The 144,179-nt window shown below is 41.9% G+C and overlaps 2 protein-coding genes across 3 annotated transcripts in view; one reads left to right on the top strand and one right to left on the bottom strand.

Moving 5' to 3' along the window:
- The window catches only part of CUNH12orf54 (chromosome unknown C12orf54 homolog), a 19,778-nt gene extending 7,086 nt beyond the window's left edge, over positions 1-12,692 (top strand). The window contains exons 5-9 of one of the 2 annotated variants that reach the window (XM_040987510.1): positions 6,907-6,939; positions 9,152-9,176; positions 10,777-10,816; positions 11,251-11,563; positions 12,494-12,692. In XM_040987510.1, the coding sequence (XP_040843444.1) occupies positions 6,907-6,939; positions 9,152-9,176; positions 10,777-10,816; positions 11,251-11,383 (231 nt within the window). In that variant the 3' untranslated portion in view covers positions 11,384-11,563; positions 12,494-12,692. The remainder of the gene's footprint in view (positions 1-6,906; positions 6,940-9,151; positions 9,177-10,776; positions 10,817-11,250; positions 11,564-12,493) is intronic. The other variant, XM_040987511.1, reaches the window with a different exon arrangement.
- Positions 12,693-91,831: 79,139 nt separating this feature from the next.
- Positions 91,832-140,893, bottom strand: LOC121161203 (beta-galactosidase-1-like protein 3). Its single transcript, XM_040987514.1, has 19 exons — positions 140,709-140,893; positions 140,313-140,525; positions 132,585-132,653; positions 131,897-131,992; positions 130,192-130,300; positions 127,754-127,846; positions 123,853-123,934; positions 122,878-122,942; positions 109,028-109,112; positions 107,230-107,370; positions 106,473-106,553; positions 105,698-105,804; positions 104,740-104,880; positions 104,355-104,426; positions 103,796-103,874; positions 103,298-103,385; positions 100,854-100,965; positions 92,304-92,420; positions 91,832-92,151 (listed from the first exon to the last, which is right to left on the bottom strand). The coding sequence occupies exons 1-19, from the start codon at positions 140,891-140,893 to the stop codon at positions 92,086-92,088; spliced, it is 2,001 nt and encodes a 666-aa protein (XP_040843448.1). The 3' UTR covers positions 91,832-92,085.
- Positions 140,894-144,179: the final 3,286 nt, after the last annotated feature.

Genomic DNA, 144,179 nt, shown 5'->3' with positions numbered 1-144,179 from the left:
TTTTCCTTGTTTTACATTTTTGTAAAAAAAAAAGATCAAGTGTAGTATCCTAATATTTAATAATTTCTTCTGATAGTTGTTTACAGTGGCAACTTATTTTTATCTAACTATAATTTGGTTAATAATGTGATCTTAAGTTTTCCAAATAGCTCATTTTGTTTTGAGGCATACTTTTTAATTTGATTTTAATTGGCATTTCAAACAGATTCAGTTTGAATTATAGATACAGGTTTTTTTTGGTTGTTGTTCTTTATAGATACAGTTCTAAGAATGTAATGTTATTATAGTCTATCTCTCTTTTCCTCTCTCCATTCCTTCCTACTTCCTTCTCCCTGTTTTAACTTTCTGGTATAAAATATTTATTATATCTTTGTCAAGCCATGGTTAAGAATGTTATACTACTATAGTGTAACAATCTGTGATTACTTTATAATTTTCTGCATGTGAGAGAAATTGTCATTTTTAAGTTAATCATGACTTATACCCATTATCTTTATGACTATTAAACTAAGGTCTTTTTACCTTTTATTTGTTGAACTTCTTTCTCAGTAAAGTATCAAACTTTTTGTTGTAATATAAATCTAAAGTGTGTGATTGAGTTTTGAACACAATTTTTTACAAAGACAATTTTCTCAATTTTTTGTGAATGATATGTTTTCCTTGATAGTTTGTAATTCCACTTCGTTCATATACCTATTTCCAATATATGTATGAATATATTTGTAAACATTGTACAGGAGTTCAGAAACTTCAGTTGTACTGATATTTTGAGCTGGATAATTGGTGTGTGTGTGTGTGTGTGTGTGTGTGTGTGTGTGTGTGGAAGGTGTGAAGGTGTGATTCACACTGTAGAATGCTTAGAAAGTTAGAGATGCCTCTGATCTCTATTCACTAAATCACAATAAAAAGCTTTTTTTAATCCCCAATTTTGATAACAAAAGTGTCTCTACATAATAGAAATTACTTAAAGTCACCTTTGGCTGAGAACTCCATGATATATTCAGTTATTCCTCTATCCATAATATAAAATATGTTACAGGGTCCTTTGTTACTGTTCTCAAAACTAGTTTCTATATTCTTGGTTGTGTGGATTTTAGAATCAGTTGTTAGGTGTCATGAGACTATTCTCATTTTTGTTAGAATTACCTTGAGTTTATAGATTTGTTTAGAAAAAACACATCTGACTTGTAAAAATATCAATACATAATTTTTGTATCTAGATGTGTAGATATCATCTGTTACTTTCCCTTCTGTCTAATGTCTGTTATCTTCACCTGCCCTCTAAGGCTTGATGATATCAAAGCAGTCCTCTGCTAAAGGCTCTTGTTCTTTGCATTGGAAGTTGTCACAGATATAGAACTTGCCCATTTAAGAGGAATAGGTCAAATTATTCCTGTGAAGATTCTACTGCTTTTAAGGAAAAAGTTTTAAAGATAGTCAAATATGCAAGCCTAATTACCAGTTCATTCACATATTTTATATCTGTTTTTCAAATCTGTACAATTTTACAATTATATACTTGGAAATGGATGGCTGGTGATCCAAAAATTCTTATTTGTAGAAAAGTGCACAGAAAGATAATTGTCAAACATGAAAATGTCAGGTTTCACTTTACGTATTTGAATGGCATTTGCAGGAAGAGGCTAATTATGCCCATAAAATAGACACAGAAAACTATGAAATTTCATGGAATGTAGACATTTATTTGACATTTCCCACAAATATTAGCTACTTTAACATCTCAATCATGATATGCTATTGGCATGTACTGTGCATTTAGACACCTGGATCAGAAGACAAAAAATAATTGATCACTTTTTAAGAAAGGTCTATTTATATTTATTGTGAAGTCAGAGATACAGAGAAGAAGAGAGACAGAGAGGAAGAACTTGCATCTGTTGATTTATTCTCCAAGAGACTCCACAATGGTTGGAGCTGAGTCAGTCGGAAGAGAGGGGCCTGGAGCTGCTTCCAGGTCTCTTGCATGGGTGCAGGGTCCCAAGGCTTTGGGCTGTCCTTAACTGCTTTTCCTGGCCACAAGCAGGGAGCTGGATGGGAAGAGGGACCAGCATGGTTAGAACCAGCACCAATATGAGTTCCCGGCGGGATCAAGATGAGTTCTTTAGTCACTAGGCTGCTGTGTGGGTTTTAATCGGTCACTTTTGAACTCATACAACATTAGTTTTTCATACATAAGAAAGCATAGAAAGACCTTATTAGACCAACAATTTTCTTTTATTGATGTAGTTTCCAAGAACCTCTTTTGCTGATCTCCACTTCATGCTAGTGCATTGTGTAGTGCAGGGATAGGTTGTAAGAAATGCCTCATAAGACAATTTCATCATTTTATGGATTTCAAAAATACACTTACCCAAATACAAATGGCAGAGACTATTGCACAGCTCGGTTAAAAGTTGTAGCTGATCGCTGCTAACCCACAAACATAAAGAACATTACTATACTGAGTATGTCAGGGAAGTGTAACACAGTGATAAGTATTTGTGTATCTGAAGCTAGGTAAACTTGGAAACAGTACACTCCAAATAAAATTTAAGAGATAGAAATGACACAGGAGTTCAGATCAGTTATCACAAAACAAGCTTTCAGAGCTGGAAATTGCTCTGATGCAATGAATGAGTGGTGAAACAATGTAATATTAAGTTTCTGTGCTATGTTACACCTTCCTTAGTGTTTATTTTTAAATTACTTTCATCAATAACACATTGACTGTAGTTTACTTAATACCTTCATTTATTAACTCATTTTTTTTCATTTTTGACTTGTAATGACACAGAACATAAATGCACTACATTTACATAAGTATCTACCCTTTATTTTACGAGATTTTTCTGTTTTTTACCCACTTTTTTCACTTGTGAAACTTTTCTCTTTTATTTTGTTTTTCTTCTTATTATTATTTTATGATACATTTCCATAGGCCCCGGGGTTTGCCTTCTCCCACCCTTATCTCCCCACCACTGTGTTCTCTCATATAATTGCAACAGCCTCATTTCTAACAAACAGTCATATGTCCATTCTTGTGGGCAGTCTAACATCCCATTGTCAAGACACAAAAATTTCACTGGGAGTCCATGCCCAATCCAGAAGCAGAGATGCACACTGCACTATATCCTCACATCTGGATATGTTTGTATCCACTACACAATCACTATAAATCCCCACAAGTGAAAAGCCACATAAAAAAAAATCAACAGCTCCACAAGAAGCCGTTGAATTATCTGGAAAATAAGATGCTGGACTCTATGCTTGGTATACGTTTGCAATGAAAGGACCTCCACTGAACTTGAACTGTGGCAATGTAGCAAGGTGGAGGAATCCACCATGGGGGGAGGGGGAATCCCAGTGCCTAATAAACTGTGTCACATAATGCAATGTAATAAAAAAAATAAATAAAATGAAATTTTAAAAAATCAACAGCAAGAAAACCAGAAATTTGAAATGTCAGGCATTTAACCAACATACCACTGGATATGACAGTCTCCATTACAGTTACTATGCATCCCCTTAAATGGAAAACCACAAAACAAAATCAACTACAGGAAGAAAACTTAAAAAAGAACAACACCATGAAGTTAAACAGCATGTTACTGAATGACCAATGTGTCACTGAAAAAATGAAAAAGGAAATCAAGAGCCTACTCAAAGAAAACAATGTTGCTGTATGATCTATAAGTCATCGAAGAATTTAATGAGAAAAACATGTTTTGAAGAAATGAAACTAAAAACAAGCCATCAAAATCCATGAGATATAGTTTCTGGTGGTCTTTGTTGGTATGATGTTTCCTGTAGGCAACAAATGGATGGGTCTTGTATTTTAATCCAGTGTACTAATCTCTGACCTTTGATTAATGAGTTTAACCATTTACGTTCAGGGTAAATATAAATAGGTTTCAATTTGTTCCGATCATTTGGCAATGAGCTATTTATTGATTTAGTCTTCTGTTGTTATTTACTGGGATGTTCTTCACATTTGCCTTTGGTTTTGATGGATGCTATTCCTCTTCTGTGTCAGGAGAATATCTTTAGGTGTCATTTGTAGAGTAGGTTTTGGAAGAGGCATATTATTTTAACTTTTCTTTACTGTGGAAGGATTTTATTTCACTTTCAAAGGTGAGGGGAAGTTTTGATCAGTACGTTAATCTGGGCTGCCAATTTTTTGCTTTTAGAATCTGGAATATTTTGCTCCATTCTCTTCTGGACTGCAGAGTTTTTTGTGAGAGATCAGCTGTGAAATTCATTACCATTCCTCTATAGACCAATAGATTTCTCTCAAGAGCAAATTTATGGCTTTTTTTTTTCCTAATGTTTGATTGATGAGAGCTTGATTATCATGTGTTGTGGTCAAGATCGCTTTTGGTCAATCTTGTTGGGAGTTTTATGCCTCTCCTGGATGTTGTTTCCCAATTCATTCAGATGGGAGAAATTTTCTTTTATTATTTCATTGAATACATTTTAAGTCCAGCTTCTCTTTCTGTGCCCATTACTCTTATATTTGGCCTTTTAATAGTGTCTCTTAATTCCTGAATACCTTTTTCAGCTTGACCCAGTTCTGCTTCCAACTTTTTGTTTGCTTCCTGCTGGTGACAAGAAAATACCTTCCAATTTTAAGATTGTTTGTTCTGCTTCTCCATTCTTAAGGATTTCCACTGAATTTTTTTATTGTTATTAACATTGTATTATGTGATACAGTTTTATAGGCACTGGGATTCCCCCCACCCCTCCCTCCCACCTTGCTCTGGCTCTCTCATATACTGGTTAGTGTCATGGCCTTGCCTGATGTGTCATGTCCACTGTTCCAGCACTCAATCAAGTACATGGATCTAGCTCTGCTAGACAGGCTGCCAGCCATAGATGTCATGGGTTATGGCTTGTGGTGGTCAGTGACGCTATGTGCTAACAAGCTCATCTCAGGACTCCCATTTGGGCTGATGAATCAGTCTGACCCATACAGATCTTCCAATCTCTCCCCTCCGTACCACCAGATCTGTCCCCTCACTTACCAGTCAGTACAGTGGCCCTGTTGTTGAGTGTCTTTCAGGATTAATTCCTCACTTTCATATAGGGTGTCTGTATCCATAGATATCCCTAGGCAATGTTTCATCACCCCAACTCCCCATAGCTTTATTCCACCCACGGAATAAAGATGGTGCTGGGTGCTTAAAAAGCAGCCAGGGGGTGGGCTGCATCCATTGACTGATGAAGCAGAGTTCGGCTTTGCGTGCCCAATGCCCAGTGTTCTTTTTGATGTGAGACAAGTGCAATGCACTAAGCTCAGTGAGTTCTCTTCCAACTCAGTGCATGGACAGCTCACTGTTGTTCCTGCAGTCTTAAAACTTTTGCCAACTGTACAAAAGGACACCTGATGCACCATTCATGGAGTTCTTGATCTGTTCTCCATCAGGTCCGTGGACTACTCAGACCATGTAGGATGCTACATGGTTGCAATTCACTGAGCCAGAAATGAGTTTGCTTTCAGCTTAGAGCATGTGTAGTCACGTCCATAGCCTTTACTCAGTACACAGGATGGCACCTGATTTGGCTGAACTGGGGATTTGGACTGTGAAATCCACCCTGTTTTCACACTGCTTATTTAGCACCTGACACTGAATCTCTGCTTCTGGTCAAATCAAACAAACCAGGAGGATGAAGAGTTCTTTCCCTGGGTTCACCTCCTGAGTTCTCAGAGAACGCCCATTCCCCACTTGTTGCTGGTGGAGTCCTGGCTTCCAGTGCAGTTCAGATCACTGCTGACTGAATGTCGCTGTGGTTTCTGGTCACTGCAACACCACACGATTGTCTCTGTTGCTTTCCTGTGTCCATTAGTCTCTAGGTGCCCTTCTGCCAACAGTCTGCCCTCTCCTATTTCCTGGAATGTGCCTTTTCTGCTTCACCCTGGCTAATGGTTTTTCTGTCTGTTTAAATATGTCCTCTTTTTCTCACTTTTTAAGCTTTGTCATTAGATACCAAGATGCAGATGCAGGTGCACAGACCTCTCAACACCAATACTATCATTGACTTTCCCACAAATGAGACAAACCTCAGAAATTGGATCCATCCATGTTTGGATGATAGGACAGGTGTATGTTGAGTTTTATAATAAACTCTCAGAAATTTTCCAAGGTTATTTTATACTTTCCCCAAATTTATATGCTTCAGGTAACATATAAAATATAATATGAAGTATTATATTTAAAGTATATGATGTGATATGATAGGTTATGTTACATAAAATCTTATATATAACATTTCTGTATTAGCTGAAACTTGTTATACACACACACACATATATATATATATGGTATTGGCCTGCATCATACAATAACATGCAAATATATTCATGTTGACTTTACTATCCATGCTTAGCTTTGGGACAAAAAAAAACCCTGCTAAATATATGTGAAATGTAATAGTGGATTTCATTATGCCAGTCTCCTGACTAACTCACTCACCTGTGGTATATTTGTTTCAACCATTTATTAAATGAAGGGATAGCAAGTGACTGCAATGGTCGGAGTTGTGCTGATCCAAAGCCAGGAGCCAGGAGCTCTTCCAGGTCTCCCATGTGGTTGCAGTGTCCCAAAGCTTTGGGCCATCCTCAACTGCTTTCCCAGTCCACAAGCAGGGAGCTGGGAGGGAAGTGGGACTGCCGGGATTAGAACCAGTGCCATATGCGATTCCAGTGCTTCAAGGCAAGTACTTTAGCCTCCAGGTCACCATGCCAGGGCCAAAATGAAGTTGTTAAGAACTAGAAATATACATTCTCTTGGCTTTCACATTTGTCAACTTAATGGCATGAAGTATATATAGCTAACTGCTATAAAAGTTTCCTTGTAACAAAGCCATAGGCTGTGATATTAATTTTTCTATATTTTGATCTTCTGTCAGGTGCTGACAGCTTTTAAGGATATACAGCATGAGGTAAGATTATGTTTTTACATTTGCAAATTTGCAGGCCTTATCACCTGCCTTTAATTGCATTTTTTGTGCCATACTGAGATGTTGACTTCAATCAAAATTTCAACTTCATTTATTTATATAGTGAGTTCGCTTTCACGAGTAGTGTGGACTTGTACCTAAGGCAAGAAGTTGCTTAACAATTAATTTGAGGAAATGTGATAATATAAAAAGAAAATTGTACCTAGAAGAATTTTTATCAGCAAAAATGAGCTATATAGTTCCATGAAATCCTGATAAGTAACTATGCTGAGGGGATAAATGGCATGGCAATGTACTTATGAGGTGAATGTCTATTAACTGTGGGGGAGTAAACTTGGAGACCAAAAGTAAACTTCTTAGGTAATGTGATTAGTCCTCTTGCTTTGGTCTTCCTCCATGCAGATCTTTGTGTCTTTGTTAATGAGTAAGCAAGACAGGCAATTCTGCACTGTGGTACTTGCTTGTCACAGGTGCTGAGTTGTCTCAGATTGCTCAAGGTGCTGATATGTCTCAGTGCATGCAACAACTAGCATCAAATTTTACTCTTTTAACTCAGTTACAGTGGAAAACAGAAGTTCTCACCTACACTAATATTTGTCCAGACACTCTTTTATAAGCTATAAAAATTAGAGGATGATATAGGACAGTTGAAAATATTATAAAAGTATGGAGAACAGAAAGCTTCCATACAGATTCCTTAACTTTTTTTTCTAAATAAAGACATAATAACATTAGATTAGATTCTAAATGTATTTTGAGATTCCTGGGGTTTTAAAAACAGTAGCCATGCCTTCCTCCTTGGAGAGGATCAGTGTCCAAAGAATTGATAGGCACTGAAGATAAACTTGTGCTATTTCACTGTATAGACCACTTTGGGCCTTAGGATTGAGTCTCTTTCAATGACCAAAGTGTCATGCCATTGTGTACTGTTCCTTTGGGACTTTCTTCCATGAGCAACACTGCAGATCTCACCTTCATCTATCTTCCTGGAAACACTGGAAGCTTAATATATTTTTAAAAGATTTACTGTTTTTATTGGAAAGCTGGATATACAGAGAGGAGGAGAGACAGAGAGGAAGATCTATCCGCTGGTTTACTCCCCAACTGGTCACAAAGGTCAAAGCTGCGTTGATCTGAAACCAGGAACCAGGAACTTCTTCCAGGTCTCCCATGCAGGTGCAGGGTACCAAGGTTTTGGGTCACCCTCTGCTGCTTTTCCAGGCCACAAACAGAGAGCTGGATGGGAACTGGGACTGTCAGGATCAGAAATGGCACCCATATAGGATCCTGGCACATACAAGGCAAGACTGGTTACTGTGCCAGGCCAGGAAACTCAATATTTCCATGCTATTTTTGACTCTGAGATCAAAGTGCCTCAAGGTGCATGTTGGTCTCCTGAAGCCATAATATCCTACAAGTAGGTCTTGAGACTTGTAGGAGAAGGAAGGTTGCTGATAAGTGGGACTTTTGTTTTTTACCTTCATCCTCATGCAGTCTACGTATGATGCCCACCTGATACTCCACTGCTGAAACTCTACTGTGTTTCTCATACAGTCAGTCAGATCCAGCCTTTGCCCTCACCGATCATCCAGGCTTGTGCAGTAACATGGATAAGAATTAAGCCAGGATATAGACAAAAGGAAAGGAAAAATTAGCACATAATTTGTTTCAGGTAAAATATGAGACCCAATATTGGGGCATTCCCATGCAGAAAAGAAAAATACTGTGTTGGCCCATTAAGCTGAAGAGGACTGAAGTGTGTAAAATTAGCAGTTATTGTCTCTAATGTAACTAAGAAATAATCGTTCGCAACTACATTAAACACTGAGGAGACTGAAATGGGCCAGAAAAGTCATAACATAAATAAAAGAAGTGAAGTTGTTGAATGAGCAATTAGAGATCTAAATAGGTATGTGTCTCCCACCACTAAAGAAATAAAAGCTTATGCATATTTATTCATTATTCAACAAATATTAATTGAAGGTATGTTTCATGCATTACAGTATCTTAACTGCTTTGATATCAAGGCTATGAACACAATTGATATTCTTTACAGATATTTAAATAGTTTAGTTTCCAAGAAGCCTATATGCTCCAAGTAGATACCTCCACATGTTAGAATGTCTAGGGATGGTACATTTACAGAAAAGACCAGCCTGCTTGGTTTTTGATTCTCTGAATTACTTTTTTTCAGCTGCAGAAAGATGCTCGGGTTCGAGGTAAAAAATGAAACAGTATTCCAAGGTTTGGGTAAGGACATAAGGAGTGGGAGTTTGGGAATTCAACTCAAACTCGTATTTTAGGATTTTCTATTTTGACCTACAATGAAGTTTCAGGTCCTCTTTTTGATTTCACTTCCTTCCTTTGAGCTTTGTTTAAAGCCTGATAATCTCATTTCTGTCTGATCCAATTATCTGATATCCTAGCCCTGTTCAGTCTGTTACAAAAGAATACCATATAGGTGGCTTATAAACAACATAAATTTTGTATGTACTATTTCTGGAAGCTGGGAAGGTCAGGATCAATGTGCCATCATAAGTTCGCAGACAACTGTTTTTGTAATGTCCCAGAAACAAAAGAATTCTCTGGTTTTTTTTGTGAGAACAGTAATCTTATGTGGCCCTTGCTTTAGTGCATAATCACCTCCCAATTTCCAAATACCATCACTTTATGGATTAATTCCAATGAATGAACCTGGAGTCTGTAGCAACTGAATCATTTTTTTCCCTTGGAATGTATATTTAGGGCATAAGGGTATTCTCGCCTATTAATCAGATATGGTTCTTGGGGTAGATGAAACAGAGGAGCAGCTTCCCAACTCTAGTGTTAGAGTTACGGGGGTGGCACAGAGGTGGAACAATAGGCACATCAGAGCATAGTGATTATTCAGAATCACCATTATATTATATTTCTCAAATTATCCAATGCAAGTTCTAATGGCTCAAGGAAATGCGAAAAGACTCAGAATTCTGGAGTTACTGCAAGTTATATTTTGAGCTCCTTCTTCCACTTACCCCAAAAAGAACTAGCAAATTAATGGTTTTCAAACATATATATATATCAGAGCTGAGCTGATCCAAAGCCAGGAGCCAGGAGCTTCTTTTTGGGTCTCCCATGCGGGTGCAGGGTCGCGAGGCTTTGGGCTGTCCTTGACTGCTTTCCCATCCCAGATGAGCAGGCATCTGGATGGGCAATGGGACTGCTGGAATTAGAACTGGCACCCATAAGGGCTCCCGGTGTGTGCAAAGGGAGGATGTTATTTACTAGGTTACTGCAGTGGGCCCTAGGTCCCTTGTTAAAAAAGAAGATTCTTATTCAGTTGGTCTGACTCTGGCATCTAAGGCTCTATTATTCTGTATTTAAAGCAGGTAGCTATAGAGTCCTAAGTATCCATTTTATCACCCAGACTGTAAATATATTAATTTAGAGCTTCACTGCTATTGTTATTTTTCTGCTTCTTGAAAGTGAAGACAAAGGATAGGAGAGAGAATTCAGGGTGAAATGAAAAAGTCTCATTCTACCCATTTTTAAAACAATAAAAACACTCACATAATAATAAGCTAGAAATCAAGCGTATGTTGTACTTGGAATTACCTTGAGACACAAGCATTTGCCCAATTGCTAAACAACCAGCATTAGTCAAACAATGTTCCATGACAATCTCCACAGCTGCCTCTCTAACAGGCTCCTCAGTGTTCCCACAAGACTGGTTTCACTCATTTTATCATGCTCTACTCCTAACCAGGTATGCAATCTTGGGAACTTGGGAAACATTTTAGAGACTGCTAACAAACTGACTTCTTCTTGTATCTACCTTAGGCATGAGCAGCTGTTCTGTGATATCTGCATCCAGGACTGGGTAAGTGGCCCTATTCTGAGAGTTCCCCAGAGAGATGACATCAACTTGGATATGAGTGTGGGGGCAATGTGGCAGTCTAGTTCCGAGCTTTGGGCCTTCAGAAGTCTATACTGTACATGTTTCTTCTGAAGGGGTAAGAGCTGGCCACAAACCACTCTCTTGTGGTGGTGAGTTCTAGAGATAAAGCTTCTTCCTTCATCTGTAGTTCCATCAGAAACTTCTGGCTCAGGACCAGGTCTGGGCCTTAGCATAGTAGATATGAGGAAGATTTCTTCATTCTTTAGGTAGGTAAGGAAAAATATAAGAGCAACAACAGCAAAGTAAATGTGTGTGTGTGTGTGTGTGTGTGTGTGTGTGTGTGTGTGTGTGTGTCAGAGAGAGAGAGAGAGAGAGAGAGAGAGAGTAAAACTTCCTTACTTATTTTACTGGTACAGAGACACCAAACCTCCAGATTTGGGGATGAACCTACAGTTGAGAAGACATTTCAACCCTGGAGAACAGCTGCCTGTAGTCTGGGCCCAAAGAAAACATCTCTCTGGTCAATCAGCTTGTTACCCTGGACTGTAATACTATCATTAAGGAAGAAAGCCTGTCCTTCTTCTACCAAGTGTTTCATCCATGCAGTCTGTCCCCTGAGCTCTACCATGCCTGCCCTGTTGTCTTCAGCAACCCCAGCTGCAAGGGTCATCATTCCTACAAGGTAGAACCTTTCACTCTCAGGTGTGGCCCAGTGTACAGATAAACAGGGTAAGAGAATGGATAAGTGAGGACAATGTCAGCCCATTTTCTTTGGTCTCTGTGTAGTACAACAGTTGTGGATAGTTCCATAAGTGGAGGAGTGTTCAAAAATCAGAGGAATTAAGTTGTGTGATAGAAAAGGAGATGAATTAAACATGCAAGTAAGTGTGAGGTCCATAATCCCCATCTGGAAAGCTTGTTAGAAACTCACAAAACTTTGGAGTTTTAATTAAGTATTGAATCAAAGACAGTATATCACAGCAAATTCCTTTGTAAGGATTTTCTATAATAAAGTATTTGTGTGATACCCACCTAAATGTATTTTCAGCCCTTTAACTCTCCCATACCTTAGGCTCTCCTGACATCTAACTCAATTTGGAAAACATCATTGACCACATAGTCAATGCATGTCATATACTGGATTGGCCAACTCCTATAGAAAGCCTGTTCTAAGGCTGATTGGAAATTCAGAATCTGAAAGTTAGGTAATGGAGGATATTGATGTCATTGGTCTAAGAATAATGACTGTATACTTTTTTGAATAATCTCCATTCAAATATCACCCACAAATTACAAAATATTACAATATTTTGGCGAAAGTATCACATCTTTCTAAAAGACATAAATTTGATTTGCCAACATCCCAACGAATCCAGTTTTGGCTTAGACACAAAGAAACTTATTTTATTTTTAGGTATAGCACAGGAATCAAATGTAATGCAGTAAAGATTCTTAACTAAACACTGCATCTTAACAATATAGTCTGTAGCTAATGGATGTCTTCCTGTAGTCCATGTTGGACGGACTGGTGGAAACAAGAAGGTGGATGCAATTCCACAAGGGCTGTTTCTACTTTTAGTGCCACCTGCAGTATGGATTATTCAGCCAGGGAGGAGAATAAGTTTCTTATATTCCCATTCATGTGTTTGTAAAATATAGGACATAAATTCAGTTGCTGGGAAAAGAGAAGATATAGGTAAAACATCATCATTGGACCTGGAAAAGTGAGTATTGCTGATGGGAGAAGATATCAGAGACTTTGTCTGCATGGGAATTTGGAAATCAAATGAGACACAAGCACATCTCAACCATCAAAAGAAACCATCAAATAAACAACTGAAAAAAAAATATGCATTGTGTAAAATGTACTTACTTTCTTGGTTTTTGTTGGGTAACGACAAAGTAATAGAATCTTCGTCTATAACATTATATTTAAACTTTAACATCAGGACATGGAACTAGACAAGGATGTAGATTTTCACCACAGCAATTAAGCCTAGTATTGGAAGCTTTCCATAGAGGTAATAAGAAAAAAAGATATTAAAGGAATTCAAATTGGAAATGGAAAATTAAAATCATTGCTGTTCACAGACAGCTTGATTGAGATTCAACAAGCTATGGTAACTCATTAGAAAATTTGGCAGGGTATCAGGGTTCAAATTAATGACATAATTTAATAAACATAGCATGCAAAAATAGCTCCATGACTGAGATAGAAGTAGTAAAAACAATTCTTTAAAAAAATTTTTTTAAAGATTTATTTATTTTTATTGCAAAGTCAGATGCAGAGAGAGGAGGAGAGACAGGAAGATCTTTCATGTATGATTCATTCACTGGAGCCTCCTTCGGGTCTCCCTCGTGGGTGCAGGGTCTCAAGGATTTGGGCTGTCCTCAACTGCTTTATCACACCACAAACATGGAGCTTGGCGGAAAGCAGAGCCTATGGGATTAAACCTGGTCCCATATGGGAGCCTGGCACAAGCAAGGAGAAGACTTTAGCTATTGAACTACCGCACCAGGCTCAAAACAATTCTTTATAAAATAGCAGAGAAAAAGGTTTAAAATTCCCTTGGACAAGGTTAACTATAGATGTGTAAGACATCTATGATGAAAATTACAAAACGGAAAAAAAGAAGGCATTAAATGATGGAGAAATGTACCATGTTCCTTGATCAGCATCAGCAAAATGTCCATATTACTTAATATAATATAAGGAATCAATGTGATCCCAATCCCCAACAACATTCTTCTCAGAGATAGAAAAGGTTCATCTGGAAGCACAAAAGACCACGAACAGCCAATGATATCCTGAAGAACAAAGATTAAAGCTGGAAGAATCACAATTCCATATTCCAAGACATACTACAGGACAGTGATCATCGAAACAGTCTGGTACCAGTACAGAAACAGAGAAGATCAGTGGAACAGATTGGAAACCCCAGAAGTGAGCCCACACATGCACAGCCAACTAATCTTTGACAAAAGAACTGAAAATAATCCAGGGAAAAGGGTTGGTCTCGTCAACAAATGCTCTTGGGACAGCTTGGGACAACTGGATAGCAGCTTGCAGAAGTAAGAAATAATACCCTCGCCCCAACTAAAATTAACTCTAAGTGTATCAAGGACCCAAATAATATGCACCAAGAAACCCTCAAACTCACTATTATCACTACACCAGGCTTCCAAATTATATTTCAATGTAGTCTTCAAGAAGTATTAAGTCGATATTTCATTTGAGATTAACCCAATACAACTCTTTAAGATAAAATCATGTTAGTGATCAGGATTTCCACATGCAATAATGACACTGTAATGATTTTTTTTTAAGATTTATTTTTATTACAAAGTCAGATATAAAGAGAGGAGGAGAGACAGAGAGGAAGATCTTCCGTCCAATGATTCACTCCCCAAGTGAGCGCAATGGCCAGTGCTGCGCCAATCCAAAGCTGGGAACCAGGAACCTCTTCCAGGTCTCCCACGTAGGTGCGGGGTCCCAAGGCTTTGGGCTGTCCTCGACTGCTTTCCCAGGCCACAAGCAGGGAGCTGGATGAGAAGCGGAGCAGCCGGGATTAGAGCTGGCACTCATATGGAATCCCGGCGTGTTCAAGACAAGGACTTTAGCCACTAGGCCAAGCCGCAAGGCCCCTGTAATGATTTTTTAATTAAATTTTTTTCTCACAACTATTCAACCTTGATTATATCCACTTAATTTTGTTTATCAAAAACAGGTTTTCAAGGGAGTTGCTAAAGTTTTGGCACTAGATGCCACCCAATAGCTGCCTAACCACATTGTCTTAGAGTTGTTATTTAGATCCTACATCATTTTTAGACATTTAGGATATTTTAAATATTTCTTCTGTTAACACTGACCATATGTTCCTTACTTTCCTAAATCCTGGTTTTCAAAACTGGTCCTACGCAACAGGGAGATATGTCTTCCTGGGAGAGAGGAGGCTCAGCTGAGATTCAGGCCGTCCTGTGCCTTGAAGCCTTTGGCTGGCAAAGGTGTCACCTACTGCTCTGGCACTATATACTACTGAATTTTCATTTTTCAATTAAGAACTCGGCATGCTGGTGAATGGCATAATCCCGAAGATACAGCACAGTCGTTCTGAAGGAAAAAAATAACCCACCACCACCAACAACAAAACTAACTTTATGCACCATCGACCTACAAAGTGGCTCTCACAGAAAAGCAGTGTTGTCACTTTGAGCCTAAAGAGGGATTTCAGCCCATAGGACACATTGCATTGTAAAGAAACATGTTGGACACTCTCCATAACAGAGGGGCTAGAATCTCACAATGAACTCCACATGCATGAAGAATTCAGTGCTCAAGCAATTTTCAAGCTTGCATTGGAAATAACTCCTTTGATATCAAAAACTTCTGAATGTGCAATTTAAACATGAGAACAGAGCATGTTGATGAATGCTGTAGTCCTAATATACAACAGAAATTTTCGGATGACAGAACAACTCCATTTGTCTCACTACACAAACCTTTGAACTTCAAAGTAGTTCTCACAGAAACCCAGTTGTGTCACTTTTTTTTTTTTTGTCTAAAGTGGGATTGATGCCCATAGAATGTACTGTGTTGACAACAAGCATGTAGAGTACTCCTCACTATAGAAGATGCTAGAATCTGATTAAACTTATTGCAAACTCCAAACCCAGAGAGAACTTTGGAGTAACATTGCAAACAAATGATTTGGGATCACATCCTACACAGAATGTGCATGTTACACAAGGAACTCAACATATTGTTGAATGGTATATTCTCAAAAATACAGCATAGGTTTTCTGATAGCAGAACAACTTCCACTTGAGTCATTAACTTCACTTAACAGCAGGCTTTCAATTAACTCTAACAGATTTTTTTCAGATTTAATCTAAAGAGGGATTTATGCCCATAGATAGCGTTGTATTGAAAGGAAGCATGTATACCACCCAACACTGAATGTTCTAGAACTTTGCTGAACTAGCTAGGAATTACATATCCAGAGAGGATTGCATCGCCCCAGCCATTTTTTGCTGGCATTGAAAGTAAATCTTTGGCACCACATGCTCCTGATTGCGCATGTTACACAGGAAACTCAGTATGCTGTTGAATGGTATAGTCCCGAAGATTCAGCATAGGTGTTCTGATGGCAGAATAACTCCACCTGGGTCTCTAAAGCTGTGAAGTCTCAGACTTCAAAGCAGTTCTCAGGGAAACCCTGTTTAGTCACTTAGTGTCTGAAGCTGTATCTCTTCCTGTAGAGATTACTTCCTGTAATTCAAAGAAGCATACACCATGTTGGTAAATGGAATTATCCCAAAGATACAGCATGTTCAGATGGCAGAAAACTCTACTTGATTTACTAACTTCATGTACTATCAAGCTTCTAAGAAGCTCTCACAGAAACTGAGTTTCATCACTTGGCATCTAGAGCAGGATTTTTGCCCATGGAACACAATATATGGAAAAGAATCTTGTTAAGCATGCCACACAAAGGAAGATGCAAGAGTCTTGCTGGTTTCACTACAACATCCATATCCAGAGTGATCTTCCTGTCCTAAGTGATTTCCCCCTCGCATTAGAAACAATTGCTTCAGCACCACATACTGCTGATTGTGTACTTCTCACATATAAGACTAAGCATTTGGAGAATGGCATAGATCAGAAGATGCAGCATGGTTGATCGGAGAGCAGAACAGTTCCTGTTGGATCAGTCATTTCTTGTTACTGACTTCAGGCTTCCAACCAGTAACCACAGAATCCCTGTTTTGTCACTTTTTGTCAGAAATGGGCTATCTTCCCATAGAATACACTATATTGAAAAGAAGCATGTTGAGTTCCTCACACAATGGAAGGTAATAGAATCTTGATTAACTCATTAGTAACTCCATATCCAGGGAGAGCTTCAGTGCCCGTTGTGATTTTGAGGTAGAATATAAAACAATGGCTTTGGCACAAAATATTGCTGAATGTTCATGTTACACATAGTGAACTCAACCTGATACTGAATTGCATACTCCCAAAGATACAGTATAGGTATTTGGATGGCAGAACATCACACTTGGGTAACTAATTTCACCCACCATAAGCTTCAAAGCAGCTTTCATGCAAACCCAGTTTAATGAATTTGCATCGCATCTCAAGCGGGATTTCTGTGCATAGAATGCACTGTGTTAAAAAGAAACATGTGGACCACACCACAGAAGAGAAGGTGCTAGAAAATTGATGAATGCAACTATGTACTCCACATCCAGAGAGAATTTCAGCACCCAAGTGGTTTTTAATTAGCATGGAAAAGAGCGGCTTTGGCACCACTTTTCTGTTTTTGTACTTTTCAGTTAGAAAACTCAGCATGTTGGTGAATATCATAGTTTTGAAAATACAGCATATTCTGATGGCAGAAAATTTTCGTTTGGGACACAAACATCCCAAAGCTTCAGTCTTCCACATAACTCTATTGGAAACCCATATTATTTACTAGGCTTCTATAGGGGAATTTCTATCCATACCACATATTGTAATGAAAAAAAGCATTTGGAGCAACCCCTACAACAGAAAGTGCTAGAATCTCACTTAACTCTCTGGAAACTCCAGATCCAGAGAGAACTTCATCACATATGCAATCATCAACTGGCATTGGGAGCAAACACATCATCTGCTTCTGAATGTGCATGTGACGCATAGAGAACTCAACATGTTGGTGAATGGCATGGTCTGAAGATACGGCACAGGTGTTCTGATGACAGAACAACTGCACTTGTGTCACTATCTTCATGTACCATCAGGCTTCAAAGCAGCTCTCACAGAAACCCAGCTGTGTCACTGTGTCTAAAGTGGGGTTTCTGCCCATGGAACACACTGTATTGAAAATAAACACAGTGAAAATCCCACACAATAGAAGGTGCTAGAATCTCACTGAGAAGGCTACAAACTTCATATCCAGTGAGAACTTCGGTGACCACTATATTTCCAGCCTTATTGGAAACAAATATTTTGGCATTATATATTGCTGAATGTGCATCTTACATATAGAGAACTCAGTATATTGGTAAATGGCATGGTAACGAAGATTTGGCTTATGTATACTTAGTGCAAAACAACTCATTCTGGTAACTAATTCTACATATGATCAGATTTCAAAACAATTCTCCTGGTAATCTATTTTTTTTTATTGTGCCTGGTTTTTCAGAAACATTTTTGATACAGTTTAGCTGGTGCTGGCATTTCTCTTCCTCCTCCCCCAAGTCCTTCCCTTGCCCTTTCTTCTCCCCTCCAGTCTTACAATGATATCTTCGATGAATTTTCAGAAGTCCATCGTGCTGCCACTGGGGTGTCTCCCAATAATGTAGGAGATTGTCAGTCATTTCATTTCGAGTCCATTTTTGTGGTGCTGGCATAAGAACTTGTTTCCCCTCATTTCCTCATATGAACATATTAAGTTCCATTACATTTCCATGGTGTATCCCTTTGAGTACAGTCCACCATTTGAGGAAAAGCAGAAAAACAAAAGTATATTGACCCTTCATCCACATGAAGTTTACATACATATAACAAAGCTATCAATGCAGAGCTAGAGTGATGAAGAAAATGTCAAACATCTTTGCATAGGAATAAATGTCATAGTGTGTCCCAAGGCCCTAATGAAGGTACAATGAGGGCTAGATCCTCATTATTTATGAGCAGTAGCAATAACAGTGATAAAAGGGTCATTAACAACCTTAGGTGAATATATACAATCATCCTGTTACAGATGGTTTATTAATGAATTATGTCACATGATCTTGTTTCAAAATGTACAAATAAGCAGGAAGTGACATAAGGCAAAATCCACATGTAATATCCTTGGATCTGACATAATTTCATCTTCTATTAGAGCAAATGATATCTGTCTGACCTTTTGGGTTTGGCTCATTTTTTGTAGTATGATGGTCTCTAGTTTGGCCCCTTTGGCCACAAAAATTTGTATTTCTTTGTTTTTTCTTTTTTTAATAGCAGAATAGTATTCCGTAGAGTACATGAACCACAGTTTCTTTATCCAGTCCTCTGTTGATGGGCTTTTATATTGTTTCTATGTTTTAGTGATTGATTTTGTCCTGCAATAAATATAGGGTGTTCAGGTTGCTTTCTCATGTAACAAGTTTTTAAAATATATTCCTAGAAGAGGTATACTGGGTCATATATTAGGTAGATTTTCAGTTGCCTGAGTGTTCATACTGACTTCCACACTGGTTGCATCAGCCTGGATTCCCACCAGTAGTGGAGTAGGGTTCCTTTTGCCCTGCAATCTCTCCAGCAAGTGTTGTTGGTAGTTTTATGTATGTGGGCCATTCTTACTGGTGCTAAGTAATCTCAGCGTTGTTTTTATTTGAGTTTTACTTATTTCCAGAGAGTTTGAGCATTTTCTCAAGTGCCTATTAGCCATTTGGATTTGTTCTTTGAAAAATGTCTGCTCATTTCTTTGCCCATTTCTTTTTTTTTTTTAATTGTTGCTTACATTGTATTATGTAGTACAGTTTTATAGGCGCTGGGGATTCCCCCCACCCCTCCCATACCCCTCCCCCCATGGTGGATTCCTCCACCTTGTTGCATAACCACAGTTCAAGTTCAGTTGAGATTCATTGCTTGCAAACACATGCCTAGCATAAAGTTCAGCGTCTTATTGTCCAGATAAGTTCAGTGGCCTCTTGGGGAGACCTTCTATGGTCTGAAGATAGGTCTAACAGAGTAAAGATCCAGTCAGTTAAAAGCCCCAACAAGGCCTCAGTATCAATATACAACATTATGGAATTAATTGACATAGTATTGGGTAAACAATATGTTAAAAATAATGCAAGTTCCATTCTTCGAAACATCTGGGTTGAGACCGTATCAATGACAGGTTCAAAAAATAATAAACAACCAAACAAAAAATTACAGGTTAAATCAAGGCAAACATGTGGTATCTAACCTTTTGGGATTCGCTCATTTCTTTTTTTTTTTTTTTTTATTTATTGTTGCTTACATTGTATTATGTAGTACAGTTTTATAGGCGCTGGGGATTCCCCCCACCCCTCCCATACCCCTCCCCCCATGGTGGATTCCTCCACCTTGTTGCATAACCATAGTTCAAGTTCAGTTGAGATTCATTGCTTGCAAACACATGCCTAGCATAAAGTTCAGCGTCTTATTGTCCAGATAAGTTCAGTGGCCTCTTGGGGAGACCTTCTCTGGTCTGAAGGTAGGTCTAACAGAGTAAAGATCCGGTCAGTTAAAAGCCCCAACAAGGCCTCAGTATCAATATACAACATTATGGAATTAATTGACATAGTATTGGGTAAACAATATGTTAAAAATAATGCAAGTTCCATTCTTCGAAACATCTGGGTTGAGACAGTATCAATGACAGGTTCAAAAAATAACAAACAACCAAACAAAAAATTACAGGTTAAATCAAGGCAAACATGTGGTATCTAATCTTTTGGGATTCGCTCATTTCCCTTAGCATTATAGTTTCCAGTTGTGCCCATTTAGCCACAAAGAACTGCATTTTGTTTTTTTTAATAGCTGAGTAGTATTCCATGGAGTAGATGAACCAAAGCTTTCTTATCCAATCTTCTGCTGATGGGCATTTCGGTTGCTTCCATGTTTTTGCAATTACTGATTGTGCTGCAATGAACATAGGGATGCATGTTGGTTTGTCATAAAACAGGTGTTTTGGATATATTCCTAGGAGTGCTATTGCTGGGTCATATGGTATGCAGATTTTGAGTTGTTTGAGTGTTCTCCAGACTGATTTCCATAAAGGCTGTACCAATTTGCAGCTCCACCAGCAGTGGAGTAGGGTTCCCTTTTCCCCACATCCTCGCCAGCAAGCATCGTTGGTGTTCTTGTTTATGTGGGCCAATCTTGCTGGTGTTAGGTGGTACCTCATCGATGTTTTAATTTGGATTTCCCTTATTGCTAGGGAGCTGGAACATTTTTTCATATGTTTGTTTGCCATTTGGACTTGTTCCTTTGTGAAATGTTTGCCCATTTCCCGTGCCCATTTCTTGAGTGGCTTGTTTGTTTTGGTTTTTTTGGTTGTTTTGAAGTTCTTTGTATATCCTGGAAATTAGCCCCCTATTGCCTATATCGTGTGCAAAGATCTTCTCCCACTCTGTGGGTTGCTTTTTTACTTTGTTGATTGTTTCCCTTGCTGTACAGAAGCTTCTTAGTTTGATGAGGTCCCATTTGTTTATTCTGTTCTCAACTGCTATTGCTTTTGGTGTCCTTCTTAGAAAGTCGGGACCTACTCCTAGGTCTTGCAGGGTATTTCCTACATTTTCTTGCAAGAGTTTGAAGGTTTCTGGATGTAGGTTTAGGTCTTTTATCCATGTAGATTGGATCTTAGTGTATGGTGATAGATGTGGGTCTATCTTTTTGTTTCTACAGGCTATCAGCCAGTTGTCCCAACAACATTTACTAAAGAGGCCTTCCCACTTGCTTGAACTGTCATTGGTCTTTTTGTCAAAGATTAATTGGCTGTATTTGTGTGGGTTCCCTTTTGGTGCTTCTATTCTATTCCATTGATCTTCCTTTCTGTCTTTGTGCCAGTACCAGGCTGTTTTGATAACCACTGCTCTATAGTATGTCCAGAGGTCCGGGATTGTGATTCCCCCTGCTAACTTCTTATTCTTCAGGATGGTTCTAGCTATTCGTGGTTTTTTGTGTTTCCAGATGAACTTTTGAATCATTGTATCCAGTTCCGTGAAGAATGTTTTGGGCAATTTGATTGGAATTGCATTGAAAATGTATATTGCTTGTGGTAGTATAGACATTTTAATGATATTGATTTTGCCTATCCAGGAGCACGGGATGTTATTTCATCTTTTGAGGTTTTGTTCAACTACCTTTTCAAATAGTTTGTGGTTTTCTTCGAATAGGTCTCCTACGCTTTTGGTTAGATTTATTCCCAAATACTTCATACTTCTCTCTGCTATTTTGAATGGTATCCTGTTGGTTAGATCTTCTTCCATCTTGGTGTTATTTGCGTACACTATGGCTGTTGATTTTCGTTCGTTAATTTTGTACCCCGCCACTCTGCCAAACTCTCGTATAAGTTCTAGCAGTTTCTGTATCAAGTCTCCTGGTTTTTCTATGTATAGGATTATGTCATCTGCATATAGTGAAAGCTTGACTTCTTCGTTTCCTATACGTATGCCTTTGATTTCTTTTTCTTGTCTTATGGCCTCTGCAAGTACCTCTAGGACTATGTTGAATAGCAGTGGTGATAGCGGGCACACTTGTCTTGTTCCAGATCGCAGTGGGAAGGGTTCTAGCTTTTCTCCATTCAGTATGATACTGGCGTTGGGTTTTTCATAAATTGCTTTGATTATGTTGTGGATTTTCCCATCTATGCCTACTTTGGCTAGAGTTTTTAGCATGAAGAGGTGTTGGATTTTGTCGAAAGCTTTTTCTGCATCTATTGAAACTATTATGTGGTTCTTGTTTTGCAGTTTTTGGATATGGTTTATAACATTTATGGATTTCTGAATGTTGAACCATCCCTGCATTCCAGGGATGAATCCTACTTGATCTGGATGAATGATCTGTCTGATGATTTTTTGAATTCTATTGGCTAGGATTTTGTTGAGAATTTTAGCATCAATGTTCATCAGAGAAATAGGTCTGTAGTTTTCCTTCTCTGATGGTTCTCTGTCCGGTTTTGGGATTAAGGTGATGTTGGCTTCATAGAATGAGTTTGGGAGGGTTGCTTCCTCCTCTATTGTTTTGAAGAGCTTGTAGAGGATTGGGGTTAGTTCTGTTCGGAATGTTTTGTAGAATTCTGTAGTGAAGCCGTCTGGGCCTGGGCTTTTTTTCGTTGGGAGATCCTTGATGACTGTTTCAATCTCTACCTCGGTTATGGGTTTATTTAATTCTGCAGTTGCCTCCGGACTGAGTTTTGGTAAGTGGTGGGAGTCCAAGAACTTTTCTATTTCTTGGTGGTCCTCAAATTTGTGGGAGTACAGTTCTTTGTAGTAATTTCTAATTATTTTCTTAATGATTGCAGTGTCTGTTGTTATGTTGCCTTTTTCATCTTTAATGCTATTGATTCTCACTTTCTCTTGTTTTTTTTTGGTCAATCGGGCCAGTGGAGTGTCTATTTTGTTTATTTTCTCAAAAAAACAACTTTTTGATTTGTTGATTTTATGTATAGTTTTTTTGATTTCTATTTGGTTTATCTCCTCCCTTGCTTTGATGATTTCTTGTTTCCTATTGTGCGTGGGACTCTTCTGCTGCTGTTTTTCCAGATCCTGGAGGTGTGAGGTTAGTTCCTGTATTTGGCGTCTTTCTTGGGCCTTGACATGCGCTCCGATTGCGATGAATCTACCTCGTAGCACTGCTTTGGCGGTGTCCCACAAGTTTTGGAATGTTGTATCAGAGTTTTCATTGGTTTCCATAAATTTTTTGATCTCATCTTTAATTTCTTCTCTGACCCATTGTTCGTTTAATAGCATATTGTTCAATTTCCAAGAGTGCCTATACTTCCTGGGGAGTTTTGAGTTGTTGATTTCCAGTTTCATCCCATGGTGGTCTGAGAGGGTACATGGTATGATACTAATGTTTTGGAAGTTGTTTAGATTCGCTTTATGTCCTATCATGTGGTCGATTCTGGAGAAGGTGCCATGCACCGCTGAGAAGAATGTATAGTCTGTGGCCTTAGGATAAAAAGTTCTATATATGTCTACTAAGTCTAGTTGTTCTATTGTTTGTGTGAGCTCTGTTGTTTCTTTGTTGAGTTTTTGTTTCGTAGACCGGTCCATTGTTGTTAGCGGTGTGTTGAGATCACCTACAAGAATTGTGCGGGTATCTATGTCTTCCCTTAAGTCTGTAAGTAATTGCTTTACATAACTAGGTGCATTAAGATTCGGTGCATAAACATTAATGATGGTGATTGCTTCTTGATGGATCATTCCTTTCACCAGTATAAAATGGCCTTCCCTGTCTCTTTTGATGTTAGTTAGAATGAAATCTATCTCGTCTCAAATTAGGATAGATAGCTACCCCAGCTTTTTTTTCTCGTCTATTGGCGTGAAATATCTTTTTCCATCCCTTCACTTTCAGTTTCTTTGCATCCTTTCTGGTTAGATGCGTTTCTTGTAGGCAACAGATGGTTGGGTCTTGTTTGATGATCCATTCTATTAATCTCTGTCTTTTGATTGGTGAATTTAGACCATTTGTGTTGAGAGTTAAAATTGAGAGGTTGCAATTTTGCCCTGCCATGTGTTTGTGTTGTGTGTGTGTTGTTGTCTATGTAATTGTCTTGTTTGTGCGGCCTTTAGTTTGGAGACCTTCTTATTTGCCAACTTTGTTTGTGATTTGCCTCCTTTTTGTCCGGGACTAGCGCATTTCTAAGGAGACTTTGCAGGGCTGGTTTTGTGTAGACATATTCTTCTAGTTTTTCTTTGCTATTGAAGTATCTGATTTCGTTCTCATATACAAATGAGATCTTTGCTGGGTAGATTATTTTTGGTTGACAGTTGTTTTGTTTCAGGACTTGGAAGATCTTTGTCCATTCTCTCCTTGCTTGTAGGGTCTCTTCGGAGAAGTCAGCAGTGATTCTGATGGGTTTTCCCCTGTATGTGATCTTTTCTCTACTTGGTACTTGTCTCAGGATTCCTTCTTTGTCTTCATTGGAGTAGAACTTGAGCACCGTGTGTCTGGGTGAAGATCTCTTTGGATCATGTCTGTTGGGAGTTCTCTGTCCATCCTGTATGCGGGGTGGATTCGTGTTCCAAGTGTTTTGGAAGTTTTCCTGTATAATTTCGTCAAGCACTGCTTGCATCCCAGATTTTCTTTCTACTCCCTCGGGGAGGCCGATGATCCGAATATTCAATTTTTAAGGTAATCCTTCATCTCTTGCATCATTTTATTAGTTTTGCTGAGGTTTGTCTCCAGCTGTTTAATTCGCTGGGCACCTTCATTTTGTGTGTCTTCTGTTTCAGAGATCCTTTCCTCTGCCGCATTTATTCTGTTGATGAGGCTTTCAATTTTATTATCTTGGGCATCCAGTTTGGTTTTGATTTGTTGTATTTCGGTGATTATGCGGTTCTGGAGGTCTTCCAGCTTTGTGTCCACGTCTCTGAGAAATTTTAGCATTATTTTCATCAATTCCTTTGCTGGTAACACTTCCATGTCTTCATCTCGTATCGCCGATATTGATAATGGCTTTTGGCCCTTGTTTGGTGGGGTGCTGGCTCTTTCATCTGGAGCACAACTCTTTCTGGTGGCTTTTCCCATTGCGTTGGTGTATTCTGGTGAGGCAAATGGACCCGTATGTTGAAGGGCTGTCAGGTGCTTTCCTGTAGAGATTGGAGCCTGCAGGCGTGGTGTTGCCAGGCGTGGTAATTTTCAAGGCACCGTTGGTGCGTTCTCAGGGCCCGGGGCTGTAGAGCACCACCTTGGGGGCCCAGTGGATTCCAGGCACACTCTGGGCACCTCTTCTACAGGTGTGACACCCCAGGGCGTGGAGGGATGGAGGTGCTCTCTGGGTGTGCCCCCTGCATGGGAATCCACAGGGCGTAGAAGGTTTTATGTGCTTTCTCCCTGCGTTCTCCGTGTCAGGGACTGCAGGGTTTTTCAGAGCCCACCTGGTGCGTCTCCCACACACGGGACTGTGGGTGAGGCACTTTCCAGGCGTGGCTCTTGTGCAGTGATTCCACCACTCGTGGTGTGTGGGTGTTCAGAGCCCCTTCTCCCGTGTGGCTCCCCCACACAGGCCCTTAGCGGAGGAGTGGCCCAGGCGCCCTGTTATAATGACTTCACGGCAGGTTCGCACCGTGTCAGTGTGGTGCAGGAGTTTTCAGAGCTCTCCTGGTGGGTCGCCCACGCTCAGAACTGCGGGGTGGGAGGCAAAGAGTGAGCAGTTCACACTATGGGAGTGGTACCTGCGTGTCAGGGACACACAGCGCTACACTTCCCAAAGCTCAGAGCCCTCCTGACACCTGACACCTGCACTGCGGAGGCAGCTGCTGCAGGCGGGGCCGCCCAGCCCGCTCAGCGCAGCGTTCAGAGTCCTCCTGGTGTTCTCGAGCACCCACCAGGTAGGGTGTGGGGGATTCCAGACCCTCGCCAGCAGCCTCTGCGCACTGAGATGCACTGGACCCCTCAGCGCAGGAATATCTGAGGCGCTTTCCCGGGGCCTTCTCAGCCACCAATACCACTGTGCGTAGTTCCCAAGGCACAGACCTGACAGTTTCAGGTTGCTTGCCCTGTGTTCTCAGAGGCTGGAATCTCAGCAGGGGGTGAGGAATGCGGAGGCTGTTATGTTAATCCCTAGCTTACCAAACGTCCGGCTGCTGCAGTCTGCCTCTGCTGTTGTTGAAGGCCTCCGCTGGTGACGATCCCTCCGATTTCCCTGTCTCCGAGCTGGCCGCGTCTCCTGTCAGGCCGTTTTCAAAAGTGACTCAGCAGGTCTGGAGTGGGATGTCGGTTTCTCTGCCTTTGCCCTGCTCCGTTCTCGTTGTTCTTCCGAGTTGTGTGGATCTTTTTGGCTCCACACTGTCCCAGGGAGCTTCACGGACCTCTCCCTGTGGTTCCCTGCTGTTCCTCTTTGCTGCTTCTGTAGCGTTCTATCCCTCTCTCACTGGACGCTCCCTCACAGCCTTCCTCCTACGTCGGCAATCTTAAAAAACCTGCTCCTCTCTTTGCCCATTTCTTAAATGATTTGTTTGTTTTGATGATATGGTTGTCCTGGAGTTCTTCATATATTCTAGAACTTAGCCCTGTGTCTCCTGTGTAGTGTGTAAAGATCTTCTCCCATCCTATTGGTTGCCTTTTTTACTTTGTTGATCATTTCCTTTGCTGTGTAGAACTTTCTTAGCTTAATGTAGTCCCATTTGTTTATTTTGTTTTAGGGTTTATTTGATTTGCTGATTTTTCTAGTAAGTCATTACTGCACCTATATCTTGCACAGTATTTCCAACTTTTTCCAAACATTTTATGGCCTCTGAGTGTAGGTTTAGATCTTTTATCTATTTGGATTTGATCTTTGTGTGAAAGAGGTGCACCTTACTTCTTATTTCTGCAGGGTATTAGCAAGTTGTCCCTACAGCATTTATTGAAGAGATCTTCCTTTTTTCCGTGATTGTTTTCTGTTTTCGAAGATTAGATGGCTGTGCATGTGTGAGTTCCCTTCTGGCATTTCTATTCTACTGCATTGGTCTTCCTCTCTGTTTCTATGCCAGTATCAGGCTGTTTTGATAGCTACCACCCTATAATACGTCCAAAGATCTGGGAATGTGAGCCCTCCCACTAGGTTCTTATTCTTCAGAATACTTCTGGTTATTCATGGCTTCTTGTGTTTCCAGATGAATTGTTGTGTCATTTTTTTCCAGCTCTGTGAAGAATGTTCTTGGTATTTTGATTGGAATCGTTTTGCATGCATACATTGCTTTTGTTAGTATGGAAATTATGTTAATGTTGGCTCTGTACATCCAGGAACATGGTATATTTCTTCACATTTTGAAGTTTTCTTCTATTTCTTGTCTTAATGTTTCATAATTTTCCTCAGAGATCTTCCAAATCCTATATTAGGTTTATCCTATATTAGGTTTATTTAATTTTCTTCTCTGTTATTTTGAAGGGCATCATGCTGGTTAGTTTTTCTTAAGCATTGGGGTTGTTTGCATACAATATTGCTGCTGATTTCTTTTCATTTATCTTTATGTACTCTGCCACTTTACCCAGCTCTTGTGTAAGTTCTAACAGTGTGTTTATCGAGACTCTTGGTTCTCCTATGTATATAATCATGTCATCTGCTAACAGAGAGAGCTTGACTTCCTCATTTCCAATTTGAATTCCTTTGATTAGTTTTTTTGTCTGATAGCATTTTTGAGTACTTCCAGAGAGATGCTGAATGGCAGTGGTAATAATGGACATGCTTATCTATTTCCAGATCTTAGCAGGAAGGTTTTTAATCTTTCCCCATACAATGTGAAGCTAGCATTGGGTTTCCCATATATTGCTTTCATTATGTTTTGAGTTGTTCCTTCTGTGCCTAATCTATTGGCATTTTTATCATGAAGTGGTATTGAATTTTGTCCAAAGCGTTTTTCTGCATCTATTGATACTATCATATGATGCTTGCTCATCAGTTTTTTTAAAAGATTTATTTTTATTGCAAAGTCAGATATAAAGAGAAGAGGAGAGACTGAGAGGAAGATCTTCCATCTGATGATTCACTCTCCAAGTGACCGCAATGGCCGGTACTGCACCGATCCAAAGCCGGGAACCAGGAACTTCTTCCAGGTCTCCCACGCGGGTGCAAGGTCCCAAAGCTTTGGGCCATCCTCGACTGCTTTCCCAGGCCACAAGCAAGAAGATGGATGGAAAGTGGAGCTGCTGGGATTAGAACCGGCGGCCATATGGGATCCTGGCATGTTCAAGGCGAGGACTTTAGCCGCTAGGCCATGCTGTCGGGCCCTCATCAGTTTTTTGATGTGATGTATCACATTTATACGTTTATGAATGTTGAACCATCTTTGAATGCCTGTGATGAATCCCAGTTCATCTGAATGAATAATCTGTCTGATGTATTTTTGTATTCTGTTGGCTAGTATTTTATTGAGGTCTTAGCATTGATAGTTTTCTTTCACTGTTGAATCTCTATCCAGTTTTGGTATTAAGGTGATGTTGGTCTTGTAAAATGATTTGGAAGAGCTTCCTGCCTTTCTATTGTTTTTGAAGAGTTTATAAAGGATTGGGATCAGCTCTGTTTGGAATGCTCTGTAGAACTCAGCAGTGAAACTATCTGGGACCTGACTTTTCTTTGTTGGTCGGGCTTTAATTACTGATTCAATTTCTGCCTCTTTAATTGGTTTGCTTAGGTTTTCCTTTGCTTCATGACTAAGTTGTGATAGTTGGGAGTCCAGGAACCTCTCCATTTCAAGGAAGTCTTCTGATTTCTTGGCATATAGTGGGGTGTAGTAATTTCTAATTATTCTCTGTGTGACTGCACTATCTGTCATTATGTTCCCTTTTTCATCTTTGTTACTATTCTAGTTTTTCCCACCTTTTGTCAGTTGTGCCAGCGGGTTGTCTATTTTGTTTTTTTCTCAAAGAACCAACTTTTTGATTCATTGATTTTGTGTATTGATCTTTTGACCTCTATTTGGTTTCTTCTCTTATTTTGATTATCTTTTGTTTTCTGTTGTTTTTGGGTTTGTTCTGTTGTTTTTCTAGTTCCTTCAGGCATATAATTACCTTGTTTGCCTGGTGTCTTTCTTGATCTTGATATGGGCACCAATTGGGATAAGTTTACCTCTTAACACAGCCTTCATGGTATCCCACAAGTTTTGGTATGTTGTGGTTGAGACTTCATTGGTTTCAAAAAATTTTTGATTTCCTCATTTATTTCTTCTCTGACCCATTATTCATTTAGATGCGTGTTGTTCATCCTTGAAGATTTTATACATTTCCTGTGGTATTTCAATATATTGATTTCCACTGCAAAGTCAAATATATATAAACAGGAGAAGAGAGAGGAAGATCTTCTGTCCGATGACTCACTCTGTAAGTGACCACAATGGCCATAGACGTGCCAATCCAAAGCCAGGACCCAGGAGCTCCTCTGGGTCTCTCATGAGAGTGGAGGGTCCCAAGGTTTTGGGCCATCCTAGACTTCTTTCCCAGGCCACAAGTAGAGAGCTGGATGGGAAGCGGGGCTGCCAGGATTAGAACCAGCACCATATGGTATTCTAGGGTGTTCAAGGTGAGGCCTTTAGCCACTAGACCACCATGCTGGGCCCTTGTAGTGTCGATTCTTAGCTCTGTTAATGTCTCTTATGGTGAAGTCTATATCATCTGAAATTAGAACAACTACACTGGATTTCTTTTCCCTTCCTTTCGCATGAAATATCCTTTTCCATCCTCTCACTTTCAGCTTCTTAGCATATTTGTTGATTATGTCCATCTCTTGTAGGCAGAAGAAAGTTGGGTCCTGTTTTTCTCTATTTTGTTAATCTGTATCTTTTGATTAATGAGTTTAGGCCATTTGTGTTGAGTTAATATTGAGATGTTGTGATTTAGTCCTGTCATGATTGTGTGTGTATGTGTGTTGGTGTCTGTTTAATTTTGTTTTCTTTTATGCATCTTAATAGGACAATCTCCTTTGTCATCTTTGATTATGGTTTATTTCTTTTCTTTCTGACTTCACATTTCTGAGGAGTATTTTTGGGCTGACTTAGTATTGACATATTCTTCTAGTTTCTCTTTACTTCAAAGTAAGTTGTTTTGTTTTCAAATAGAAATGAGAGCTTTGTTGGGTATAATATTCTTGGATGACATTTGTTCTGCTTTAGAGACTGAAAAATGTTAATTCATTCTCCTCTTGCTTGAAAAGTCTCTTTTGTGAAATCAGCAATGATTCTGATTGGCTTTCCTCTAAATGTTTATTTTTCCTTTTCTTCATGCTTGTTTCAGTATTCTTGCCTTACATTCAGTTGAATGTGGCTTGCAATGATGTGTCTGGGTGACGGTTGTTTTGAGAAAATCTATAAGGTATTCTCTGATCTGCCTGAATTGTCTTGTCCTTTTGTTGCCAGAGTTCAGGAGGTTTTCCTTTATGATTTCATTGAACACCTCCTGCAGTCCTGCCTCTCTTTTTCCACAACTTTCAGAATACCTATGATTGTGATATTCGACCTTTTGATGGTGTCTTTCATTCCTTGCATAGATTTCCTGGTTTTGTTCAGATTTTTCTCTAGATGCTTAGTTAATTGTGGTGTTCTAGTTTTGGTTATCTTCTAGTTCTGGTATACCTTCTTCTGCAGGATTCATTCTGTTAGTTAGGCTCTGTACTGCATTTTTTAGTCCTGTTATTTCTTTTTGGACCTCTTTTATTTCTGTGATGATGTATTTTTTTTTAATTCCTTGAGTTCTTCCCAGCACTTTTCGTTGTCTCTGAAAACTTTCATGATAATTTTTGTATTCCTTATTAGGTATTTCCTTGATATCTTCATCTTGAAACTCAGATACTGCTGGGATCTTTTGATCATTTTTTGTGGGGAACACTACCTGTTTCATCTGTTTTACTGCTGCCCTTGTTCATTGCTGTGCTTTTTTGACATCTTGACATTTTTAGCTTCTGATGCCTTGCTGAGGTTTTCTTCAAACAAATGTGTCTGCTGACCTGGACGTTGGTAAGGCAGAGAAGATACATGCTGTGACATGTGTTTCTTAGGTGGAAATTTGGTGGTGGATGTTTATTTTAACACTAACTTGTTTATTAAAGATTTATTTATTTATTTATTGGAAAGTCAGATATACAGAGAGGAGGAGAGACAGAGAGGAAGATCTTCCATCCGATGATTCACTCCCCAAGTGACCACAACGGCCAATGCTATGCCTTGTTAAAGCAGGAACTTCTTCCAGGTCTCCCACACAGGTGCAGGGTCCTAAAACTTTGGGCCATCCTTGACTGCTTTCTCAGGCCACAAGCAGGGAGCTGGATGGGAAGTGGAGCTGCTGGGATTAGAACCAGCGCCCATATGGGATCCCGGGTGCGTTCAAGGAGAAGACTTTAGCTGCTAGGCCATGCTGCTGGGCCCGATGTTTGTTGGCTACTGCCACCTTGTGGGTGACCGGTGCTTTCATTCTCCTTTGTATTCACCTTTCCCAGGGTCTGGCGGGTATGTGGCCAGTATAGACTAGATAGTTCTAATCATAGAGTTACTAATCAGGGCCAGTGTGTTCTAACCAGTGAAGGGCATCTTTCACAGTCTCTGTCTGGCTTACTGGTGTCTTTAGAGGGTGTGGTCCAACTGTTGCCATAAAATGTGCAATCAGCAGCTAGACTTTCTATGCTGCAAGAGCACCGTATCTTCTCTTAACCTCCATAGACTCGTGACAGTGGGGTTGTGCGCTTTTGTTCCCTCTTGAATACCTTCTGCTGTGTTCTGCTGCAATGAGCCGAGCAGGTTGCTTTGTGCCAACACCGTTCTTGCTTATTCCTGGAATCTGCCCTCCCATTTCTGGGTCACCAAGATAAGCCTCCTTCCCTGAGAGGAACCTCTGTCACCAAGGGACCCCACATCTCTGTTTCAGTTGATTTTGGTGTTCTGAGTGGCCTGGATCCTACAGCTTTCTGGTAGGGATGGGGTCAGATTCCACTCCGTGCACCTCTTTTATGCTTTGTTTCCACGTTATTATTATTGCTAATTTTTTTCTCTATCTTGGATAAAGAGAAAGAAAAAGGGAGAAGATCCACCCATCTCTCCACCAATCCTAAGTCTCCAATGTGGGCATGCTGGGAGGGTTCTGCTCAAGTGGTTTTGATAGTTCAGCAGTTCTGAATTGCTGCCAGTCTCACCATTCCAAACATGATGAAATGTTTCCAGAATCCAATCCACTGGCTGACATAGTTGATTGATTTGTTCTGTCCTCTGTTGTGGTACTAGAGTCCTCTGCAGGTGCCATATCCTGCATGTGTACCTGGGTATGCTGTCCACTCCACGTACCTCTGAATACTTACTCACTTGTTCTGCCTTTAATTTCCCTTTGTCTGTGTCCTTGTTTACCTTGGATGACACATGTTTTCATTGATTCAGGCTTCTGTTTTCTGTATTGAGAATTTTTTGTGGGTGGTCATCTTTGTCTACACAGCATCTGCATTGGTTGCACCAACTCCAGGGAGTTTCAGATACCTTTTCGATCAAATGTGCTCTCCGGTTCTATATTCTGCCAAGTTCTGTCCCAATCTTTCTACGCACTCAGCTTTATCAGCACTCCTCAGTTGGCAAAATTGATTTAATTCTCAACAACCCATTTTTGTTTTCTTGGAAAACAAAGCTGGGATTCTGCCCATAAAATACACCGCATTGAAAAGCACCATGTTGATATCCTCAAACAACGGATGGTGCTAGAATCTCACTGATAGCTCCACAAACTCCATATCCAGATAAACTTCAGCACACAAATTATTTTCATCTAGCATTGAAAACAATTGCTTTGGCACCATATAACGCTGAATGCCCTTGAAACACATAGGGAGCACAGCATATTGATGAATGGCATAGTCCAGAAGATATGTCAAAGGGGTTCTGATGGCAGGGAAACTCCATTTGGGCCACTACCTCATGACCATCAGGCTTCTAAATACTTCATAGGGAAATTCAGTTTTTTTTTTAATTTTTCATTGAAAGCTGGATTTTTCCCCATAGAATACACTGTATTGAAATGAAGTATGTAGAGCACACCACGCAACAGAAAATGCTATAACCTCTCTGAACCAGCAGAGAACTTTATATCCAGAGAAAATTCAGTACCAAGGCGATATTTGGTTGCCATGGAAAACAACTGCTGTGGCACCACATATTGCTGAATGTGCATGTTATACATAGGGAACTCAGCATATTGTTGTACGACAGAGATCTGAAGATACAGCATAGGTGTTGTTCTGTTAGAACAACTCCTTTGGGTCATTGACTTTATATGTCATCTCAATATGCTTCTAATCACGACACTGCAATCTACGTTCAGAAATCCTACTTTAGATGTACAATGACAAAACAGAGTTCTTGAGATTTTCTTGGAAGCTGAGTGGGACATTAGGTTAGTGACCTAAATGGAATTATTTTGTTAAATACAATTCCATACTGTTGGATGCACAGGGTGAAAGGCATAGTCCCAAAGTTACAACATAGGTGTTCTGAAGGCAAAACAATTTCATTTGTGTCACTCATTTCACATACCATCTAACTTCCAAGCATTTGTCATGCAAACAAAGAGGCCACATTGATTCTAAACTGGGATTTCTGCCATTAGAGCATAATGTATCAAAACGAAACATATGGAACACCCCACACAGCAGAAGGTGCTTGAAACTCACAAAACTCACCATGTGCTCCATATTCAGAAAGTTTCAGGGCAGGAGCTATTTTCAGCTGGCATTGAAATCAACTTCTCTGGCAGCACATTTTACTGAATGTGCTTTCTAAACCTAGGGAACACTGCATGTTGGTGAATGGATGGTCCTGAAGATGCAGCAAATGTGTTCTGTTGACAGAACAACTTCATATCAGTCACTAATTTTTACATGCCGTCAGGTTTCCAAGTACATCACACAGAAAGTCAGTTGTGTCACTCAATATCTAAGGTGACTCATTTACCCATAGATCACATTCTGTTGAAAAGAAGCATGTTGAGCATCCCACACAATAGAAGATGCAAGAATATCACTGAACTCACTACAAACTCCATATCCAGAACTTCAGCTCCCAAGCGATTTTCAGCTAGCATTGAAAACATCTACTTTGGCTCCATATAGTACTAAATGTGCACTTTTCACATAGAGAACTCGGTATGTTGGTGAATGGCATGGTACTGAAGTTACAGCCTCATTTTGTATATAAATACATTCTGCTATTATTATGTATGCAGATATATTCTGCCTTCATGGCTGTTCTGCCATTAGAACAAATGCCACCAGGCTTCCAAGTAGCTCTCATAGTAATACACTATTTTTCCCCCACTTTGAGTCTTAAGCATGATTTGTGCCAATAGAAAAACATTGTATTAAAAAGAAGCATGTTGAGAAACCCTCACAGCAGAAGGTGCTAGAATCACGCTGAACTCATTATGAACTCCATATGCACAGAGAATTTCAGCGCCTAAGCAATTTTCAGGTAGCCAAGAAAATAATTACTTTGGTTCCACATACTACTGAATATGAATGTTACACATAGGGAACTCAGTATTTTGGTGAGTGGCATAGTCACGACAATGCAGCGTAGGTGTTCTGCTGGCAGAACCACTTCATTTGATTCACTAACTTCATGTATCATTGAGCTTAATTGTTCTCACAGAAACCCACTGTTGTTACTTGCCATCTTAACAGGGATTTCGACCAATCCAGTGCACTGTATTGAAAGGAAGCATATGGAGCACACCACACAACAGATGGAGCTAGAACCTTGCTGGACACAATATGGACTCCATATTCAGTGAGAACTTAAGAAGTGAAGTGATTTTTCCCCTAGCATTGAAAACAACTGCTTTGGCACCACATACTGTTGAATCTGCATGTTACGCATAGGAAACTCAGCATGTTAAAGAATGGCATAGACTCTAAGATATACTATAGATGTTCTAATGGCAGAATAGCTTCAATCAGTTCAGTGCCTTCACATACCTCTGAGCTTTGAAGTAGCTTTCAGAGAAAAACATTTTTCTACTTGGTGTCTAAAGTGGAATTTCTGCCCATTCAATTTACTGTATTGAAAACACGCATGAGGAACACCAAACACAATAGATCAAGATCATATTTCATTGGGCTCAATGCAAACTCCATATCCATAATAAACCCAGGGCCCCATTGACTGTCAGCAACCATTGCAAACAACTGCTTTGGCACCCATATAGTGCTGACTGTGCATGCTACACGTATGAACTCAGCACTCAGGTGAACGGCATAGTCCCAAGTTACAATGTAAGTGTTCTGATGGCAGAACTACTCCATTTGTGTTGTTAGCCTTTCATATCATTGGGCTTTTATGTAGTTGAAGTAGCTGAGTGCCCCTGTGGGTAAGACATCTATTTGCAAGCCAGGAACACCTGTGTTTGTGTCTAATCTTGGAATACCAAGTGGCAAAATTATCTCCTTGGTGCTATCTCTTTTTTGTGCTTCCCTCTGGTTAAAAATAACGGGAGAGAGCATCCCTGGCCACATTACTATTTTTTCTTCTTGTTTTCCTTGAGTTACAAATAATGAATAAAAGCATAAAAGGCTCTGTGGTAATGTCTTCTCACTGTTCTAACATATTTCTAACTTCACATAAGGATTAATGAAAGCTTTGTATACCTAAGTTCTATCTGGGTATAAAAGCTTATGCTTTTTTTTTTAAGTGCATTATCCTGAAAATGTAGATGATGACTGCAGTGTTGATTTATTAAATCATTTCTCTGATTAGCATCTTCTTGTTGTCTCATTGATTAATTCTGACATCTGGCATCCATGAACAAGGACTTGAAAGAAAGCTGGAAGTCACCAAAAGGAAAACAGAAAGTTCAGGGTACGCAAAGTTTTGGTATTTCATATTGGGAAATTCCTCTTCAGTTAGGAAGCAGTATATTGATCCGCTTCAAGGATTGGTAGCAGGAACAGAGGCTAAAATTTGTCTCAGCGCTTACATAGGTTTAAAAAAAGAACCAAGCCTAGAGTACCACAGCACTGTCTTCCCCAAATCAGCTGCTTCCTCCACCAGCTCCCCTTGCCTGGAGACAAGCATCACATGCATTCCACGTGACTATCATACATCCCTGCAGGACAAGCTGGTCCACGATACCTTAATAGGGTTAATCAGTATCAGTGGGATGAATGGGATGCCAATGTCTTTAAGGAATTTAAGAAAGCTATATCTACATACAGAATGCATTCCACTTATACTTGGGGCCTGTTGGATATACTGATGCATGCTCAATGAATGATCTCTTAGGTTTGGGAATCACTGGGAAAAACAGTACTGGAGTCAGGAGCATATATGCAATTTTAGACATTGTGGGAGGATGAGGCCAAACAGCAGGTTAAGAAAAATTGCATCCCTGGCCTCAACAATATCTTTTCTTGTTTTGCATGAATGAAAAGTAACTAATCGAAGCATACTAAGACTCTGTGTTAACAACTTTTCACTATTCTAAGAATTTCTAACTTCACATAAGATAAGAATTGATGAAAGCTTTGTCTCACAGCTGGGATCTATCTGGGTATAAAAGGCTATGCTTTCTTAGAAAAACTGCCTCATCCTAAAAGTGTAGATGATGGCTGCAGTGTAGATTAATAAAATAATTTCTCCGATTAGCATCTTATTGTTGACTATTTGATTAACCCTGACACTAGCTCTCACAGAAACCCAGTTTTTCAACTTAATGTCTTAAGGAGGATTTCTACCCATGGAGCAAGCAATATTGAAAAGAGGGCTGAGGAGCTCCAAACACAGCACAAAGTGCAAGAATCTAACTGAACTAGCTAAGCTCTCCATGCACAGAGAGAACTCCCACGTCCAAATGATTTTCAGCTAGCATTGATAACAAGAGTTCTGGCTCCATATATTGTTCAATATGTATGTAACACCTAGGAAACTAGGCATGGTGGTGAATGGCATATTACAAGAGACAAAGCACAAGTGTTATTATGGTAAAACAGCCTCACATGTGTCAATAATGTTACATATCATCCAACTTACAAGCAGCTCTCAAAGAAGCCCCGTTTTGTCACTTTTTGACTAATCCCCTAGAACACACTGAAAAGAAACATGTTGAGCACCATGCAAAAACCAAGGTTATATATTCTAGCTCAATGCACTACCAACTCCATATCCTGAGAAAACGTCCAAACCCAAGTGATTTTTCACCTAGCAAACAAAGCAGCTGCTCTTGCACAAATACTACTGAATGTGCATTTGACAATTAGGCAACTAAGCATGTCGATGCATGACATAGACCAGAAGATAAAGCACCAGTATTCTACTAGCAGACAAATATATTTAATGCCAAAGTACACACTGTATTGATATGAAGCATGTTGAACACCCAACACTAAGTAAAGGTTGCAGATTCTCGATGAACTCATTAATAACACCATATACAGAGAGAATTTCAGCATCCAAGCAATTTTTACCTGCCATTCAAAACAAATGCTCTGGCAGCACATACTGTAGGATATGCATGTGACACTAAGGAAATGAAGAATGATGGTGAAGGGAGAGTCCAAAAAATATAGTTATGTTTTCTACTGGTAGAACTACTCTCTTTTGGTCACTAGCTTCACATTCTATTACAGTTACAAACAGCTCTCAAGGAAACCCAGATTTGTCACTTTCCATCTAATTCCAATACAGTTCACTGTATTGAAAAAGGAGATTGACCAAGGAACACAAATAATGGTTATAGATTCTTGTTTCACTTACTATGAACTCTATATCCAGAGAGAACTTCAGCACCCAAGCCATTTTCAGCTAGTATTCAAAACAACTTTTCTACTGCTGCACAGTTCTGACTGTGCAAGTGACTCCTAGGCAATTCAGCATATTGGTGAATGGCATAGTCCAGAGATACAGAATTGTTCTATTTGCAGAGCAATTTCATTTGGATCACTAAATTCACATACAATCTACATTACAAGAATTTCTCATGGTAACACAGTTTTGTCACCTTTTGTAAAATGTCTATTGTGCAACCTGTATTAAAGTGAGGCATATTGGGCATTCCAAATTAACCAAGGATGTAGATTCTCACTAAGAACTCCATATCCAAAGAAAACATCAAGTCCAAGTGATTTTGCAGGTGGCTTTCAAAACAGTTGTCCTGGAATCACATACAGACGAATGTGCTTGTGACACCTTGGAAGCTCCGGATGTTTGTGAATGACTTAGTTTAAAAGATACAACAATAATCTTCTGTTGGCATAATAACTCCATTTGGATTAATAAATTCATATGCGATCAGGCTTACCAGGAACTCTCATGAACCCAGCTTTGGCAAGTTTCATTTAATGTCCATGAAGCCTGACATACTCCAGAATGTGCATCTGACATTTAGGGGAAAAAACTGTTGAATATCATAGTTCTGAAGATACAGCAGAGGTGTTCTACAGGCACAAAAACTCAAACTGGGTCACCAATTTCACATACCATTAGTCTCACAAGTAGCTAGCATGCAAACTCAATTTTGTCTCATTTAATCTAATTCCCTTAGCATACACTGTATTGAAAAAAATCATGCTGAGCACCCCACTCAAACCAAAGTTGTCAATTCTTGCTCATCATGCTATACACTCCACCTATGGAGAGAACTTTAGTTCCAAAGTAATTTTAAGCTAGCATTCACAACAACTGCTCTTGCATCACTTACTGCTTGATGCAACTGTAACACCCAGTGAGCTCAGCATATTGGTAAATGCATAGTCCTGAAGATACAGCACCAAGTGCCCTACTGCCAGAACAACTACATCAGGACACTATCATCGCAAACCATCAGGCTTACAAGCAGCGCTCATAGGAAACCAGATTAGTCACTTATTTTCTAATATGCATAGAGTGCACTGTATTGAAATGAAGGATGTTGAGTAGACAACAGAAACCAAGGTTGTAGATTTTAAGTAATGTGCTATGAACTGCATATTAAGAGAGAACTACAGTGACCAAAACATTACCAAACTAGCATTCAAAACAATTACTCTGCACCATGTACTGCTGAATTTGTATGTCACATGTAGGGAACTCAACAGGTTGACATTGGCATAGTCCAGAAGATACAGCACCAGTGTTCTTTGTGAAAACAACTCAATTGGCAAAATAATACCACCTACCATTAAGCTTACAAGCCTCCCTCAGAAAACCCCAGTTGTGTCACTTCATGTAGTACCTATACAGTGGACAATGTTGAACAGAAACATGTTGATATTCCTCACAAACCAAAGTTGCAGATTCCTGCTGAAAGTGCTATAATCTTCACATCCTGAGAGAACTTCAGTTCCCCAGAAATTTTCTTTTAGCACTCAAAACAATGGCTATGGAACCACTTTTAGTTACTTAAAACAGTTAAAGTTGTCGTTTTTACATTATTTTGTGCACAGCTAATCCCAACAGCCTGGTTCTTTACCGTGAGCCAAAAACTTTAAATGGAATGAGATATCTTAGGAGGTGTATTCCAGTGAGGCAGGAACAGGATGAAGATAGTGGGAGAGCAGTGAACAAAAGGGGGATGGAAGGGGAGATAGCTGGAAGGAGAAGAGAGAGAGCCGCACCTGGGGCCTTTATGTCATTCAGGTGAGCCCGCAAGGTGTGGGAACTGAGGGGAATTGAGGACAGTCCTCGGGGGATTGGTGCCTGAGACTATCACAGGTGATTGCCTAAGAATGATTGATAAGTGGGCAGAGTTGGGGAAGGAGCTGGGAGATTTTGGGGTGGGATTCTCATTTGAAATGCCAGGTTACATCTGATTGGTGGATGGCTGGACTGGCATCAATTTTGTGAGGGAGAGGAAATGATGCCTGGTCCAGGGTGGGAATAACTCCTTAAAGTCCTCCCTTTTGTTATATATAAAGGAAAGAGGGTTTCTCTATGGCTTCTTCAAGCCATTTGACTGGCAGAACATGTGTCACCTACCTGGCTTGCCTGCTTGACAAAGTGGCACACACAAGGGTGCTAATGCATGGGAATTATATATATTCACCTTCCCTACATGGAGACAACACAAAATTTTGGAAATTCTATGTGATAAACAAGTCAACGTAAGGACAGTCTATATTTTGAAGCAAGAAATATCTGTGCCATAACATAGTGCCATTTGTCTCCTCCAAGACAATGATTTTTTTTCTTTTTCCCAATCAGCATCTTTCCTTCCTCAATGATGACCATGAGCTATTTGCAACAAAGAACCAGTCCTCTTCAAAATAAGAGAAAGAGGTCTTCTGCAGAGATTGGCAGTGATCTGGTTAGACCTAATTGGAGATCAGGCAACGATATCTTTTTTCTTTTTTTAAGTGGGTAATATCACTCTTTCCAAATTAATATCATGATTTTTCCCCCTGTATCTGTGGTCAGGGGAGAAACAAAGGGAAAAGTCCCACCAACCTCCCTCCCATCCCAGGTGCCCAATGCGAGGTACGCTCTGAGGGTCCTGCTCAAGCAGTTTTAATAGTTTAACAGTTCTGAATTGCTGCCAATCTCACCGTTCCAAGTACATGCTGATCATTTCAATTGCTGGGTCAGTTCTGTTTCCAACCCTGTCTTCCACGTGAACTGATGGATGGTGTAATCCAGCCCGATCCTGTCTACTTCACAATCAGCCCTCACACAAACCAGTGGGAGTTGCAGCCTAGTTGAAGCAACTCCCCATAATCCCCACCAGGCCTGTCCCCTTCCCTGGTTCCCATGCTTGCCAATATGTACCGCAGGCTTGCTCGGCCTGTCCAACATTCCATTTAATTCTCATACATGTCAATGGGCATTTAACCGTAGTTCAACCCAACCAGCCCCCCTATCCAGCCCACACACATACTGGTGGGTGCCTTTTTGTCTAACCACCCCTGTCCCTGTCCTGGTTTTTTGCTCTCCAGTAAGAGTGGTAACCCAAGAGGGAGATGGCCACTATCTCCCTACTAGGCCAATCCAGCTTCTGGATTGTGCACTCTCAAGGTGATTTTGGAATTTAATTTGACAGATTAAGCTCCCAGTGTCAGCTATGGATGGGGGGGCCTTTCTGACAGGGTTAGGTACCAATACCTGACTGGGTGGTGGAATAGTGGACTGGTCAACGTGGCAGGTCAAGACACTAGCCAGTATGTGAGAAAACTCGGACTGGGGGTAAACTCTGTGGGAGAAATGTGGGCCCAACCCTGTGGAAATACAAGTCCTGCAGGTTAGCTTGCGAGCTGGGGTGGTGATGAACTGAGCTAGGTGTGACCGTGGCACCTGCTATCACTTACGGGTAAAGGAACTGATAGCAATCTGGGCAGGTCAAGGCAGCAGCACCCAAAGGTGCATCCTAAAATTAGGATGTGGGGTGGGCAAAGCTGCAACTGGAAGGGGGTGGACTGGACAGAGCTAAGCAAACCCCGAACACACAAGAAATAATAGAAATCAGGATGGAGCACATGTCATGTTGACCTAGGCTCTTACACCGACTGGTCTGCATGAGCCAGAGATACTAGGCCATAGCATCAAAGGCAAAGGTTGAGACAGCTTAGCCAGTTGGGTCAGAATAACCACTGGCACGCACATAATCCAAGGCTGGGAGTAGGCACAGTTGGGGAGCTGTGAGAGTACACTCTTGCTGGGATGGGCTTTCCATGGGAGAGTACATGGGCCAGAGTGGGCACTGAGTTCTGGTCTGGATATGGCTGCAATTTCCCTTGACACAAGTGTGAACTGGAGCTGGGCGCACCAAGCCGAGCTAGATGCTAGCACCATCTGGTGCTCTGGAGAACATGGACAGATTTAAGATGGACTAGGCTGGGTCCATCCAACATCAAGAACTGGGTTTAAGGTAAGGAAAGTGGGCTGACTTCATGGGACCACCAGTATGCGCAAGACCTGGCATAGGGAGGGGTTCTGAAGGAGGAGCTAAGGAAACTCCTCTGTCAGAACACAGTCCCTATAGGTGAACACAAGAATCATGATAAGAAGCAATCCAGATCAAGCCAGAGGAAGATACCCACCATCATATATATGGCATAGGTGGGGGGCAGACCAGATTGAACCAATTCACATCAACTGCTGGTGAATCTGAGCATCAACATAGAGTGTGGGTCAGGCCAGCTTCAGTTGCAACACGAACCAGTGCACATTAGGGAATGCCAAGGTGAAGTGAGCCATACCAGATGTTGTTGCAGCATCCAAACAGCACATGTGAGAACTGGGGTTGGGGGGGAGGCATAACCAGCAGGGGAATGTGGGCTCCCCTGCTGGACAACCACTCCTACTGGAGAGCATAATTTGGAATGGGGGCAGACCAGACCAGGCATGGCTACAACACCTGTAGGCCTCCGGTGAACTCGATCAGGGAAGGGCCATGTTGGGCTGACTGTCCTGACCGGTGCAAGAAATAATTAGAGCAAATGAGGGTTGGTTGTGCTTTACTGCAGCAATGGACATCTTTTTGAGACCTAATGCCTTCATTTGGCTTGTGGTTTGGTTATTGAAGTTGACCTCAAAAACAAACAAACAAACAACAACAACAACAACAACAACAACAAAAAACCCTTACACATGCTATGGTAACTGTCCCTGGATTTTAAAATGAAGTATTTAGAATGAAGTATTTAGACAGGAAGCAGTCCCTAGAATCTGTCAAGGCAGTCCAAAAATGTTTAGACACTCGAGTTCATTCATAGAATAATTCAGAAAATGGATGTGATAATCTTGTACTCAGAGGGAGTCAGGCCACCACAGAGAAAGTGACAATATGTCACTTAGAGTCAGGTGTTTGAACATGCAAGGTGAACATGAAGATGCATGTTAAAAGTAGGGACAGCACCTCTCTCTGTTGCAATATCCTGTGCACTCCTGGCCTTTACTATAAAAGATCAGGCAAAATGAGTCTCAGGTAAGCCGCTCATTTTGGGAACTATGCCTCTGTGCCATCTCCTTTCCTGGTCACAAGAAAATGAAAGTTTCCACTGAGCAAGCTGATGATGAGTGTCAAGACTCCAAGGGAAGGAAACACTGCAGTCTGCTAACTCTCATGACAAGCTGTGGGAAAGGAAGAGATAAAAGGCATTTATTGTAGGGACGAATATACCCCAAGGCCCCCATACGTGCCAAGAGTAGGGTCAACGTGCCCTGCTGGCAATTCCTATGTCACCGTGAACCCTGAGCTGAGCGGGGGGCACTAGGATTAAAATTAAAAGAAAAAAATCACACACACACACACACACACACACACACACACACATGCACACACTGGGTCATTCGTGTAAGAATGCCATTTATTGGAAACCCAGGCTGTCTTAATATACCCTGCCTAATTCCTCTTGGGGAGTTTTTCCCAGCTCTTTGGCCATTGTATGTCTCACATGTATCAGGGCATTTGCAGTTAGATCAACATGAACCCATCATTCATGCGGGGGGACGTCATGCCCTGCTAGATCGCACATCCTGCTTTACTTAGCCTGCAGTTTCTCAAGCTTTCTCAAGTGCAACCGGTATGGTGAAAAAAAAAAAAGCAAGATTAGTGCAGCAGGCATACCTGGTGAAGTTAACCCTTGGGGGGGGGCAGGCCCTGCAGTGCCCAGGGCTGTATCATGCTGCAGAGGCAGTAATGAACAACAGCATCATTTAGAAGATATGGTGTTCACAAAAGACAGCAGCAACTGTGCAGAACATTGAGTGGGTGCACATCAAGCTGTAGGTGCTGCCCTGTTTCCCTGTCTAATGAAACTGCTGCCAGCTCCTTTCATTGATTCAGTTTGTAGATCTGCTTCTAAAATTCAGTCTTGGTCCTTGTTGAGATCATCCGTACTTGCTGAGGCCTTGGCCATACCTTCAGGTGGGTGGCACCAGCATTACCCACCCATTTCCTGACTGATTAGAAGACCAGCAATGAAGAACATATTACATGTAATTTCCCATCCAATAAGGAGGGGTCAGGAAATGCTTAAAATACCAAGACCCTTGCTCAAATATTTGGTGTCTCTCTCCCTCCCATTTCAAGAGGCACCCCACCTCCTGGCTCCCTCTTGGGAGGTGCTTTCCCCTTCCTTCTCCTTTCCCTGCTCACCTGGTCCCTTCACAAATAAACTTTTCTGTCTGCAACTGATTCCTGGCTTCTTACTTCTATACTAAGCTGAAGAAAGAACCTACCAGGCTTTACCAGTAACACCTGTGCCAAAGCAAAACAACAAGGACTAAGTTTGAGGTAAATGAAAGGTTGAATGTACTGCCCAATGGGGGGGTGGCAGACCCCACCCCCCCCAATCTCTAAACCTGCTGCCCTGCTGAATAGGGTGTTTTACAGATTTAGAGGAGGTTATATTGGGGAGGGAGTTTCTGTGTGCCAGAGGGGAACTGCTGTGTACCTGATGGAACCGGCTCTGCACGTGAGGGGAGCTGGACTGCACCTGGGGAGACCTGCTTTGCACCTGAGTGGAGCTGGGCTGTGCCTGAGGAAAGTGCAGTTCTGGCCTGACGGGAGCTGCTGTGAGCCGGAAGAGAGCTGGTGTGCACCTGAGGGGAGCTGGTCTGGGCCTGAGGGGTGCTGATCTATGACTGAGGAGAGTTGGTTTGTGCCTGAGGGGAGCTTGTCTGTGTCTGAGGGATGATGGTTCTGCACCTGGGGGAGCTGCTTTGCTCCCGGGGGAGCTGGTCCTTTCCAGAGGTTGGGGCTTATACTGAGCATTTGAGTCACTCTGCCCAGACATTCCTATCTCTGCTCTCTCTAGTAAAGACATCCTGGATGGTTTCCCTCCACTATCCTGTGCTTTGAGCTAGCATATAGGTACATTTTTATCAGAATCATGTTTAAGGGCTTTTCTGGTGATCTACACACAGCTCCCTAATCTTCCACTCCATTTGGATTTCATTTTCCAGTCCTCTAACCTGAGTATACAATCCACTGGTTCTCTTCTGTTTGCAAGGCTGCTATAGTAGTCAGGAAGCAGAAAGTCTGTCTTCCTTGCAGGTCTTAATAAGCACCCAGGCTCTGGGCTGAAAGTGATGTGTTATAAACTCAAGAAGCAAAATCTGGGAAAGGAAACTGTTTTGCCACAGGATGCTGAAGTATAGAAGTATAGGAGGCCAGACACAGATTCTTAGGAACTGATCCAGGTTTCCACAGCAGAAAGGTCTGCCTGGCCTCTTCTGCTACATGTAAGAGACTTTAGAGGATTTGTTTTACTGATTTGCCAAATGCCAATTCCTTTCTGCTTTTAGTCATAAGACGCATCTCTGTGCATATTTTCCCAAAAGTGTTTACCATCCACAGGCATACTTGGAATCTGTATATAGTACTTTCTTGACCCTCTAGAAGTTCTAGAACTTGATTGGAATGATACAATCCACAGAGTTGGACCAAACAATTGATAGGCAATACATAAGGATTGGCTGTTACATCCAATAATTGCATAGTCATTGTGTCTCTTTCCCTGAAATAGGATGAATTTGCAGTGAAAATTCTCACTCCATCATGTAGTGGCATTTCCCTGACATCTGAACTGTCCTGGAATACTACTAGACTGGTATTCAATAATGTCTAATAATACTCAACCAGCTTTGGTCTAATGCTCGCTGACTCTCCTTTCCTTCCCATAGGAAACTAGCTGGAGCCACACCGTTGTTTGCTGCTAATGTCAAGCACCATTTTCTTATATTAACAGTATGACATGATACTTTAAAGTTCCTGAGGCTGTCTGACTACCAAGATCTCTGACATTGCATTGTATCTGCTTGCCTTTGCCTTGCTGTTGCCATGTTGTCATGGTCAGTTTGGTGTCTCAGCCATTCAGTCATTTGCTCTCTGCATCCTGGAAGTGGAACTTCCCCCTGGGGAGGCTCTCCCTGCCTGGGATTACCATAGGTCAGGGAGACTACCATGACCAAAAGCAGAGTCATCAGAATTCTATCCTTAGGAGCTCCAGCAAATATGATGTGATTAGAGTCAAGCTCTAGCATTTGCAGAATCTGATACAGAGGGAGACATCAGATGAAAGAAAGCTGCTATGGACAGAGTTGTAGGAGATGAAGTGGATTGGGCTGTTGGCCTTGAACCAGTAAGCCACAACTTTGTGTGAACCAGCAATCTCAGGATATACAGCACTGTGACCCAGCAATCACAAGACACAGTACTATGAACCAGCAATCATAGGTCCTCTTTTGTCAGCTTCCTGGTCACTCCTCTCATCCTCACTTACCAGGCTTGCAGAGGGAGCTCCTTAGCGGATGCTGGTGCTACTGTCCTTCAGCAGTAGCTTTCTGCAGAGATGCTGGTCCCACTCTCCAGGCCAAACAGCCATGGCCTTACTGCACACCTCTCACTTCATTGCCACTTTGGAGCTGTGCACACAGGCTGAGAAAGGTTGTTTTGTTTTTTAAGTGGAACCTCAATTCTCAGCTGTGGCTGATTTGAAGATGCGTCTTCTACATCCAGCACTCAGCACATGTCAGGGTATCTGGATGGGAGGCATGGTGAGTGTTGGGATCCCATAAAATTCTATAGTGTAATCAAAGAGGATAGGTCCTGCCTCACACTGACATGGGCTCACAACAGGAACATTGTTTTGGCACAATCACAGCTTTAGCATCCCAACCTTTCAGAAGCCCAGGCTGCTAGGAACCATGCTATCCTACTGATGTCCTGCAGAGCAGCTGCTAGAATAGCCTGGTCATGGGATGGGGTGGAGGACAAACAACACCCTTGTAGAGGCATGTGGAGAAGTCTTCCTTGAACCAGTGCAGATTGATCTGTTGTCCAAACCACAAAATGGGATGAGCATGTGGGCTGCAGGCTTGCAGAGACCCCTCCCTTATTCCTGGGCATGGCATGGTGTATGGGGGGGCAGTGACAGCCTCTGCAGGATGCAGATCTGGGGGTATAGGGAAGACAGACTGGAGAGGCGGGGAGCGTGATCAGGACAATAGTGCATGCTGGTGAAATCACTGACGCTGTGTGGCGCAGCCCTGGGGAATGGGCACATTTTCTGGGCTTCATTGGAGCAGGGTACAGCATCCTCAGGCACCTGCTTCCAGCCCAAGGCTACTGGCCTTGATGCAAAGGCCACTGGGGAGTGCACAGTGCCCTTATGTATTCTGAGTCAAGAAGCAAAACTGGGGAGTAGGAGGTGGAGGCAGACATGGAAGCCAATACTGAGTGCCAATTACTCTCACTTCACCGCTCAGAACATAACTGAAATATCTAAAAGAACAGACTCTAAATGAAAGTTAAGAGAAAAATTTTATCAAGAAAAACACAGTTTCTGAGTCGATGTGGTGTGCTCATCAGCAGGGTATCAGCAAAGCTCACATTTCTGCTCCCTTCCACTAATATAATGGCAACTGCCATGGTTTCTATACATCCAGGCCATTCTCCAGAGGTGGGATCAGGCATTTGGAAACAAAAGCAACAGGTTGTTTTTATCTTCCTTGTATCTGGGTGAGAGGCCCAAGAGCTACATTCTACTCCACCTCCACAAACAGGTGGAATGAGGTCTAAGAATGGGAAGACTGAAATTGGAGAAAATGGCCACAGTACGTGCAGAGCCTAGTCTGACAGTGTTTGTTAAGAGATTCAAACTTGGGACCCCCCTCTCTCCCCCTGCCATTGTCAACCTTTGGCTGATGTATCAGGGAAGAATAAACAGTCCCAGAGTCAACCAAAAAGTTACCTCTTCCTCTTCCTTCCTGGTTAAACTCACTCAGACAGAACCCCGACTCCTCCCTTCCCCTAGTCTACATCAAAAGCCATGAGGAGGATTACCTTTCCCTTTCTGTTCTGGGTTTTCTCCCTTAGAATGTTTCCACACCTTTGACATCCACTTACAGTTCTAGGAATTTTCTTCTGGATTTCCATCTGAGCAGTGTGTTCAAGGGAGGTCCTGATCCAATCTCTCTTCAGCTAGCTCTTCCTTGATACAAACCTTTTTTTTTTTTTTGCGCTTTTTGCTTTTATTTCTCCTTTCCTCTTCTCAAGAAAAATTTATGGACTTCCATTAATAGTTCCTCAATTGATTTCTCATTCCAACCAGCCATCATTTATAATTTCTTTGTAATATCCAGCCAGCTCTTAAGTACAACACTCACCTTTACAATCCATTGAGCAACTGAATCTTCTGCATCCTGTCTGGTGTGTTTCTTCATTTAGTATCCAAGTGTCTAGAAAAACAGAAAGGCTTTCTGCTTTTTCCTGTTGAATGCCATTGTCTTGGAGACTTTTGTTCATTTTTGAATTTATATTTATTTATTTGAAAGGCAGAGAGAAAGACAGAGAAATCTATTCTGCTATTTGAATTACCAAATGTTTGCAGCAGCTGAAGCTGGGACATGTGAAGCCAGAAACCCAGAACTCATTTCAGTATTTTTGTGAACAACTCTTCTAGAATGACAAAACACAATCCACTATTGATACAAAAACTCTTAAATAGTGAAGAATCCATAAACTGACCAGGAGGGGTTGAATGCAATATTTCTTGATATTCAAAAAAGGAATTCAGTGATGAGCTATAAGCTGGAATCCTACGTAAGTACAGCTTGAATATGGACTGTATTTGGATGGTGAGGTTTCTTCAATAAAGACTTTTCCAAGATTGCAGTATTAGGAACCTCCTTCTTCACTTTCAAGGTCACATCTTGACCTTCAGTGTTGTGTTTATGCTTACACACTCACATGCACAACTCGTCTGGTACATTTTCTAGCTCTCTCCATCTTAGTAGAGTTCTCCATGGATAATCAGCATGTATGGTAGGGCCCAGTTTATTACCTCCATGGCATCTGCAGGATGCTTTACTTGAATTCCCAGACCAGCCTGGAAACTCAGAACTATTATGAATATTTTATTGTATTTCCATTTATGCTATGACTTTTCATAATGTGTTTTTAATTTAAATAATCTGCTTAATTCATTTTAAAGTTTAAGTTATATTTTTACATGAAAACGTTGCTTTCTTTTTTGTTTTATTTTCGTCAATATTCAATATCAAATTTCCTGAGGTACAGCTGCTGGTAAATCTTCTAGAATTATCACGCTGAAGGAGCTTTGAACAGTTCACTGGGACATGCTGCAGTCAGAAAGTGCTTGCCAAGTACATCTGTTTATGGCAGAGCATGCATGGCAAAACAAATTGCACAACTTCTCCAGCCAAGATTTGACAGTATAGCCCTGAAGTCAACTCCATGTTTCAAAGGCCAGAGGAAATGAACATGCAAACAATGCTGGTGTCATTTGAAGACCTGGTTATGGAGTTCACCCAGGAGGAATGGAAGATCATGGACAATGCTCAGAGGACCTACAGGGATGCGATGCTGGAGACCTATAGCAATCTGCTTTCCTTGGAATACTGCATTAATAGTATGTGATGTGATCTTGGAACAAGGAGCAATGCCATGGACAGTGGAAACACCTGTCAATGAACAAGTCTCAGATCCCCACGAAAAGGATGCACTGTATGGAAATCACAGAAGTCAAATCAACCTCAGGAAAGTTGCAAACGTTATCTTAACTCTCAATCAACAGTAACAAAATCACAGATAGTTGAAACTTTATGAATGTAAGAAACGTGGAAAAGCCTTCTGTGACAAGTCAGCTCTCGTTACACATCAGGCAAAAACATTTCACCAGAGGCCATCTTTCATTGTATATCAGAGAATTCACACAGGGAAGAAACCCTTTAAAGGTAAAGAGTGTAGAGAAGGAATTTGCCACACCTAGGCAAACATGAAAATTCACAGAGGGAAAAATCTCATGAACGTTAAGAGTATGGAAAAGTCTTTCATAAAAAGTCAGCTTTCGTTAGAGATCAGCGAATTCACACAAAGGAGAAACCTTTTAAACGTAAAGAATGTGGAAAGGCCTTTTGTAATAAGTCATCTCTCATTAAACATCAGAAAATTCACACAAGGGAGAAGCCTTTGAAATGTAAGCAGTGTGGAAAAACATTTTGCCACCAACCAGCACTAAACAAGCATTTGATAGTTCACAGAGGAAAGAAGTCTCATGAATGTGAAGAGTGTGAAAGGCTTTTCATCATCTCTCATTTCACACCAGAGAATTCACACAGGGGAGAAACCTTTTAAATGTAAGGACTGTGGAAAAACTTTTTGGCAGCAGGCACAATTAACCATACATATGAGATATCACAAAAGGGAGAACCTTTTTTTTTTTTAAATGTAAAGAGTATGGAAAAGTCATGTCTCATTAGACATGAGAGAATTCACACATGGAAAGAAACCTTTTAAAAATAAAGTTTGTGGAAAAGCATTTTGACAGCAATCACAAGTAAGCAAATATCTGAAAATTCACACAGGGGAGAATCTCATGAATGTGAAGAATGTGGAAAAACCTGTTATGATATGTATTCTCTCAGTGCACATCAGAGGATTCACACAGGGGATAAACCTTTTAAGTGTAAAGAGTGGAAAAGCATTTTAGCAGCAGTCACAAGTAAGAAAACATTGATAATTCACACAGGGGTGAGACCTTTTGAATGTAAAGAATGTGGAAATGCCTTTTATGTGAAGTCCACTCTTATCACTCACCAGAGAATTCACACAGGAGAGAATCCCTGTAAATGTAAAGGGTGTGGAAAAGCCTTTCATGATAAGCCATCTCTCATTAGACATCAGAAAATTCTAACAATGTAACACCCTTTAAATGCAAAGAGTGTGGAATAGGCTTTCATGTTAAGTCATCTCTAATTTCACATCGGAAAGTCCACACAGGGGAGAAATGTCGTGGTTATAAAAGGTGGTACAGTATTTTGCCAGCATTCAGAACTAAGCAATCATGAAAGTTCACACAGGGATGAAATCACATGAATGTGAAGACTGCGGAACAGCCTTTTCTCTGTGCATGTGTTTTTAATCAATTTTATTTAGCATTTTGACATTCTTTTTTGTTTTTGATTTTATGATATAGTTCCGTAGGCTGTGGAATTTTCCTTAACCAGTTCCAGATGCCCTCCCCCATGCTGATTTCCCCATATTTTTACAATAATATTGTCCTTCATAAGCAGTCATAAGTCCATGTTTTGCTATTTAAGTGTGTTATGACATTGTGAGGACAAAGGCCAACAGGCCAGCATCCTATTGACAGTAGATATCAATCCATTTGATTGGGGTTCTATCTGTGATTTGGAAGTAGAGGTGCAAACTGCATTGTAAATTCACATCTCCAATTGACAGCTTCTATTACACAGTTACTATTCATTCGCTTAAATGAGAAGCTGTAAAGCAAAATCAACAACAGAAAAAAGTTAAAAATATTTACAACACCATGTACTTAAATAACATGCTACTGAGTAACCACTGTGTCAATGAAGACGTGAAAAAGAAAACAAAAAACTTTGTAGAAAATGATGCTATTGTGTGATCTACAAGTCAGTGAGTAATTTGATAAGAAAAAGCTATTTTGATGAAATGAAACTAAAACCAAAAATATTAAAACACATGGGTTGCAGCACAAACAGTCTTAAAGGGGTTATTGATCTTACAATTTGCATGAAGGTTGTCTTGTATCAGTATTTGTCCTCTTGGGTTTAACTTATTTGAATAAGCATAAAAGTTTATTCTCAGAAAAATGGTCCATATATTGGAGCATTTATTTGCAAATGGTAGAATTTCATTCTTTTTAATGGCTGAGTCATGTTCCATGCAGTAGATATACCACAAGTCCTTTATATACTCTTTAGATTGGTGTCTGGATTGTATCTGTGTCTTTGCTATTGTAGATTGCTGTATATATAGGATCATAGATCCCTTTCTCATATGCAAAAAATATCAATATCAAGATTATTCTAGCCTCCAGGTGTTTTTTAAGAAGTAATTTAGGAGCTCTTGGCTCTTGGCTAAGAATTAGCTCAACTCTGGTCATTGTGGCCACTTGGGGAGTCAACCAGTGGACAAAAATCTTTCTGTCTGTCCTTCTTTCTGTAAATCTGCCTTTCCAATACAATACAATACAATACAATACAATACAATACATCTTTAAACAAAGAAAGTGCATGTTCTTTCTGTTTAATATCATGTGTCCTCTGGTGGCCTTCCAAGCTCAGCACAGGGTGCTCTGTGGTTGAGCAGCAGAGGCGCTACCGAGGGAACCAGTGGGCACATAGTCAACAACATTTTAAAATTGTTTAGTGGCTGTTGAGATATTAGCTTTTTCTTTTCCCTCCAATTGATTGTGGTAATACGTGATTTCCCAAAATAGAACCCACCAGCCCATGAGTGGTTCAGTGGTACAATTCTTGCCTGCCAAAATAGAACCTACCAAAAATGTTATGGACTTAAAGCTGCTTATTTTAGTTTTTTTTCTCTTTTGAGGTATATTTGCTTTACTTGAAAGAGTAGAAGAATAAAAGAGACCTCTCACCCACTGGTTCATGTCTCCAATGCCCACCACAGCCAGAGGGGGCATTTGGGTGTAGGGGCGCAACTACTTGGTCATCCTGTGCTGCCTTCCTAGGCCAGAGCAGGGAGCTAGTTTGAAGGTAGAGTAGCTGGAACATGAATAACTGCCCAAATGGGATGCCAGTGGCAAAGGCAGATTATTAGCCTGAAACACCAACCATTACTTTAGTTTTAAATCTTTGAATTTAGGTCACATTAGTTCCTCAATCCAAACTGTGTGTGTTTTTTGCATCTTATTCACCTTTTCCAAAAGTGTATTTAACTCACTTAGAGATACTTTCCTAAAAGTCACACTTGGAACTGTGAGTTCTAGGCTGTAGAAATTTTCATATTTCAGGCCCGGCGCGGTGGCGCAGTGGTTAAGGTCCTCACCTTGCACGCCCGGGATCCCATGTGGGCGCCGGTTCTAATCCCAGCAGCCCCGCTTCCCTTCCAGCTCCCTGCCTGTGGCCCGGGAAAGCAGTCGAGGACGGCCCAAAACTTTGGGACCCTGCACCCACGTGGGAGACCCGGAAGAGGCTCCTGGCCTGGATCCGCATAGCATCGGCCATTGCAGCTCACTTGGGGAGAGAATCATCGGACGGAAGATCTTCCTCTCTGTCTCTCCTCTCTGTATATCCGCCTTTCCAATAAAAAAATAATAAAAATAAATCTTTAAAAAAAGAAATTTTCATATTTCATTAATTCATAGTTTTAAAAATATTTTTCCCCAAGTTGTAGCCAGCTGCCTATATTGCCTTGTACACTAAAAGGAAATAACCTCTAAAGCAATGGGACCATAGAAAGAACCTAAGAGTGCATTATTAAGTGAAAGAAGCCAATCTAAAAAGCATATATATTATATGACTCCAGCACCATACCATTCTGGAAAAAGTGAAACTATGGAAATGGCAAAAAGCTCAGTGTTTGTTAAAGGTTGGGGACATAAAGATGAATAAGCCATGCAACAATATGCAGAAGGCACTGGAATTTTGTGAGATAATGCCAGGTTCCATATATATGCTTTTCCAAATTCATAGAACATACAACACAAGAGCAACTCATTGATTGGGACAAATGCACCACTCTGGTTGAAGACACTGACGCCACTTTTATTGGAGGATGCCTGTGTAGGGGTAGGAAAAATAAGAAATCTATTTTCTTTTTGCTCTATTTTGTTGCGACCTAACAGTTCCATTCCCAGTCTCATTGGCCCCAACAAATCTGTTGGGGACACTCTTGACAGCCCTGTTAAACACCCACATGCACTTGCCCAGCACCATGCAGGAAGTCCTTTGTAACCTGAAGAGGATGGTTTTCACAGCAGTTACTTTTAAAGAGCTTAATATTAAACTCAGGTGTATCTTTTCATTGCTTTTTAAAATTACTCATGCTTTTCAAAGCATGTGTATTTGAAAGGCTGAGTTGTAGAGGGAGGCCTTCCATCTCCTGGTGGACTCCCTAAATGATCACAATGATCAGGACTGGGTTAGGCCAGAGCCAGAAACCTAGAGCTTCCTCTCTGTCTCTCATATGGGTGCAGGGACCCAAGCACTTGGGTTGGCCTCTGTTGCTTTTATCAGGAAGTTGCATTGAAAGTGGAGCAATCAGGATTCAAACTGGTACCAATATGAGATGTTAGCGTTGCAGGTGGCAGCTTAACTTCCTACATGACTACAACAGTGGCCTTTGAGGTTTATTTAACCATTTGTTTATTTGTTTCTGAGCCAGGGTCACAGAGCAAAAGAGACAAGGAGAAATGTAGATCTTTCATCTACTGGTTGATGGTTACCATGGTAACAGGAAGCAGGTGGACACCACAGCGACCTCAGCACAAGATCTGGCACAACCAGAAGGGAGCCACAGGCACATATGGGCCAATGATGGACAAAGGTTAACATTCCTTGCCCTATCATGGCCCAAGCAGGCCTGATGCCATCACCCATATCATAAGGGGTATAAAACCTTTGTCTGCTACCAGCTTGTCTCTCCCATTTGCTATCCCCTCCTTGCCTGCTCGTTCTTCTGCTGCATAGGGGGAAAGGTCCAGGAACAGACTACTCTTTGCTTAATGAAGGCCTGTTTGCACTCAGCTGGTATTTTCTTTCTTCAGTTTTTGGGAAAGCTAACACTAGTTTCCTCCCCAATGGCCACACTGGCCTTAGATAGGCCAGAACAATGCCAGGAGGTGGGAGTTTCATCTGGGTCTTGCAAGTGAGATCAGAGGCTTGACACATCTTCTGTTGCTTTTCCAGAAACATCAGTAGGAAGCTTGCACAGAGATGAAGCAGCCAGGATTCAAAGTTGTACCCAGATGGGATGCACACACTTGAGGGGGCTTAATCTGCTAGGGCACAGCCCTGGCTCTTGGTGTTTTCATTGTTTACAGAACACTTTACTAGTTTCTTATCCACATATATTAGGCCTTATATGATAAATGCTTCAACAAAAGAAATGATGCGATTTTTTAATATTATTTTTCTTTTTGATGTTTACAAAGTTGACAAGGATGCATACCCATGAGGGTCAATGATTTGTGTGTGGTGAGTTGAGGCATGAGGGAAAGTAGAGGGGAAAAATGCTTGCAATTTTTCTTTTCTTTTATTTTCTCCTATATCTAGGAGGGGAAGAGAGAGTATGTGTGTGGGGGGTGGGGGGGAAAGGGGTAGGGGAACTACTGCCATTTGCCAAGCTTCCTCAATACATAGGGATGGGATATTTTTTTACTTGCTGTCATCTTAGAAACCATAATATGAAGAAGTATGTACTGAGGGTACTGCTTGAGTAGCTTTGACATTTCTGAAATGCTGTTGGTTTTGGTGCTCTAAGGTTGAGAAAATCCTTCCAGTGTCCATTGACTCACCCAGACACTTACAGCCAAAGCTCAGCCAGAAGAGTTGTCCAATCTGCTCTGTTTTGCATCTTCTTCAATGGCACTTGCCATTCTCCTCAGGCAAGAGTGAGCTGGCCATCTTGTCTTCTCTATTCACCTGGGCATGCTGTCCACTGCAAGGGCATCAGCAATTGTCAGGCTCAGTTGGGACAATTGTTTTCCACAATCAGATCACATATCCTACGATTCTCCCTGTTGCCAGAGTTTTGAGTCACATGACCTAGTTTGAAACTACCCCACAAAATATCACCCAGAATGACCCTAGATCTGATTGTTGCAAATGTGCCAGCCAGTAAAATGTCTGGTTCAGACTACCTCATGCATCAGACTACACACACACACACACAAACATACCAGTGATAGTAGTTGTCTGTTCAGTTCCATTTCCAGTCCCATGTCCCATGTAAACCAAGGGGTGTTTTAGTCCAGCCCAACCCAGCATGCCACCGACCTGGCCTTTACATAAACAGCACAACTGCAGTCTTGTTTGGGTGATCCCCAATAACCCCCACCAGGCCCACCACTGTCCTGGTTCCTGATAGAACCAGTATATACAGTGGACTAGTCTGGGCCGTGACACATCCCAATCAGGCTCTCATATACACCTATGAGTGTTGCAGCCTATCTAACACCCCCCTGCTGACAATACAGTCCACACACATGCCAATGCCTGTAAATGCCTTGTTCAGTCTGGCCTATACCCAGCCCTGGCTCTAGTACCTACTTGCAGGAACTACAGCCCAGCAAAGGAATGCTCACATTTTCCCTAATGGGCCTATTCTCAGGCCTGCTCTTATACTTTCCAGGGTTACTGTGATACAGTCTGACATGACTTAACTCTGTCCCAGCACTGGCCAATGGTTGCTGTGGCAAAGCCTGGCTACTGGCTCTTATCCTGGCTCTTGCATGTGCCAGTAGATACAGTTGTTTAGCTTAGCCTGGTCCACCCTCAAACCCAACTTCATACCCATCCTGGACCATCCCCAGTTCCAGCTATCACACTTCCCAGTGGGAGCAATGGTTCAGCAGGAAGGCCCCTGCAGTCCTCTCAACAGGCTCATTCGCAGTCTTGGTTCTTGCGTGTGCTGATGGGTGCTGTGGCCCCATCTGATATGACCTGCCTCACCTCAGCATTCACCAGTGGTTCTTGCAGCCTGGCTCTGCCCAGTCTGTCCTGCATCCTAGTCCAGGCTGGCCATGTGGACTTGCGTGTGTTGCATCCCATCTTGACTCTTGCACCTGCCAGCAGATGCTGCAGCCTGGACCACATGACCTGCCCCCAAACCCAGTTCCCTTAAGAGTTGCAGAGTTCCATCATTATGCCTATCTTGGCTCATCACCAGCCCTAGAATTTGAGCAAACCAGTGGGTATTGCTGCCCTTCAGGGGTGAGCCCACATATCCCGAGAAAATCTGTCCCCAAAAGCAGTTCTCTCTGGTGCCATTAAGTGTCATAGCCCAGCTTAACATGACCCATCCCCTGTTCTGACACTCACTGGTGGGTACTGTGGTCTAGCCCTGCCAGGCAAGCCCGCAGCTCTAACTTTCATGTGCACTAGAGGGTAGTGGTTGATGCTGACTCACTCAGTTCAGGCCTTTCACATGACTGGGTGCACTGGTCTGACCCAGAACAGTCCTCTGGTAGCCCTCCTCCAAACCATTCAGTGTCAGCCCCCTCACTTACCTGCAAGTACATGTGGCCTGCTTGGTAGAAGTCTCTCAGAAGTCATTCTACATCTGCAACACACTTTCTCAGACGCCCCTCACCCAACACACCTCACAGCCCCTTCCTTGAGTGAGCTTTACTCCCTGCATGCATGGGTACATGGGTTCCTGAGCCCTGGCTTCTAGTAGGGTGATGTGCTGGCCTGGAGTTCAGCCCATCCACCAGCACCCAAACACACCCATGTGTTCCCATTCCTGGTCTATAAGCATGCCATGACAGCAGGTCAGCCTGAGTCCTGTCCTAGAACCAAGCACATGCACAAGTCCTCAGCTTGCTCTGCTGGGTGCAGTAGGAGAAAAAAAGAGAAAATCTAAAGCATTCAGCACTGATTCCCATTGTGTATTCTCCTCAAACAAACAAGCAAACAAAAAATGATGGTAGGAAAATTGGTTAAGTAAGAAGGTTATGCTGCAATGGGCGTCCTTCAGCAGCTACTCTGTGCTTCTACAGAACTCTAAGTGCCTTTGATCATCAGGCTTGGAACATCCGCTGCAGCTGCTGTCACCTTATAGACACCCGGAGTATCAGAGAGCTCACTAGCCAACTTCCCCTCAGCCAAGCAGCTGCTAGAAGGTAGCAGCAGTGGGATTCTTGCTCCAGCTTTTACCTAGACACTCTCTGTCTCCCTTCCCTTATGAATTCTGAGAGGAACCTCCTCTTGTGGGTTAATCAGAAGCTAGTGCAGAATGTGACTACCTGGGAGGACTTGGGGAAAAAGCAGTGCCAGCCTGGATCCTACCAGGCCTAGTCAGGGAAAAAGCATTCCCTGGACCATCTCATTCAGAATCCATGAGCTAAAGCTGATAGGTTCTGCTAACATTAGAAGGTTGTGACAATCTCACGACATAAGGACCATCCCTGACCATGCCAGTTGTAAGATAAATTGGCTGTAAAACTCAGCTTGTGAAAATCACACAGGTTTCTGAAGCTATATCCGGTTCTGGCCACCAGGGGGAGCGTTTGTCTGAGGAATGGCTGACAGGGACTGTGAGTCCTTGCTAACTGCTTCCCAGCGCACAGGAAGCCTCTGTGATTGCCAGTCACCATTGGAAGGGTCAGACAGTCTACTGTGAGTACTGCTTACTGTGTGTGCACTCAGCATCACTGTCACATGGTGAGCAACAAAACTGGAATGGTGATTATTTTGTTGCCTCTGGAGCAAGCACTAGAATTAACAGAAAAATGATTCATGGTCTGATGCTGCCCTGAAAACCCTTAGCAAAAGGGAAGTCAGTAACCCAGCGGCATTTTGGCAGGCAAGAACTTGGCAGAGTTGAGCACACATGTGTTCAATTGCAGGCTCACTGCGGTTTCCAATGAATGATCATTAATATTTCCCTTCAAGTCAGTGGTGAGCTTAAGTCTTATACAAGAAGCCTGGCATAGAATAGCTATTTCATAACTGACAGCAACTTGACGTATGTTCAGAGTGAACATTCGGCAATGCAACATTTTTAAGTATCCCCAAATCATGTTGGAATACACATAAGTTTGATATCATCCCTGAGGGTACCCCTAAGAAGCCTCATGGTTAAGACCCATGGTGACAGATTAGGGCAAGTCATACTGACTGCATATTGTGGTAGGATATAAAAATAAACAAAGAGTGGCCAACACTGTGGATCAGTCAGCTCACCCTTCACTTGGAGTGCCAACGTTCCATGTAGGCAGTTGTTCTAGTCCGAATTAGTGCACTTTTGATCCAGCTTCCTGCTTATGGCATGGGAAAGCAGCAGAGGATGGCTCAAGTCACTGGGTCACTACACCCATGTAGGAAACTACTAAGAAGCTCCAAGCTCCTGGATCCCAGCTTTGGAGCAGTTCATTTTTGTTTTTTGTTTGTTTGTTTTAATATATTTTTATTTTGAATTTTGAATTATGTGGTTCAATTTTGTATAGGATGGGATTCCCCCCAAATTTGACCCCCCCTTCAGATTTTTCCCATTTTGTTACAACAGTGTAGTCCTTCATAAGGAATCATAATTCTATCAGTCTCTTTTTTAAGTGTACCCCGACATTGTTGGCAGACAATGTCAGACAGTCCAGCACCCCATTGTCTACACATGTCCAACAGTTTCATTGGGAATCCATCTTTTGTCTGGATGCAGGGATGCATGTTCCATTGTGCCCCCATGTCTGTATATGATAGACCCCAGTACTCCATCACTATACATTACCATAAGTGAGAAGCCATGAAACAAGGTCAACAACTGATATGAGTTACAACAGCCACAACAACAACAAAAAATTATAGTACCATAAAAAAAAGAACAGAATATAAAGGAAAAGAAAAGAAAAGAAAAGAAAAGAAAAGAAAAGAAAAGAAAAGAAAAGAAAAGAAAAGAAAAGAAAAGAAAAGAAAAGAAAGGAAGGGCCCGGCGCAGTGGCGCAAGTGGTTAAGTCCTCGCCTTGCACGCCCGGGATCCCATATGGGCGCCGGTTCTAATCCCGGCAGCCCCGCTTCCCTTCCAGCTCCCTGCCTGTGGCCTGGGAAAGCAGTCGAGGACGTCCCAAAGCTTTGGGACCCTGCACCCGCGTGTGAGACCTGACCTGGAAGAGGCTCCTGGCTTCGGATCGGCATAGTATCAGCCTGTTGCACTCACTTGGGGAGTGAATCATCGGATGGAAGATCTTCCTCTCTGTCTCTCCTCTCTGTATATCCACCTTTCCAATAAAAAATAATAAAAATAAATCTTTAAAAAAAAGAAAAGAAAGGAAAAGAAAAGAAAAGAAAAGAAAAGAAAAGAAAAGAAAAGAAAAGAAAAGAAAAGAAAAGAAAAGAAAAGAAAAGAAAAGAAAACGTGCCACTGAATAGCCAACACGAGTGACAAAAAGGAAGCACATAAGTGTGGCAGCATTTTTGGAGAGTGGCCTAGCACATGGCAAATTCCTCTCACCTGCTGCCTTTCTTCTATCTGTACATCTTCCCCTCATCTAAAAACACTTTATAAATAGACAAATAAGGAGAGAAAACAGCGCATTTTTAGAGGTCTACATAACAGGAATTCTTAGTGAGATGGAGGGAAAGCAACAAAGATTGCATGGGACAATGAGTCAAGAGGACAGAAGCATGGCGGGCTGGTCACGTAGCACACACCAGCTGCCCACCAACATCCTACCAAGGTGAGCTAGGTAGCGGCTTGCACACTCTGCACTGCCCAAAGCTTAGCCAGTCACCCCACTGCCTGTGGCCTCATCCTGGGAGCTCCCTGGGCTCTGAGCAAGGTGGGGCTCAGAGCAGGAGCTGCACTCACTCCTCCAACCCCTCCACCTGCAGTGCTGAGCTCTCTGTACAAACTCACACACCTCATGCCGTGCACACTGTGAGAGTCAGAGTCAGGGTGTACTCTGGGGCAGAGGACAGACTGCTTGCATCCTGGGACTCAGGGAGCTTTAGAACAGACTCCATATGCTAATGTGCCAGTGTCTGCCCCTGACACACCTTGAAAAATAAAATACAATAGGAAACCATGCTAGCATACTAGCATAGTTAACACAAATTTGGTATTAACCAGGCCCAGAATGCCCATCAACTATTACATGTTTTTCTCCCAGTGGTGGAACTCTTGCCTAGGTACAAGGCAACTTACATGTTTGCCGACAGCTAGGGTGTCTAACTTTATTTCATGTCTTTGCTTAATAAACTGTTAAGAATAAAACACAGATGCCATCACTATGACTCAAGAGGCCAATACTCTACCTGCAAGTGTCAGAATCCCTCATGGGTTCCAGTTCATGTTCGCACTCCTACACTTCCCACCCAGCTCTCAACTTATGACCTGGCAAGACATGGAGGACAGCCCAAAGCCATGAGACCCTGCATCCATGTAGAAGACCTGGAAGAGGCTCCTGGCTTTGGCTCAGCACAAGCTGTGTGGGCATTTGGGGAGTGAATCAGTGGATGAAAAAATCTCTGTCTTTCCTTCTCTTTGTAAATCTGCCTTTTCAATAAAAATAAATATTATTTCAAGAAGAATGAAATTTAACTGGGATCAGTGTTCTGGCATAGCAGGTAATGCTTTATGCCTTTTGAAATGCCAGCATTCCATGCAGGTGCTGGTTCACGTCCATATCGCTGCTCTTCTGATCCAGCTCCATGCTAATGGCCTGGAAAAGCAGCAAAGGAGGCTCCTAGTTGTTGGATCTCTATGGGAGACCCAGAAGAAGCTCTTGGAACCTGACCTGGGCCTGACTAAGATCTGCCTGTAGTACACATGGGAAGAAAGATCCATTGGGTAGAAGATTCTCTCCTCTTACTCTTTCAAGTAACTAATTTAATCTCTTTAAAAATTATTTAAAAATACTTACCTGGCCATGATCACAAAGGTGGCTTTCCCAGGGCAAGGCTCATGGATTGCACTCAGATGTGCTGAGCCCTACAATTTCCCCATTTAGTGGGGACTGTGCTCACATTCTCCAGTACAGAAATATTTTAAAATAATACACTAGAAATGTTTTTTTTAATAATGTTATAATGTTACTTAAAAGAAAAAAGAATCAGTTCAGTGTGGCTATATTTTTCCTTTTTTTTTTTTTCTTTTTTTCCTTCCTTTTGTGTGAATCAGTACTTTAACCTTTCTTGAGAAAGAATAAAACTGAAGTCATGCTCAGAGTTCACCAGGAATCAGCAACAGCTGGGGAGTCTGAGAGCTGCTGGTCTGTTGGTATCTGCTCCAGTGGAGCTGTGGATGGGCGGCAGCCATGTGGCTGTTGAGGATGGTACAGTCCTACCATCACATCCACGTGCAGACCCAGTTTCCATCTGGTCCTTCATCATTGCAGGAATTTGGGAAGTGAACCAGTGGATGGAAGATCTCCTTCTGGGTTTTTCTCTCTCTCTTTGCCTCTCTACAGTTTAAATACAATGAAAATATGTTATCGGTTTAATCAAAATATACTGCACTTATTGAGAACCTAGAGTTGAGAATTCCATTTTCTTCGTATTTATTCTGATCATCCCACCAGTCATCTCTGAAATGTTATTTCCTGACTCTTGTTTTAAAATAATTATTTATTTGAAAGGTAAAGTTTTAAAGAGAGAGACAGAGAGACAATGAGAGAGATGCTCAGTTCTTCCATCCGCTAGTTCACTCCCCCAATGGCCATAATGACTTTGGTTGGTGCTGCTCAAAGGCATGAGCCATGACTCCATCCAACTTTTTCACTTGATTACAGGGCCCAAGGAGTTGGCCTGGCTGTTTTCCTGGCACTCGAGAAGGAGGCAGGCGGGAAGTGGGGCAGCCAGGATACAGACCAACACGCCTGAGGGATGCTAGTGCCGCAAGCAATGGCTAATTCACTGTGCCACAATGCTCTCCCCTACTACCACGATCAGCTCTGTGCACACAGAGCAATGCCACTTTCCTCCTTACCCAGCCCAGCCCACTTCAGGAGGTGCCCTGTCTTACTTCTAGGCCCCTGGGCATCCTGTCAAGGAGGACTCCTCTTCATGCCACTGAGATGCCCTGTGCTGTTTGTGCTGTCACACTGCTCCATGATCCTCCCCTCCACTACCAGCAACTATGGACTCCACACCCCAAGCACCCGCACATGTTCTGAGTTGGAGCCGTCTAGTTACGGAGGCCACTTGGCTCTGGATAGAAGCAGGAGGAAGCCTGCTCACCTCCTTACCGGGCTGTCAGGACAGGCCCTGCAGCATCTTGTGGAGCTTGCATTCATAGGTGCCTTTCACTGTGTAACTTGCTTTCAATCAGACAATGATGGGAATGTAGCCCCTGAGGGAGGCAGCAGCCATGCCTCCCCCCTCCCCCCAACCCCACGGGGCTCCGTTCAAAGCTGAAGCTGGCTTATTTTTTTTTTTAAGATTTATTTTATTTTTATTGGAAAGGCGGATATACAGAGAGGAGAGACAGAGAGGAAGATCTTCCGTCTGATGATTCACTCTCCAGGTGGCCGCAATGGCTGAAGTTGAGCCTATCTGAAGCCAGGAGCCTCTTCTGGGTCTCCTGCGTGGGTGCAGAGTCCCAAGCTTTGGGCCATCCTCGACTGCTTTCCCCGGCCACAGGCAGTGAGCTGGATGGGAAACGGGGCTGCTGGGAGTGAACTGGCGCCCATATGGGATCCCAGGCTTGCAAGGTGAGGACGTTAACCACTGCGCCATTGCACCGGGCCCTGAGGCTGGCTTATTGAGCACCCAGACCAGCCAGGCTGTCTTCCCTGTGATGCTTGCTTTTCCAGGGCAGCCTTGGTTACATGTAAACAAACACAGGACCTGGCTGTCACCAATATCTAGACTCACAGACTGAAGCTGGCTCCAGGATGAACCCAGAACCTCACAGAACACCAAACTATCCCTTCAAAAACCTCAGGTTAGCACCCCATGTAGCAACTTTGCTTTCCAAGAATCCCTTCAACAGTGCTGTACAATGATCTCTGGTGACACTTGATACGGGATATCTCTGTATATTTGACCTTGTGCATAATGATGGACTCAAGGCACCGTCAGGGAGCAGAAAGAGAACATAGGTGTGGGTGCTCCATCCTTTCACTAACAAATTGCAGGAGATGGCTGAGGTTTTCCTTTCACTGACCCAGGGTGTCAAACACTGTAACTCTGCTAGGTGATCTCTCTGTCCTGAGTAGAATGAGTCCCTTGCCCACCGAACTCCCAGGATAAGCCTCTCAGTGTGGAGTTGCTTTTGTTCAAACATCTTCAGAAAATCATGAATAGGTAAATTGCAAATGCTTAAACTTGACTCAATGCATTATCCAAATTCACCTTTTCAGTGTAAAGGGTCTATCTGCTCCCAGTGTTCTCAGTGGTGGCTTTGGTAGCCGAGTCTGAGAGTTTGCTCAGCCACCCAGGTACTGAGTTCTGTACTGACATTTCAGTTTGTATGTGTGTACAGATATAAGTACGCACACATCCACACACACTGTGGCTCATGCCGCCTCAGCATCAGCCTGCATGAAGGCTCCCAGGAGAACACAGGCCATCACGTGTCAGGAACATGCCCGAGCTGGGAGAGGCAGGCTCACCAGCAGTGTGTGCTGAGGGGCTTGGCAAGCTGTGGCAGCTCTGCCTCAGGTCCTGCCCCTGGAGGTCTGGCTGTGTCCCCAGAATGATGATGTTGTCCTGTCCATATCCTTCCAAATGCAGTCCCATGCTTGTCTTCCTACATGGTAAGGCAGTCTGGTTCATTTCTTTATTTTTAAGATTTTGTTTGTTTGTTTGAAATTCAGTTACAGAGGGAGAAGGAGAGACAGATCTTCTGTTTGTTGGATCACTTACCAAAAGACTGCCAACAGCTAGAGTTGGTGAGCTGGTGTGTAGCTGGGAGCCAGGAGTTTCCCTTGAGTATCCTACATGGCTCCAGGGGCCCAAGGACTTGAGCTATCCTCTTTTGCTTCTCCAGTCCGTTTGTAGGGAGCCGAATCAGAAGTAGAACTGCCAGCACTCAAACCAGCCCACTGTGGAATGCTGGTGTGACAGGCAGAGGATTATGCCACTGTGCCAACCCTACAGTCCAGTTTTTAAAAACGTATCTATTTGTTTGGATGAGGTGGAGAGAGCTGGGGCTCCTAGGTGCACTCATTCACTCATCAGATGGCTGCAGAAGCTGGACTAGGACAGAACCACAGACACCATCTGGTCTTCCGCATGGGTGACAGAGGCCAATTTGTATTCAATACACCTTTGTAAGAAATCCTTTGGCTAATGTCCAGGAAGGGACACAGAAATCATCCAAACTGGAAAGAAATGGTTGTGGAATTATACTTTGCATGCAAAGCTGACAAGAGAAACCTGAAGTCTCACCACTGTGTGTCATCCTCAGCGGGATGGTGCCAGGCTACCGGCCCAGCAGCTCAGCACCAGCTGGAGTGTTGTGGGAAGAGGCCTGGAGGCCAGCACCAGCCTGCAGCCTCAAGGACTCACTCGCTAATGTTAGGGTGTTAGACTAGAAGCCTGGAGCCCAGCACCAGCCTGGCGGGCTTTCAGACACACTTCCTAAAGTCAGGGTGCCAGGCTGGAGGCCTCAAGGCCCAGCCCCAAGCCTGGTGGCCTGCTGTGCAGCTGGGAGCTGTGTGACCAGCCACGACAGGAATGGGGATTCTGTTTTTCAGCCTCAGTTTTTCCTGTGCCACAGCTGTCAAAATCCTTGCAAGGTGACATGTTCAAGGTTAGACAAACCCCTAAGAGGGCAGGTAGATCCCTGGCAGCCTCTTGGTCTCTCCTGACCAGGGCTGAGATGTTTGGAAAAGCTTCTACCTGAAACTGGCACCATGTTGGAGCAAACTAACCCTGCATCTGCAGCAGTAGCATCCCATATGAGTGCTAGTTCAAGTCCAGCTACTCCACTTCCCATCCAGCTCCCTGCTGATGTCCTGGAATAGCGGCATGGCATGGTTCAAGGGCTAGGGCTCTTGTATCCGCGTGGGAGATGCAAATAAAGCTTTTGGCTTTGGACTGGCCCAACTCTCACTGTTGTAGCCATTTGTGGAGTGAACCAGCAGCTGGAATCAATCTCTCTCTGTCTCTCTCTCTCTCTCTCTCTCCCTCTCCCCCTCCTTCCCTCTTTCTCCTTCCCTCTATGTATTTGTGTGACTCTCCTTCTCTCTGTGTAAATCAGCCTTTCAAACAATAATTTTTAAAAGCCTCTACCTGCCAGCTTCTCTCCTGCTAGATTCCACAAGCACACATTGAACAGCCCTCCCACCTGGGGTCATCCAAAAGTGCACAGAGGTAATTGAGTAAAAGCTGAAGTCTATATTGACCTAAATTTTGGAACCCCATGCCTAGCTTTTCCATCATGCACACTGCGCATGATTTGGCCCCTGCATGCCTCCTCTCCCCCTGCCCCAGAAGCAGTCCGTCAGGGCTGTTTTGATCATCACTGTCATGAAAGTGACTGTCACTTTAAGTCTAAAAGGTGCTCACATCTGAAGATCTTCGGGAGAGGTTTTCTATGCCAATGCTATGCTCAAATTGACCATAATCTAGAAAAGTCATAATTCCTGTGTTTGGTAAGGCTGGAATTTTGCCTTTTAAGAAAGCCTTAACTTTGCACCCCTTAGTGGCTGGAACTGAGCAGCCCAACCAGATAAATGACAGCTTCTCCGTGTGCTTACGCCTTGTCCTGGGCGGGAAGCAGAGATGTAGATTATAATTTGACAGCCCGTGAAACTAGCACCAATGTGAATGGAACAGAGACTAAATAAGATGAATTTTCAAGAGGTTGGACTTTAGGCAGGGATTAATAATGCCTTTACGGAAGGGTTCTCAGATTGGAACAGCTTATTTAAGAAATAAAATTAAAATTAAAAGTAAAAAATCACTGCAGCTTCTGCTGGAGCTAGTTTTGTGGGGATTTGGTTCCCTCTAGTGGTAATGGATAGAACTATGAATTTGAGATTGTTCTGTTTTTTCCAATATTGAGTCACTCAACAAATTTTAATGAGGTTTTGCTCTTTACTCAGCTCTGCATTAAGGATACAGAGATAAAACAGAAAAGTTGAAGAATTGCTATGTATACGTACTTTATCTGCAATAAAAACATGGCGGTGAAGTTGTCTAGCCCGGCCCTGGAGACAGGGGGTGCAGTCCGGAAGACTTCCTGAAAGAATAACGGCGTGCTCTGAGTTTTTACAGAGAAACGCTTTTACTGTTTCCGCTAAATACTGCCAGTAGATGTTGATATTTACTTACATATTTGATTTCTTTCATCAAGATTTTGTAATTTGTCTTAGGAAGTTCATGTACATTTCACTTTTTTAGGCTGGTTCACAACTTTTTAGAGATAATATAAATAGCATTGTATTTCCAAATTGTTATTCTAATTGTTCGTACTCACATATGAAGACATGCCATGCATGCTCAGCGATTTTATGTATTATTCTTGCTTGATATATAATTAGATCCTCACAATTCCCTAAGTTGGGTTCTATTAATATCTCTACTTCAGAATTTAACACAGTTAAGAAATTTAAATAACATGCCCATTTTTACAGCTTATAGATGAAGAGTTATCATTCAAATCCATACAGCTCTCTGTTCTATCTGATCTGTAGTAATTCTGTTCTACTCTCTGAAACATTTAATTTTGTCTTATTTGTATCATCTATTGATACATATTTAAGAATTAATTTTGATCGTATAGTTTTATCATTATAATGATAATGTTGTGTTTTCTGTTAGTGTGATTAATGCTTCCCACCCAGTTGCTCTTGTGTATTTTCTTTTTTTTTTGCATACAGATTGCATTTGTTTTTAAGGATTTATTTTATTTTTATTGCAAAGTCAGTTATACAGAGAGGAGTAGAGACAGAGAGGAAGATCTTCCGTCTAATGATTCACTCCCCAAGTGACTGCAATGGCTGGTGCTGCGGCGATCCAAAGCCAGAAACCTGGAGCTTCCTCCAAGTCTCCCACGCAGGTGCAGGTCCCAAGACTTTGGGGCATCTTCTACTGCTTCCCCAGGCCACAAGCAGGGAGCTGGATGAGAAGCAGGGCTGCCGGGATTAGAACTGGTGTCCATATGGGATCCCGGCACATGCAAGGCAAGAATTTCATTTGCTAGGCCACTGTGCCAGGCCCTGGATTGCATTTTTATTTACCTTTTGTCTTCTTCAAGTGTTTGAAAGTGTCAGATGCTGTTTTAAGTCTTAGCAGTTGTACTCCTTAAATAAAACAAAGTAACACATGCGCAGTAATACAATCCTAATAGCCGGAATTAGAAATCCAAAGCGTGAAAGCCCAACTTCATTTTTTTCACCTGCATAAAAACTTTCCTCTCTTCACCAGAGCAATTTTTTACAGTTTGGATGTTTTTATAAGGTGAGACTTTTTGTTAGTAGCTACATGATCTGCTAGAGAAAATATGAATTACAATATACTTGTTGAGCACTGAAGTTATAATCTATTTCCATTTCTTATGTATTTATTTTAAAGATTTGTTTGATTAGAAACCTTAGCTATAGAGAGGTGGACACACACACACATACACAGATCTTCCAGCTGCTAGTTCACTCTCTAGGTGACAACAACAGCCAAGGCAGGGTCATGCCAAAACCACGAACCAGATTTTTCTGAGTCTCCGATGTGGGTGGCAGGTAGAAGCCCAAACACCAGGGTCATCCTCCACTGTTTTTCCAAGGCATTAGCAGAGAACTGGATCTGAAGTGGAACAGCTGGGACACAAGTTGGCACCAAATGAGATGCCAGCATCAGCTTTACCCACTCCGCCACCGTGGCAGCCCCTGTTTCTGTTTTTTAATACTACAATATTTCCTCTTTAGATTTGTGCAGAATTCTATTGAACAGATTTCTGAAATGGCATTGCTGATTGCAGGGATGTGTACTTGAAATGATGACAGATTTTTTCAAATGACTTCATATTAATTGTATCAACTTATTTTCTCACTGATAATTAGTGTATGTGAAAGTGCTCCTACAGACACTTAAATAGTCTCAGTAGTCTGCCAAGCGGATGATGAGAAATAAAACTATGTCACTCAAATATCAGCAATGACAGGCATATTCATTTCCAAAAAGAGTTTTGAATACTTTTCACCTTAATTATTTTCCCCATAGTATTGCATTGGCCAAATGCATAAAGAACAACATGGAGAATTAGATGGCCAGACTTGTGTGAGCTCAGATAACAGACAAGGAGTTCACTCAGCACCTCACACCACTTCTCTTGTCATCTAGCTTTAGCATACAAAAGAATAGATTTCATCAGAAGCAGGCAGTACTTTGAATCAAGGATTTTTGTTTTGTTGTAACAGATATTCATGGAAATGCAATTAAAGGTTGAGTTTGACAAGACAGGTGTATACTGGCACAGCAGGTTAAACTCCCACTTGGGATGCCAACATCAAATATCAAGTGCTGATGCAAGGCCCGCTTCTAGCCCAGCTTGCTGCTAATGTTCCTGGAAGGCAACAGAAGGTCACTCATTTACCAGAATCCCTGTTATCCATGCGGCAGCCTGGGAGGTGTCCCTGGCTTCTGATCTTGACCTGGTCCAGGCATGGCCATTGCATGTACTTGATAGGGGTGAACCGGTGCCATAAGAATGCTCATTCAGTTTTTATTTGGATTTCCTTGTCTGTGTATTATTCCACATTTCAAATGAATTAAAAAGAATATTCCAAAGAAAGGTGTATTTGAGCAGAAGTTATGGCTCTGAGTTATGCCACCACCGGCAACAACTGCAGCCATAGCTCTGGCTACTTTATTTCTGATCCAGCCCTCTGCTGTTGGACCTAGGGGCAGCAGGGATAACTGTGGTGACTTGGTCACTGCCATCCATGTAGGAAACCCAGAAGACATTCCCAGTTCCCAGCGTTGGCCAGAACTGGCCTTGATTGATGTGGATATTTGGAGAGTGAACCAGTAGGTGCAAACATCTCTTTATTTTCCTTCCTACTCTGTCACCTTGCCATTTATCTGATTTTTTATTCTATTATTTTTAGTATAAATTTTATTTTTGATGATGTTTACATAGTTGATCATGATGGGAAGGATACAGCGTTAAGGGAAAGTGGGTGAGACAATTTTTTTTTCCAAATTTTCTTTTTGTTCTTCCTGTGTCTTTGAAAAGGGAGGAGATAGAAGAGGAAGCCACACCCAGCCATCCAACCACCTCACTATCCAGGGATGGGAAACAGTTACCCAATGTCATCCCAGGGTCCTCGATGTATGGAGCATGCTCTGACCGTTCTTAAGTAGTTCCAATAATTCTGAAATGCTGTCAATCTCACAGATCCAAGGATGAGGAAATCCATCCAGTGTCTATTCACTGGCATAGTCTACCTTAGATATTCTATTCACCCTGAAAATTGCTGTCAATGCATGGCTGGGGTAGTTGTGCAATTTGTTCTGCCCTCCTCCTTCTGCTTTGGTACCAAATGTCTTCTGCAGGCTGCAATGGACTGCTGTAGCCTCTATGTGCATCTGGGTATGCCACCCACTCCTCCATCTAAGCCACTGAGGAGACCCAGTTCTGACACATGCACTCCATGGTCAGACCACAAGTCTGTGTTTCTCCCCATGGTTGGAGTGCGGAGTCCAGTGATTCAGTTGGGGTGATTCCCAAAAACACCTTGTTGAGGTGATCCCAGACCTGACTCGTGTGTGCTTGTCAGTACAGGGTCTGGTTCAGTCTGCCATCCACATCAGCCTATGCACCCTTGTAGTTGCTATTGCTGGGTCAGTTCCATCTCCAGACCCACCTCTTATGTAAATTAACAGGTGCTGTGTCCCACCCCAGTCCTGCCCACCACACACTCAGGCCTCATACACTGAACTGCAGGAACTGAAACCTAGTCAGAGCAACCCCAGTGTCCACCATCACCTCTCCCCTCGCCCAATCACTGGTCCCTGTGCTTGCCAGTACATGCATCAGGCTAGTCCAGTCTGTTCCACATCCCATTCAGCTCTCATGTGTATCAATGGGCATTGAAGCCTAGCTCAACCCAGCTGACCCCACTATCCAGCCCACAATCATACCAACAGGTGCCACTGCCTGTCTAGCATGCCCACCCCCAGCCCTGGCTCTCATGCTCACCAGTGTCTTCCATCTGTCTTCCATCAAAGTGATTCCTCAGAGACCACTCCTCCCTCCATTCTAAATCTCTGAAGTCTGCTTCTCAAGTTCTCCCTGGTTACAGAAGAGTGGGGCATTATTCTCCTATGAGAAAAGGAAAGGTCTACACAGAGGGAGACCAATGCCAGGGTCAGAATTATTCATTTGCCCCCTAAAATTCTTTTAAAATGCTAATGATCAAATTGAAGAAATGTATGCTGTAGACATATTTGAAAATATCACATGGTGCCATGAAAATGTTTAAGTAGACATATTAACTGAACTTTTAATTAAAACAATTACAGTGTGATTTGAATTGTATAAAGAAACACTTACCTAGGTATGCATATGTGTGTGCCTAAGAATAGGAAAATACTTCCCAAGATACACACGTGATGGTGATTCCAAGTGCTAAGTATGAGTATTCATTGGCTTGCTAGAAATTTAAAATTTTTCCGTTTTTAAATAAGGGTTACATGTTTAAATTAATAAATGCATTTCTTCTTGTGATCCTATTTTTCTTGGCTACACCTTCACCACCAACCACATGCTTTCTGTCCCTTCTTCTCAAATAGCACTTTCTTCTGTGTGTTTGGAGGCCTATGGAGAAAGGCAGAGTCAAAGTGCTTAGAGACTACAGGACCTTTAGCAAGTGGAAATCTGAATAGAGTGTTACCCTGAACAAAGGGATTTCATGTTTGAGTGATCTCTTCTTCACGAAAGTCAAAACACACCACCCCAAAATCATCCTAGGCCAAGCAGAGAAAAAACCCAGAGATGAAGAGAAGCTCTATTTTGAAACCAGGAAGATCCCGTGTCCTAGAATGATGTAAAATGGGATGGGGAGAAATGTACTGAAGTGGTTGCTGATGAAGACAGAGATGCCAGTTCTGCCAAGTGGTAGGTCCTCTCTCAACCTCATCAGGTGGTTCACATCGTGAAAGTCACTAAAACCATCTTGCAGGAGGTGAGGTTGCTCTTCTTCAGACAACAAACTTTTGTAGTTGAAATTACAGAAAGTAAACGTCTTCTTTAAGCTGGTAAAACTGCCCAATGTGTGGGTTAACGTAAGAAAATGCTCAATGAGAAATTTTTATTATTATCAGGCTGCTCCACGGCTCTCAAAGATAGCCAATTAAAATGACATCAAATAGATGAAAGAGTTGATGTCTCCACTGCACAATTTTATTTAGATACTAATGGCCTTCATAACCTGGGATGGAAAGCCTCTGGCATTCACCTTGAAGTCTCAATCATGGTTTCAGTGAGGTTGGGATCTTGGCTTCTGGCCATAGCCTCCCAGCCTCCTGAATTGAGAACATGGCTGAAGGCAGCTGCATTTTGCATGTTCTCTTTCCTTTACTGTGATGAGTGACATGGATCAAGTAACAGGTGGTACAGGTGCTCCCTTCAGGGCCATGCAAGTACTCTGGCTATACACTATGGAAACTACGTAATCAGCCCCAACAAAATATCCATTCCAATAGTTCGACCCTTGAGACCATCCCAAGTCAGCTGAAGGCGGCGACGCAAACGCAAACACATCCAGACCTCCACTGGGACCAGTAGAGGAGCAGAATGCCTACTGGGCCTCTACGTTTCCATAAATGAGTCAGGAAAGATAGAAATAAATGAACCAACTCCTCCTTGGTGGCTTCCTCACCTAGGGTGGTGTGAGCACTCTGCTGTGATGGATTTTGTATTATCAATATGAACACGACCTAGGGGAGCTCCCTGGGGGCCACACTATGCCTGAAGCCTGCCATCGAGTCTGGCCTGTACTTGCATGTCTCCTTGGCCCCTACCCATGCAATGGAGGCAGCTACAGTAAATTCCCTGAGTGTTCTCTGTGCAGATAACACACCCCAGAATCCAAACCTTGAGCCTAATATGTTTTAGAAGCTTTACATCAAACTCTGGAAATGCTAACAAATTTTTTGGCTGTTTTACATCAACTAAAACCTTCTGGTGGTGTTCCAAGTGTATCTGAAAGTTGTCCGTTAATAGAAGTAGAAAAATATAATATAAAAAATATAATTTTTGCTGCTAGAACATGTTTGTTAAAATATGCCATCTTTCATTAGCTGCTCTTGTGGCATACTATGTGTTAGAGCTAATTAACCACATACATTGTTCCATTGACATTTCTGAAATCGAAAGTTATCAAAATCTCTGAATGTTCTAGTTATTGATTTGCTCATAGATGTTAGAAGGAATGGAACAATAAAATATTTTCTTAGAGATCCATTAAAAATTGGAGTGCACCATGAGGGCTACCTCTCATGGAAAATAGAAAATGTGTTGATTGCCCCCAGAAAACCAGATCAAGTGAGTCAAGGCCCCAGTGTGCTGTTCGTTTGTTCCAGCCCTGGTCTTTCTGCTCTACCCTAAGTCCTGGTAGTTGGACCCTTGGGGCTGACCAGGAATCCTTGACAGATTATCTCATGTGCAGCTTGGTAAAGGGAAGGCAGAGGACTGCAGAGTGCAGAGCTGTGTCAGAATACATCTTCCCATTCCTTCTAGCCTTTAGAGTCACATCATTGGCAGCATGGTTGTGTGAAAACAGACTGGCATCTCTCTCATTTTCTATTAATAATTCCGCTTTTCAAATAAAATAAATCCAGGATTCTGTCCTGACACATGAATTCAAGTCCTGGTTGCTCCACTTCCAATCCTGGGAAAGCAGCAGAGGATGGCCCAAGTGCCCAGTACCCACAGAGGAGACATAGAAAGAAGCTCCCTGACTCCTATTGCAGCCACTTAGGAAGTGAACCAGCATTCTCTCTCTCTCTCTCTCCCTCTCTCTCTTTCTCTCTCTCGTTTGTGAACTTATTGACCCTTTCTTTTCTGACATTAAAACATGAATCAGTACCTCTTTCCTTGCTTCCAGGGGGCTTTCTGAGACTTTTCTCCCACAAAGAAACTTCCTTCAGGATTTTCAGGTAGCTGGGGACAAGGAGGAAGGACCACTCTTGGGTGCCAGTGTTTGCACACACTCCACCTGCTGACTCCCTTAACCTTATTTTATCTCTTGCTGCTGCTTTATAAGTCTCCAAAGAGTTACCTAGCCCAGTGTCTGATTTATGTTCTCACTCTCTTCTAAGAGAACTTGGGGGACTGGCTTCAGGCTGGCTTGCATCCATTAAGGCAGGAGGAAGTAGTGGAGAGTAAAGCAAATGGAAGGACAAGAGGCCAGTGCTGGTTCCTGCACATGCCACTCTGTGCAGCAGATAGGCCAATCTGTCCTACAGTTCCAGCACCAGTGGGTGCTGCAGCATGGCTCCACCAGGCCCATTCTCAGTTGCAATTCAATATAGGCCGACAGTTACTGCAGCATTTCCCAACCACGTCTGCCCCCAGTGCCAGTTTTCACACTCACTAATGAGAGCAGTAGTCCAACACGGGAGCCCCCAGCCCCAACCAGCACGAGGCTCGCTCCCAACCAGTGGGTGCCCCAGCCTAATCTGGCATGGCTTGCCTTGCCTCAGAATTCCCCCATGGATGCTGTAGCATGCTTCCTTCCAACCCGTCCCCAGTTCCAGCTTATACTGGCAGGTGTTGCAGCCTAACCCAGCCTGGCTAGCCCCCAGTCCCAGCCCTAATGTGCAATGCCTGGTGTTGCAACCCACCTGGCTTGCCCTACACCCCTTCCTTACTCCCACACTAGCAGTTGTTGTTGTGAACTGGCCTATCCCAGCCTGCTTCCAGACCTGACCCACATAATGCTAGCGGATACTGTAACCTGATCTTGTTGGGTTGCTCCCAGCCTCAACTTTAACAGTCACCAGTGGTGACTGTCCTGACAGGAATTTCCCAAACTCCTCTATCAAACCACCTCCCAGTCACAGATCTCACACACATTGGTGGGTGTTTGACCCATCCTGTCTTGGCCTATCTCCTGCCCTGACATTCACCAGCAGGTACAATGGCCTTGTCTGTCTGGCCCGCATCCATCCCAGCTCTCATTAGTGGGTGCTACAGCCCAGCTCCACCTAGTCCACCACCATTCTCAGCTCTCATGTGGTTCAGCAGCTGCCAGTGACCTAACCCAGCCTGTCCTATATCTAGTGTGGCTTTTGTGAGCTCCAGTGAGTACTGGAGCCTAGCCCAGTCTAGCATACTCCCATATATGCCAAGGAATGCTGCAGTCAAGTCCAGCCCAGTCCACTGCCTTCATTCTGGCTCTCACACTCACCAGTGGGAATCACAACCTTGCAAGGGATACCCTTAGCTCCTATTCCAGGCGTGTTCCCGGCCGCAGATGTTGCCTGTGCCAGTGGTAGCTCCAACCAGCCTATTTGGCTCATTCTCTGTCATGGCCCTTGCCATAAGCTACCTCACCCTGGCCTGACCCGGCCCTCCCCAGTCCCAGCTTTCACTGGTGGGTGCTCCAACCTAGCCCTGCCCATCCTTCCCCCATCCCCAGCTCTTATGTGAGCATGTGGGTATATATAGATACCTAGTCCAATATGGCCCACAACCTGTCTTGGCTCCCACATGTGCCTGTGTATGTTACAACTTGGTCGACCTTGCCCAATCTATCCACTGAGCCAGCCCACACACAAGCCAACAAAGAAGCCCTAATTGCTCTGGCCCACAACCAGCCTGAACTCTCATGCTCACCAGTGGGAGCTATAGCCTAGTAAGGGAGTTCTCCAATTTCCTGATTAGCCTACTCCCAAACCTGGGTCTCAGGTGCTAGGGCCATGTTCAGCATAGTCCATACCCCAGTCTCAGCCTTTGTGAGTGCTGAAAGATACTGCATCTGATCCACCCCACATTACATTCTTGTGTGTGCCTGAGGGTACTGCAGCTTGGGTCAAGCTGGCCTATTTGGAGCCACTGTATCTGTAAATATTGGTAAGTTCCATTGTCTTGCCTATCTCAGCCCATCACCACACCCCGCTCTCATGCAAACGCAGGCATTACAGACACATAGGAATGAACTCACAAATTTCCCCACTGAATCTCCACCCAGATTGGTTCTGTTGCGTGTGGGTTAGTGTCATGGCCTAGCCTACCATGCCCGCCCCATGCCCCAACACTCACTGGAGGGTAGTGTGGCCTAACCTGCAAGGCAGCCCCTGCCACCATGCCCCAGCTTTTATGTGCTTCAGGGGGTTGTGAATGCTGCCAGGTAGGCCAGCCCAGGTCTTCCATGTGGCAGGTGTCCTGGTCTGACCCAGACATGCCCTCTGGCTTCTCCTCTCCAAACCACCTGGCTTCGTTCCACTTATCTACCTGTGACTGCACTGGCTCTGTCCATGGATGTTCACCAGTAGTTATTCCTCACCTGCAATCTACTTCGTCAGACGTTCCCTCAAATACCCTCCTAGGACAATTGAAGACCACCCTGCCCACCAGTACATGACACAATCTGATTGCTGGCATTCCAGCGGCATGTCTTGCCAGCCTGGGTCACCACCCACTTTCCCAGGTCCATGCCTCAGGACAATCTGATGTCCGAGTTTCTGTGTGTGACTTTGGCTTTGTAGCATATGTCAACATGTTTGCATGTCCTGACTGTTTAAAGATTCAGGAACAGAAGAATGTATGTCTACACAAGCCATCAAATTTGTGACAGTTTTCAAAAATCCTCTGGAGAGGTATGGTGTCTGTGGCAGGTGCTAAGACCCCATTGGGAAACACAAATGCTGTGTAGCAGAGTATCAGGTTTCAAGGTGAGATGATATGAAATTCTGGCTTCCTATTGATTCCCACTCTGGGAGGAACAGGTGATGGCACAAGCACGTGGGTCTCTGACACCTGCAGAGGAGACCGTGATTTAATTCCTAGCCTCTGGCTTGGTGAGAGCAAAGAGCACATGCAAAGATTCAGAGATGACCCAGTTGCGTGTGGGTCAGGGAAACCAGATGGCTCAGTGTGTGCGTGTCTGTGTGTGTACGCATGTGTGTGCATGTGCGTGTGTGTGCACGTGCGTATGTGTAAGAACGGTCTGCAGAGGACAGGAGATGGAGGTACCAAATGTCAGAGAAGGAGCTGAATCATGCCCTGAAGGGAACAGAGCAGAGCCAGGCATGGAGTTGAAGGAGAGCAGGCATTCCACACATTACAGAGTTGGACAAAGAGAAAATCCACACAGGGGCCAGACAGGACAGGAAACTCACCAGCCTGAATCAGCCTGTTCCTTCCTTCCTGCAGATTGTGCTCTGCATACAGGATTATCCTAGCTGGCTGGGGAGACCATAGGCCATCCCTGGCCACACAATCTAAATCACTGCCCAGGAATGGTTTTTTTTAGGCAGAAACTTTTTTTTTGCCTAAAATCCTTGTGTTTCTTGTCCTCCGTGGACACACCACTCACCACACCACTCACCGCCCATCCAAGTGCTGTCTTGTTCCATCCACCACCCCCAAGATTTAGGAAAGTCAAAGTCTGGATGTGCACCATACATCCCAGAGGCATGCCACAGCTCCCAGAGCAGAAAATCCGGTATGTTGTGGCCCCAGACACTGGATGCTGCACAGCCCAGCCAAGCCTCCTGCGGGCCTCTCCCAGGCCTCCTCAGTGACTCCCAGTAGGGTCTAGCTCTTGGGACGTTGTCATGTGGAGTAGATCTTAGGGGACACAGACCAGCAGGACCTTATGTTCCCAGGGTACTTCCCCACAATTGCAGGTAGGATGGTAGGATTGTGTGGGGAGGTTACCCATGAATGCTCTGCACACAACTCAGGGCCCTACTCCTGTAAGACCACCGCAAATCCTATGCCCCTCATGGGGGTGACCTTGGCATTTCTCTGGAGTTACTTTCCCGTGTCAGTTTCAGGAGCTATCCATCATGCAGTGATCAGGCACAGTCCCAGATGTGTACCAGGATGACACAGAGCTGTGATCCATTCTGTGGAAGCATCCACTCCACTGTCAGATGGGGTAGAAGAGACACTCACAAGAGAACAACCCTCTCCTCCAGAAACCAGAACACAAATGGGTGGGTAAAGGGCCAGACGTCCTCTCCTTTCCCATGACATCCACTCACTCGCACTTTCCACGGGTGCCAGAGACCAACTACAGCTGACTTCAGAGCTCAAAAAGGATGCATGGATTGGCAAGAATGAAGACAAGAAGAGATGTGGAACACTAGGATGAGCTCATAATGGACAACTCAAAAAGGCCGCCTTCCTTATTTATGCACAAATCATCACAAACTTTTGTGCATACAATTGTTTTATTTTTAATTCATGATTAAAAGAAAGATGACAAAAACAATTTTTAAAAAGCATTCTTATCATTTTACTTTAAAGAAAACATTCTCAGTAAACCCATTACTCATTCAAACCTGCAGTCCCCCGGCTGAGGCCAGGAACTCCACGGTTGGCAGCACATGCAGTTACATAATGAAAGGTGGTTTACTTAAATCCAAAATCAAATTTCTAAAATTAAACTTAGGCTAATATTACTTCAAAATCAACAATATAAATTTTAAAAGAAAGCTTATAAATTAAAGGAACTTACAAAAGCATATGTCATAAATTCTTATTAAATCTTATAATCCATCATACACTAATTGGTATCACCTTCACCTCATACTGATTCAATTGCTTTTTGTTCCTTCGTTAAAGGGCAGTGGGAAGGATCAGGGTGGCTCAGCCTTTCCATGAACAGAGAGCGTTCACACTAAACTTCTCTTTATCTTTTCAAAATATTTTCTTCCCCTATATAAGTGTCAATATAAGCTGAAAGTTTCAAACCATGTTCCTCTAGGAGCTCATAACATTTATCTCCCTTTTAGAAGGTGCCCCGTGTACTTTTTGCTTTACGTGGTAGGAAGCCAAGGTGACTGTGTCATGCCATGTGTTATAGCAGCCCAAGGCCGCACAATAAGCAAACTCTTTTTGCCTCCGTGATTACCATCTGTTCTAAGATATTTAAGCTATTTCTTAAGGAGAGCATTATGCAACTTAGAGTGGGTTCTGGGACAAAGGGGGACATATAATAAGATATTTGGGTACAATATAGGCTCAATTGTGCTATTGTATGCTTTTACCTGTATGTCATTGTCTCAAGTTGCCGAAGACCCTTTACCCTAACATGATTGATAAAATCAGTATCAGGTATTACACCAGCTACAGAAATCATTTCACACTTGCAGAGAAACAACACCCTCAAGAGAATTTTGCAAAATATCAGAGAGGTGATCAAGTGTCTGTACAATGGGATTAAGCATCAATGAGATGATTAGAGAGACATTTAGCCAGGCCTTGCCACACAGCCAGAAACTCTTCATAGCCTTGCCAACAAGGGAGCTGCACTCCTTATACCCTTGTGCTGTCTTTCCCAACAGCATGGCTTCCCAGACACAGGCATCTTGGGAAGGTCAAAGTGCTGCCAAGGCCACAACCAACCTGCAGACCTGGCAGAGCCTGCTGGTACTCCGTCTGCCTCTGTCTGCTGCTAAAGCAGGCCTCATCCTGGTCATTCCAAGCATACAGTCACATGGACCTCCTGCCCTGCTCCCCGCAACAGCTGTTAGAGTGCACAGGTGATGTTTTGCACACTATGAGGTTGACTCCATAGGACCTTGCAAGGTGCACAGAGGGGACAGACACCATACAAGACAAGATCTATACAGACATTTAAGACTTTTACTTATGAGAGAGCAAAGTATATGGGCCCCTCAGGCAACCAAGGGCCCAGGCACCCAGGAGCCCTTAAGGGAGCAAAGGCTAAGTGACAGGAGATACAGACTCAGTTGAGATCTCGCTGGAGTCAAGGGTTGTGGAGGAGCTAGAGGAAAAGTAGACAGTGTCATTATGGATGAAGCTTTGAGACAAGCAGTCCTGCATGTGGTGGCTCCCAGTGCTCGGCAAGATGGAAGGTAGCTGGAACCCAGGGTTCCACAGGTTCTCACATCCCCTCTGCCCTGTTACCAAGTAGCAGGCTGAGCTCTGCAAGGTACTGCCTGGCCTCTGAGTTCTGGGGAACATTCAGCACTTTCACAAGGGTGATGGGATCCCCCGGGGCACTTTACCACAGGGGCCAAACCACCAATGTGCCCTGGCAACCTTGGCCTTGAACCTCACCCAGGCCTCTGTGTTGAGCAGGCAGCCCAGGAGCTCCCTCAGGGCCTCGCTGCAGGACCATGGCACCATGTAGCTGCCAACCACGATGTAGTTCTGTAGTTGCTCTGCAATCTCCCCCTGAAGGGCAGCATCACCATCAGCATTGCATAGAGGGCCACCCCCAGGTTCCACATGTCTGCCTGAAAGGCATCATATTCCTCCCGGAAAAGATTTCTGGGGCACAGTGCTCTGGGGTTCATGAAAGTCCCTTACCTGCATCTCCTCAGGCAGCCAGTGACTCAGCCCAAAGTTGGCCAGTTTGACATTCATGTTCAGGTCCAGCAACATGTTGGCTGGCTTCAGATCCTTGTGTGCACTGTGGCTGGTATGACAGTGGTCCATGGCCAAAACAATCTGGATGAACAGTGAGTAGTTCCATGAGCATGAACCCAAACTTGCCCTGGCACTGCTCCTCCAGTAGTTTCAAAATGTGTTCACATTGCAGGTTGCATGTCAGGCTCACTTTTCAGGCCGCACTGCTCAAGCTGGAGGCTCAGTGTTCCTGCAGGAAACTCTACCACCCATCTCTGCTGATGGCTGATTGGCAGGCGAGCTTCATCACGTTGTAGCCACCCTAGCTGATGATCTCCATTAGTGGCACCTGGGAAGCAGTGGATGGAAGCCCAGGTGGTGTACATGTCCAGCTTTCCCTGTGTGCTCTCTGAACTGCACTCTTGACTCACAAACATGTAGTGATGAGTTCCCCTGACTGAGCTACCTAAGAACAAAAAAGCTGAACTAGCTAGAATAAGAAAGAAAAAGCCACTGAATGCACTAGTGCTAGCAAGTCTGATCATGCGACATAAATGGGCAAGTACATACAAACAAAACTGAAAAAAAATGCGCAAAAACAAACTAAGCTAAATGAACACAATAGACAAAATTGAAAAAGAAACCAATAAACAAACAAAAAATCATATACCACATCAAGCAAGCACCACCACTAGAGGAGATGGGTCCAAGTCACATAGGTCAGCAATATAGTTTCCTGGGTAAAGAAGACAAACATTGAGGTCCAGCAAGAGGCTAAATACACATTTTTGGGAACTGCATCACAACAGTGGCTCCTTATGAAGTCTCAGCAAGATATGGACCAAGCAGCGCTACAGAAAATGACAGGCAATTTGCTCCAGAATGTCCTCTTAAATTAAAAATGAAGGCCCCAAGAGCTTTCTGCTTTGCTTAGTGATAGGGGTTGACAGAGTGGTCTTTTCATTTCTAGTTTAAAATAGTGATGCCATTTGAAACCCTCCTAACATTTACACTCAAAATTCGCATTCCTTTTGTTTTAACTCAGGGAGTGGTATGGTCTCAAAATGGTGGTTCATTTTTCTGGCATCCTGATGCTGAGACCAAATGTCCGGCTGCCCAAGACATCATCATCATGTTTCACACCAAAAGAGCTGAGAGAAGGGTGTCTTCAATGATCTTCATTTCCTTCTGAGATAACCACCAGATTTCTATCAGAAGGTTGTGTGGCAGAGCCACCTGCTGTGGAAAGTCACAGAGTGTCAGCCCAGAAAGCCACATTCTCCACCGTGGTCCTCGGAGCAGCAGGCAGTCCTCTGCTCTTTGCTGCTATTTTAGAGTTCTGGGTTTATTCCCAGTGTTCTCGAGGCTGGAGTGTCTAACACTGAGGCATCAGCAGAGCTGGTGTTTGGAAAGGGTTCACTCTTTGTTCCTAAGGTGCTGCCTTATTCACGGGGGCAATGAGGAAACGGAGAGCCAGGTGGCTGGTAAGGTTGGTTGAAGTTGCGTATGTGTGTGCAAATGGTGCTGTAGCCCTGAAGAAATTTACATGTTCTAGATCTTAATCCAAAGCCCAAACGTAAATTTTAAACAATGATAGTGACTCCTTAGTGTGTCCACAAAAGCTCATCCCAGCGCCAACCCAATTAAAATGCTAGCATCCCAGTTGGAATCCTGGCTGCTCCGTTCCTAATCCAGCTAGCTGCCTGCTACTGTGCCTGCACAAGCAGCAGAAGATGGCCTAGGTGCTTGGGTTCCTGCTGGCCACATGGGAGACACTGATGGAGTTTCAGAATCCTGGTTTTGGCATAGCCTAGCCCTGGCCATTGAGGCTACCTGGGACCTGAATGAGTGAGTGGAAGATTGTGTGTGCTTACTTATTTTGTCACAGACATGAAAACGAAGTCATTGGAGGTGAGGCAGGTTAACTCCAGCACAGTAGGCTGAAGCTCCCTGCCCTTGCCCAGAGAGCAGCAAGCCCATGAGGAGGACGGAGGATGCCCTTTTGGTTGGGGAAGAAGAAGGAATGAAATATGAAAAGTATTTGCACTGTTTTCCTTGAAGCTCAGGTGAAGACGCATTTTGAGTTCCCCTAGGCAGATAGCATAAGATAAAGCACAGGGTTAGTTGCAAAATTCACCAAAAGCTCAATTGAAAATGTCTTTAACTTCCAAAGAAATTTTAAAAATATATATGCATATTTTTAACATTTACTTTGTGGGTTTGTAGGCATGGGAATGGAATTCAAAAGCTTTTTTGTCTAAGTAAGCTTTGATTTCATTTTCTGTTAACCTTTTCCAGTCCCTTCAAATAATACAGTGCAAAGAACATTGGAGCTCCCATATGGACTGGACATCAGCGTCAGGATCCTCAGTGAAAGCGACCCTCACTCAGTGGTGCCTTCAGCAAAATGCCATGCTTGTCCTCACTCAACTGTACTGAGGGGCGACATCTCACTTTATACTTCGCCAATTCAACTTGGCTTAGAATCCAAAGGGAGTTCCTAGGGAAATGTGTTCCCTTGAATTTATTAAAGAAGTATTTGTTTAAAATTGGAGTGACAGGAAGAGGTAGAGACAAAGAGATTCTTTCATATCTGGTTTATCACACCCCCCTCCCCAAATGACAGCTGGGACTAGGTCACTCTGAAGACAGGATCCTGGAACTCTACCCAGGCAGGTCCCCACCTTGGGCTTCAGGGGATCAAGTACTGCTTTTCCAGTTATTATAGCAAGGAGTTTGATCACAGGCAAATGCAGCCAGGAACTAAACCCCATGCTCCTACATGCCTGGCTGGAGTCGCATCTAGTGGATTCGCTCAGTGTGCTGCCCCCACATGGACTCCTGGGCTTTAGATTCTAAACATGTAAAATAACAGACATAGTACCTAGTCCTGTCATACTGTTTCCCCAAGTACATATATCATATCCAATTTAGTGGTTCTTGTACCCATTCCCTACGGCAGAGCTGCTGTTATGGGAAGGCACGTCCCAGAGGTCAGATGGTCATAAACACATGAAGATACATGCTCTCCCCTGATGGTGGGTTTCCCAGCTACTCAGGGTCCAGGCAGGTCAGGGGTGGGGTATTCCACCTGGCAGAGGAATTGCTGAGTCCATGACTGTATAATCACTGGGAAGCAGGATTCTGTTACATCTGGGTAGGAAATTGAAGGATCCCTGAATCATACACATGAAGCCATCACTCAGTCACCATGGCATAGGGTGGTCATGGCCCTCCCCCAGACAAGCAGAAAAAGGCACTTTTCCCTGGAAGCAAAGGACAGGCCAACCCTACATAGTCCCTCTCTGTTCCCCAACACATCTTGTTCAGCAAGTGCCACAAACAGGTGTAGAGAAACCGGGAAATCTGAAGGGTGGGTGAGGAAGTTTCTGGAAGAGAAGGAAGAGGCAGCTCCAGTGTACACATGCTGCCCTTGGAAGCTGATGCTGTCTTCCCTTTAAGAGCCATCCCAATCCCTTCCCTGAATGGATCTATGAGTGAGAGCAGCGCCCTTCCAGCGTCCCCACAAAATTAGGAAAGTCATGGCTCAGCCAAGTGCACAGGACCTCCCCAGCTGACTGATGGCATCCGTATTCCCTCCAAAGCCACTGAGTGGCTCAGGGATAGCAGAACCCACAGAGGCCTTTGGTGACAATGTGGTCTGTGTTGGTCAGCACCTGCTCGGCTGTGCTGCGGTAACACACACCAGGCAGCTGTGGATTCCAGCAGCCAAGACGTTTTCATTCTTTTGTTTTGACTTGAGTGTTTATTAGTTATATGAAACTCTGAATGACAGAGATAGGGTATGTTGGAAAGAAATAGACAAACAGAGATCTTTTATCTGCTGGTTCACTCCCCAAGTGGCCACAAAAATCAGAGGCTCAGTTAAGTAAAAGCCAGGAGCCCAGGATTCCATATGGTTCTCCTGTGTGAGTAACAGGGGCCCAGGAGCTTTTGCAGTAAAAATAAATTCTTTTTTTAAAATGTGCTTTCCCCCTTTTTTTCTCCCTTGCCTCTCTAGGACTATTGCTTTTTAAGGCACAGTCCTTAAAAAAAGCAAGGGAGCTGAGACAGGATGTTTTAGCAGGGGAAACCTGAGGGCATGTCTGGGTCAGGCCAAAGCACCCAACCACATGGGAGGCCTGGACAGGGCTGAATGGCATTCCCTACCACCCACTATTGCTCAGAAAAGCTGGGACTGAGGGGGCACGTCTGGCTCAACTAGTTTTCGGTGCCTGTTCATGAATGTCAGAGCAGGGGGCAGGCCATGACAGGCTGGGCCACAGCACCCATCACAATGTGAGAGAACTGGATCTGGGGGCAGATTCTATAGTGGAATTATGAGCTCACTGATGTGGGACTATAGCACCTTCTGGTTTATGTGGAAAGCTGGGGGCAGTGACAGGCTGATCAGGCTAGACCACAGAACTCACCTGATAGGGACTCACCTGACATGGAAGTTAGAACTGGGAAAACACTTGGTGGGGCCAGTCTACAGCACCTGCTGGCAATGCAAGAGTGGGGATGAGGGCAGACCATGTCAGGCAGAGCTGGTGTTCCTGCTAGCATATTTGAGATCTGGAGCTGAAAGCAGACCTGTTAGGGAAAATGGGGAAACTCCTCTACTAGGCTGCAACTCTCACTGGGGAGCACAGGAGACAGGGCTGGGAACAGGTCAGGCCATGCAAGACTGGGCCAAACCATAGCACACTGGCACGATGGGGTGTGGACCATGCCAGGCTAGGGTACCACACCTACTAGTTTACATGAAAGATAGAGATGGGAGTAGACTGGGTAGGGCTAGGCTGCAATACCCACCCTAGCCCAGCCTAGCCCATCCCAAGACCCAGCTCTTATGTGACTGGTCAGTGCTATGACATAGCCTAGCCAGTCCCACACCCATTTTGGCTCTCATTCAATTTAATTTTGTTAGTCACAGGTATCTGGCAGGTCAAATTATACAGAGTCACCAAGACTAGTCATCAGAAGTTCGTTGACACTTTATATAACTAACATAAATTGCAATAAAGGAAGTTTACTGATAAATTTTAAGGAAAAAAAAAGGGGAGGAATATACATTTTTAAAGATTTGTTTATTTTTACTGCAAAAAAAAAAAAACAGATTTATAGGGAAGGAGAGACTCAGAAAGCTCTTTTTTTTTCTTGTGGTTCACTCCCCAAATGTCTACACAGCCAGAGCTGAGTTGATCTGAGCCCAGTAACCAGGAGCCCCTTCCAGGTCTCCTATGGAGGGACAGGGTCCCAAGGCTATGAGATCCAACGCTGCATGACAGAGGGTTAGCCAGTTGAGCCATCATGTCAGCCCTCACAAAGTTCTACTTTACAAAGGAAGACTTGTAAACAGCAGTGTCTCAAGTGCCAAAGGACCCACAGATCTCTGTTTCAAGAAGCAGCTGTCCAGGGCCAAGAGAAGGAAGTGTTTTGTGTTTTGGGCTGTAATGCAGGCATGAAGGAAAACAGGCTTCTGTGTTCTGGTGAGGTCTGCATGATGGCGAGGTGTGAAGAGTTCTACAAAAGAAGACTCAGAGAAAACAAAAATAAATAAATAAATAAAATCGTGGCCATGCGTAAATCTCTGATTTGAACAGAGGGGATCCTTTTCCATGAACAATTATTAAATTTGCTTCAGGCAGTAAGTCTTCAAAGTTTTAGGGGGGACTTTTCCCACATCACATTTTCATGAGGAGGAAAAATTATAAAATCGTGGGATGTATCATCTAAGGCAGACTATTCTTATCCACACAAAATAAAGAGTGACCAAAATGAAAGGGGTGAACAAAGTCAGGGACACTTTGCTCCGACTCATCACACATTACAGGGAAGAGCTATAATAAGATCTTCAGAACATGAGTTTTGATTGCTTTGATCTGTGGAGCATAAACAGACCCCACTCAGAATCATTGCTGTGTCTTTTTTGGTTGTTGTTAAATTTTTATTTTGAATTTTTGAATTTTAGGATACAATTTTGTATAGACTGGGATTTCCTTCTCCCCCCAAAAACAATACTGTATCTTTTGTTCAGGATTTTTGTTTTGTTTTTCTTTTCTTTATTTATTTATATTTTTATTTATTTATTTATTTAATTTTTGCTCAAGGGGGAGCTGCTAAAGAATTTTTTGAAATCTCACATTTTCTTTCTTGGTTAGCAAGTTTCTTCTGCAAAACCTGTTACTGAACTCTTTTTTCCTGACTTATAAATTTCTGTGCTTATGTGCTATTATTTAATATCTGCATCTTGAATATCAGATATTCAGATATAAAGAAACGTGGAAGCTGTCTGGAAGTTTGGTGATGAAATTAGTCACATTCTGTCTCTTTTATAAAATTAAAGTTTAGTCTAGTTCTAAGTCCAGCAGGATAAAATAGGAATACTTATAGGATACTTACAGTTGTACATACGTGTATCATGCTTATGTTGCACGATTGGTTAGCTATTTGGAACATATTTTGAAGCACAAAATGAACAGGGCCAAGCGAATTTTTTTGTTAGAGAGATACAAAAAGCTTTTCTATCCCATGTTCCACTGAGCAGCTTGCACAACTGGTATTGGATCAGGACAAAACCATGAGCTGGGAGCTCCGGCAGAGGCTCCCTCTTTGGTACTCTATTCATAAGCTGCTTCCTCCGGGAAGGTGCATAAACAGGGAGCTGGAGTCAGAAACACGGCCAGGACTAACCTCAAGGCACTGTCGCACAGGGTGTGGCATCCCAACCGGTATCTTACCTCCCGCACCACAACCTTCATGACGCCAAGAGATTTGGTGGGAAGAGGGAATTGAAATTCATTAAAAACATGAGGTATATAGAAATGCAGTGGGTTAGTTACAACAGGTAACAACCCTGGTTGGATTTCCTGCTCCACTCCTGATCCTGCTTACTACTAATTAAAAACCTGGAAGGCACCGTGGATGAAGTACTTGCATCCTTGCCTGGAAAATCAATCTGGGATTCCTTGCTCCTGCCTTTGATATGTCCTAACCCAATGCTTTCTTTCAAATAAACAATTTGTAAATGCCATTCTAGTGGCAGTTTTGGCTTAGTGATATACACTTCTGCTTAGGCTCATTCCACCACTCCCAGCTACATATGCTAGTTTCCTGCTAATTCAGACTCTAAGGGGCATTGCTAATGGTCCAAGTACATAACTTTCTGTTATCCAAGTGGGCAACCTGTGCCAAGTTCCCAGATTCCAGCTTCAGCCCAGTAAATAGTTGTAGGCATTTTTCGAGTGAACCAGCAGGTGGCAGTCTTATGTCCTTCTGAATTCCTCTGTCTCCTGCGTGAATGCATGAGTGAATAAATAAAGTCCAAAAGTTCATGCTGGCTAAACAGAGCAATGCAAACGCAACAGAGACTTAGCCAGGTACTTAGCTGTGTAAGAATTGAAAAAACTATATGATATTCTGTATAAAAAAAATAAGAAGTACTACAGGGCCATTTGAGGATAAGACATCAATGGAGTAATTTTCATATGCATCATAACGCTTCGTTGTTTTGGATCCCTTAATAAGAAAAGCTAAATAATCTAGAACTAGGTATGGTTAGAGGTAGCGTATGGAATAGGGTAAGAAATCAGTGAGATTACCCTTTGCCGGATATGACTGAACTAAGTGTGCAAATATTTGTCTCTCTTACAAGATAGTGAGAATAGTAAATGGTCTGAGAAAAGAACACCAATGCCTTCATTGACTGTGATTTCAGTATAAATCGAAGCATTGAAGTTTAAACTATTATCCATGGATTCTTTTCATACATCACACAGTATCTAATACCGTCATGGAATAGGTGGATATGCTTTGAAGATATAAGCTTCTGGGTGCAGAATTCCTTGGATTGGATTGGAATAGATCCCATCGGATTTAATTCTGAGGACACAATCAGCATCTGCAGTTACTCTGTGTAACAGGATCATAGAAGTTTTGGATCTAACTGTCATCTTGACCTTTTTGTAAACTTGATGATCACCCCGAGTTTCATAGCATAAATGAAGTGGTTAAGACAATTTACTATTCATAATTGATGCTCTTGTCTGAGGTTAAGATGTATTTTATCTTATACTGGGATTGCCTCTTATGCTGTTAAGTTTTTTTTTTAAAAGGGCCAGGCCTATTTCATCAATCAAAGAACCAATTTCTGCTATAAAACATTTTCTTTCTAGTGGCACCAGGGCCATATGTCCTGCAGCCACCCCAGACCCTACTTTACCCATGCATCCCCCAGTAAGCTGCATCATTTGCAGTCTCAGATTTATCCCCTTGTTGATCTCATGGCCCTTTGCACGATAAAGCAGGATTTCTGCAACAATTACTGAGTCAGCAGAGACACAGAGGAAATGGGCAAAACAAAGGAAAATTGCCGGTGAAATTACAGCTTGGCTGTTTATGTGGACCCCGTAGCTTGTCTGCTAGATTCTGAGTCCCTAGTTCACAAGTAAAAGAAACTATGCCCAATTTGAAAAAAAAAAAAACTGAGTGTGTTCCCAATTGGGTGCACCTATCTCTTAGTTGCATAAGAGAGGAAAATAAACTCAGCTTGGAGATGCAGAAATAAAGCAGCTAAGTAGAAGACAAGCATGGGAAAAGCCTCTAGGTGTTTATGCTCCTCAGTGAAATATGAAGTGTGAATAATGCTATGTTGGTTGCTTTAGGGAAAGATTTAAGGAACAATCAAAAGTTATGATCTTCCCATCAATGAATGTGGGCAACCCTTGCAGATTGTTTCCCTGCATTCTCTTTGGAGTGGGTTCAGGTTTCATCCGAAAGGGAGGTCTCATATAGAACACAGGACAGCCTGAGGTCTCATATAGATCTCACAGTTGCGGGCTTGCGTGATGGCTCAATTGGCTAATTCTCTATCTATAAAATAAAATAGCCAGACTATAATGTATGAGCACCAGATCACCTCCTGGCTGTTTCATTTCCCATGCAGCTCCCTGTTTGTGGTCTGGGAAAGCAGTGAAGAATAGCCCCAAACCTTGCAAACCTTTACTCACATGGGAAACCTGCAAGAAGCTCCTTCCTCCTGGATTCAGATTGGCTCAACTGTGGACACTGAGTCCTCTAGGCAATGGAGAACACATTCATGCCTTGGGTGTTTCAAATGGAAAACAAGTAAGCCAAAATCTAATAACCTATTTTAATTGATGCTTGAAGACCAACACCACGCTCAGAAAAATAGGAAGAACCTTTCTATTTTTCCTAGTGGTGCTTCATGTTTATTTTCTATGCATAGAGAAGCTTCCATTACCAGTGATAATCAGTATATATGTTGTACAGTCACAAAACATACATAAGTTACACTTTGTAATATGAAGCATAAATGTTTTTCTGTCAATTCCAAGTCAGAAAGTTATTGCATGTTTGTGTGTGCAACCATTTATGTGAACTTGCACCATGAAAGGCCAACAGGACTGACACCAAACCAAAACTCAGGCCTCATTTTTGTGCTGTTTTCATTCTTCTTGTGAAGCCATTCCTTAGAGCCTATTTTGCTACCTATTTCTAGATGAAACTCTCCTTTCCCAAAGCAATTGAAATAATTAATATAATTTATTCTGATGTTTAAGTTATACATTGATTTTCTAAATTTGTTTTCATTTTATTTGGAAAATAGAGAAACACATAGAATGAAAGAAAAGAGGAGAGGAAGAGAAAAACATGTTTATGCTCTGATTCACTCTTCAAAATATCTACTGGGCCAGCACTGGGTAAGGCCAAATGCAGGAATGTAATTGGCTCTTCCTCTTGAATGGCAGGGATACTGGCAAAAGAATGCATGCTAGCAGGAAAAGGTATGTGAAGCAGAGTAGGGGAGCCCCAGATCAGGGACTCTGATATGGGACGCAGGCACATCTTGTAGCCAAAGGTCTAGTCACGAAGACCAAGGCATCTTAGCTATTATACCAAATGTTCCACAGGTAAAAAGTACAAAATTGATATCATCTTGCAGAAGTAAGAAACAAAATGGCCACATTTTAACCTTATAAAAAAATCGGATTTAAATAAATCAAGGACCTAAATGTGCACCCAGAAAACACCAGATTATTAAAGGAAAACATAGGAAGAAAATCTTCACAGAGTACACAACTGATAGAGGACTGGTATTTAGGACTTAACAAAGAGCCTCAAAAATTCAGTGACAACCAAACAACCCTGTGAGTAAATGGACAAAGGAAATGAGCAGGCATTTTTCAAAAGAACAAATTCAAATGGCTAACAGACATAAGAAAACTGTTCTGGCTCCCTAGCTATTAGGGAAATACAAATAAAAACCACATTGAGATTCCACCTAACTCTGGCCTACATTTGGAAATGTACAAACAACACCTACTGGTGTGCATGTGGGGAAAAGGTACCCTCCTCCACTGTTGATGGAAATCTAGGCTAGTGCAGCCACTATGGAATTGATCCACTATAGAATTCAGCTTTCCCATTTCTGGGAACATAGCAAATGGGAGTGAAATAGCTAAATCTACATTGTCAGTATGATACTAAATGTTCTTTCTCTATACCTACAATGCCATGATAAACTTAAATAACAGAGTATGAAGCTTGTAACTATTATACAGGACTATACTACTGTAACAAAATGGAGGAAATAATGAGAGGAGGAAATAGGGAGAAAAGGAATGGGAAGGGGGAATCCCTCTACCTACAAAAATGTTTCAGGGAAAATAGTAAAAATAATACAAAAACTCTTTAAAAATAACATAAATTCCTGATAATAATGGCAATACAGAATCCTTACACACATGCAATGCTTTATTTGCTTAAACTGGCATAGTATGTGAATACACTGATGTGCCTGCCTTGAGAAGACAGGGTACTTTTCATGATCCTTGCTGAAAGACATGACTATTCTTCCACAGGTACAAAAGCTGAGAGCACACAGCAATTTAGAGAGAATTTCTATGATCTTAAAATGCAATATTACTCCACAGACATATTTTTGGATCTCATGGTTAAGGTTTTTTTGTTTTAAGGGATTTCAGGTAAACAATACAGTGGTACCTTAAGTCTGCCACCATTGTTATTATTTAGAGAGCATAAAACAAGTTTTGCCTACAATATGAAGAACTTGGATGCTTCATGTTACTGGAGGAATGGAAATGGTGCATTTTTGAGTAGTGAAGCCAATGCTTGTGTCACGTCTGAACTGCAATGTCATCATCAGCAGCATAAGCTGTTTTTCTCTTTCATGTTAGTCCCACAGAGTTCCTAACTTAGAAGCTACACACCCAGAGAATCAATATTTATGCAAGAACTGAGTGACCACATGGTCCAGTTCTTCAGTGACACAGCCATGCAGCTGAGGAAGTACAGAGAAAGTAATCTGACTCTGTTGTCATTTCTAAAGGTGATTCCTTCGTTATTGTAGGTACCAGTATTTTCTAAATAATCTTAAGTCCTACCACAGAACCATATTTACTAAAATATCATTCACTTGTTATTATACAATCATTTGAATTTCGAGCAAGTACTGTATCTTGTTTAGAAGAACTTTTTAGCTTCTTATGACCATTTGACAATGGCTTGATTACTGATACGAATCACAAATATGTGAAAAGTCTCAGTAAGTCTTGACTACATCCTGTCAACTAATGAGGTAAAAGACATGGAGGGCTCTACGGTGGCTTCGGACGTATCTTAAATGAAGTAGCAAATTTCACTGTCTTCTCTGATAACTTTCCACTATGTACGTTTGCAGAGAAATCCCTAGGGACTCTGTCCATTGTTCATTGTTCTCTCCATCCTTGCTCCTATATCAGGTGCACGCCTGCACACACACACACACACACACACACACACACACTTGCCAGTCATGAGGTTCTGTACTGTCCCTGGCATGAGGACAACAGCACCACTACTCTCCTCCACTCTGGAGACCTTCACCCATTTGTCCACTTGAATATCATGAAGCAGAATAAAATTTTTATCTTATTTTTATTCATAGCTGACTTGACAGCACATTCGATTAAATAAGCAAGTAATGAGCAATAAATCTTCACTAGAAAATCCTGTCATTAATGACTCTGAAGCCTTCTAAAGTCTGAAAACAGGTACACGCAGGTGCACTATAAAGCACATTTAGATCTCATTGGTTCTAGATCATTTTTGCATTTTTCTTGTTATAAAAAATTCCAACTAGATGTCTTCTTCCTCAGAAACATTTTTAAAAACACTCTTACACAACATGTTTATTTGTAAATTCGATTGATGTGCCGGCCTCTAATTTCTCCAGCAGTATAATCTAGGAACAACAACAACAAAAAAAAAAGGTCAACAGTAAGAAAGGCTAAAGCTATTTATTACATGATGAGCAAGAAATAGAGATTCCCATTTGGGCAATGAAGGGCAATGTGAAGTTGTGTGCATCACTAGGTAAGGGTTCAGTAGCCTCACCTCGTTATCTCCTGGATGAAGCCAGACACCAGGAAGATAAAGTGTCTCCTGGGGTCCGATGTTCCAATATCGTCCAAGGTTCCGTCCATTGATGAACACAAAGCCATTATTCCAGTCCTAAAAACAATGGAGAAGAGTCATAGGACAGGATTCATTCAAGCACGGGAAAATGTAAGGCATCTGGGGAGAGGAAAGCAAGACTGAGGTGCTTTGCAACAATGAAAACCGGTACTGAGTTTAGAATGCGATGTAATCTAGAAATCCAGCCCTGCTGCTCACGAATAAAAGAGAAACGTATGTGGAATGAGCAAGGTAGATAATGGTACCGTTCTTCCTTCCACTAAGTAATAAATACCAGAGGTGAACAATGCTACTGATAAAAATCTAGACAATCTTTACTGATCAACAAGTAATAGCATGAGAAATTGCAGGAATACAGGAAGAACAGAGAGAAGAAACTAAGGAACCATCCGGGTGGTTAGGACCAGCTTTCCTTTCAGAAAGAGCTTTCTGAAAAATAGAGAAGGGCTACTCATAGCTCAGTAAGATTAAAGGAATAAACATTGAATGACAGAGAACCTTTTAATATGTCCTTGGTTATTGGTGGTAGGGAAGGCTTGCAATGCTGCTCATCCCCAGTTCTATGCCCTGAATGGGATCCTGGGACAGATTCCCCCATACCCTCAGTCCAGGCAAAAGTCTTATCTCAAATCTGAGGATGGTGAAGGCAAGCTAGACAGCTGCAGCTAGGCTTCAAGCTGACAGCTCCTGGAACTAAAGGCCCTCATTTACTGAACAATGACATGTGCTTTGCTTAACTGGTGCAAACCACATTTTTTTTTTTTACAGATTTACTTATTTTTATTGGCAAAGCATGTTAACAGGGAGCAAGCTCTTCTGCCTGCTGGTCCACTCCCCGAATGGCCGCAATGTCTGCAACTGAGACAATCTGAAGCCAGGAGCCTGGATCCTCTTCCAGGTGCCCATGCAGGTGCAGGATCCCAAGGCTTTGGTACCTCCTCTGCCGTTTTTCCCAGGTCATAAGCAGGGGGCTGGATGGTAGAGCAGGCAGGACATGAACTGGTGCCCATATGGGATCTTGGCACATGTAAGGATTTAGCCACTGAGCCATTGTACCAGGTTCAAACTACAAATCTTGTATTCACATTTTTTCTGGTTGCTCTGTAAATCCTTTCTTTCTTTCTTAAATTTCAGTTCCAGTTTGATGATATTCTGAGTTGGTAACACTTGATTCTTTTGTATATTCCTTGTTATCTCATTTTGGGGGGCTTATTTTATTATTTTTATTCAAAAGATATACAGAGAGGAGAGATAGAAAGGAAGACCTTCCAACTGTTGATTCACACATACACACAAATCGCCAAGTAGCTGCAATGGCCAAGATGAGCCGATCCAATGCCAGGAGCCAGGAGCTTCTTCTGAGTCTCCCACATGGGTGCAGGTCCCAAGGCTTTAGGCCATTCCTCTACTGCTTTCCCAAGGCACAAGCACGGAGCTGGATGCGAAGTGGGGCCTCCAGGATTAGAACCGGGTCCCATATGGGATCCTGGGCTTGCAAGTCAAAGACTTTAGCCTCTAGGCTACCATGCCGGGCCCTCCTTTTTAATCTCAATTTTGTGTTCTTATTTCAAAATAACTTGTTATATTCTAAAGAAGCTTTTGTAAACTTCTTGGTAGCCAGAAAAAAAATAGTAAAAATAAAAGCAAAGAATTAAAGTATGTCACTAATAATTCACTTGACTACATTTAAAGACAATAATGTATGAAGAAATAAGGAAAACAATAAATGAAGGAAGGGAGGAAGGAAGAAAGAAAAGAGACAAAGAAAAAAGAAAACAGTATCAAAATGGCAATAATAGAACTGTGACTTAAATGTCACTTGACCAAATGTTCCTGCAAAACTCGTAAAATGACTTGACGAATATGAAAATAAGATTCACCTTGAGTTGATTTTTTTATATGGTGAGTTGCATGTAAATAATTCGATTCTCTCCATATCTGCATCCAGTTTTGGAAACCTCATTTGCTGAAGAGATTATCCTTACTCCAATGTATGATCTGAGCACTTTTGTCAAAAATCAGTAGGCTAGAAAAATGATGGTGATATTTCTTGTCTTTATTTGTTCCATTGACCTATGTCTTCAGGGTTTACACCTTTACCATGCTGGTTTCATTATTAGAGTTTTGAAGGAAGAGACTGATTCCTCCAGCCTGATTTTTCTTGCTCAGTTTCACCCTGGGTTTTGGGGGACCCTTTATAAATCTTAGTTTGTTTCCCTAATTTTGTAAAGATGTTATGTATCCATAAGGATTGCACTGAATCTGTAGATTTTTCAAAGTAATAAATACATTTTAATTAGCTTAACTTTTGATCTGTGAGCAAAGAACATTTTTAAAATTTTTTTGTTTCCTTGATCTCTTAACTCTTCATTTTCATAGTAAAGATTTCATTTGTTTAGGCAAATTTATCATTAAATATTTTATTTTTTCTGGCTATTCTGAATGAAATCTCTTCCTTAGTTTTTCTTACAGTGAGTTCACCATTAATGTATTAAATCTACAGACTGTGGTATGCTTATTTTGTAATCTGCAACTTACTATAATAACTTTCTGGTGGAGTGTTTAGGTTTTTGTATGCATAACGTTATGTGCAAACAGAGACCATTTGAACTTTCATTTCCAATTTCAAAGCCCTTTCTTTCATCTCCCTAAATGCTCTTGCTAAAACTCCCTATTCTACATCCAATAACAGTGACAAAGAGGATTTTAAAAAGTAGCAACATTTTCTGATCTGAAGAGAGATGCTCTAAATGTTTAGTCATTTACTGCAATATTGGCTATTGCTTTGTCACAAAGTGTCCATGATTTTTGATATGCATACCTCCTATATCTAACTTGTGGATGTTTCTATCACAAAACAGCATTGAATCTTATGGCAAGCTTTCTCTGTATGTATGGAAAGGAACCTAGGCCTTGTGTCCTGTTATTCTTGGTATGATTGACAAGGTCTCTCGATTGTGAATGCATTTCTTGGATAAATCCTGCCTGATCACCATGTATGATCTATTTATGTGACTTTTGGATTTGGTTTGCCTGCATTACTTGTAACAAAATGGTGCCAACAGGAAACGATTATGTTCCGTGAAGTAAGTCAATCCCCAAAATAAAAATAGCATACATTCTCTCTGGTAGAAGGCAACATTCATGCAAAATTCAAACCAAGTGGATATATAAGGGAACATGTATATACATATGTTCTTACAGATGAACTATATAACAGACTAACATCACAGGAAGTTAAGATAGATTGTTGAATGCATCTCTGCTCCTGAATAAAGGAGGACTCACAGTGCAACTGTTTACGGTACCTTGACAATATGACATTGGAACTTCTACCGTTGTCTACACCTACAAGGCCAGGATAAACTTGCATAGCAGAATGTTGGGCTTGTGACTCTTGCTGAAGGACTATACATGTAATAATACGGGGGAAAAGAGTGAGGGGAGCATGGCCTGGCGTGATAGCATAGCAGTTATAAAGTCTTCACCTTGAATGCACTGGGATCCCATATGGGCACCAGTTCTAATCCCAGCAGCCCCACTTCCCATCCAGTTCCTGCTACTGGCCTAGGAAAGTAGTCAAGGATGGCCCAAAGCCTTGGGACCCTGCACCTATATGGGAGACCCGGAAAAGACTCCTGGCTTAGGATTGGCTCAGTTCCAGCCGTTGTGGCCGCTTGGGAATGAATCAATGGACAGAAGATCTACCTTTCTGCCTCTCCTCCTCTCTGTATATCTGCTTTTCCATAAAAATAAATAAAATTTAAAAACAAAAGAGTTCGGGGGGAGAATGGGGATGGAGGAAAGGGAGGTGAGGGGGGAATCCCTACACCTACAAAACCACATCATGAAAAAAAATTAACAAAAAGAAATGTCTAAAAATGAGATGCACTACACACAAAAACAGAGAATAACCACCATCAAGAAAGATTACGAAGACTGAAAGTTTCCTAGTAAAACTACCTTTGAGGGCGCAGTGTGCTAGCGTAGTGATTCAGGTCCTCGCCTTGCACACCCCGGGATCCCCTATGGTCCAGGTTCTAATTCCAGAGGCCCTGCTTTCCATCCAGCTCCCTGCCTGTGGCCCGGGAAAGCAGTCGAGGATGGCCCAGGGGACTCTGCACCCACGTGAGAGACCCAGAACAGCTCCTGGCTCCTGGCTTCAGATCAGCACAGCACCGGATATTGCGGTCACTTGGGGAGTGAACCATCAGACAGAAGATCTTCCTCTCTGTCTCTCTTCCTTTCTGTATATCCACCTTTCCAATAAAAATAAATAAATCTTAAAAAAAAAACTACCTTTGAAATCCAAAGTAAGCAATGAGAATACATGGAAAATGAGAGGAACAATTCATTACATGTTAGCAGCAACTCTGAATGCGAATGTCTTAAATGATCCAATCTAAAGACACAGACTGGCAAGAAACATCTGCTTGCTAAACAAGGAACCCTTCACTAACAAAGATATATGAATGAACATGACAGAACATGTGAAAACTTAGTGAATACAGAAAAATCAGTATGAAGAGAGAAGTTCATGTCAAATAGTGCTTATAAAAAGAAATCAAATCAGGGTCGCTCCAGAGCCTCCCACCCCCACAAAAATTAGATTAGATGGACAAAGACCAATAAGGAAAGCTTAGAATCAGACAGGAAACAGCTTGGACTCATATATACCTTACTAGTTAGGACACAAAGATGAGTTACTTCTCACTAATGTATTGAAGATTTCTCTGCACATCCTTCCTAAAACTGTTCTGTGCCTCAATTGTTGACATATGCCTAGTTAGAGTTATAAGCCAGTTTGGACTATCCTAAAATTCACCAAGTTCAGTAAAGATTATGCTTCAATGCTATAAACTGCTATATATAAAAATGAAAATAGACACGAGACAGCTGAATATAACCATTCTAAGGTATATAGCAGCCAGTCGCGTATAAACCAAAATTGAAATGTCAATGAAGTAGTCACAGGATATGGTTAAGAACTTGCATTTTTTTTAACATATGGGTCACTCAATACCATGTCAATTAACTCCATAATGTTGTAAATTGTTGTTGATGTTATGTTGTGGCTTTTAATTGATCGGGATGATATTCTGCCAACTCTACTTTCAGACCACAGACAGTCTCCCAAGGAAACTGTTGAATTTATCTGGACAATAAGATGCTGGACTTTCTGCATGGTCCGTCCTGCAATGAAGGAATCATTGCTGAATATGAACTATAATACTGCAACAATGTGGATGAATCCATCATGAGGGGAGGGATTGGGGAAATACCAGAGCCTATGAAACTGTGTCATAAAACCAAATTTAAAAAATAATAATAAAACAAATATATTTTAAAAAGGAAATCAGAAAGGCATCAAATGAATTATCTATTCAAGCATTTCAAAGATCATGAAAACAACAAATCAAACCCTAAAACAGATAAAAGAAAAATACTTAAAATGAAAGAATAAAACAAATTGAAACAGAAAGTATACATAACACCAGTGAATTCACTATTTTTTAAATATATATGAGCAAAATAGATGCACCATTGGCCCAACAAACCCAAAAAAGACATAGAAAACAGATACAAATAAAAGATGACATATAAAAGGAGATATAACAACAAACATTACAGATAATAAAAAAGAATCATTAGGAATTGCTACAAGCAGCTTTCTGTCAACAAATTGGAAAATAGTGAAAATGAATAAATTTCTAAACACATAAAATCTACCTAAATTAGGTCAGCATGACATAGAAAACCCAGCTAGACAAATTATTATGGCAGATATCGGATCAGTAACAGAGAACCTCCCAGCAATGAAAAGGCTAGTACTAGATGGCTGAATTTCACCAAAGTTCTCAAAAAGAAATGACTGTAGTCCTCAAACTATTAAAAACAACTGACAGGCAGTAAATCCACCCAAACTGCCCTAATATTAATTCCAAAAACAAAAAATATATGCAACAAAGAAAAAAATATCCTTGATAAAAATAAGTGAGAAAACTACCAACAAAACTCTAGCTAACTGAATCCAGCAACACATCAGAAAGGTCATTCACTGAGAGCAAGTGGGATTTATCTCTGATATCCAGGAATGATCCAGCATATGCAAATCAATAGATATAACATTAATTAATAAGTTGAAGAAGAAAACCATACAATTATCTCAATAGATACAGAGGACACATTTGGTAATATAGAACAATCCTCTATGATTAAAAAAAAAAAAACCTTAAGCCAATTGGATATACAAGGAATGTTTCTTTACACAACCAAGGCCATATATGAAAAACATAAAATGCCAATGTCATATTGAAAGGGGAAGGTTTGGAAGCATTTCTGCTGATGTCCAGAACCAACATTCATCCCTGCTATTCAGGACAGTCTTGAACGTCTTAGCCAGATCCATTGGGCCAGAAAAACAAATTCAGCTGATATAAATGTAAAGTAGGAAGTCAACATTTTCCTGTTTCCAGATGACATGATTCTCTATATAGACCTAAAATTCTTCTAAGAAAATATAAGATCACTTATAAGAAAGGTTAGTAATCTTGGAGGATATAAATCAGCACACAAAATAAATAACTTCTGTATACACAAATAATTCTATGGTGAAAATCTAATAAGATCAGCTCCACATAGAATAGCTGAAAAAAATATAAATATCTCCGAATAAGTGAAACTAAGGATGACAGAGACCTCCACAATAAAAACCGTAAAATGTTAAATAAGGAAATAGACTAAAACATCAAATACTACAAAAATATCCCATGTTCATGGAATAGAATCTTTCCATACTATCATATGATCCGAAGCAAGCCCAATCAAAATACCTGTGGCATCATTTGCATTTCCAGAAAAAATGATGTTAAAATTCACTTTGCATCATAGATATCCAAAGTAGATAGAACAACAATGAAAAGAAAGCAAGGCTCATTAAAACACCAGACTTCAAGATGTAATATGGTGCATTTGTAACCAAAAAAGCCTGCCACTGGTGGAAGTCACTCACAGACCAATGGACCAAAGATCTCAGAAATTAACCCACATTGCTACACAACTAAGTTCAACAATATCAGTATATGTGCAGAATTTTATTTATTGAATATGAACATTGACTAAAATTAATAACATTAAATAAAATTGAAATTAAAATAATTTAAATTGCACTAACATGTGTAGATTATTATATCTAAGGAGACTCATGAACTCCAGTACACTTTCAGGAATGGCCAAACATCCTACGATTCCTCAACAAGACAGAGGAATGCTGTGAGCAATCATCAAACCGCAGAATTTCAGTCTTGACAGGCTTTTGATATCTTTACTTAAAGTAGTGTTAAACGTGCAATTGTGAAGTTAAATGAAAGTATGACACAATAAAAATTAAGGAAAATCAAGGAAGTAAGGAGGAGGGCAGGGGGAAACACAAGGAGGGGCGAGTGGGAAGTTCTACTGAAATTCTAAATCTATATTGTGAAATATCTGGATTTTTTTTCAATTTATATAAGTAAAACTTTAAAAAATATGTAACTTCACAATTGCATCTTTCAAAAGAAATTTGAAAACAGAAATATAAAGTAAATAAATAAAACTTTAACTTGAAAACAGAAAATAATAAATAAGCCTTGACAAAAGCAGAAAATAATAAATTAAATAAGGAAAACTTTAAACCTTGAAAAAACTGAATTGACCTTTACAAATTTTCTCACAAAATACCATGTTTAAACAACTTGGATATACTGTTTCCTAAAATTTAGCAAATCACTACAGAAGCAAAATCAATACATTAAAGAGCATATTATAAAAGAATTCATGCTTATGATTTAATTTCGAAAAGTGCTGAGCTGGAGTTTAGGATTTAAGTTGGTAGTTAGCTTTGGAGAAAAGAAGTCAGCAATCATAAAGAATCTTAATCATTGATTTCTTTTTTACTCCATGAGAACTAAGTGGGATACTTTGTGGATCAGTTCATTCACATTTTCTAGATTTATATTTCTGTATTTGTTTATATCTAGAAGATACGCTCTCCTCTCCAAACAACAACAACAACAAGTTGAAGAGTGTAATTTATGGTATCATTCTAGAGAGAAAAGTGTGTGCGTGTGCTGTGTTTAGGGAAAATTGCACATAAAAAAACTGTAGGCAGTGTTACGATCTCAGAGCTGGAGATTAGGTAAAACATCAAGGATTTAAAGAAGAACATTTTTCAGCTCATTCCCCTTTTTGTTTTAGTTTCTCATATTTTTGAATTTTATCAATATAAAGGGCTTATGTGTTCCATAGATTACAGTTTCAAGATTAGAAAAGAGAAAGAAAAAGAAAGTAGAAAGGGAAGTATTCCCACCAGAAATCCTATGGTTTTGCTTTGAGATAATTTACACACACACACACACACACACACACACACACACACACACACACACACAGGTGTGCTGGTGCTTGAAGATAAGAGGTGGACCTGCTTACCGGGAGGCTCAGGAATGTGTCCTTGGGAGAAGAACCAGCCTTCAAGATCCCCTTGCAGAAAATTGGCCCCAGAGGAATACTTGCAGCAGGTCTCCAAGTTGCAGAGCGGATCCTGTGAACATCCAATACAGGAGAGGAAGAAAAAAGCATTCTGGCTCTCATCTCAATACTGCCCTTAGATTGCCATCCAGGGCTAGGATTCTTTCTCAATGAGATGGGAAGTATTCCGAGGGCAACAAGGGTGCTTGCTGTATATTTTCACATTCTGAAACATGGTCACTGGAGTCTATGTCTTCCCTTTGGATCTCGGGCTCCTCACTTGCAAAGGGAGTGCTGTGCAGCCACAGTGTGAGTTTGCCCCCACCAGGCAGTAGAGCCTTGAGGATATGAGCCCTAAAACCTCCCATGATGAGGGCCTTACCAGACCTGACCATATGCTCTTGGGTATCCAGATTTGAGACCCAAATAGTTCTCTTTTTTTAAAATCAGCTTTGGGTATTTTGTCCCAGAAGAGTTAGGAAATAAGTACCCCGCTCTAGGGTTGTTAATATAAAGAGAACAGAAAACGCAGAAGTGGCATTGAAATTATGTATGTGTAGTCTTGGAACATTTTGTTGGAATAGGCTAGAAAGGGTTGGTATGATTAAAGGAGTTAGAGAGAGCTGGCATGGACCCAGAAGACACAAAGATCAGGGAAGGATTATCACACCTGCAAGGTTGGTTAACTGGTTTTCACCATGGTACTAGTAGTAAGAAGAACAGAAAAAATAGTAAAGGTTATGCTGACAAAGCCCCCAGTAGAAATTAGCAATACCAATATAAACCAGGATACAAGAGCACCCTTGTCTCAAAACAGCAAGAATTTGGCTGAACTGTGCCCGTGGATTTCCTGAAAGTCTGAATTTAATGAAACACTGAGTGAGAACATTTGTGCACAACAAAGTGTACAAGCCACTGCTCGATTTCAATTAACCAACAAAGTCCACTTATTGGAGGAAAAATTCAAATTGAAGACAAAATTCATAATCAAATACAAAACAGTCAAAGATTAGAACATTTTCAGACTGGCTAACAAGAATGGAGGGAAAATGTAGAAGAAGCACCCAGAGGCATTTTGCTAAGGAAATGAGATACAAAGAAGTCTGGTTCTTCACTTCAAAACAATGGGACAAAAGCCCAGGTGACATGTCAGAAATACTCCAATGTGTCTCCCATCTCAGGCCCAGAGGCCTGCAAGGGAAGCACAGTTCCAGGAAGCAGGGCTAGGCCACTCCTCATGCTCAGCCTAAGGCCATTTTAGGAATCGGCTCCCAGCTGTCCATCAAAGCACTCTATGGCCAGACATGGCTCCTGGTGCCACTCTGAAGGAAGGAAGCATAAAATTGTGACAGCATTCATGTGATGTTAACTCTGAAGTTGCACAAGGCAATTAGAGAACATACTAGCTTTCACTAAGCTTCCCAACAAAAGCCTGAGATGCGTCACATACAAAAAGTAAAGGGGAGCCACTGCATGAAAATGTCCATCGGAATGTTTAATGGAGTCAGGTAGAGGAATAGCCAGCACCGAGACCTTAGAACATCAAAGCCAACAGCAGCATGCAACACAGCTCTGGGAAAGCTACAAGCACTAGCACACAAAGCCAGCAGGACAGATCAGCCACTTGGGCTGAGAGCAGCAAGTCCTCAGATGTAGGGCTGTCTGAGGTCATGAGGCCACACCTTTCAGCACAGTGTGCATAGACCACTTGACTTAATTTTCACTGTGTATGCCTTGTTGCACATTGGTCTTGCTAGGAGCCTGTGACTCCTTTCTACTTCTGATTTCTCTCTTTGGGAATAAGAGCCCTGATCTTCACACCATCTCATGATTATGCCCAAGAAGTAATTTTTTATTCACCGGTGGAAAGTGTTTGCCATCAGATGAGTCACAGATAGATTTTTCATTTTGCCCTTCTGACTTATACTGGGACAAGTTAAGGTTTGTGGAACTATCAAAAGGGAGTGAATGCCTTCACATTCTGACAAGGATAGTGACCTTTGAAGGCCAGAAAAAGAATGCCAGTCTTCCCCAATTTTCCATATGTTGGAATCTTGTTCTCTAATGTGCAAAAATGAAGTGCCACACTCTTTAAAAGCTGGGTCCTAGTGAGAGATTATTACACGATGGTATCATTAACTTCAAAAGAAATTGATGTTGGTTCTACAAGGTGGATTATTTCAATGAGCTTGGGTATCCAGCTCTCTATTTGTCTCTTCTACACGTGCTGCTGTGCACCGTGAGTACCTCACTATAGTCAGTTCTAGGCTAGACCCATATGCTTGTACATTCAGGATTATTTTCTTTACAAACAGCCTAGCTTCCAAAATATCATTATAGTAAAAGAACATGAACTAAGGCAACCAACATTTAAAAATACCTATTGGGAATAAGAATGAACATACCTATTGAAGAAGTCCATTTTCATCTCAAGAGAATAAATGGTGAAATTACTCAGGAAAACATCGTTGAGGCGAACACGTCCAATGATTCCTGAAGGCAGGAAAGGAAATGTGAGAGAAGCATGGACATTTTCTAGAGTGGAGCAAAGAAATGTAAGCATGTAGATGCCATCAGGATCAGGAAGCAACCGAGAAGGAGACATTTGTCTGAAATTCTGTGGCTAAAGGAATTAAGGCTCACAAATTAGTATGAAACATTTCCTACGAATCCCAAAAAGAGATTGGGACTTAGGACAGGACAAGCCAGCACTTAATAGCAGCTTCACTCTCCTGCCCTGAAGAACTAGGCAATCCAGAGCAATGAGAAGTCACTTGCATTATAAGGTATTGGTATCACCTTTCTGTGAAGTTAATTTCTTCCTCTCAAATCTAATGCACCCCAATATTACGTTCAAGCAATTGAAAAGAAGCTAAAGCCTGCTTCTCAAGACCAGAGCCCACCTTTATTTTCTTCCTGTAATTTCCATGAAAAATTGATTCGACCTTCATTCTCCACCAGAATCCTCAAAATCTGACAGTCCTGCTTGGAAAAAAAAAAAAGCTCATGGAGACTACACCATCAAGCACAGTTCTATGAATCATACTTTTCCCCAAGTTATAGATAAAAAGATAAGCAAATGAAAGAAAAGTTCCCAGAACCCCAAAGTATACCCTTCATCATGAGGCCGCCATTGTGTTCTTCACTGCTCAGTCTTCCCTTTCTGCTCTGCTGCTCATATTACGAAAGACTGGCTAAGACTTGCCTTTGATCAGAGATCCAAACAGGGATTGATGACTGACTCAGGGCAAAACAGGGAAATGTGATTCATGTTTAAACACCTACATAGGTCCTCATGGACCAGGGACTAGTAGCTGCCTTAGGCTTGTAGCCATTCACTCTTCCAGCTAAGGTCCCAAGGCAGGAGAGCCAAGGGTAGTCAAGAGAAATGTGAAAATCTGTGTGAGTACCCAGTCATATTGGCATTTGAGGAGAGTATTTCCTGGCTCTGTAATCACATACCGTAGATTCAGGAATTTCCACTTCCTGCCTTTTCTTATCTAGAAATCCTAATATTGTATAATTCAGAAACACCTGAAAAACAAAAGCCAATGTCATACTTACAGGGTCATGTGCAGAAAGGGGGGAGAATGGTTATTATTTAGGCAAAAGAAGGTTTTTATGAAGGAGCTCATGAATGCCTGAATGTTATCAGGTTGCAACAGAATTTAGTTTATTCAGGAAAAAAAAAGGATTTCTCTTTGTATCCCCAATGTCCCCTGCATTTCAGATGCTGTCGATATCATCAGATTTTGGTAAAGTGGGCCAGTAACTAAATACCTTCCCACACTGACAGAGGTATGCCAAACCTTATCCTGACCAATCAGAGCAACTCAGAAATACACACCTGTGCTGTATCTTCAACATGGACATACAGATGGCCTGCAGTGCAGACGGAAGTCTCATAGAGGATGAATCCAAAGGACTGTCCACTTCCATTGTTAATAGGAAGATTCTCCATACTGACTGGCATCTTTGATTTGACCGGCTGCGCAGGAGACATGGCAAGAGCCAAAATGATGAGAAGCCTGAATGCTTCATCCAAAGACTTCTGTCATTTTGTTTTGTTTTGTTTTACCATATACTTGTCCCCAAGGGTGCTCTGAATAAAAAATAAAAGGACTGATGCTATGTGAAAATGTGCTTGTGTTTTATGTGATAAGGTGAGTTAGGAGATGGTGGGTGCTCAGTGAACAGGGAACAATCACAAATAATTATCAGAATTGATCAAAATAGTAAATTGCATTCTAAAGTAATGCCAAACAAAAAATACTCATTTAACATCTTAACGATAACAATGAGTACATTTTAAGCAAGACAGTGTCAGTGGAGCTGAACACCATCAAAGCACAAGAGTTTTTTTTCTCAATAGCTCTCATTTTTCAGGGGAAACATGTAGTCTTATTTGAAAGGGAGAGCAGAAACCCACAGTTCATTGGCCTGAGAGACTGCCAGTGAAGACAGAGGCTCAGTATCGTGGATTCAGAAATGGGAAACACAGGACTTTTCTTACATGGATTATGCAGTGCAAAAAAACCAGAATGCACTAGACAGGTTCACCTGAGCTAGAAAACAAGATTTTCCACTACCACATATTCCTCTTCCCACACATTTGTGCTTCAAGCTCAAACTGCTTCACCGTCCACATGGAAGGAGCTGGTGGCTCTTGTGCACAGTTCTAATCTTGGACAAACTGCAGAGGATCAGTTTTCATGTTTTAAAGTCAAGTTTCCTGATTGAATCCCCAATCAATGTAGTAAATCCTTTTTTCCCCTTCTTTCCAATGGCCAAACATATTTACTCACAGCATTTAAGAATGGGAGGATTTCCCACAGGGGCAAGCAGTACAATACTGTCACAGAAGGATACACAGCCTTGGGCTTACTCTCAGGTAGTGGGGGCAGTGGAGTTTCTGCAATGAAAATGGGCCACAGGATGAAAGGTGTCTGAAACAAACACCGTCTACTCCAAGACTTCCCACCCTTCTGTGACCTGTTGTATCCCAAAGACAACAAATCACATGAACAACATCCTGAAATGTGTATGCAATTCTCCAACAATGATGGTCCACAGACAATAACTGACAGCCATCCAGTTGTTTATGACTTACACACACCAGGCAGATTATGAAGTCCTCTGTGACAAAACATTAACCTGTTAGAGTGAGTGATCTCTGGGAGGAAGAAGTCTGGCTCACTTTTTTTTTTCATCAATGTCATACCTTACCTAGTTTCTAGCTATTACTACATGGTTAAATATGTTTAAATAATTAAAATTAAATAGAGTGTTTTTTAGACTGTAAAGGGTTTACCCTGTCGCACATGGCACTGAGAGCTTTACAAATGAGAGCTTGTATAACCTTCACCCACAAGACAAGTTTTTATTTCCATGTTTCATTGAAACAAATAAGATGCAAGGACTAGGACTTACTCCTGCAAAAACTGCAGTTCTGATGTGGGAAACAGTGGTCAACTTAACTAGATAGCCCTAGTTCTCTAGAGCACTAAACTCTTCCCTTTCTCTGTTCCACAAAATGCCACATGAGGAAGATCAGCCTCCAAGTGGTGGTTGCTGAGGTACCTGAGACAGATCCAAGGAGTTCTCGAAGGATGAAATACTTCTCTGTGTAGTCTCCAGCCTCTGTCAGCACAGCATCATAGTCTGTAAGACACCCAGGGTTCTGTCATATGCCATGTAACCTCTATACACCATGTCTCAAACCACAGAAAGGGACAAAAGGGGAGGCATACACTCCTATCTGCAGAATGTCCCATAATAGGCTGACGCTAGACACGTAAGGGCAGCCTAGGAACACTCCCCACCTTCCTGGGGACCTGACCATGTCTGACATTGGGAACATCCCTCCAATTTCTTTTTGATCCTTGAATCTGAAATTCCTGACTCTGCTCTCTATGCCTAATAACCATCATGATTTATGCGTCCTCTCTTATTTTTTAAGCTATCCTATTTACGTAAGAAAAAAAGTGCATGTATATCAAATTTACAGATTACGGAGCACAGCAATACTTCCCATCCTACCATCCCTCCCACCCATTTTCCCATCCTCTCTCATCTTTATTAATATTTTAGAGAACAAAGGTAAGTTGTGAGTGTACAAGGTGAGCAAGGCAGAGCTATGAATGAGGCAGCCTTTTGCACCGCAGTGACAGACTGGTGAGACATAGTTAACCATACCCCAAAAAACAGGAAGACAGACTTGAAAGTTCTCAATAGATCATAGGCTAAAGCTATAAGACCCCCAGAACACTAGCAGGACATTCTTTAAGAAATTCCACCCCATCAGTGTGGGGAGGCGACGACACAAGCAAAGACTTGCCATAGCTAGTAATGACACCCCTGTGTCTATCTTCGTCATATGCAGCTCCATTCATGAAGCCAAAGTTGGTCCCACCATGGAACATGTACACATTGAAGGACAACTCGAGCTTGAGGAATTGCGACACTGTTGTCTCAACCTCTGTGGAGGTAGAAGGCAAGAATACAGAGCAAACTGGAAATTAGTGGAAGGTGTCTTTTTTTAAATAAAGAATATTTTTATATTTTACTATTGTTTAAGTTGTATGATACACATTTTATATCAGTAAAAATTATACACACACATACATGCTTGTGTATGCTAGCACACGACTACTATGAGAGAAAAAGTATTTCCTGAAAATAAAATCATTTTTAAACAGCTATAACAAGCAAATATGGTGCAGATGGTTAACAGCTCAGGAATAATCACTATTTTAGACTGACTTCTCTAGTTATCCCAATCTAGATCATGAAGGAAGAGTCCGGTCTTTTTTTCCCACCTAATTTTATTTTTATTATTATTATTGTCATTTTATGATACAGTTCCATAGACTCTAGGATTTCCCTTACCCCCTTCCCAAGACTTCTTGGGGATCTATATTCCCCTGTATTATTACTATAGTATATTTCTTCATACACTGTCATATGTCCATCTTTGTAAGCATGGACAATGGCAGACCGTCCAGCATCCTATTGTCTAGATATAGTAAACAGTTTCATTGGGACTCCATTTTTTATCTGGAAGTAGATATACATACTGCATTTTATCCTCACATCTGGATATGATAGTCTCCATTACGTAGTTGCTGTGCATCCCCTTAAATGAAAAGCCACAATACAGAATCAACAACAGGAAGAAAAACAGAAATTTACAATGCCATGAAGTTAAATAACATGCTGCTAGATATGATAGTCTCCATTACACAGTTACTATACATCCCCTTAAATGAAAAGACACAAAACAAAATCAAGAAGAATAAAAAGAAATTAATAACACCATGAAGTTAAATAGCATGATACTGAATGACTAATGTGTCACTGAAGAAATGAAAATCAAGAACCTTCTTGAAGAAAATGATGCTTCTGTATGATCTATGAGTCAGTGAAGAATTTAATCAGAAGAAAGTGTTTTGAAGGTATGAAACTAACAAGAAAATCAAAATTCATGAGATATAGTTTCTGTGTATATTTGTTGTTGAAATGTGTCACCTGTAGGTAAAACAAAACAAAACAAAACAAAACAAAAGGATGTATTTTGTTTTGAATCCAGGCTACTGATCTATGATATTTGATTGATGACTTTAAACCATTTACATTTAGGGTTAAAACAAACAGGTGTAATTTTGTTCTGTCATTTTAGCAATGGGTTGTTCATTGATTTAGCCATCTGTTGTTATTTTACTGGAACATTCCTCGCATTTGTCTTTGGTTTTGGTGGGTACTATTCCATCATCTTCTTTGGAGATGTGACTGTCTAAGACAAACTTCCGTTTTGCTTTGTGCAGATTTCTTTTTCATCTTTTCCATAACTACACTGGCTTAGTATTTCAAAAGGCTGCATAAGGTGAAATCATATATTATTGGTTGTTTTGCATTTTAATGATCTGCTATCACCACTAAATTATAAGTTAACTTCAGGGTAGGTGTGATGTACTTTATATTCACAAGGCTTATCTTTAGGGACTGAGTGGTGGCAATTAACAGGAGATTGATAACGATTTCTGAATGAGTGAGTGAATTATTTAGTGGAGACTTGTGTGCATAATCTGTGACTCAGAGGCATCTCTACATGGAGTAGAGCATCAGCAAACTCTTACCTTTCTCCCTCGGAGGAAACCGCTTATCTCCCCATTTCTTGTACCAGCCGACCCAGTATTCCATAATCATAATGGGTTTAGTTTTCTAGAAACAAATAAAACCCAACACTAAGTCCTGAGGAAATGGACGAGAAACACCATGAGCCCCAGTGTAACAGACCAGACCTTCATGAGGTCATGTTTCATGAGCTTCTCCCCCTTTCCAGCTTTCCATTTTGATCCATCCTTCTCCTGTCATGTCACCATCAACAGCCATTGCTTTGGGTCCTCCTTTCTGCCATGTCTCCTAAGTCCTTCCAGCATCATGTGCCTCCATTCTGTATATGGAGAGCAGTGATTCCAGCATTGAAAGAATCTGAATACACAGAAACCTGACTCGAATTCTTCTGTGGAGCCTGAGGATAAAGGCTTCATGGGTCTCAGAGAACAACATTAGCACCCAAACCCCAGTTTCCTCCACCTTGCTGCATAACCACAGTTCAAGTTCAGTTGAGATTCCTTCCTTGCAAGCACATACATAGCATAAAGTCCAGCATCTGGTAAATATTTAAAAATAATTTAAGTGCACCATTTATCTTGTCTAAAAGATAAGAGTGAAGCTGGAGATTAACAACTTAAAAAAAAAAACTCTAGAAATGGAACACATGGAAAATGAACAAAAAACCTCCTAGATGAACAATGAGTCATTTAAAAAAATTAAAAGGGAAACCAGAATATTCCAGCAAATGAAGAGATGAAAGCACATGTCCAAACTTATTGGATACAGCAAAAGTAGTGTTAATACAGGTGATTATCACAATTAATGCTGACATCACAAAAAAGGAAGGCAACAAATAACTGAGCTGTAAATCCATCTAGGATCCAGGTAAATGACCATAATCCAAAGCCAAAACTAGTAGGAGGGAAAACAATAATTAAGATTACAAAAGAAATAAAGTTGAGACTAAAACATAATACAAAAGATTGGTGAAAGGAAGAGCTGAATTTAAAAAAAAAAGTAGACTGATACCCCATTGGCCCATAAAAAGAGGGCCACAAAATAAAAAGAGATGAAAAAAAAAATGTTACCACAGATACCAAAGAAATAAAATGAATCATCAGGAACTACTATAAGGAACTATTTGTCAATAAATTAGAAAGTGATGACAAAATCAACACAATGTTGCACTCATAAAATTGACCAGAATTGAGTCATGAAGACATGGGGAACATAAGCATACCAACCACCAAAAGTGAGACTGAATCACAAAACAGAACCTCCAAACAAAGCAAAGCCCATGACCAGATGATGTCACTGCTGAAGTCTACCAAGCTTTTCAAAAACTAATTCCACTTCTCTTCTAATTATTCAGAACCATTGAAATGGAGGAAATTATTCAAATATCTTCCAGAAGGCAAGAATCACCTTCATTCCAAAACGAAAAAAGAAACAATGAAGAGAACCATAGACCAATATCCCTGAGGAAGATAGATCTAAACTATTAAAGTAGAGGTAAACAGCAGGGAAACTAACAAACATTGGCACAGATAGAGACTTTCTGGAAGATTCCAGAATCACAGGTAATTAAAAAGAAATCAAACAAAAGGGATCACAACAAGATACAAAGTGTTCTCATTGCCAAGGGCACGTTCAAAAATTTGACATTGCAAAAAACACTGAGAAAAGGTTGGCTAACTACACAAATGATAAAATATTACCATTTAGAGCTCAAGAAATTAAACTAATAATCCAGTAGTCTAATTAAACTAATAAACCAATAATCCAGTTTAAGAATCAGCAAAAGCAACCAACAGGAGAAAGCCTTTACACACCACACAACTGATAGGAGACTAATAGCCAGGACTTATAAAGAACTTCAGAAACTTAATGACAGCAAAACTAACAATCCTCTGAAGAAATGGGTGAAGAAAATGAGTAGGCATTTCTAAAAAGAACAAATTCAAATGGCTAACAGACATAAGAGAAAACACTCAGGCTTCCTAGCTATTAGGAAAATACAAATGAAAACCACATGGAGTTTCCACCTACATTCAGAAATCTACTAACACCTACTGGTGTGTATATGAGGAGAAAGGTACCCTACTGCACTGTTGCTGGGGGCGTAGACTAGCGTAGTCATTGTGGAAGTCAGTATAGAGAGAGCTCAGACAACTGAAAATTGATCTACTGTAACACCTAGCTCTAACATCCCTGGGAATATATCCAAAGGAAGCAAAATCCACCTATGAGAAAGTGACCTGCAATGCTATATTTCTAGCAGCACAATCTGCAATAGCAAAAACATGGAAACAACCAAGAATCCCATAGAAAGGGGATTTATCCTTGGTATGTAAGAATGCTTCAAAGTATGCAAAATGAAGAATAAAAAACCACATTATCTTGATAGATGCAGAGAAGCCATTTGATAAAATACACATTCTTTCACAATAAAAAAAAAAACCTTAAGCAAATCAGATATAGAAGGCACATTTGTTAAGACAATCAAGGCAATGTATATTAAAAAAGAAAGAAAGAAAAGAAAACACAACCATAGTGCTGAATGGAGAGAATTTGGAAACATTTCTACTAATTTCTGGAACCATAAAAGGGTGCAGGTTTCAACAAATATTCTTCCATATGTTTCTGGAAGGTTTGGCCAGAGACATTAGGGAAGAAAAAAGAATCAAAGGGATACATTGGGAAGGGGATGCAAAGCTATTCCTGTTTGCAGGTGACATCATTCTCTGTATGGCAAAATCAAAAGAACTCATAAGAAAACTTTGTTGTTATGGGATATAAAATCAACACATAAAAATCAATAGTCCTTGTGTATGCAAACAATTCCATGTCTGACAACAAACTACTAGCTACAAAGAAATTCAAATAACTTGGAACAAATTTAACCAAAATGTGAGGGATTTCTACAATAAAAATTACAAATACTAAAGATAGAAACAAGAAAAAAAAAAGAAAAAACGTCTCTGTTCATGGCATGGCAAAATTAATATCACCATAACATCCTAAAAGAAATTTACAAAACAGTTAAATATAACTTGACAATATGACACTAGATTTTCTATCCTTGTCTTGCCCTACAATCCTATAATAAATTTAAAGAGCAGAATGCTATAATTGCAATTTTTACTAAAAAACTATATATAATCCTATAGTATTATGGATGGAAGAGGAAATGGAAAGAGAAAAGAAGTAATTTTTATACCTACAAAATTGTATTATGGAAAATAATATTTTTTTAAATTAGGGGCCCAGCACAGTGGCTCAGTTGGCTAATCCTCCCTTCACAAAAATGCCAGGATCCCATGTGGGTGCCAATTCATGGCCTAGCTGCTCCACTTCCCTTCTGGCTCCCTGCTTATGGCCTGGGAAGACTGTAGAGGAGGGCCCAAAGCCTTGGGACTAAGTCTCTATGTAAGACCCAGAGACTCCTGACTCCTGGTTTCAGATCAACTCAGCTCCTACCATTGTGGCCATGGAAGATTTTTCTCTCTGTCCCTCTGTAGATCTGACTTTTCAGAAAAAAAAGAAATCTATTTTTAAAAAATAAATAAAAATAACTTCGAGAGACCCCGGCCTTCTCCTGTTCCAGGAGCACCTAAAGCCTCCCTCATGGGTGAGTACCCGCGGGAGATGGCTGGGAGCTAGGGGTAAATTCCGAGCTCTCCCCTGCCCCTGCCAGCCAAAAGCTGGTGGCAGGACAGGTCGGGTGGGTCTCAGTCTCAGGACAAGGGGCAGGCTTAACCCCCCCTTCAAGGTAGCACTTGTTGGGGGCGCCCCTGCCGGACGGAAGCCCGCCGGAGTCTCGGCCACAGTCCCCACCGCAAGGCGGGGACAGAGACCCCGGCCTTGGGTGGCCAGTGCACCAAGTGGCCGCCCAGCAGCAAGCTCTGGGGTTTTGATGATATGAAATACCTGCTTAGGGACACCCATAAGTAAGACCAGCATTAGCGTAGGTGAGACACTAATTTCTGGAGATTCCCAGGAAGCGGGACATGAAACCTTAATGCAAGTGTGGGACTGAGACCTAAATGTTCAGACTAAGCAAACCTTAGTCCACAAACATGATTGGAACACAGGGTGCAGCTCAGGACATGACCAGCTTGGTTTTGGCTCCAACTGGTCCACATTAAGCACAGAGTTGAGCCACGGTGTCTAAGGCAGGGGTCGTGACAGGTGGATGGGGCTGCAGTCGGTTCTGGATAGAGTTGTCTCCCTTGGCACAAGTGTGTACTGCAAAAAGATGTACCAGGCCAGGCCAGACCGCAACACCTTCCGGCGCTTTGGAGTACCAGGGTAGATGTGGGACAGACTAGGCTAGGTCCCAACCCCAACTGAGCCATATACAAGCTATATGGGGGTGTGGACGACCGTGGCTGGGCTGAAACACCCTACAGCAAGAACCAGAATGGGATGATGGCCAGTTAGGAAAGGCCACTGTTCCTGCTAGGACAGGAGGCGAACTGGCACATGGACCCACTGGTATGCACGAAACCTGGCACATGGAGGGGTTCTGATGGAGGAGCCCAGACAACTCCTCTGGCAGGACACAGACCCTGCAGGTCAGCGCAAGGAACATGGAAGGTAACAGCCACGAGGTCATGGAAAGTGTCCCACTGGCATGCATTTGGCATGGGTCGGGGGCAGACCAGGCTGAATCTGTTCATGTCATCCACTGGTAAATCCGAACTCCAGAACAGAGTGTGGGTCGAACCAGGTTCGGTTGTGACAAAAGCAACACACAATTTGGAATGCCAAGGTGAGGTATCCTGAGCCGGATGCAGCTGCAGCACCCAACCAGCACATGTGAGAACCAGGAAGGGAGGAGGCAGAGCTGACAGGGGAATAAGGGGTGGTTCCCTAGCTGAACAGCAACTTACACTGAGGAGTGTGAGCTGGGTAGTGGGTAGACCAGACCAGGCAGGGACACAGCACCTGCGCACCTCATGTGAACCAGATTGGGTGAAAACCAGGCTGGGCTGACTATTCCCACTGGTGCAAGCTACAATCAGAGTAGGTAAGGGTTGTTGTGGCTTGGTCATAGCATCAGCTGGCAGAAGCTGGTACAAAGGGTTAGACATGTCGAGTTGAACCACAGGGCCAACTGGAGAGGGCACAAATGGGATGGAAGCGACCTGGGAGGGAAATAGTGGGCTCTCCCTCTTGGGTCATCACCTTCCATGGGAGGGCATGGGAACTAGGACAGGGGCTGTGGTGGCTAGACAGACACCCAACAACATCCGTTAGGGCCGGTTGGATGAGATGGTTGGATGCAAGTAGGTTGCAACACCCGTTGGCAAGTATATGAACAGAAGGGTATTTGGGACAGACTGGACTAGTATGCCATACATATTGGCAAGCCAGGGTAGGGGGTGGGCCTGGTTGGGTTTACTGTGGGCCACCCTGACTGGGCTGCAGCTCCTACTGGTACGTGTGAGGGCCAAGTGTGTCCAGGGCAGAACCAGGCCGGACTACAAGAGGACACGGGTGGAGACAGAACAGACCCAGCAACTGCAACCACCAGCTGATCGGGGCAATGGACAATGCCGGGCCCTATGCTTACTAGACCACATAGAAATCTGGACTGGGAATACCTCAAAATTTCTTTGAGGATCTCCCCAGTCGAGACACCAGACTCAGAGTCCTAACCAAGAAAAGACAGAACAAGTCAAGCAACAACCTCAGCTATCTGTTGGCAGCAAAAAACTGGGCAAATGGAGACTCTAGAAGGGACTGTGTCAATCAATGGACTCTTCAACGACCACATCGTGCTTGGAGTGGCGAGACTGGCAGCAACCCATGAATGGTGAACTATCTCAGAGCATGCCCTACATCAGGGACTTAGGGTGGGTGGGAAACTGGGTGGGGCTTCTTCCTCTATATCCCCCGTTAGGCCTTGAACCTTTTTTACCCCAATTAAATATGTAAGGATTGTCAAAATAAAAAAAAAAAAAACTTCAATGTGAAGTCAATCAAACTACTTTGGATATTCTTCCCACAGATCTATTAAAAAAATGATAACAAATTCACATGGAAAAACAAGGTACAAAAATACTTTTAGCAATATTATACAACAAAAACAAAACTGGAGGCATTGCAAAACCAGTTTCCTAAACATAATCCTGGGTTGTTGTGATCAAAATAGCCAAAATTTGTGCCAGCCTGGTAATGGTATAGAAATGGGCATGAATCTCAATGGAGCAGAATAGAAATCTCAGAAAGTAACCCACATATCTACAGACAATTTTTTAAAGAAAGCAAAAATCAATCCAGACAGAAAGCAATGTCTCTTCAACAAATAGTGCTGGAAACATTGAATCTACCTGTGCAAAATACATGACAAACATGAAACAAGAACCTCTACCCTACACCTCACACAAAAATCAATCAAAATGTATCAACAATATAAATACATGATCTAATACCAGATCATGAAAGGTTTGGGGGAAAACACAGGCATAAGCAAAAGACTTCCTCAAAAAGACCACAAAAGGATATGCAATTAAAGCAAGATAAATAAATGGGTTTATATAAGCTAAGAAGAGTCTGAGCTGCAAAGCAAGCTATCAACAAAATGAAGAAGTAACCAAAAAATTGCAAGAGAGTATTTGCCAATTATACAATCAATCGAGAACTAATACAGAGCTTATAAAAACAGCTCAAGCTATGTATGTGTTAAGAAATCTCACTTAATGAAATATTCTGTGATTTTGAGGTGAAATGAACATATGCCAATATAATTTGTTTCTAAGTGAAAGGAAGAAAATGTTGGGTGGGCAACAGGGGTACAAGACAAGGAAGGGTTAGAATTATCATTATGCTCCTAAATCTATACTGTCAAATACATGAAACTTATTCACTTACTTTAAATAAATAAGCTGTAAAGAAATAAACAACAATGAAACAAGCAGTCTACTTAAGAAATGGGCTATGAACAGGCGATATTCAACGGATGAAATCCAAGTGGACAACAGAAAAGCAAATAGAATCAGAAGTGAAGTTTTAGCCCTCCCCAGTCAGAATGGCTACTATTGAAAATCATAAAACAGTAACTACTGGCAAGGATGTTGGGAAAAGAAACACTAATACACTTTGGGTAGAGATATAAGTTAGTAAGATCTTACTGGAAGAAGGTATAGAAATTCCACAGAGATTTGAAAACAGATCTGAGAAACAATTCAGACATCCCACTTCTGAAAATTTCTCCAAAATAAGTGAAAGCTTTATATGAAAGAATTTTCTACACTCCATGTTTATAGCAGATCAATGCACAATAGTTAAAATATGGAACTAACCTAGATATCCATCATTGGATGACAGAATAAAGGAAATGTGAGAGGGCCTGGTGCAATAGTGTAGTGGTTAAAGTCCTCACCTTGCACACACTGGGTTCCCATATGGGCACAGGTTCTAATCCCGGCGGCCCCACTTCCCATGCAGCTCCCTGCTTGTGGCCCGGGAAAGCAGTCAAGGATGGCCCAAAGCCTTGGGACCCTGCACCCATGTGGGAGACCCAGAAAGAGCTCCTGACTCCTGATTTTAGATTGGCTAAGTTCCAGCCATTGCAGCTGCCTGGGGAGTGAATCATCAAATGGAAAATCTTCCTCTCTGTCTCTCCTCCTCTCTGTATATCCGCCTTTCCAATAAAAATAAATTAAAAAAAAAGAAAAAGAAATGTGAGGAAGTACTTTATGCTATAAAGATACTTCTCAACCATAAAAAGAATGAAATGCTGTATTTTTTTCAATGATACTGATACAACTGTCTGCCATTCTGGTTAGCAAATTAATCCACCTTGAACAAGGTAATCACCAATTATTTCTATTAATGAAATGGTAACTTTGGGATATGACTGTCATTTTTAGCTCAGGTTTATACTCCAGTGTAAATGTGATCTGTGGTCTTTCTTTTTACTAGTTTAATACTATGATTAATGACAAATTAAGTCTGTGGATTCAGAGTAGATTAAAATCATGTGTTTACAAACACTGTTGAAGAAAGGGAAGAGAGGGCGGGGTTGGGAGTGGAGCAGGAAAACAAGGGAAACGTGATTATTTTCTTGCAGCTCTACCTGTGGGACACGTGAACTCTGTCCTCTTTACATTAATAAAAATAAAATGAAAATGATGTGTGAATATGCATGTATGTTCTATGTAAAGATTCATTATTCTGTCAAAAAAGTGAAATTCTGACACTTGCAATAAAATGAATGAGACTGGAAATAATTATGCTGATTAGAATAAAAAGACACAATGTGGTTCTATCATATCATGTTCAGAAAAATAAAACAGAATGAATGTTATTCATTGAAAAGTACAAACTACTGAAATTCATTGAAGAAGATATACCCAGGAGTATTCTGAATGTTCTAGCAACAAATGAAATTCTGTTTAAACTTAATGTAAAACCTAGTATACTTTCAATACCCTATGTTATTCCAAAATGGGTTGAGAGAGCAGAGAAATCTTCCACCTTCTGAGAATATGTAAGGAAGACATTAAGTGTAACCTATCAAGAATATAACAGGTAACTTACAGACAACAGACTCAAATCAGCATTAGACATTAGCAAAACTATAAAGACATACAGGGGGAATCAAGAGTGATCCTGACAACCTCTTAACAGGAGGTCAAATGCAGAGAGGGGGTACCCCACAGTGGAGCAGGTGGACAGAAGGAGGCTTCTATCCCAACCCTGGAGACTCACAGATCCTCACCTAGGACTATCAGTATGGGCACCAAGGGCTATATCCCAAAAGCCAAAGAGACCACTGGGAATTGGACTGCCCTTGTAGGCCAAAAACTCTGAGGTCATCCACTCCTATTTGGATCTCCCACATGGGATGAAAGATGCTCAGATCCTTCCTCACAGGATGTAATGTCATCGGAAAAATAGCCAGGAGCCCTGAGCGGTCCTCAGAAACAAGATCAGTAAGCTTCCTTCAGGAGGCAGGAGTGGAGCTTTCTCTGGTCCTTCCTTAGTTCCAACTTTGGATCCCCTACCCTCTCTTGCAATGACTATCAGAGTCACTCTGGAACCACCCCCACAAAAAATTAAAATTAAAATTTGATTAGATAGAGACCAATAAGGAAAGCTTACAACCAGACAGGAAACAGTCAGCTTGGACTCACATACACCTTACTAGCTTGGACACAAAGATTAGTTATTCCTCATTAAGGTACTGAAGATTTCTTTGCACACAACTCCTCAATTGTTGACATATGCCTACTTAGAGTTATAAGTTGGTTTAGAATATCCTAAAATTGTCCAGATAAGTTCAGTGGCCTCTTGGGGAGACCTTCTATGGTCTGAAGATAGGTCTAACAGAGTAAAGATCCGGTCAGTTAAAAGCCCCAACAAGGCCTCAGTATGCTAGGCATGTGTTTACAAGCAATGAATCTCAACTGAACTTGAACTATGGTTATGCAACAAGGTGGAGGAATCCACCATGGGGGGAGGGGTATGGGAGGGGTGGGGGGAATCCCCAGCGCCTATAAAACTGTACTACATAATACAATGTAAGCAACAATAATAATAAAAAAAAAGAAAATAAGCATATTGAAAGGGAGTTGAAATATAGATGCTTGAGTTCCTATGTACAAAAAGGGCAGGGTTACAGATACTAGAGGGAAAGTAGAGGATTTTTTTTTTTTGCTGTTTTAATTTTGCCTTCTTAAGAAGAAAGGCAAAATTTACTTTATCGGTTGGAGCACCTCTTCTATCATTTGACATTCTGAAGAGATATGATTTCTATCAATTAATCTGTATTGCAGTTGATAATAAGTTTTACCTATGGTTTGCTTAAGTTTCAGAGGATAATTCAGTCTGTTTTCACCTATTTATGTAACGCTTTCTTCAGCTACTCAGGTCCAAGGGTTTAGTAAAGGGAAACATTTCAGGATTGTGTTTTCAAGCATTTAAGAAGAGAAGATCAAGAATGCCAATATGCTTCTTTCTGTGATGTCTGGGGCATATTGTTGTCTAAGCTCCATTCAGAAGGTCTAGAAACAAGAGTCCTTTGTAGAAAGTATATTCACATGGAATAAGTGGAGAGAATCCTCCAAACAGACAAAAAAAGCCAAACAAATAAAACTCTCAAGCATTCAGTCTTATTAAACTATTTCATAAAAAGCAAAAAAAAAAAAAGAATATCCTAAAATTTGCCAAGTTCAGTAAAATTATGCTTCAATACTATAAACTGCTAAATATAAAAATGAAAATAGACACGAGACAGCCGAACAGTACCCTATAACCATTTTAAGGTGTGTAGCAGCCAGTTGTGTATAAATCAAAATTGAAATGTCCATGAAGTAGTCACAGGATATGGTTAAGAATTTGCATTTTTTTTAACATATTGGTCACTCAATACCATGTCAATTAACTCCGTAATGTTGTAAATTGTGTGGATGTTATGTTGTGGGTTTTAATTGATCGGGATGATATTCTGCCAGCTCTACTTTTAGACCAGAGATGGTCTCCCAAGGAAACTGTTGAATTTATCTGGACAATAAGATGCTGAACTCTATGCTTGGTACATGCTTGCAACGAAAGAATCATGACTGGATTTGAACTGTAATACTGCAACAAGGTGGAGGAATCCACCATGGGGGAAGGGCATGGGGAGGGGTTGGGGGAATCCCATAGCCTATGAAATTGTGTCATAAAACCAAATTAAATAAATGAAAAAAAATTGAAAGTGAAATTTCTATATGCTCCCCCAATACTATCAATTAATTTTATTATTATTATATTTGTTATTATGTAAAGTATTAATATGCTACATATTCATAAAATATTAACAATTCTATAAATCTCTTTCAGAAAATTAAAGAATAGTTTCACATTTATTTTATGAGGCCAGGATTTTCCAAATTCCAAAATTAAGTATTTTTCTCTTGTTAAGAAAAAGGCAAAGACCAATGCTCACGATGTGTGTGGAAGCCAAAATCACCCAAAAATAAAAATTGATTTCAAGAATATGTTCAAATAGAATATATGATAATTGAATAAGATTCATCCTGGGAATATGATACTGGTGTGACACTAAGACTCACTACATACGTGTAGTAACATACTAAATGAAAGATTACATGAGAAAGGCTACCTAATTTTCTATTTGTCTATTAATTTGTATGCATCACAAAGCAGGTCACAATACTCTCCTGTAAAGTCTATTTAAAAGGACATCAGGGACACACATTCAGGGCTAGAGTAGGCAGTGGGGGGAAAGTTGGGAGAGAGATGTTTCTACTCTCACTTTGTATCCATGGAGAGACAGAGGTGTCCGTCTTTGTTGCCTGACTTCTTGTGAATCTGGGAAGGGCAGGGTTACATACCACCCACAGCGGACAGGGGAAAGGGCTGCTACATAGGCCAAAAGTAGGGCTTCCGTTTCCTGACTGGTCTTGATACCTAACTGACCCATTTAACTCCCCCTCAGAGATTTCTGACCATTATTCTTTAGGTTTTATACAAACTGGGTTTTCTTTTTATTTATTTATTTATTTATTTTTTGGTACACTTCTGTAGGTTCTGGGATTTCCCCTCTCTTCTCCAGATCTCTACCCTTAACTGATTTCCCTTAGATTATTACAGTAGTATAAGTCCTTGATAAATAGTCAGAAGTCCATCATTCTGCTATTTAAATGTATCCTGGCATTATAGATATGGACAATGCAAGAGAGTCCAGCATCCTGTTGTCAAGATATATTGAACAGTTTCACTGTGAGTCCATCTTTGAATTGGGATGAGAGATGCACACTTCATTGTATCTTCACATCTGGGTGTGATAGTTTGATTTATAGAGTTCCTCTAGAGGATTATATGTTAATGCATGTTTACCTATATATCTATTGATCTTGTATTTCACATGAAGATTGCCCAATATCAAAGAGAATATATGCAATTCTTTGTGACTGTGAAGACTGTGGTTTCAACTCTTCTTCAGGTGATTAAAGGTATGGGTCTTATAAGTGGCAGGTTTGGAAATCTCAGCAAATGGGTCCATCTAATTTGTGCCTAGTCCCACATGACACAGGTCCAACCACAGAACCCTGCCCCACCAGGCCAGGCAACTATATTGGTCTGTGTGTTTCCAGCCTTGAACCCATTTGAGGGATCCCAGCCAGCCCACATAGCACAGTTCTAGCCCCAGGTACAAGCTCCAAGCCCCCTCCTTGCTGGGCTATTAGTCACCTTGCCCCAGCTTTAATAGATAAATGGGGGGAAAAAATCAAAGTGAACAAGTCAAAAGGAACATCATAAGGATAGGCAGCAGGACCAGTTGGTAGCTGCATTCCATGGTGATCTGCTCTCAAAAGCACACTACAAGGCCATTCTGACTCAGATGTGGAAGGCACAGGCAGTGACAACATAGCAGCCATGACTGAAACTGTTTCTGAAAGATCCTATCAACTCTGCTAAAAACTAGGTCAAACTGTCCCAAGCAACAGCTAACCTGGACAGGGCTGCTGCTAAGATTTCTATAAACCACCCCACCCAATATTTGGACAGGCCCTTGCCAAAGACATAAAGTCATAGGAGGAGAGGAGCAAAGTGAAGATCTAGTCTGATAACCCACTAAGAGTGAATTTTGGTCTTTTGACTAGCACTCTCAACTTTCTAACAGAATGTGGCCTCATGATGTGTAAGGAAAAGGTCCAATGAGGTAGCAGAAAGTTAACTATTTAGAGATCATTCTCACTTTGGGGGAACAGAGATTAGCTTCAGAAAGAATACGGGTCATACAATATCTGAGCCAACAACCTTGTGATTTTTCATGCATCTCTCTAACAAACAGGATAAATGGGAAAAAGAACAAGCCAGAACAGGGACTCCTCAATTGGAAAAACAAAGCAAAGCACAACTTTCACCAAGTGGAAGGTTGCCATTAATAGTGCAAGCACAGTGGGATTTCTAAACCTGGTCTTTCAAAAAAGCAGACTGTAGGCATGCTAATGACTGTCCAAAGGTGGAGGAGGGGAGGGAGACAGCAAACCTCATGCAGAATGTTGGTTTAGAGTCGAACTGTATAGGCATAAAAAAGAATTCACTGCTTCTTAGATGAGGCCAGGCAACTCCAGGACCAGACTGAACAGGGTAGGACTGCCGGGTCTAATATATTGGGTCATGGAAATCGTGTTTGTCCTCTCTCATTAATACCATATCTTTCACATTCTTACTTTTCCCCTTTGGAATATGTATTTTGAATACACTTGTTTGTCTCTAACAGAGCATAGGGCATTCAGCCACAGGTTATGAGACAAGGCTTCCAGCCAATCCTTTGTAACCAGACATCTGGACCATGCAAGACAATTTTTTCCATAATCTCCCTCAAATAGGACACAGAATAAGAATACTCAAGTACAACGTCATAGGCTAGCATGAGGACAATAGGCAAGATGGTCCTTCACCAATGCTACTTCCTTCACTTAATGGATTAATTCTCTTGTCATAGGACTTCTAAGTAGCAAGGTAGACTGGGTAAACAGCAGTTTATGTGTGTGGATAGAGTCAAAGGAAATGGGAATGCTATGTGCTAGAATGAGGAAAACATGCAGAAGCAAGTATACTCAGTAATTACATATCCTACCTATCTCATTCCACAATTAGGCTTTACCTCAAATAAGCCCATTCTCTTCCCACCATCCTTTGTAAACTGATCAATCCAGAAGTGGAATTTCCTCATTTCCCAAAAGGAAAACACACTCCCAACATGGTAGTGCACATTAGACGCACAGGATGGAGAGCTGCAATATTCCTGCCAAACATCTTGTTTTCACTGCATGTACTGAGCAGGGCCAGGGGCATGGCTTATGACAACAAAAACACACAACTATCCTTTGAAGTAACTTACCTGCACAAGTTGAAGCTGATCAAAGGAATTGTCATTAATTTCTTTCAGATTGACAGTGGCTAATGCTGTAGAAAGAATAAAAAGATCTGTTGGGTCATTGTTGAAAGTGTCATCCAGGAATGGGTGTCAGACAGCCTACACACAGGAGAATTTGGAGGCATGCTGAATAAGAAATATGAGATACTACTTTCAATTCACTTTAAAGCCTTTGTAAACATTTTTCTTCCCTGACCACCAGTAGGGGCCATTCACTTTCCTGAAAAGGTGAATAGAATAGAAGCATACTAAGTACAGAGAAACCGGCCAGGACAATGCCACTGACTTGAATATATCTCAGAATTACGTGCAGGTCTCTTTTTGTCAGTTTCAGCACACATTCTAGTGTGCTACGTCATTGCAGGGAGGAACCACTAAAAGACAAACAGCCACTGGCTGCAACAGCTGGTCTTTGATAAACGTTCCCTGATAGATGCTCCTGACTCACCTGTTTGCTCAGAGAGATCACTCCCCTCATTTTTGTCACCTTCCAATAATGTGCTGAACAGTCCTCTTACTTCATTTCCTAGGATGTACTGAATACATTATCAAGCTACAGACCCAAGGCATGGTCTCTGCCAGGCAGTGTTCCTTATACACCTATTTTTGTCTCTCTGCTGTCTTAATGGGGGATAGTCAGGATGATAAACATGCCCAGAGCTTATCAGAAAAATAAACATGGAACATGGAAAAAAAACAGACTAATCATAAAGAATTCTGTTGTGCTCTGTTAAAGATGATGACAGCAGTAAAAAGCCATAGCACCGGGCAATAGTGAGCTCTCAGCTGCATGCTGGATCTTCAGGTATCATAATCTCTGGCACCCATTTCAATTGGCATATGAAAGAGAGGCATTGGAGAGCCACATGGATTGTTCAAGTCTCACATCACCTGGATAAAAGGCTCATTTCTCCCTTCACATAACACTATAACTTGTACCTCCTTCGGTTGCGCCTTTTAGCACTTGATTTTCATCATCAGAGGTCAAGAGCAGCTCCACAATCCCTCTTTTCACTAGAGCCTGTTGAGAAAATTGAACAAAATTAGCTCCTGTCCCTTGTTTCCACAGGAGAAAAATGCAAATCAATTGAGAAATGACACATCTGGATTCAGGTGGGCCGATGTGAGCTAGAGAATTTGGAGTGTGGCTATTATGACTTGCTGAACTCAACCAGTTAGTTAAAACCCAAGACACAATTTTGTGTTACTAAGAGGATGAAACTTGAATCCAATTATGGTGTCCATGTGGCGGGCCCAGTGACAGACTCTAAGACCATTGGTGATATATTCTTGGACGATAGCTCTTGGACGGAGCTGTTTCATGTAGTGGCAGGAGTTACTCCAGACACTCTGCTTCCCAGCATGCCATGTGATCATCCCTCTACATGTTCTCTGCTATGCCACTTTGAGTCTTCTCCAAATGACTGCACCAAAAAGGCCCTCCAATCTATGAAATTCTAACATCACGTGACAAAAGAAAACTCCTTATTTCATAAGTAGCTTATCTCAGGTATTTCATTATGGTACTACAAAACTGACTAATACAGAAAAACTGATATTTAAGGACATTAAGGGATCATTAATACAACGAATACTTGAAATAAAGAGACAGCTTTGGAGTAAGTGACCTGGCAGACATCAGAATATTATTGGACTTTAAAACTAGAAAAATTCTAGAATATTATTGTCAGAATATTTTGAGGGTTGCTGGTGAAGGCTTCAAGGACAAGTGATCTAGAACAGAGTCAGCCTTTCTCAAAGATTGGCTAAGCTGTCATGACCAGAATGCTGAGAGAAAGCCCTTGTGAGGTTTCAGATGGTGATCAGAGTTACATTAGGAACTGAACTAAAAACTTTCCTTTCCCTAGAACAGAACCTATCTGTTTGCTCTCACTTCTGATATCTTGTGGGAGGCTGAACTTAGAAATGACACTCTAGTGTTCTGGGAGAAAGAGAATTCAAGCAGCAAGGTACTCAGGCTGCACCATTAGCTTTATGTAGCTCTCAGTAAAAACTGCACTGAGAATTAGAAGCAATAATGAGCGGAATGGATATACTTAAATTTTACTGTGCAAAGTAGAGAAGGGTCATAGGAAATGCCTTGATAGAGAAATTAGCAGGAAACAATATCCTAATAAATAATTGAGAAAAAGAGTACAAAGGCATTTAGGAGACCCTGGAGCCAGCCCTTCCCATCACAGCGTCACTAGAAGTCAAGAAGTACAAATTTGTTTCAAAGATCTTTCCTGGAGAGATTCTTTCAGGAAAGAGTCCTAATGCATTCTTCTACCCCAGGGCAAGCTCCAGATTCTCCTTTGCCAGCAAAGTGCTCTGTGTCTGTGGCAGTCCTGCTTCCAGCACATACAGACATAACTTGGGCAGGAAGACTTTAACATCACTTGCACAATACTGCTTTTGCAGGCATGCAGAATGCAAAGGAACAAGGTCATGATACTTCTGCCAAGATCCAAAACGAAATACTGGAAAACCAGGCAGAATCATGCTATTGGATTGGAGCTTCCGCAAGGAGCCTCCGATGGAGAAATATCTAATGAAGCTTTAGTAGTAAGCCTAATGCGAGCACCTCAGGAAAGTAAGCCAACTAGCAGCATATGCCCACTGAGAAAAGTTGTATGCATCAACTTTCATCTTCAGAGGGTGACCATGCCAAACAGCAATAAAGCGACAGAGGCATAGAATCCTCCACTCTTGTTTTAAGAGATGTCTCAGACCCCTCAAGAGGTTGCGCAGAGACCAGTTACAATGACAGAACCACTACCAAGAAACACAACCAGGACAATGCCAACCATAAATGAGATCTCTACTAGGAAAGCAGTTTGTGGACTCTCAATTGCAAGACTTCAAAGGGTAATAACTAAAGTATAGGGTTTAACCAAAAAAGGTATTAAGGGCAGTTTTCAAAGTCATTGAGCCCTCTTCTACTACAATGTCCCCCTTTAACATTTAATGCTTGCCCTCAGGGGTTTTAGTCTTGTTTTGATCCAGTTAATCCTCTCTATTTCCCTGCTATCAGTATTTGGAATAGAATGTGTGCCTTGTGCTCGTCCCGCATTGTATTTTGTAATTTGGACTTTTGGACTTTCAGCTGAAGATGTGTAACTTGAGTTTCAGTATAAATAAATGTTGGGATGAGTTTGAGATTATGAAATTACTGGAGAGGAAATGATTGCATGCTGTACGTAAGAACATAGAGTTTGGGGGAGCTAGAGGTAAAATAATAAGACTTGGGTAAATTCTGTATCTTGTGCCCATAAATTAAGTCAATTCATAAATTCATGGCACTGAAAGCTTAGACTCTTAATCCAAGTCTGGTGTCCAGTTAATGGGACTAGTAGGAGGTCCACAGGTGACTAGAGAAAGCAGTTGCTGTGAGAAGGTAGATTATAATCTCCTGAGATGTACTGGGCCACTCTCCACTTCATGGTTCTTATGAGCACTTCCTCTGCTCATGTTCCACTATTGCAATTTACTGGCCTCCTTAGACAACTAGACAAATTGGACATGCCTATCTTGGACTGTGCCTTCCAAAACCATTAGTTAACATAAACCTCCTTGTACCAGATGTAGGTTGCCTTGGGTGTTTTGTTACAGTACTGAACTTGACTGATACAATAGCTATCTGCAAGCTAAGCATTGGGAGAATTACAGCATCTGTCAAACCCAGTGTTTTTTCCTACCCAAACAGCAGCTGAGCATGGGCTCTGACACTGCACAATCAAACCCTCCAGGAGAAAAAATAAGAATTTGTCAGAAAACAAAAGGGGGATATAACTCAAAGAAATAAATAAAATATGGGAGCTATTTTGTGCTTGAGGACACAGACTGAAGCCATGGGTTCTAAGAAGGAATAATGATCAGTGTTACAAACATTGGCTCCTGACTGAACCCTGTGAAATGAATATTACAACTGTGGAAGAAGGAGTTAAAAATCAGCTTTTCTGAGAGTATAGGAAATAGATAGACGGTGAGGGTTTCAACTTTCTTCTTAATGTATCTCATCTATTCTTCTAGCTGTGCCTAATTGTGTCTGGAAATATAGTCAAGTGGAAATTTCAATGTAACAAAAAATAATAATAGTCCAATTGATTTGACTAAGGCATTTAGCAGTCCCTGAGACAAGTGTGAGTGAGGAATTCCTCACAGACCTTATCCAGTTCCACAACTGTTGGTCAGGGACCAAATCTATGGAGTCCCACAGTGTGCTTGCCCACCTCTTCTTGCCCAGTTGATGATTCCCCAGATCTTTCATCTTATGCAAAGAGCTAATCACAACAGCAGTCTAGTATGTCAGGCCAGATTGTGTGGTCTCCTCATCTTGATCAATACCTCAAGTATAGAACAGAACCTAATCAGCACTCGATATGGTCATTCAAGGACAGGGGGGGACCTGCACTATCAGATAAGACAACAAGGTGTCCTTCAGGTAATTTCTGAGCTGAGAAGTCCTTCAAAGGAGGAGAAAACAAATCTGAAGATGAAATATTCATAATACCATGAAACTTCAAACTACTATACTAGACATCACCATCATGCCACTGAAACACTATTAACTATAAATGTACATTCACTAATATCTAAATTTAATTTTAAAAACATGGGTCACAGGGATGTGGATATAGACAATAAACAAAAAGCAGTAATATACAAAGAATGTCCTTAGTTATCAATTCATAAAGAAATTCAATTTGATCTTAGATATCTTGGTAATGCACAATGCCTCACACAGTGTTCTCTATGTAGGAAATCAGAAATCAGTGCGGGACAAAGACAGATTGAGGAAGTATGCATGTAAGTGTGGATATACAGCAAGTGTTCTTACCTGGTAAAGGTAAGGCATATAACGCCTATCCTTATTATATGAGCCATATTCATTCTCTACTTGAAATGCAATGACAGGGCCTCCAGAGAGATACTGAAAGACAAGCACAAGAGAATTAAAGAAGGAAGCTACCAGGAACAAATGCTGAAGTGTCGAGAGTCCCTGGAGAAGATAGCACAGCTTGTCTGAAGGGTTGGAGTCCAAGTCCTTTGGAGTCTGGTATCTCTTTCGATCCAAATAATAAGATATATGTAAGAGCCCTGCTGTCCCTACGATGGCCAAGATAAGAGCTACCACAGGCTCCCTCTGTTTCTAACTTGACTATGACACTTGACTACGAAGTCTCAGACCCACAATCACTTACTTCTTGCCCATTCTGCCCACACTCCCACCTGTAACAATTTCATTATAAACCAGATTTCCCAGTGTTGCCAACAGCCTGCCAGTCCTCTGGTAGTGCAATTTAAAGGTGGAGGTTTAGGAATGAACTAAGATTACTTGAAGTTAAGGAGGCAATCATCCCTAATGATCTGAGCAGATGATAGAACCATACTCTGGGACTTCTTCATAACTAAGAACCAAATAAACTACCATTATCTATCAACTATCTCAAAATGTTTATTCTTTTATTTAAGATGAAACAGCGAGGGCCTGAAGCAATGACTCAAGTGGCTCATCCTCCCCTTGTAAGCACTGAGATCCCATACTGGTGCCAGTTTGTGTTGTGACTACTCCCCCAGCTCCCTGTTTTTGGCCTGGGAAAGCAATAGAAGATGGCCCAAAACATTGAGGCCTAGCACCCATGTGGGAAACCCAGAAGAAGCTCCTAGGTTCAAATAGGCTCAGGTCTGGCCATTGTGGTCGGTGGGGGAATGAATCAGCAGATGGAAGAACTTTCTCTCTGTTTCCCTCTTTCTGTAAATCTGTCCCTCCAAGAAAAATAAATAAAGCTTTAAAAAAAAAAGATCCAAGAGTGAAACAGTGGTTTCATACTTTGAAAAATTCTATGCAAAAGAGTAAAAGCAAAGGCAATCAAAACTCAATCCAAACTCAGTCTCTGTTTCAATTTCCTGGATTGCAATATAACCAAAGAAGCTGGAAGCAGACAATGTGTGGAAACCAGAAGAGACTTCCCAAATTCCTGCTTTCTCTTTGGATGATGTTATGATTTCATGCCGGGTCCCACTGCTCCTGTCTGCTTAAGTCCTTGGCAGTTTCTCTCCCTCATGCGCCTTTGACCTCTCCTTCCATTTCAGTGACCTCCACCATTAAGGACATTTATCCAGGATCTTCACATCACACGGCAATATGGTCAAGTTGTCTAGGATGTGTCGCATGGTTTTCTCACTCCATCTTCCTAAGAAAGCCATAAGTTCTCTGCATTCATATTATGCTTTCTCACATTCTAGCTGCTTTTCAAGCTGTGTTAGTAAAACCTTCACCCAGTCTCACTAACATTGAAGGCTTATGCTAAAGCACAATTCCAGTTCATTGGATTTATCCACGTAGAGTCCTTACACTGCGAGCATATCTCTACCTTTTTGGACTCTGAAGACACTGGCAGCAAAGTATACTGTCAAGAACAAAAGACTGATCTCTTTATTCCCAATATACAACCCAGAAAATCCCATTGTCCATAACAAAGATGCTAACCACAGAGGGGCTGTGCTTTTTCAGGCAAGGGGATAGAGTGATGAAGGAATGAAAAGGAAATGAAAATGTTTTTAAATTCTCTATTATAAGTCACATTTGACTTCTCTTCCTTCTTCACCGCCCAAGCATGGTGGGCTTCCTGTCTCTATGCCCCTCGTTCCATTTCTTCCCATTTATTACTTCTCCTTTATTGATACTCAGCACCAACACATCTGCTTAGCTAATGGCCTGCTTAGCCTCCAGGTCTCCATGGAAAACATGCCATGGAATTCCTTACCAGCCCAAAACTTTGTTCCATGCCCTACCTACCAGTAGAAGCCCTAGTCTGATCCATTCAAACATTATGTCTTTAATGCAGTGTCCATTGACATAGGTCTATAACTTGACTCTGTTTACAAGCAATTTGCTCTACAATTTCCTAAGCAAGTTGGCTGTCTGCTCCAAACAGCTCTGTGCCTTTGGTTCAAATGAGAAGGGAGCCTTGATTTTTTTCCCAACCACTCTTTGCTGTCATGCAAGAATATTTGCAAAATTTGCATTAACTGTAAAACAGCAAAGCTGACATAATAGCAGAGACAGGTTAGATATATGCCAGCACATTAGTAAATTCCAAGCATCCACCAGGATCCAGGATAATCCCTGGTATAATTCCATAAGCCCCAGTGAAATGGAGGTGAAAGAAGTCCTCACTGATGGTGCGGAGTCTGAAGGTCCAGAAACGTCAGGCAGAACAAAACATGTTCATTTCGTGGAGTGATGGGAAGATGGAAAACACAAAATCTTACCTGAAGAGGAATCATTCGTGGAACCAGATGATCAAAATACCTGTCAACTGCGTCAATAAAGCCTTTTTCAGTTGTCCTCAGTTGGGGCTTGGGATCTCGCAGTAGACGGCTGTGGGGAGGAAGGACAGGTTCAATGAAGAGATAGGAAGGTAGGATAAAGTATGGGGCCACTGAGCACAACTTCTATGCCCTCCTAAAAGCCGCTTTCATCAGCTTTCACCTCTACACATCCAGCTCCTACTTAGAGCCCTGATGTGCCAGGGAATCCTGCCAAGATCTGCTCCAGTTCTTGGACCACTCCCACTCTGGTGGGATTTACAAGCAAACATCACCTGCATCCCCAAAGCACCTTACAACCTACAAGAGTTTTCAGATCCGAATGGCCAGTCTAAGGGACTGAGCCTGCCTGGTTTTATGAATTTTTTGTTTTCAATGAATTGACAACTCATCTCCACTCTTTTGAGTCCTTAAGAACAGTTTCCTGAACACAGCATCTGTTCCTTGTGGATAGGGTCACATTGCCCCTAAGACCTATGTGCAGGATGGGAGCTAAAAGTACACGGTCTCTTCCCCTGCTGGCCGCTGAGGTCCCCAGATGATCAGCAAAGGAAATGGTCAATTCTCTAAAATTCTACTTAAGGCCCAGGCTTTTCATTTTTTTTTAAGATTTATTTATTTATTGGAAAGTCAGATATACAGAGACGAGAGACAGAGAGGAAGATCTTCTGTCTGATGATTCACTCCCCAAGTAAGCGCAACCGCAAGGACTGCACCGATCCAAAGCCTGGAGCCAGGAACTTCTTCCGGGTCTCCTACACGGGTGCAGGGTCCCAAAGCTTTGGGCTGTCCTCCATTGCTTTCCCATGCCACAAGTAGGAAGCTGGATGGGGAGTGGAGCTGCCAGGATTAAAACCGGCGCCCATATGGGATCCCGGTGCATTCAAGGTGAGGACTTTAGCCACTAGGCCACACTGCAGGGCCCCAGGCTTATCATTTTCTTAAGCTGGAGTAGAGAATGAGTTGATCATGGGGGAAAAAAAAGGTCCTCCATATGAATATAAGAAAAGTGCTCATCTGGAAACACATTAGGACAGAAACCAGGAATCTTATCAGATGGCAGAGATAAGAGAATAGATTCTTGATTCTCTCCCAAAACTCACCTCTGTGTCAACAGCCAACATCTAAAATGAGTAAATTAGATGCAGGAAGTGAAAATGAAAGGAATTAGTCAAGTTTCATAGCTTCAGGAAGTAGCAAAAACATAAGAGAAAGACTAGTAAAATGAGACCTTCTTTGCAGGCCCAAACTTTGCATTTCCATTATTTATTTATTTATCTATCTATTTATTTATTTATTAATACTGCATGGGAAGAGAGAAAGGTCATAGCTCCTTCCTGTGGGAAGGGATAGGGACAGTACCCCTCCTACTCTTCTCAGTTCTCCTTAGTCCCTGACAAAGCCACAGGAGTAGGAACAAGACATTTCCACTACTGTTCTGTACAATAGGAGTGACTACGGAACCATCCCATGACCATAGCTCTCAGGTGGCAGAAAAAAAGGGAAAACAAGTAAATCCCAGGATCCAATGCCAGACACACACACTCAGGCAATGGAGTTGCTCTCATCACAACTAGGTTTAAATTTTACTTTTGACAAATTAATGTAGTTTACTAAACCACAGCTCTGGTGTCAGAACTCAGCTTACCTGGGCAAGCCTCCAAGGTCAACCTCAGCGCAGATGTAGGGGCCTGGACGCAGGATCACCCACAGCCCAATCTTCCCTGCTGTCATCACAAAGGCTCTGGAAAGATAAAACCCTTCAGCACTGGGCTTGAGTCCAGAGCAAAGGCTGGGTGGATGGGAGCATGAGTGCCCTGCATGTTACAGGAGAGGTCTGTCTCGTTCCCACTTTCTCACCACCAGAGACAACAAAATGAAGGAAGTCTCGGCTATACCCCTAGCATATCAGGGTGTCCCTACACCAAGTCACAAGAATTGTAAGCTATCTAGCTTACTCTGGAACTTATCTCTCCAACTGCCAGTCTTATGACCACCCATTAACCCTTCTGGGAGTCTGAAGGATGTCAGACAGTTAAAACAGAGTTACAACAGTGAATCCATCTGTCCCATCCTAAGTTGCTGAGTCTTACTGCAGTGGTAGGTCCCTCTCCCCAGGCTGTGGTGCAGACAGTAGCCTTCCATCTGCATATACAACCCAGGTGGGTCATATCTGTGGAGGAGAAACTCTTACATGGTGCTGAGGAGAGGCTTGAGCCCTATACCTCATAGATTTTCACAGGAGACATAGCAACCTGCCTCATTTTCCCTGTGTAGGCATCTCTCTGCCTCTTCCCTGCATCCCCAGACAAGCTCACAGCAGCAACATCACATACTCTAGGTCCAGATTCCCAGAAAAGTCAAATTTGCCGCCTTCTGGCTCGTGGAGATTCCAAGGAATGTACCTGAAAGACATAAGAGAGAAGCAGCATAAGATTCTTCGTTCTCTTCTCCAAACTGTTAAGTTGTTACAAGAATGTAGAAACCCACAAGCAGCTGAGGAGGAAGCACAAGGGACCACTTCCACTCAGAGACACCAGTTTGGACATATATTTGTGTACCTATTAATGTTCAGAACAGAATCAAGATGAGAGAAAAGTGTCTCTTGTTAGTATAACTTCCCCAAAACACATTGAATGAAGCAGGTGTCAAAATCACCTATGTCTCTCTTCACCCAGATCTATATTGTGCAACTTTCCAGGGTCACTTCCTGCTGAAGAGAGAAGGAACTGAAGCTCAATGCCAGGACCACTGTCACTGCACTTAGAGTCATAACCTGGCTTCCAGGCTCATCCTTGCAGAGCATTTGAACCCCACATTGCCAAGTTTTGTCCACTACCCCTCCATCAACCAGAAAGCAGAACAAGGCTTCTGCTGCTGCTGCAGAGAGGACAAAAGAAGGAATCTGGGACCTTATCTTGGAATCAAGAGCCTGGCCAACTGCTGCTCTGAGCCCCCACACTGGATCAAGCTCATAGACCTCCAAGCCCAGACCAATGCCTACAAAATGACCCTCCAGACTTGCCATGGGGTTAGACAGAGACTTGTGCTTGGTGGTACGGGCTCAGTTTTGCACATGCCACTACAAGCATCAAATTGGCCTGCCATGAATACCAGTGACTAATGGGACCCAGATGTGACTCAACACGGTAACAATCTGAGCAGCTAGAGGGATGCCTTCATTCCAACCACATATGGCACCATGCTTGACCATGGAAGCCTTCCAAGCTTGCTCTGTTTTACTCCTACCAGCAGGGCAAAATCTGAGGTAACTATGAGAGCTTGGAGCACTAGCCCAACAGCTATGTTTGCTCACTACATGAGCAAGAGGGAGTAACCTTAATTTCTGGAAGCAAACACTAAAAGCAGTCAATTAAAAGATCCACATCATTGTCAGGAGCCGTGTACTATAGCCACACTGAAGCCATTTTGAATATAGAACTATGGGCCAGTGGAAAATCCCTGGCTGGCTAGATGCTTGGGAAAGAAGTTATGAAACTAATCACATGCTTAGCTTCAATTGTTTCTAGCAACTGTTTTAGAATGTGATTTATGCTGTACCTGCCGACATCTTGTTGCTGATTACCTATGCTATTGTTGATATGTTGGTTACTATGGTTGATATGGTGGCTGCTCAAGAACAATCGGTCTGGAGACTATGGTTTTCTCCTTTCCTCCCTGAGCCTTAGTTACTGAAGAATATAAAAACCCTTAATTAAAATCAATAAACTGACAGCTTGATCAGACATCCTGTCTTGCTGTCCATTCTTCGTGTCTCTTGTCCCCCAATCTCTCCTAGGTGGTTGCGACCCCCGTTGATTGTCCTGCTGGACGAGACACATCATCATTCCAACCACAAGGAGTGGCCTGAATTCATTCTAACTTTCTTGTTGCCGCTGGAAAGCACCCAGTGGACACAGGTTGGAATCTACCTGTATTCTACCTCTCTGGACTCACAGCGTCCGGAGCAAACCAACTTGTATACCTTGTAGTCCCCCTGTAAGAGTCCTCTAGCCCTCATATTATGGCTATTGATATTAAAAGCACAGCACCCATTGAAATCTAACAGGATATAAGGACATATCCATCTGTGTCACACAGTACTACTACTAATGTAATCGGTGCCACACATGCCAGCATCACTCAGGCTTCCCAGTAGGACAAGGTAGCAGTCAAATTTCTTTCTTCAGCATCAATAATAAGGCCCAGGCTATCACATTTGCCAGGGACAGACATCAAACTCTCTTTGGATCAATATACCATACAATTTGAGCCAAATAAAGACCTACAAGAAAATACTTATTCTTCTCAAAGCTATACTTCCATCCCTCCAAACTGCAACAGAGTAGACAATTGTGCATCTTAAAGACACAGTTGACAAGGATGAGAGTAAAAGAAATTATTCAGAAACTACATTCGCAGGTTCACTGAAAACCCAGCAGAAGCAACAAGACAAGTGCACTTCAGCTAAACCATAAACTATTTTTTCAATACGGTCTATGCTATCAGGCCTGGCCCAGTGGCCCAGTGGCTAAATCCTGGCCTTACATGTACAGGATCCTATACAGGCACCCATTCATGTTCTGGCTGCTCCACTTCCCATCCAGCTCACTGCATGTGGCCTGGGAAAGCAGTAGAGAATGACACAAAGCCTTGGTACCCTGCACTCATATGGAAGACTGAGAAGAAGCTCCTGGCTCCTGGCTACTGACTCCAGATCAGCTCAGATTCAACACTGCAGTTACTTGGGGAGTGAACCAGCAGACAGAAAACCTTTCTGTTTCCCCTTCTCTCTGTAGATCTGCCTCTCCAGTAGGAATGAATAAATCTTTAAAAAAAAAAAAAACCTGTGTGTATTGACTACATGAAATTTGTTCCCCTTATGTAAGTAAAATATTTTAAATGAAGAGGAGTAAAACTAAAATCCCTATCTTTTATCATAAATATGAGTAAACTCAAAATGGATTGAAATCTAAATCTAAGGTACTAAATTTTGAAATCTTTACAAGGCAGAGAACGTATTAAATTGGAATGCAAAGGGAGTCCATGATATGACTCCAAAAGCACAGGGAACAAAGGTGAAAACAGACACACAGAATTTCCTGGAATAAAAGTCCTTGTACAGGAAAAAAAAAGGAGAGCGAGAACAAGATAGAGGAATTACAGAGTGAGTGGAAAGCTTTTAGAACTATACATCTAACAAGGAGTTAATAACCAAACTATCTACGGATATCAACCAAGTATTAAAGGAATAAATAATCCAATTTAAAACTGAATAGGGGTCAGGGTCGTGATATAATGGGTTAAGTCACCGCCTGCAGCACCAGCACTGAAAATGGGCCCCTACTGGAGTCCTGGCTACTCTACTTCTCCTCTAGCTGTCCACAGATGTACTTGGGAAAGCAGCAGCACATGACCCAAATGTTTAGGTCCTTGCCAGCTACAAGAGTGACCTGGATGAATTTCTAGGCTTGTGGCCTCAACCTGGTGTGGCCTTTGCCTTTGTGACCCTTTGGGGTGTGAAATAGTAACTGAAATATCTCTCCTTGTGTCTCCCTTCCTTGGAACCAGCCTTTCAAATAAATAAATACTTTTAAATGCACACTAAATAGGGATGTTTTTCAAAGGAAGATGCATAGCAGGTCAACAGGTTAACACAAACAATGTCAAGGAGATCAAAACAATGTCAAGGAGACAATGACAACCAAAACAATGTCAAGGAGATCAAAAACGTACATAAAAAAGTACAAATTCCAAATAGACAAAATATGAACAAGCAATTTTAAAAATAATTAATAATGTCAGAAAATACATGAAAAGGACTCAATATCATTTTCATATGAAAGGGGAGTGAGCCAGCACATGAAAGATTCTCTTTATTCGGTAACTTTGATTTTCAGATGAATGAGTGAATTTTTTTTTAAGATTTTTTTTTTTTTGGAAAGGCAGATGTACAGAGAGGAGGAGAGACAGAGAGGAAGATGTTCCATCTGATGGTTCACTCCCCAGGAGACCACAATGGCTGGAACTAAGCCAATCCAAAGCCAGCAGTCAGGAAGCTCCTCCAGGTCTCCCACGCACGTGCAGGGTCCCAAAGCTTTGGGCAGTCCTCACCTGTTTCCAAGGCCACAAGCAGGGAGCTGGATGCAAAGTGGAGCTGCCGGGTTTAGAACCAGCGCCCATATGGGATCCCGGCTGGGAAGGGAGTGGTGGAGCAACAGAATGAGCCTGGATAACAGGTACAAATCCACAGATCCAAGGAACATCCTATTTCAGATCACAGTGGGAAGAGGATGGACTGCAATGAACTTTTATGGAGAAGTATAAGAGAGGAACTTAACGTCTCTAAATATAAAGAAATGGTAAACAGATGAAAAGGCTAATTACTATGACATGCTCACCACACACTGCATAAGTGTTTTGACTTACATTGTACCCCATAAAGATGTGCAAGTATTAAATGTTGGTTTTTTTTGGAATAGGAAGCTCTTATGGGAAGTAAGAAAATATGATTTCATCAACATCAGAGGCACAAAATATAATTTAAAAGTAAATGTAATAGCAATTCTCAATAAAACTCGTTTCTTAAGATTAAATTACTTGCTTTGTGCCTGAGTCAGCAGTCACAGTGCTGCCTTTCTCTTTCAAGCAGCTCCCTCAGTGCCTAGACAGGGCCTTCCAGGCATGTCCTCCTCTGCAGAAAGGAACTTGGTCAGCAGGGGAAAAGCAGAGCGCATTCAGAAAGAAGCAGCTCATTCTGGATTCCTGGGTCCTGAAGGACCACAGATCAGCAGAGTAAATAAGGGAGAATCATTGTGATGATTTCGTCCAAAAACTTTTATACAGAAAGGAATACCTACAACAGCTAATGTGGAATTCATCCAGGAACACAATATTGACTTAAACAGGCATTAACACAATTAACACAACTGCACCTGTGCACATTTATATTCCTCTTGGCATGTTGCTAATACTTCTCTGTTCTTTCTATTCAATGTGACAAGTTTGAGAGTTCCTGCTGTGAATAAATCCCATGGTTTGAACATGAAGCTTTTCCAATTGTAGGTGGCAAAAATCTTTAGAAACATATATCCTGTGTCATAAAATGTTCTTACAATGAAAGTGTAGCATTGCCAGCATGGTTTCAAGAAAATGTTTATTATATAAGGAAAAAGTGATTTTGGCATTCCACAGGTATAGTCCCAAGAAGACAACTTCACATCCCTTACTCTCCTGTCCCCCCAATTCTCCTCTCTCCACCCCCTCCCCAGTTTTGCTAAAATGTGATTTTAATACACTCTACAATTACAGGCTTAATTTGCCACAAATATTGATTTTGAGCAAGTACAAAGACCCCTGTTCCACAGTAGTAAAAATGAGGGCTAAACGGTCATGTCCCCAAGTAAATGTCTCATGGTGTGGACAGTAATCTTCAGACTCCACCTAAAGAGGCTGCATTCCCATGAGGAAGCTGTCCCAAGCCCCCTGGCTGTAAGCAAGTTTTCTGCTCTTGAAAGCTCTGGGCATTTGTCAGTGCGACCTGAGAAGAACATCTTGTCCTCTCTGGGACAGAGTTTTCTCATTGTAAAAAAAAAAAAAAATCTTTCTCAACAAGGGTTTGCAAAAAGCAAACCATAAATTAATATTTTCCAAGTCTCAGAGCATGCCTGGCTATGTGTAAGTAGTAGGTAAGTGATCACTGAACAACCGAAATTGTTTCTATTACTTTGCAGTGGTGAATACATCAGAAAGAGCATCTGAATTCTGGCAATGGCAAAACCCATCTACTGAAGGGAACTTCCCTGCCATCTTGTGCCATTATGGGCAACTATTGTCATGAAGGAAATCACACATCATGATACAGGTGTCTTTCCCAAGGCTTAGCAGCTTCAGCTTTCAATACATGTTTAATAATTCTAGTCTTGGAATCTTTTATTTCTGGGCTCAGCACAATATCCTAATGGCTAAAGTCCTTGCCTTGAACGTACCAGGATCCCATATGGATGCTGGTTCTAATCCCAGCAGCTCCACTTCCCAACCAGCTCCCAGCTTGTGGTCTGAGAAAACAGTTGAGGATGGCCCAAAGCCTTGGGATCCTGCACCTGCATGGGAGACCCAGAAAAGGCTCCTGGCTCCTGGCTTCAGATTGGCTCAGCTCCAGCCATTGTGGCCACTTGGGGAGTGAACCATTGGACAGAAGATCTTCTCTCTCTCTCCTCCTCTCTGTATAAATAAAAATAAATAAATCTTCTAAAAAAAGATTTTTCTGATGGCTAGTATGTTAGTAACAGAGCTTCACTACTCATAACTTCTTTTCGTTGTGTCTGGTATGTATCTGTCTCCTCATCCATGCACATGCAGCAGCCCATGTCCGTCCTAATTTCAGTCTCACATAGTTGGGCCACACTGTACAGATGTGGATTTTTGTTTCTAACTCCACACAGCTGGGCTGCATTGTGAAGCAGACATCCAGTACTCTCCTACGTGAGGCTCCTGAACCCCCAGCACCCCATTTCTTCTGCAAGTGGGAATTGCACTGCTCATGTCTCAGAACAGTTAGGAAAGCAACATGATGTGTGAATATACTTGCAACATGCCTGAGAACCAGCCTGCCCCTCCTTCACAGCTCATCAGCTCTGTCAACTATGGCAACTAACACATCGATCCCCATGACAGGCCCTGGTTCCCCCTTGTTTTGGCCACACACTCATATGTGCCAGGAACACACTAGTTTGAATGCCTGGCATGGTGACAGAAATTTACAGAAACCATAGAAAGTTTCCCTCCCCTTGTGCCACCATGATAACCCTTATGAAGCAACTGGTACAGTCAGGGACACTGGGGACATGATGTGATGGTAAGAAAGGCAGAGGCTGGGCAAATGGCCAAGCCTGCCAAACCCTTCATACATTCAGTTACCACAGATCTCACTCCCTATAGGCCCTGCTTCTCCACTGAAGCTAAATTGCCCTCTGCTTTTTAAAGTTCTCTTTCTGATACTGCTGTCAATAGTTTACATGGCCCTTTGAGCAAATAAAAACTGTTTCATCAAAATTTATTCATCTGTAACAGTGTGTTCATCTGTAGGCAAACCTAGAGAAGACAAGGAAATTTCACAAAACTCGAGGAAAGCAACGTTAAAGTAGGAGTTTGTTTTAGTGCAAAGAATGTTGAAACCCATGCACAAGGGAAAGGGACTCAAAAAGTTTATAGAAGATAACTATTCTGAAAACCTATACAGGGCTTTCTTGAAGCTTTTCTTTCAATGTAAAGTTAACTTTGGGGCCCAGCTCAATGACTTAGTGGGTGAACCCTCTCCTTGAACAAGCCGGGATCCCGTATGGGTGTCGGTTTGTGTCCTGGCTGCTCCACTTTCCATCCAGCTCCCTGCCTGTAGCCTGGAAAATCAGTGCAGGAAGGCACAAAGCCTTGGGACACTGCACCCTCATGGGAGACCCAAAAGAAGTTCCTGGCTCCTGGCTTTTGGCTTTGGATCACTTCAGCTCTGGAAAGTGAGCTAGTGGAAGGAAGATCTTTCTGTCTCTCCTTCTCTCTGTAAATCTGACTTTCCAACAAAAATAAGTAAATCCTTATTTTAAAATAGATGTTTAATTTGTTTTCCACACACTTGATGGAGAACCACACACTAGATGTCATTAAACTAAATGCACCTAAGGGAACTAAGAACTCATTTTACAGAGAAATTCCTAAGGAAATCACTTACACTGCAAAAGATCAGGCAATGCACATACTGGAAGAAAACTGTGCATGAATTCCAATCTTTTTTGCATCAAAACTATAGATCTTTTATTTTTTTCAGTTTTACACAATCCTATTGTATTACCCCTATTTATCTCTTATTCCCTCTCCCCAAAATCTTTAATCATAGAGGAAACATAAATGACAATTGAGTGCCTGAGCATGCCAGACACCAGCAGGAAGCCTAGGCGGAAGGAAGGTCCTCACTCTGGGTCCCAAGCAGAGTCAAGGCTCAGAGTCAGGTTGCAGCTCCAGGTGCGAGCTCCCCAAGGGTCCCGAGATGAGGGGGCTGGGGCTGTACTCACGTGGTGACAGTGTTGAAGCCACAGGCCTTCAGCTTCAGCAAGCGATCCCTCCAGTACTCTCTTGGAACCCGGAAGTAGTGGATGGAGCCACCAAAGATACAGAACTTGTGGCCATCCAGGGTGAAGTATGCGTTACCCATTCTTGGGTTTTCAAAGCCAAGGCCCACAGATCGGTTCTTCAGGTCCAGGGGGGTCAAATGAGACCAGTTATGTCTGCAGAGGGGATGAAAGGGGAGGTCAGAAAGGGACCAAAAATGGGAAAGAGTGGAGACTACTGAGCCCGCAGAGAAAGGTGGTTCTGCTGAACAGGACACGATTTGCACCTGCCTGTGCACATCATTTTCTCTAGGAAGAGACAGCATACTGCCTCTCGCCCTGCCCCACCTCCATGCAAACCTGGCAGGAGTGGCAGGTGATGATGTTGTTGTTTGGGACGGACGATTCCCTCTCAGTTTCGAGCGGGGAGCAAGTCCTGATGAGATAAGTGGCAGGAAAATGATGGCCAAGATTCTTCTCCAGGAGAACCACAGGCTGTCAAGAGATAGAGACACAGGAACAGGGAGCTTATCAGCCTCCTCCATAGAATTCCTATCCTGCTCTGCAGAGAAGGGAGTCATAAATTGACCCTTTGATGAAAAGTACTGTCTTAGGGGACATTAACAAAGGAGGCTGGGCTCCACCTACTCCATAAGGCATCCCATTCCCAGGATGTTCCCCAGTTTTCTTCCATCTGAACCTGAGCTTCAGTATATCCTAGAGCATGATGGAGCTGGACATCTGCAGAAGATCCGGATCTGACAGAGGAGGAGAGGCCCTGTGCATCCCCTCAGGGTCAGTAGGGCACATTGTCCTGAGGAGGAGCCTGGATTTCTTCCACCACGCACTGGAGGAACTCTCAGCACAGCGGGGCCCAAAGTCTACAGAAGAGCTGGCTCACAGACATGAGGAGCCAACTCCAGCAGGACTGAGGGCCCCCAGAATGTGTCCAAAGTCTCACACAATGAAGACGAATTCCCACCCGCAGAACCTGAGGATAGTTAGGAAGCACCCAGGAGAGCACACAGGGACCAAAAGGATCCAGGTGGGACAGGAGGCAGGGCAGCACCTGCCAGGGCCCCTGGAGGAGTCTGTTACCTGAAGATGGACCAACTGCTCATGGTGCTGAGACCAACGCAGCACGCAGCTCCAGCTCCTGTTCAGCAATCTCAAACTCAGCACCGGAATCCAGATTCCACAGGGCAGGCTCACCAGTGTACTCTGTAGAGAGAGAAACGCTTGAGCAAAAGCTGAGGGCACGTCTTTGAAACCAGCCAGCAGCAACGCCACAGCCTGTCAGCACCCTCCACTGTGCAGAGTCTGAGATCTGGGAACCTCCTGTGGCCCCAAGCGGGAGCTTTCCAGCTGCGGACCTACCCAGCACGGAGCTCCAGACTGTGTGCTCTCAGTCAGGATGGAGGTGCCCTTCAGCCCTGGGAACCTTGCGTTATCAGTTCCAGTCATGCACTGTGGAAGTGCATGGCCAGCAGGCAGGGAACACGTGGATGAGTGGGAGGAAAGGGGGAAGAGAACTCTGCCTTCTTGTACTTGACAGAGCAAGAAGTTCTGATATCTCTGGGTCCCATTATGTTCAGAAACAGAGCTTGTGATCAGAAAAGGATGAGTCTTTCTCAATGGACAGAAGTAAATACTTCCTTAAAGCACCACAAAGCATAGACAAAGTGCAGGAGGATGCAGGCTGCCCTGAAGGGTTCCACATTTCCAAACTGAGTCATGACAGGAATGGGAATCGCCTTGAGAACAGTTTAAAAGTGGCTACAAAGCACAGTACGTGTCAGGACTGCTTTGGAATTCTTGAAGTATAAGGTAGCAGGGGCCAGGCAGAAGGAAAATTTAGCACAGCAAGACTGTGGATGCAGTACTGCATTGCTCTGTATCTTTCCAGATGTCAACGTGAGGGAAGGAGGCCATTAAACTATCTCAAAGAAAAACCAAGTGGCATTTTGCTTTTTGCAGATTGCTTGATGCAACATGGAGGCTAAATGGGAAACAAATCATTCTCATAGACCTGGTGACCCCAGAATGAAGGGAGTGGTATGATTTGTGATTGAAATAAGAAACAAGAGCAGCATATAGATTCAGGGAAGACTAGTGCAGTGAAAGTGGTAGCCCTTGAAAATTGTGTGGGCCAGAGACCACCCTGCTTCACACTACATAGCAGTATTGATTGAGATCGAGGAGACATGATGGGCCCAACTTCAGAAATACTGGATCTAAGATCTCTAGGCCCATGAAAGAAACCTTTTAATGTTTTCCCTTGAATGCCTTTACTTCTCCTCCACCATACAAAATAAGGAACATCAAAGCCCAGAATGTAATCCTCAGAGATTTTGTGTTGTCATTCCTCCTTCTTTCCCACTTTAATGTGTGTGTTTTCCTCTCTGAGCCATAAGCTCCCCAAAGAGTTTGTGGATGGTTTATATCATCTTCATTTGCAGTGTAAGCAATGTGTTATTGTGACCATTCTGATTTTCTCTATAAGTTGGCTTTATAGTCTCATCACAACCTTTTGTCAAAATTTTTTTTAACTCTTCCAGGACTTCTGCCTTGCCATACAAAATTTAGATTAATTTCTGTCTCTGCCAGAATACTGGAATTTGACACCAGATTATTGAATGTAAGTTTTATTTTCCTTTGAAATATTTGAAATGACATTATATTTTTGTTAGTGTGTTTACTGTTGGTCTATAAATATGTAAAGAGTTTCTTGTTATGACTTACACCCTGTGAATGTGGTAAACTCACTTATTATTTTCAGGAGGTAGTAGATTTCTTGTTTTTTTTTTTCTACGTAGATAATCTTGTGGACTGAAAACATGGGAAATTTTATTTCTCATTGGGGGAGGCGGGGAAAGTAACTTATTTGCATTGTTTGCATTTTCCTGCTGTAGTTTTAGGACTCAACATAGGCATCACTCTTCTATTCCCTATTTACAGTTCACTTGGAAAATTGCTACAAATACAATATACAATTTTTTAAAAACTTCTGGGGAACTGTAGTTTGTTTCCTCTCCTCTTTACAAGGCCATTCAATTAAACAAAAATGCATATGGACATTCTCTGTACATGTCTGAAAGAGCACAGGTTTCACTGAAAAAGCAAAAAAATTTTTTTACAAATACAATAAAATACAAAAAGCAGAAAGTACAGATGATGTCATTTGGGGCCCAAATATAAACAATACAGTACCATTTCAGTAATTAAACAAAATAATACCCACAACTTGATAGAAATAAAACTGCAAACCTGGAGAATGCTCTGACAAGTATTAAACATTATATACACAATGAGGTAAATGTACCTTGATCTCTTGAGAGGTAATTTAAGTTTAAAGCAATTGACATTTTGAAGCATCTCCTTGACATATAAAGAAATATCAAACATCTTATTCCACTGGCACAATGTGAACAAGAGATACCAAAACATGATATTCAATACATAAATCTTGTTAAAAAATAAAAACAAATTCACTTTTGATGTTTGAAGAAAACAGGCTGAATGTGATTGGCCATGTGTGAGAAAGTTTACAAGTTGGATTGCATGAGGGATTGAGAGGTTGGGTGTGCTGCCAACCTTCACGAGGTTCTAACAGTCCAGTGTTCCCCAGAGGGGCCTGGCAGACGCTTGCATTCCCAAACAGACACAAGAAGCTGCAGGACACGACCCCAGATATTCTTTATGGTCTCAAGATAGTCGAATTGGCATTTGGCATTTTCTATTGAGCTGTAACAGAAACATTATTTGGAATCTCCATCATTTGGAACCCTGAAACTGTAAAGATCAAGACACCAAAGAAAAGAGCTGACTTGA

The sequence above is a fragment of the Ochotona curzoniae genome, unplaced genomic scaffold (assembly GCF_017591425.1).
Source record: "Ochotona curzoniae isolate NIBS_2020 unplaced genomic scaffold, NIBS_Ocur_1.0 contig_4714, whole genome shotgun sequence".
Lineage (NCBI taxonomy): Eukaryota > Metazoa > Chordata > Mammalia > Lagomorpha > Ochotonidae > Ochotona > Ochotona curzoniae.
Note: the sequence above shows the minus strand (reverse complement) of the source record. Positions and strands in the feature narration are given on the sequence as shown.

What these genes read in the sequence shown, in the direction of transcription:
- LOC121161203 (XM_040987514.1), bottom strand. Translation starts at nt 140,893, where the DNA reads ATGGAGGAGGCTGATAAGCTCCCTGTTCCTGTGTCTCTATCTCTTGAC. An exon ending in GGCTTCAACACTGTCACCAC is followed by an intron (nt 132,654 to 140,312) that starts GTGAGTACAGCC and finishes TATGTCTTTCAG; the next exon opens with GTACATTCCTTGGAATCTCC. An exon ending in ACTCCTTGGATCTGTCTCAG is followed by an intron (nt 105,805 to 106,472) that starts GTACCTCAGCAA and finishes TTTTCATTGCAG; the next exon opens with AAACTCCACTGCCCCCACTA.